Here is a 144,179-nt window from a genome sequence, read left to right on the forward strand (position 1 = left end):
TGCACCACAATAGACAAGGATGAATTAAGTGGCACAATGGCTCCATTTTCACAACAAGAGTGGGAAAGGGCTGAGAAAAGGGTTCCTATATAGTAGTACATCAACAGGCCCAGATGGCATTCCAATTGTGCTGATAAAGGCATTAGGTCCGAAGTCTAAGCAGGCTTTGAGAGAGGCAATAAGCAAAACAATAATTGATGGAGAAGTTCCCGATGGATGGAAACTTAGCAGGATGAGCATGATCTATAAAGGAAAGGGGGACAAAGCTGACATAAACAACTACCGTCCTATAACGGTACCATCAGTGGTCTACAGGCGGGCGATGCAGATTATGAAGGATAGACTGCAGGCATGGATAGAGGATGAGGGGGTGCTGGGGGAACTGCAGAATGGGTTTCGGAAACACGGGAGGTTGGAAGACAATCTGTTCTCACTGACGCAGTGCATCGAAATAGCAGAAAAGGAACACAGGCCCCTGTGGCTAGCATTTTTTGATATCAAGGGAGCGTACGATATATAGCGTGGTTCAAGAAGAATTGTGGGGAATACTGGACACACTAGGCGTGGAAGATGTAGTCACTAATTTTTTTAAAGGAGATCTATAAATGTAACAAGGTAGTTATAAAGTGGGAAAAACAGGTATCTAAGCCCACAGAGGTGAAACGGGGGCTTAGGCAGGGGTGTCCTCTGTCGCCTTTCTTATTCATGATGTACCAACAAGGATTAGAGGCCAAATTAGAAGGAAGTGGACTGGGCTTCAACCTCTCTTTCGTCAAATAAGGAAAACTCATTGAACAGGCACTACAGCAGCATTGATGTACGCAGATGATATAGTGCTAATTGCCGACAACAAGGATGATTTGCAGAGATGGGTAGACATCTGCGGTAATAAGAGGGATAGGTTAGATTTCAGATTGATGTTTAATGATTTTAATGATTTTTAATGACAATAAGATTGATTTATTGATTTTTAATGGCAATAAACGTAGTGAGCTTAGAATACAGGAGGTCACGCTAGAGATAACAGATAAATACAAATATCTGGGCGTATGCATAAACAATGGGGCCGAGTACCTAAGGGAACACGAAATATACGTGTCGACTAAAGGTAACAGGAATACAGCGGTAATGAAAAACAGGGCACTATGGAATTACAATAGGTATATGATGTTGTGAGAGGAATATGGAAAGGGGTCATGGTTCCTGGTCTGACATTTGGCAATGCGGTCTTGTGCATGAGATCAGAAGTTCAAGCAAGATTGGAAATTAAGCAACGTGGAATAGGTAGGCTTGCCTTAGGAGCTCACGGGAATACACCAAATCAGGGAGTACTAGGTGATATGGGATGGACATCATTTGAGGGCAGGGAAGATAAAATTTGAGAAGCGATTGAGAGAAATGGGGGAGGAGCGTTGGGATAGGAAGGTGTTCAGCTACTTATACAAGAAGAATGTCGATACAAAATGGAGGAATCAAACCAGAAAATTGACTGATAAATATTAAGAAAACAGAAAGGGGCCAAACCAAAAAGAATTATTGGTTAAGAAGAAGGTGAAGGAAGCTGAGACCGATATGTGGAGAATTAGCATGATTAAGAAGTCCGCACTAAAGATCTATCAAACTTTTAAGCAGGAAATAGCCAAGGAAAGGATTTATGATAATACTCGGGGTAGTTCTCTACTGTTTGAGGCCAGGACGGGAGTATTGCGAACAAAGACATATCAGACCAAATACGAAGGGGTAGACACGGTATGTATGCAGTTTGTGTGGAGAGGAAGAAGAAACTGCTGAACTCTTGATAATGTTCTGTAAAGGGCTTCACCCTGTAGTTCAGGTTGATGGCGCAGAGTTTTTCAAAGCACTGGGGGTTAGGGACAGTGAGGGCAAAATAGACTTAAAGCGGGTAGAATTAACTAGAAGGAGGTTATCTGATTGGTGGCTAAAGTCAAGGCACGAGTGAAAATTGAATCCTTCGCTGCAAAGTACGAATCCTCAACCTCCCCATTTAAGGAAAAAAAATAAATCTAGTATTTGGTTCAGTAAGTATTATGGCATGGTGGCACTAGCCACCGCCCGATCTAAAGGGTACAGCCATATCCATCCATCCAGTGCAGACGACGCGTAGTCTCTCTGTTGACGCAGTGAGCATCCCAGAAAGCATACATATCTTTGACGCAAATGTAAAAACGCACTATTATATTCATCCTGGACAACTTTGCCATCGTCAGCAAGCATTAACGTGAGTAGAAATGCATTATACAAGTAAACATAAGCGTATGGATGCGGATTGCGTATCGCGTTGTCTGTGCACGCGCTGCGTCGTGTTCACGATAAACTGATGCGCTAAACTCATACTTGTCCCCAAATATATTAAGTCTCCAGTACCCTAGAGCTTCATAGGTGAATCCACAATACTTGTAGCTGCCTCGCCGCTTTAAAGAGATATAAGAAAGCGACATGACAGCACCACTTGAAGGCTCCTTACTTTAGCGGCATTACGTTGTGAAGCACAAAGCTGCGGGTTGGTTTCGCAGGCTCAAAGTCACATTTTGACGAATATGAAATGCACATATGCAGCGTACGTGTGCGTTAAAACATGGCCTTTTTCTCGCCGGTAGGTTTCCTGCCAGCGCGCATTCTTGACGGCCACAGTGAAGAGTCGCATCTGATCAAAATTAATCCATAGTCCTATATTACGGCATGCCTCACATTTTCATGGCGGTTTTGCAGTATAACCCGGAACTCAAGTCACAACACTTGTTACTTTGTTCTGGACATCAACTTTTATTTTGTTGGTATTCTGAAGATGCATATGGAAATGCCTAACAAGAATGAAAGAAAAATAGTACAGTCAGTCAAGCAGCCATAGAGAAATAAAAAAGGTGAAGAGTGGACACTCCCGTAGACCCCAGCGGCCCAATCGACTCTAGCACACCTAGTGGTTGATGAGAGCAAGTGGCTTGCGCTTCCGGTTTCGGTTTCACTGGCGCAACTTTTGAATTACTTTGCATAACCGACGTTTGGCTATGTCGTAAGTTCATAATTTCAGACCACTATTCATCGCCCAAATGGATAGTTTTTGTAGGTCGTTTTGATTTAGCGATTCCCTGTTTTGTTTTGTTCAGTGGTTCGTGCGAATCGGTCGTGACGTAATTTTTATTTTGATTAAGTTATAAAAAAAAGAGATGCAGGTAATGATAATTCACTATCGTTTTATTCATCGCGCTTGTGTTTTTCTTTTGGAACAAGTGATCAATGTATATATCAGTCAAAGAAACAGAGCATCCGCAATGTTTTATTCAAAGGCAAGGTAGAGTATGAGAATATAAAAAGCACAATATGACAAAGGTAGACAACAAATGCATCTCGCCTTACAAATAAATTGTAACAAATATTGTAACAAATACATAGAGAACACAGACAACGCACACATCGCTAGAGTTGGCAGAAGCCGAGAAACTGGTGAAGTATGACACACCGGGCCAGTGGGTAACTAAGGATCTATGGCAAAAACATAGCGCACAATGCTGATGAAGAAGGAAGAAGTGACATATACACAGCAATGAAGTCGCGAATCACGCCTGGGCTTAACTGAAATAATGCATAGAAAAAAAGAGCGCACAGAAACCACACGACACAATATAACAGAAAGGCAAAGGTGCAGTGTGCTGGCTGTGCTTAAGAACAGCTAGTCCAAAATGAAAAAAAGCAGACTTGATGCCTGCTTGTCCTCAGAAAGGTAGGGCTTTGCAGCTTGCTCACTACGTGAAAGACAAACTTTATGCTACAACACTGGCAGGTCTTGTGGCTTTTGTTATGCGTCGCCTTCATCAAAAACTTAAGATCCCAAGTGATTTGCGTTTGGGTGTTGCTGTGATGCTTGCGAGCTAAAATAGATTGTAGTCATCACTTTATCCAGAATTGTGGACTTTAATTGGTGCTACGAGAGCGGTATTACAGGGCTAATAAATAGCAGAAGGAAACCACTTTGGCTCATTATTTTTCACAAAGGCTCTACATCGTACGTTATCACTCACAAGCTATATAAAAATAAAATGGCAGCGTCCGCAGCCCCATCAAACACTACAAGTTTGGGTATTCTTTTGAAAATTTTGATGGGCAAGATGAGGAGGTTGATGAGAAGCTAAAATACGAAAAGCGTGATAACATGAACCGTGCCCACTTCATACTGTGTTCCTTACCCGCTCGAAGACATTTCAACAAGCGGTTTTGTTATCGATATATTACTTGAGCTGGAGAGATAAAGCATACACAGTGACCAAGCGACCCACAGTAAAGTGTACAGTTCGCCCGTATTTGCTACAAAAAATACAGACAGGATGCCCAACATTCTTTTTAAGGTTATGCAAATCACTTCGAGCGAATACACAGTGTTTGTACTCCTCATAGCGGGTAACCAAAACAATGAATGCAACGAAGGAGTGGTTAGTCCAGTTGAACTGAATATAAGCATATAAGACCATAATGAAGTCTGCTGTAACGAAGTAATAACATAACAAAGCTATTGCAGGATTCGGCTCAACTCCAATACTTTAGTGTAAACCCGCCGCTAATTGCTAACCTTTGAACTTGTCAAGCTGCATGCCCGAGATTGAAGACTGGAACCTAACCCTGTCTAAGTTTCGGTTCACAAAACGCACATGCCAACATAAACGAACCCGGCAAAACATTTTCAGAAACTTAGCGCGACACCCAGCAGAGCAGAAATGAAAATCGCCAACACTTGACAGATGGTGATACAAAACATCGCACACTTTCAGGTGATGTGCAGTGGCCTCAATTATGGCAAGAAAGCGAGATTCAAGTTGTTGTACGTATGCAAAAGCTGCTTCTGATGGCACAGTGAGATTCCCAAAAAGTTTGCTGGGGACGTGGTATGCTTTGAGCATTGTGAAATACTGGTGGGTACCCTTAAGCGTCTCACTGTCGTCTTTCAGTAACTGTGGGCAACTGCAACCGTCACATGCATTCCGAAGGAAGTGTTTGATGAGAAAACCAGCTACATAATATGCAGCGGAGTCATCGATAATATGGGAGTGAATGTTTGTCGCAAGTTCAGAGAGATCGTCTAGAGCGGGAAAGTCGTCAGGCTGTGGCTGTGCACACTCCTCATTATCCACAAGAGACGCACTGGTGAGGGAGAATGGCGACAGCTGTTCCTGGAGGAGGTCACATTCATCATCCTCGACATTTCCGTATTCTGACAGCTTGAAGAGTTTTCTTATGCAGATGTGCTTCAGGCCACAAATAAATTGTGCTACATTGGGGTTGGTGTTGCAACCCTGTTTTTGCCTAATGTGGCCAAATATGTTCTCCAGAGGATCCTGTTGAAGCCTGCGTGTTAACAGGTATTCAAAATTGTAATTTTTGGAGAGGTCGTCCCATAGTTGACAAATTGCCTGAATTGTAATTTGCCAACCTACGATGGTTTGTGGTTGACGTCTGCCAACAAACTGCCATGATGCAATCCAGGGAAGCTGGCCTCGGAGGAAGTCAATCAGCTCTGAATCATTTTTCATGATTGCATGCCGCAGCTTTTGCGAAGTTCTTTTTTTACTCGAGCTGTTCAAGGCATCGAAAATCCTGTCCATACGATCACAAAATTGAGCTGTAGTGATGGCCGAGGCAGGCAGCACCTTCGCATACACCATTGCCGTGATAGCAATCGAAACTGATGCACTGAAGACCTGAGTTGCTCTGCTGACCTTCATATTAGAAAAAGGTTTCTCATGAACGTGCCGTTCAGTCAACTTTGGAGCCAATCGCAACCGCAACTCATGTGAGGATTGGTAAAGGCTTACAATGTGCGACCAGTTAACGATGTCATCCCCAATGTATAACTTGTGTGCTTGGACATTATTGCGCGTTGTTTTAATTAAATGCGGAACATCAAAAATGTAATATACCCGCTCACCATTAACTTCAAAAAAAGGCTTTGCTACAGTCACTTTTAGTTGGTTAGCGAGACTTACATTTGAACTGCCCTGGTCACAAATGACTGCTTTCACTGCAATATTAATGCTCCTAAGCTCCAAAATGAGTGACACCAGCAAGTTATGCATAACAGATGATGGTGTTGATGTGTGCCCTATAGTAAAAGCAACCGGTTGAACCCACTTTCTCGAAACACCAACAAGAAGAAAAACCAGTGCTCGATCAGCGATGGTTGAAGTGCGATGAGTGCCATCATCTGTAAAACCCTGGACAACGTCTCTTGAAGCATCATAGTACAAATTCTTTTTGAGTGCTATTTCGTCGAAAACTAAAGCGCACACTCGGTCCCGTTCATTCCAAGCTTGAGTATTTGTTGCAATGGAAGAAAGGATTCCTGGAATTATGCCTGGAGTCATCTTTACATTAGCTAGCCACCTCCTTAATGAACGCCGGGAGGGCAAAGAAAAATACGGAGCCAGAAATCGGTATGCTCGCGGACCTCGGAAGTTTAAGTGAAGAGCGAATTTCTTGAACCACACGGGAAACCGCTTGCCCTTGCATTTGGGCCTCAAGCGAACATGTGCAGAAAGAAGTTTAAAAACCTCCTCGGTGACGTGCGGTCGGATAACTTCAAGGGCCTTCGTAGTCGATGACGGTGCTTGGTGAGGCTGTCTCTGCAGTCTTTTGATAGTTTTCCGCTGTGCTGCTACTTTGGCTTGCAGATGTTTAATGGTTTGCTTGTACTTCATTGATGGAGACATTGTCGCTGGCACACAGGAACGCACTGCAATAAACAAAAAAATTGATGTAAAAGCGAAGAACAACTAATCCCATACGAGCACTTTCCTCGCTCTTTCAGACCCAAGGTGCACAACTTTCTGTGGTACAAAGTTTTCGATTCCACTACCTAAAAACAAACCATTCACAATGTTGACAATGCACAAAAAAAATGAAAATCACTGAGAGCCCACCCTTACATTTTGTAAGTGCACACGTAGTGTCCTTTTGAGGATAGTTTCCTCAGAATGTCCTAAACATAAAATAGCACATTAAAAACTGCTGCAATAAAAGCATAGTCACCATTTTCTCTAAGGCACTCAGGCGTGGAGCTGTTGGCGGAGACGTCTTCTGGAGGGTCTTGTGAAGCTTGTTCAGTGCCTCGGACAATGCTGTCGGAACAATCTTGCGAGCGGCCTGCGGAAGTCTCTATATCAATCCACTCTGGTGTTGAAGTGAACATACAACTTACCGGCCACACAAGTTCCTTTTGTGACAGCTGAACGACTGGTTAAGGTTTTCTCCGGCAAGACGAAATCATCAGAAATTCTTTCACCAGCTACAAGGGAGCTGCCACCTGCAGAGGTTTGGTCAACAGTCAATTTGGGTAAAAAAAAAAAGAAATCGCGACACTGAACGCACCCTGTTCATCGGGGCACCTCAATGTGTGGGAGCCGCTTTGTGAAGCCTCTACCGCAGGTCCTGAAGAGATGAAATTACGACAATGTGTCAGTAAGAGGCTTATAATAACACAAACTGAAGCTCATCCGCACCTTGCAGTGCAGCTTCTGCAGCCATGTCACAGTCACTACTTGAAGCGACGCTCAGAGAACCTGCATATATGTGCAGTTGGTACAAGTTACAAAGCTTGTAGCATGGGGAAGCTTAAACAGCTCTTTCAAACGCATAAATTGGTCGAACGTGGAAGAAAAGAGACGGCACCAACTAGGAAACAAGTAATTTGTGATTTTTGGAATTATCAACAGTGGCAGCTTTCACTGATGAAAGGTATACGTACATGTGCACTCAGGCTTGAAGATAACGTGAAATAGCCCTTTAAAGTCTTTCAAAACAAGTTGCGCAGGTCCAGAGCATCAAAAAATGACAGAAATGTAAAGCTGCTGTTAGGAAGGTAATAGCCCACAATTCACAGAACTTAAGACTTTCCAAGTGTTACTTCTGTAGTGAGGTTTCTCTATCGGCTACAGAGATCTTCACGGTTAACTGTCGCCACTGATTCAATACAAGTGGCTGCTATTGCACATATTTGAGTTTCAGTCAATCACTTACATGGTGCAGCTGGTTGCACACTGGGAACAGCCATTCTTGTAAGCCTTGTGTGCCCAGGGTCCATGAAACTTTGAGCAGTAAAATGGTCGCTACAAACCCTGTACGTTGCGTACAATAGGCTGGCCGGCTTACTCAGGAGATCATCGCGTCCAGCATACTGCATCCATGCTTTCATCCTGCATTGGCAATGAACTATCAGCTGAAAGGGGAAGTGCTTGAATAGTGATTTTTTATTGTTACCCTCACTTAGCAAGTACGAACAGTAAGCCTACAGACATGCAAACCATACAAAAGCTTTAACACACCTGCCGTCCCGTGGTACGCGGAAGAAACTCGTCCCAGGCTTCTTGTGGGTTCTGCCATTGTTGAAGCACCACGATACACAGCAGTAGCTGCCGTAGCTTGGACCGCCGGACGGCATGGCGTCAGCGCGGTCTGAAAATGTTAGTAAGTGGATGCTTCGCTGTCAAATTACAAAAAAGATATGTGCACGTCATAAGTGTACCAGCAAACCCCTTTGAATGATTAGCTAATCGATGCACAATACAAAACCAGTGATACATCTCTGACCCATAAAACTCTGACTTACAAAGATATACGTCAAGACCACGAACAAAGATCTTCAGAAGTTTCCAGGCCGCTATCCCTTGTAATGCAATGGTATCGCGGCCTGGGAACATTAGAACACCTTCGTGCGTACGCAGTATCAGCAGTACATTGGGAAGAAAAATCGTAGTTGAAATTTGTGCGGTAAAATTATATTGGAAACGTCAAAAAAATTTGTGGGCAGCTTGCACTAGTGGCACAAGGCTAGCGAAGAAACGAAGATGATGGCCACTTGGCTAGTCCAGATTTGCCTCCGGCACACCAAGAATTATTCGTGTTCCGAGCCTTCGGGAAATGCGTCGTGAAGCATGCGAGGCCCAACAAACGCTTCTCAATATTTTGCACCGAGCCTACGACCTAGCTGCCCAGCTATGCTCAGCGCACAGACGCTCGCGTCCGTGGCAGACGCAGCACGCGTCGCCTCGGCTTGACGCCGTGCCGCCTTTTCTATACTGCATACGTTGCACAATGTTCCCGTCTAACCGCCGCATAGAGCCACAAACTTTCTTTTTAGCGAACCTCCCAGTCCTTACAAGCTTCAGAAAAAGGTTACAACTGCGTGAATGACACGCCACGTAAGAAACAAACTCGCACACACGAAGCGCAACGTGTGTGTGTGTGCATCTTTCTATGTTTGTTGCATGGTGTCTTTTTCGCGCAGGCGTAACCGTTTTCTGAAAAAATGACCCAACAAGACCAACAACATGTCATTCAACAAGCTTCGCTTGAAAACGTGCCTCACCTGTTATCTCACGCTTGAAAACGCCGACGCAGCCGACGTTGACGAAAGCGACGAAAGCTTCTCGCTGTCAGTCATGCATGGGCTTGTCGCTGGGTAGATGGTGTTTATGACAGTACGGCTGAAGAAAAATAATCGCGTAAGGTGTGTTGAATAAATCGTTTTTATGTATAAAGAACATACCAAATTTGGGCGTGTAATTATTAATTTGTGAAAACAATTCTGTTGCATTGATTATAACTGTGTTTTTTTTGCGCTTGCGCCCTCTGACGTGTGGTGGGAGCACTAGTTCGTTACGTAGTCGTGACGCACTTCCTGAGGCCAGGTTTCGCGGAGTGTCCGCTCTTGTCTTCTTCTTTCTCTATGAAGCAGCTGCAAAAACACAATTCACAGTTTCAGAACTTTTCTAGACAAGGGTTTGTGGTGAAGTGCCTTCCTCACATCGTGTTTGTCTGTCACGCCCAGGGTGTATTTGGTGAACACAGGCGCAAATACAACGAAAGCCGTCGTATTTGCGCCTTTAAATCGCGCTCCTTCTGTCTAAATTTCTGACGTTCTAAAACAGAAATACTACTGCGAACATCTACCTGGGTGGCTTTGTGCTTTGAGGTAGGTTCAGAAGGAGAATCCACCTCAACTTGTGGTGGTACGGTGAAGCACGGAACTTCTGTGAGGCCCGGAGAGCTAAATCTTGAGGTAAGTCCTTCCGCAGGCACGGTGTCTTCATCGGCTCCAACAAAAAGGCCTGTTGTAGTCCCTGTCTCGAGAGACCGCGCAGCGGCGTTGTCAGTAGCAAGCGCTCGTTTCCCCGCAGCCGCATCGCTCCGCGGTTTCTTCGGCTTCATGTACTCCGGGTAGTCGTAGAACACGCTGGGAGTTGCACTCCTCTTGAGTTTTTAAGTTTTACATCCTTCTTTGTAGTCCGTCAGGAGAAAATGTCGGCTGCACACAAGAGAGTAGCGTGATGTCGTGTTCGGCGTCCAGTCTTTCCTAGCGATGGCTTTCAACCAGGCTGCCCTCGCTTCACTCACTAGGAATTTCATGAAACGAAATGCCTGCTACCTTACGTTTCGCATCAGATTTGCACTTCAGAACACAGCAGTAAGCCATGGCATCAGAAGAACACGCACAAGTTCTTCAATCGCGGGAACACAACGTGCACATCGACTGCGGCGATCCAAAGCGAAGTGCCTTCACGCTTTCCGGGGTTGGTGGTGCCACCTCTTGGGGAACGGCGTCAGCCGGTGAAAGAGCGCGGACGGAGGCTCTGCCTCCTTCGAGCGGGCACCGAAAGTATATAGGAGGCTATGGTTATTATGAGCTAGGTAAATTGCTAGGAAGGTAAAGTAAAGTAGGTTAGTAGTAAAGCTATTATAGGTAAGTAAAGTAAAGTAAAGGTAAGCTAGGTAAATGTGTAAATGATTCGTGTGTAATGCGTTAAACCTACAAAAATTTTACTAAGCAAGTGTTTAACGAGTCAATTAGCCTAGGTTTGTTATTTAAATACATATTACAAGTATATTAAATACAGGAGGTGCCATGGGCGTTAAACACTGCGAGATGGTAGCCGCCTGTGATGTGTTAGGTGGTGAAAACTCCGATCAAATCGTGGCCATGGCCTAGGCCACTCCCAAGGAGGACTGGACTGTCGTCGCTGCTTCATGTGATTGCTGGATGCATTGCTTCATGTGATTGCTGGATTCAACTACGCATGCGTAGTTGAACCTGGTGGTTGGAGCTAGCGCGGCCGTCCACCGCGCCGCAGCTTCATCTGAGTGTGTGCGCCATAAAGTTTCTCAGTATGATGTGCGGATTACAGTTGTTGGACGTACTGCATTTTCTAGATTACAATGCCAAGCGTGGTGTTGTCAAAGGTGAAAGTGTTCTTGCTGCCGAGTTTTGCTTGTTGCGAAGGACAAGGTCGACGATGAAATAAATGCTTTCGCACAGTTCACGTGTGACTTACCGGACGCACATGCATGAAACCCCAATGCGTCGGCGAAGTGTTCATACGGTGGATGGAAACAACTTTATTGTAATGTTCTTACGAAGCCTGTGATCTACGAAGGCCAGAGCTACTGCATTGCCGTCTGTTTTGTCAAGTGCGAACACGTACGGACGTTCTCAGCCGTTGCTACGTGAATGCTCCCGTGCTGTCACAGGCCGCGCGTGTTATTGAGCAAGGCAGACAAGCTGTTTTGTAGTTAGATGGGCTAACGCCATCGGCACTTGCCCTTGGGCATTGTTTATCAAGTGCTGATCGCCTAGAACATTGCGGTGACCCGTCAGTATTTTTCGAGAAAGCGGCCTGCCGGTTACCTCGATAGGTGATGGTACACTGAGCGACATAAAAAAATTTGCCCGAGACTACGTTGCAGTGCACCTTTCTGTTATCAAAACTTTGATAAACCGTGGAAATCAACATTCCTTACACCTGTGCCGAAGAAACCAATGCAGCCAGCTGCATTCGAGTTTTTTGTGTCTCGCCGATTAAGAGCACTAATTCGCAAAACACTTTATCATAATAAATATAGTCAATCCTGCAAGAGTAATCGAAGATCTAATAATAAAGGGCCTGTGGATGGGACCACCACCAGCAGCAATGCGGGCGGATGAGGAGGCGTAAATGTTAAAACAATACATGCGTGAACAAAAAAAAAAAAAGAGAGAAAGTATCGATAACCACCGACCTCACCAATTGATGTGTTGCTTTAACCAAATACGCCACAGCTGCCCATTACTTCGAGAGGGCAAACAAGCCGATTTTGTATAGTTGTCACGCTAAACCTGACTAACATTTTTGTTCACTTTTTTGTTTGGACGTAATTTTAACTGCTTTTATCGTTATGTCTAGACGTACCGCTAGAAACTCCCGACTATTCAAACAAAACGCCTAACCAAAAAAAAAAAAAAAACGCATGACGTCACTTTTGTGCGGTGCAGCAGCTGTTTCTGTGTAGGGGTGGTTTGTGCACCGCACGGTGCAGCAGTCTCTGCCTTAAAATACTTGTAATATGTATTTAAACAACAAACCTAGACTAATTGACTCGTTAAACACCTGCTTAGTAAAATGTTTGCAGGTTTAATGCATTACACACGAATAATTTACACATTTAACTAGCTTTAGGTAATAATTTTTAACGTGACGTCACTGCCGTGCGGTGCCGGAGCCACTTCTGTGTGGGCTGGCTGCTGCGCGGCGCAGAAGACGCTGCCTTTTCGAAAAACTTTTTTTTTACACTTTTTTGTCGTTATAGAGTTTAAACATTATTGTATGAAACTCTATGATTGTCGTACGTTGTCTTGGCACTCAAAATTACAGAACTTATTTCTACAAAACTAGAGAGTGCATTAGAAGCGTTTTCAATACCCTTTAGCGGTTGTATAGTATGACACCATTTTTCTATACTAAGCTTCCGGTTTCGGCAGCCGTTCATGTTTTGATAATTTTTTTGTTTGTGCTGCCGCTGCGCTGCCGAAAAGCGGCGTGTTCTACCGGGCCCGCGCTGCTTCTGTTAGAGTGTACTTACTTCTGTTAATAACGACATACTTGCTCTTGTGGCGTCGCTTGTCAGTTTGTCATAATTAAATGCCTTACGATTTGCAAAAAGAGGAAGATGTTAAAGAATTCCTCGAAAACTTGGGCATCGAGTACCGTTTCGAGTGCTTCAAGGAGAAAAAGCCGGACGGTGAGTGGATGTCGGCGCGTGTTGCTTCGTTTATTTCTTCTGAAAAAACAGAAAAAAAAAGGGCCACTGAGATCTGCTTGAGACAGTCTTCCGCTGCGAAGCTTCGACCTTGCCTCATTTTCTGATGAGTGCCGTAATCTCGCACGTGCAGCATGCGGGGAAGACTATTGCTTTCCGAAACATGTGACTGCATGGGCTACAGAATTTGGAAGAGACAGACAATTTTATTGCTTGTTGGTGGATGCTCTTCTGAAAGATATAGGCAGACACGAGGTGTACTTCGGGGCTCAGTGTTATCACCTGTTTTATTCAACCTGTTTTATTCAACCTATTGCTAAGTTCCATCCCAACTCATCGGGATATTCGAAGTGTGGCAGCTTCGGCTAGTTGGTATGGCATGACGATAGTTAGAGCGCGAGAACAAAACGACGACACAGAGACAAGAAGGACACGAAAGACACAATTGCGTGTATGCAGATGATATTGCCTTCTTTGCAACAAATACTGATCTGCACTCATTGTATCAGGCATTACAGAATTACATGAACATGCTGGAAACATGGCTTGAAAATGTCGATATGTCATTGAACGTCAAAGAAAAAAAGTGCGCTGCTTCCGTTCTTTTTTAAGGACCGTGTCAACAGTTCAGTGATGTATCGTAACGAGCACATTCCCCAGGTTGATTTTCTCCCTGAAATACCTAGGCATCATATATATTAGCACGTTAAATTGAAAAAGCCAGATAGACGAAGTTGGCTGCAAAGCGACACGTGCCTTGGGGTGGTTACGAAAATTAGGAAACAGAAAAACAGGAATACGAAGAAATACATTGATAATGATTTACAAGATGTGTGTGTGGCCTATCATGAAATTTGGGTGCGTATTATTTTCTGGCAGCGTGGCATATAAAATGAGACAGTGAATATTATTAGAAAGAGAAGCTTTGCACTTGTGTCTTGGACTCCCCAAGTATGTTGCAATTAATGTATTATACGTGGAAGTGCGTCTTCTACCTTTGTTAACTCGGTTGAAAGTATTTACACTTCAAACTTTCTTTAAAATCTACAATTTGCCTCTGAGACATGTGCCTTACATTTTTATGCAAAAACCAAGCACATTCTTTAGAAAACAATGGTCAAGACTACACTCTCCTCAAATTAGATTCGTTCAAGCACTGCTTAAGCCTCTAAATGTAAATATCAATTAGGCTACCTCAACAAGTATACTCAATTCAAAACTTAGAATTTAGAAACATAGAATTTCATGATGTTTCCCTTTTAATGCAAAACAAATGCACCTTAGATATTTAAATAATCAGTTACAAGATTACTGTACTCATCTGTCCATAAACAACGTTATTGTGATGGATTCATTCATAATAAAAAAAAAGGCTGGAGTAGGAATCTTCTTTCCTTCTCTCGACTGGTCTCTTTCAGTTTGATTACCATACTATATTCCTATATTCATGGCTGAATTATTTGCTATAGTTCTAGCACTTCATAAACTTCCTGCAAGCGAATCAGACCCAGTCATAATTATTTATTCTCTCTCAGTATGTACTGCACTCTCTGCAGCAAAAAATTTAACATTAATGAGAATGATCAGTACTTTATTACCAGCAAACTTGAGAAAATGCCACTTGGTATGTGTACCTGGCCACTGTGGGATTTATGTAAACGAGATGGCAGACTCGTTAGCCAAAGCATTATAAGCAGACCACTCTTCTTTATTTTTTATTTCCCTTACGTAACAGCACTCAGATATAGAAATGCTTATTTGCACAAGGAAATAGACAAATTATTAGTGGATAAAGTCTGAGACTTCGTGCATCTAAAATTTTGCTTGAATAAACAGCGACGCATATCTAGGCAGTTAAAAATTACAATCACCAGATTACGCTGCAGAATTCTCCTCCGGAATTATTACTTACATAAAGCTGGACTAACAGCATCTTCATTATGTCTCTTTTGCAAGGAAGTAGAAACAATAGATCATTTCTTTTTATACTGTCACCGATATTCTTATCAAAGGAAAAGATACCTTGTCAACCCAATTGAGAAGCTAGGTTTAGAAGTAAACGTGGCAGTTATTTTATCCTTCGGAGGGATTACATTAGGTTATAGCCACAGGGAGGTTTGCTCTACTGTGTGTGCATACATGATGCCAGATAGAGAGAGAGAAAGGAACATTTATTTAGAAAACAGTATTCTGAGCGAGGCCCGGTGTCACCCTAAGGTGGGAGGGTTCCCTAGTCCAGGAACCCTCTGGCTTCGACTGCCCTCTCGGCCTTGGCGACAAGTTGTCGCTGGTCTTCCAGGTCCTCGAGGACGAGCTTGGCCTCCCACGTTTCCATAAGGTGGTCGTCGTTTATTCTTGGGGCCTGGTCCCGCTCCACTTGCACGTCGTGGTTTGCATGGCACTGGCATTCCAGGAGCAAGTGTGCCAGGGTGTCTGGTACGCTGCAGAGTGGGCACATGTAGCCATGTGTCGTTGGGTAGAGGCGGTGCAATAATATGCCATGTATGTAAGTATTGCTTTGTAGGCATCTGAAAATCAGGCTCTCTTCTTTGGTTAGTCTTGGATGGGGTGGAGGGTACACCCGTCGCTCCAGTTTGTAGTGTTGAAGTAGCGACGAGTAGGAAACAAAAAAAAAATTACCTTGTCAGTCTATTGATACTATTGTTTTTTTTTTTTGCTCCGAGAATAGCTGATTGACTGACCGCTAGCTTCTGTAGCATTTTTATACATTTACGCTTTGTTTTGTGTTTTACTGAAACTCCATTGTATGCTTTGAAATACATAACCAGCTATCCCAAATATCCTGCCGCCCAGTTCTTGGCCGATCCCCCTCTGTGGGCGAGTGCCACCAATGCAAGAGGAACATCATCATGTCCATGCACATGTGGAGTGTCGGGAGATGTGCACCATTTATGCAGAGCTTGTGCGAGTTTGTGCTTACTATCATCAATATGCCAAGGAACGACACGAGGTGGAAATCTGTTTCTCCAGCGCATGTCCTTGCTTGGTCGTGGCTCGCAGTGCCAAGCCTCATTTAAAAAAGAATTCGCACAAAAAAATATATATATTAAGGACTTTCCATGTTGTATTGTGTGCCCTTTGTGTTGCCTCCCCTTCAGTGGTGTAAATAATGGGGGGATTACACCCCATGTCAGTGACCCCCCTCGAGAGTTCCTTTCCAATGTGCCATTTGAATTTCTGGATAGTCAAGGATAACGTACTTCCCGCAATACCAACTCTGAAATCTGAAATACTTTCATTGAACAGAAACAAAGTACTTGTAGCCAGCACGCACGTTGGGTTAGCCCAAAAAGTGCCACCATATCTATCGTATATCTATAGTATACTTTAACCCGAATGGTGCAGCTGAAAAAATTCTTGTGCCTGCCAATGAATTGCCTTTAGAAACTAACTTTGCCATGCGATTCCACTTTTATTTATTTATTTATTTATACATACTGCAGCCCTATACAGGGCTATTGCAGGAATAGGACGTTATACAATACTAGGAGGAGTAAGAAACCCAAGGAAATTATAGAAATTGCAAAGTGGGAACACTTTTTAACAAATCAATGTTGAATTGAGACCTAGAGAATAATCAAAGTAAAGAGTTATGCTGGACACTAATGGATACTCGGCATCTTTTGTTCTGACCATGTGCTGATAGTAATGATAAAACAGCTACAATAATTATAATAATAATTATTATTATCATTATAGTAATAATAATAATGAATATTAATGTATGGCAATGCATACTTTAAATTTTTATAAGATTGGAAATAAACCACATGCATAAAAATAAAATGGCCACCATTGCAATATATGTTACTGTCATGATAGAGGCGTGCAAAAAACATAAGTGGTTGTTGCGGGGAGACGATAAAGAGGAACCGGAAGTGTGTGTGAGCGGCTGTAGTATCGTGCGGCAGATGCGCCACACAGAGAACACAGGGCACGGCGCTGAAGCGCCGGCCAACACGAGGTACGCAGCAGCCGGTAGCCAAGCAGGAACTCTTTTTATGTACATGAGCATGTTATTATATACATATGCACAACACCCTCTAGGGGCCAGCCATCCGGTTCCAATATCGGAACCGAAACCATGACACCACATCATCCCTCCTTGAAATGAAGATGATTTCGGGTCCTCCACGCAACCACAAAATACACAGAAGAGTAAGAAAATGTACAACATAACAGCGTGAAGAATTACACAGCAAACACACGAAAATGCATAAGTAATACACACAGGAGAAGGAACAACACCATTACATCATTCTCCCCCCCCCCCCCTTTTAAAAAAAGCATGGGGGTAACCGTAACACAAGCACACACTAGACGGCACACTATAAAACCAAGGAATCTCCACGAAAGCAAGGCACAGTGCGAAATATACCGCCCATCATCCCCTTCCCTGAGAGAGTATGTCTGTATAGTCACTGTCCTGTTTGTGTCTACGGCGCCGACGCCTGTACCGGTGCCATTTCCACGACAGACACTGTCGCCGCTCACAGCAGTCCTGTAGTGCGAAGTAATCGGGCCATGTGCTCCCTTTCCAGTGCACTTCCAGCACAGTAGGGGCGGAACAAGCATGCGCTGAAGCTCAGACGAGACACGGCTTGGTGCCGCCGATGCAGGTGCAGTGCACAGAACATAAACTGGAACGGCCGGCGCAGACGCAACTGGTGGTAGCACCTCTGCAGCACACAGAACAGGGACCGCTTCCCGAATGTCCACTGACACGCTTGGCGGATGCACCTTCGGCAGATCGAAAACAGACACGGCATCCCGGAGACCATCACAAGCCGAAAGACGCACAGCCGGCGTGGAAGCAGCAGCAGGCAAGACTGGAGCGGCAGGCACAACCGAAGGATGGACAGCTGATGCACATAAAGTATGGTCAGCATCAGAAGACCCGACCGGAACAGCCATCCTCGCAGTAGAAGTACTCCCAGTCTATGCATGTAGAGTCCGGGTATGCCCAACCGCAGGAAACACGACAGGAGCAGGCGCATCAGGAGCACGGCCAGCTGAGATGCCAACAGGTGCAGCACAAGTGAACATGCCCTCACTCTGGGCCGGAATCGTCGTAGTACGGGAAGTCGAAGTATGGCCCGACATGTCAGTAGGTGCATCCCTTGTGGATTGGCAGACGCCTCCGTAGTGTCCTCTCCTTCCGCAACGCACACAGGTGCGTGTCCTTGCAGGGCAAGCGGCAGCGTCGGCCCAGTGTTCCGACGAACCGCAGCGGAAGCACGCTTTCATGCGAGTCGGCGCCGACGCCGGAGAATCATAGTAGGACACGCCGGTAGCCGAGGGAGCAGTCGCAGTCGGGGAGCTGACGGTGTCGGCTTGCGAAGCAAGTGGAGAAAGAGGAACACTCCGAAATAGGGACGAAAGGTCCCCGTGTTGCGTCTGACGCGACAAACGGCGTCGCTTGAAGGGGCAGCCTGTTGTAATGCATGGTCGAGGCGCTCCTCTTCTATGGCAAAATCTTGGGCCTTCCGAATGGAGAATCCCGCTCCCATCTTCAGAATTTTTCTCTGCTGATTCGGGGGCGCGATTCTTTCTACAATTTGGTCGAACGCCAGCATGTCGGTACTCGCACCAAAATTGCAGAGTCGAACAAGCCATTTAACTTCTAGAATGTATTGCACTGCGGTCTCGGCCGGATGTTGCCGTAGCATATTGAATGAGGCACGCAGGCACATCCGATGGACTTGCTCGTCGAAAATCACGTCCAACTGCTGGAGTGTTGCAGCATATGTGTCTTGCACGACGTCCGCCGGGCTTGCATGGTCTAATGCTGGAATCAGTTCATCCTCCACAGCAAGAAGGTTCAAACCTTCAACGCCCAGCGTGTTCAGTAGAAACGCCTTCTTGTGCTCCGGCGCGGCGTCCCTAGCAGCGGCATCGATGTAAACTTGAAGAGCTAGACACCACTGTCGCCATGGGATAGGAGGCCTACCGGGGCACTGCAGGAACACGGGCGGAGGTATCGCAGCATACATTCCTGTGGAGGAAGGTAGCCGAACTGGAGAACTGAGTGAGACGCGTGGCCCAGTATTTATGGTCTCCATAGTCACGAACCGGTGATCCGCAGAAATGGAGTATCGTTGGGCTGTATCCAGGGTGCTGAACATGGTAGCACTAGTAGCAAATAGTCGTACGCCCACCTTGGCCGTATGCACGCAGATCCCATCCTCTTTGCCGAAATGTAGTATCGTGCGGCGGATGCGCCGCATGGAAAACACAGGGCACGGCGCTGAAGTGCCGACCGACACAAGGTACGCAGCAGCTGGTAGCCAAGCAGGAACTATTGTCCTGTACACGAGCATCTTATTATATACATATGTATAACGCCCTCTAGGGGCCAGCCAACCAGTTCCAAAATTGGAACCGAAACCATGATACCACAGCGACGCGTGCCGTGGTGCGCGTGCCGGTGGTCAAGACAGCGCAGTAGTCAAGGGCAGACTGTTCTCGGCTGGACGTCCGGTCCGGGGAACTAAGCAACGTTCTTCAGGCGTTACTGTCCTGTACTCCGGCTGGGGACTAGCCCAGAGACCAGGCAAGGCGCAGGGGTTCCAGCTGGCGTTCCTGGCTGCTGCAGGGCAACCGTGATGAGCGAGGCCTGATTCCGGCTGGGCAGCTGGCCCAGGGATCTGGCGAGGTGCCCTCGTCTTCACTGTCGTGCAAGGCGATCGAGCATGTTCCGTGGGTGGTGGACCACTGCTGCTGAGGTCATTCAGAGTCGCTGAGACGACCTGGGCGTGGCCGAGACAAACGTGGAGGCTGAGCTATCGAGATGCTGCAGCAGAGATCTGTGCCTTGGCGAAGGCTGGCACGCGTTAGCGACGTCAACCAGCCATACGGGTCATCATCTTCGAGCGACCGGCATCGATGTTCTTCAACGCCATCAAACACTGTGAGACCCTTCTGAATTCAAAAGACAATAAGCGCAGTTAGGACTGCATATACCAGAGTACCTCTCACATTAATCACTATTAGATCATCCTTCTGTGTAATATATGTTAGTGTGTGTGTGTGTGTGTGCACTCATGGCTCGACTCAGTTCCTTGGTGAGTGGTCGTGGGCCCAAACCCTGATGCTGCATCACAGTCCCCCTTGTGGTCTATAAGGATTTATGTCACTGCTCCCTCTTCAAAGAAGTATTGTCAGGTTACTATCAATATTGAGAACCAGCAGACAATAGTGGCAGGGAAAGTGTAGGGGATGTTATCAGAAATAATTGTAAGTCAAAATATTGAAGATCATGTACTATGTGATGCCGAACAGACAAGAAAGTGTGCTTGACACTCGCCGTCATGGCAACAGGTGGCACTGACTGACACTCACATCCATTTTGATCAATGAAAAGATTAGAAGAAAGGGGGCTCAGTGGCTGGCAGAAGTACATAAAAAGGATAAAAAGGCAGCTGCGAAATTTTGGAACCATCTAAACTCCCTAAGAAATGAGACAAGCCTAGAACAGAGGTATATAACTACAGCTCAAGGTGCTAGGCTAGAAGGGGGCGAAGCTATCGAATATATAAGAACAAGGGTGACAGAAAAATTTCAACAAAGTGCCTTATGCACCACAATAGGCAAGAATGGATCAAGTGCCACAATGGCTCCATTTTCACGAGAGTGGGAAAGGGCTGAGAAGAGGGTTCCTAGTAGTATATCAACAGGCCCAGATGGCACTCCAATTATGCTGATAAAGACATTAGGTCCAAAGTCTGAACAGACTTTGAGAGAGGCAGTGAGCAAAACAATAATCGATTGTGAAGTCCCCGATGGATGGGAACTTAGCAGGATGAGCATGATCTATAAAGGAAAGGGGGACAAAGCTCACATAAACAACTACCGTCCTATAACAGGGACATCAGTGGTCTACAGACTGGCAATGCAGATTATAAAGGAAAGACTGCAGGCATGTATAGTGGATGAGGCGGTGCTGGGGGAACTGTAGAAGGGATTTCGAAAACACGGGAGGTTGGAAGACAATCTGTTTTCACTGACTCAGTGCATCGAAATAGCAGAAAAGGAACACAGGCCCCTGTGGCTAGCATTTTTGGATATCAAGGGAGCGTACAATAACGTGGTTCGAGAGGACTTGTGGGGAATACTGGACACACTAGGTGTGGAAAATGCAGTCACTAATCTTTTAAAGGATATAAAAGTAACAAGGTAGTTATTAAGTGGGAAAAACAGGTATCCAAGCCCACAGAGGTATAACGGAGGCTTAGGCAGGGGTGTCCTCGTCACCCTTGTTATTCATGGTGTACGTACAAGGATTACAGGCCAAATTAGAGGGAAGTGGACTTGGCTTAACCCTTTCTTTCGTCAAAGGAGAAAAACTCATTGAACAGGCACTACCAGCATTGATGTACACAGATGATATAGTGCTAATGGCCGACAACAAGGAAGATTTGCAAATATTGATGGACATCTGCGGTAATGGAGATAGATTAGATTTCAGATTCAGTTAGGAAAAATCAGCAGTCATGATTTTTAAAGATAATGAAGGTAGTGAGCTTAGGATACCGGAGGTAACGCTAGAGATAACAGATCAATACAAATATCTGGGTGTATGGCTAAGCAGTGGGACCGAGTACCTAAGGGAACACAAAATATACGTAACGACTAAAGGCAACAGGAATGCAGCAGTGATGAAAAATAGGGCACTGTGGAATTACAATAGGTATGATGTTGTGAGAGGAATATAGAAAGGGGTCAGGGTTCCGGGTCTGACGTTTGGCAATGCAGTCTTGTGCATGAGATCACAAGTTCAAGCAAGATTAGAAATTAAGCAACGTGGAATAGGTAGGCTTGCTTTAGTAGCTCAAGGGAATACACGAAATCAGGGAGTACAAGGTGATATGGCGTGGACATCATTTGAGGGCAGGGAAGCATGCAGCAAGATAAAATTTGAGAAGTGATTGAGAGAAAAATGGGGAAGGAGCGTTGGGCTATTTGATTGTTTATTGTTTATTTTATTATTGTCATTTATTGTTTATTTTATTATTGTTTATTATTGTCAATTTGATTGGTTATTTTATATTTTGTGCGCATACCACTCAGTAGCCCGAAAGTGAACTTTGTTTTTTATGAACTGCATAGCTTAGGAGGAAAAAATATTGAACATATTTTGTGCAGAGGGACCAATTTCGTCCCTTGTCATTTTCAAAAGTTTACAATGACATAAAAACACAAATATTAGCTTGATAAAGCCGATTTTTTTCTATTAATTGTGCGCGTAATGAAGAGTGAAGCAGCATTGTTTGAAGCTTGTATGCTGAGACAAAGTCTTTCTGAAAAATGTCTGAACTGGTGACACCTTTAAAAAGTTGCTTGATTTGAGATTTTTTTTCTCCTAAGCTATACCAATAAGTGTTTCATACTGTGGTGACCTATTAGAACATAATGTTAACTATATTGTTTGTCAATACTGTTGCTGTAGCTCAAGCACATAATTTTGTAAATGGCTTCTAACTTTCAAATTCATCGACAATAAAGCCTATTGAAAAATCAACATTCAAAAAACACCATCTTCACTTTTTCTTAAAATCTTATAAAATGTTCCTCACAGGTAATAGAAAAAGGATATCAAAAAACATATTGCATATATTTTATTTGCAGTGACGATATTACAGGTCCGAATTCCCGCTTTTTGATAATGCACTTAGGCAATAAATGCGTGAGAAATTGGGATAAAAAAAGTGGGAATGAGCTTCTGAGTTGTTTGAACAGGACGATACTTACAGACCAGCAGCAGATTTAGCACATTGAGGAATAAATTTTTGTAAAGGCACATTTCTGGTGCACTTCGCTCAGCTTTAATGCCCGATGAGCAACACGTAATGACACACTCTAAGGCCATCCGCACAAATTTGCAGACAGCGCGATGAATTGACATGATCTAACATCAGCATAGGACCACCGAAGGTAGTACATGAACACTTGGAATGACCCCCTCCCCTATCGCCTCTTAAGCTGAGGAATGCATTGAACAAAAGCCATGGTGGGCTCAAAACGCTGCATTTTTTCTAGATGACTTACAGCAGTGCTTGACACTAACAAAACATGACCATAATTTGTATCGTTAGAAGAGGTTGACCAAATGCACCAAAAACATTGGCCTGGAACACGTGGCAAAAATATGCACTAAAACAATCATAAAGTAATGAATGGTATCTAGGTAATCCCATTTGCATAGAGCATTTTGACATTCTTCAGCCATACGGTCTTCTACACCATCATTTCAGATGACTGCTTAATCACTCCCAAGCTTGCCGCTCTTAGGTGGGAGAGTGAGGTTTCATGCTTTGCTAGGCTTTAGTAAATTATGTTCCGTTAAAATTACAGATTTCTTACCGTTTCCTATAGTTGAAACCCTATGATACTGTGATGTAGTAGCTTAAAAAAATGCGAGCATAGCAGACGACAGCGCCACGTCACCTGGAAGATGAGAAGAATGAAGGGGCATTGCAGCGCGCCCACTGAAGAAAGAAGAGAAGACGCTCGCGGAGGACGAAGCTGTTCGGACGCCGGCAAGACGACGGAAAGGAGCTTAGGGCGAACCCGCAACTACGCGCAAGTTCGAAAGGCCGGGTTCCTGTCCTCGAGCCATTGACGTCCTTGGGGCACGGCGTGTCGGCGTGGCCAGGCACACTTCTGGGTGAGTGGTCCTGTGGACATCTCCGGTACGGCGAGCGCCCTCGAAAGACCGGAGCTGCGGACCACGTCCACCGAGCCGACGTCCCTGACAGTGTGCGGCTACGCCTAGACCTGGTGATGCCCTCTACAGTGGTATGCTGACCTGGCACACAAGAGTCGACTGCATCCGAGTACGCAACGGGTCCCACTTCAAGGCACCGTGTTACGGCTCAGACTGTGAGACTATCTATTTTCTTATGTTTGTAAACCGCGTGCGTGTACGACTTTAGTACTGTATGCGCAATGGTTTTTTTTTCCCGTCCAATATAACTTCCTTTTGTTTTCCTCACTGTATCCATCTTCCTCGCGTCACACCCCTTGCTATGTGACGAACCTAACCACGACATATCTGGCGTCCGCGAGAGGGGACTACTCTTGTTACATCTAAGAAGAGCATCACATTGCATATGTGTGTGTGACGGTCGATGATGGAGGCAGATATGCTGACGGCGATTGGAAAGGAATTGGGTTTAAGTGGGTCAGCACTAAAAGAATTGAAGGACCAAGAACGCACACGCGAAAAAGAGGCACGTGACGCTTGTCTGGCTGAGAGGAATGCCGCAAAAGAAGCCGAGGCAGAGGCAGTTGCTAGATTACAAGCAGAGAAGGAAGTTCTTGAGCTCAAGTTAAGGTTGCATCAGTTAGGTGCGACAGCAGGTAGCACAACTACTGGGCAGCTTACCGAGGGTGCGCCCATAGGCCCTACGCAGAGCTACCGAAGTCCACATAAACTCATCCCAGCCTTTAACGTGGAACACGATGAGCTGGACACACATATATACAGCAATTTGAGCGCGTCGCTACTAGTCAAGACTGGCCGCAAGACAAATGGGCCCTATCACTAAGCCTTTGCTTGACCGGAGAGGCCTTGAGTGTAGTTGGTAAGATGGCACCTGAACATGCCACGGACTACGTAATGTTGAAGAAAACGCTACTACAACGCTTTAGGTTCACAGAAGAAGGCTATCGGACAAAATTTCGATGAGCGAAACCAGATAATTTTGAAACGGGCACGCAGTTTGCCAGGCGTCTATTAGGTTATTTTGACCATTGGCAAGAAATGGCCAAGACAGACTGGACCTACGATGCTCTGCGAGACAAAATTGTCTCGGAGCAGTTTCTCGCACAATGCCATGAGAAACTCGCTGTTTTTCTTAAAGAAAGAAACTGTGAAAGCCTTGAAAAACTTGTGGAGGCTACAGACCACTACTTGAAGGCCCAAGGGATGATTAACCTTGGCAAATGTAAAGGTGATATCCTGAGCAAGCCTCCAGGTCAAACTCGAATGTCTGAGCAGCAAGATGACAAAGAGAGACCGCAGTGTTTCCTTTGCAACAAAAAGGGTCACAGAGCTGCTGATTTCTCGACCAACACAAAGGGTCCAGGTACAAAGCCACCCTTTTGTGGAAAATGCCGCCGCACTGGGCATAAAACAGGTGACCTCTCCAAAAGGGCTAACAGCGTTGAGAAGGCCTCATGCTCTTTTCAACAAAGAGATGGAGCCAAGATAATTAATTCAGAGTCGCAGGCTTCCCTTTGTGTTCCTTATAGTCCGGAGTGCGCAGAAACGCACCCAGCCAAGCTGAAGGAAAAATCGATGCCCACGGGCGAAGGTGTACTCGAAGGATATCCCGCAAGAGTACTGCGAGATACCGGATGCGATTCAATCATTGTCAAAAGGTCTCTTGTGGCGGATAGCTAACTGACTGGAAAGGTTTCCTCGATTTACCTCTTGGAAGGACGGTTGATGAAGCTGCCTGAAGCACACATGGAAATTTTTTCACCTTTCTTCACTGGCAAAACTCGAGCCCTTTGTATGGATACTCCTCTATATAATGTCATGGGAAAAGTGGAAGGCGTTCGAGATGCTCACAATCCTGATAACAATTGGAAGAGCCGTCTTTACACCCAGAACACTGCAGAAGAATATTCTGGCGCAGAAAAATCCGGTTCTGCACACGGACCCTTGTATGCAAAGACTTCGATGTCGGCTGCAAGGAAAACACGTTTCAAGACAAAAGTTGCTGCTATAAACCGACAGGCAGGAAATCCACATCTACTTCTGGCTCCAGTTATTAACCCCTTGGACATCAGGCCACAGGACTTCAGAACCAAACAGGAGGAAGACAGCAGCCTGCGGAAATGCTTCGAAGCCGTTAACAAAGAGGTCACGACAAGGTTTGCTAAAATATTGTTCTTTATGAAGGACGGAATTCTCTATCGCAAGTAAACCCTTCACTCTAAGAGGCAGGTGAATCAGCTTGTGGTACCAAGGTGCCTCCGACTATTTGTTATGAAAATCGCCCACGAAGGCATCCTTTCGGGCCATCAGAGAATTAAACGAACTACAGACCGAGTACTTGAAGCGTTCTACTGGCCAGGGGTTCAGTCAGACATCACACGATTTGTTAAATCGTGTGATATATGTCAAAGAACTATTCCCAAGCACTTGGTGGGTCGTGTACCTCTCGGCAACACTCCTATAATTGACACCCTGTTCAAGAGAGTAGCCATTGATATTGTGGGTTCATTATCACCGATGTCAGAGGGCGGAAACAAGTACGTACTGACAATGGTGGACATGGCAACACGTTATCCCGATGCTGTAGCACTGCCGAGCATCGAGGCGGAGAAAGTCGCTGAGGCACTTCTGGAGATGTTTTCTCGTGTAGGTGTCTCATGGGAGATAATCAGTGACAGAGGCACGTCATTCTCGTCACGCCTAATGAAGGAGCTAAGCCGACTTCTCTCCTTCAAACAATTGCCAACAACCCCATATCATCCCATGTCTAATGGCCTTGTGGAGATGTTTAACGGCACCCTGAAACAAATGATAAGAAGAATGTGTCGGGAGTGTCCGAAGAAATGGGACCGGTACCTGGCGCCCTTACTCTTCGCTTATCACGAAGTTCCCCAGTAAAGCTTAGGCTTCTCTCCGTTCTACTTGCTCTACGGCCGTTACGTCAGAGGTCCCCTGGCGATATTGAAAGAATTATGGGCCGCTGATCATCTTGATGATGATGTAAAAACATCCTACCGGTACGTTGTCGAACTGCGGAATCGTCTTGAATACACCTGCCGTTTAGCCAACGAGGAGCTTCAGAAAGCGAAGATAGTACAAAAGAAGCATTATGACCAAAAGACCAGACCACGTCAATTATCCCCTGGAGACAAGGTTCTGCTTCTGCTTTCATCGGATACCAACAAATTGGTTCTGACAAGGAAGGGACCCTTTAATGTCCTTGAGAGGAGAAGTGATGTCGATTATTTAATAGACCTCGGTACCAGAAGCACGCTATTCCATATAAACCTACTAAAAAAGTATGAGGAATGGCAGCCTGCACCCCTGCATGAAGCATCAGCTGTTTGCCAGGCACATGACACCGAAAGCGCCGAGCTACCATGCGTTCCATTCCAACGCAAGGAATACTGCACCCAGTGTCATACGCAAGCCGTATACTGCAACCACGCGAAGCTGCTTACTCTACAGTGGAGCGAGCGGCCCTGGCTCTTGTGTGGGTGGTCCGGAAACTTCATATCTTCTTATTCGGATGCACATTCATTCTACAGAGGGACCACAAACCGCTTGTGTACATCAAGTCAACCAAGTATGTGAGCAGCCGCGTGTTACTGTGGAGCCTCATTTTTATGGAGTACGACTTTTCGGTCGAGTATATCAAAGGCAGAGACAACATAGGCGCAGATTACATGAGCCGTTTGCCAACTCCGTGAGCAAAGTCTGTATGAAAAATCGATGCTCAATGGTATTAATAGCTTATGATGTGAACCTTACAGCGCGTGATACAAGTATCATGACGCTTTAGTTCTGTGACTTGTTTCTTTTTTTTTCTGGTGTGTACTTTTGTGACCGAATGTCCCAAGTGTGCGAGGCACCGAACTGCTATAGTGTGCAGTGGTGCTTACGTGTGTGTTTTCGACTGCGAACCAACGTGTCCCCAGTGCCCTCAAGTTCTTCTACCGGAAAACTTTCTTAAGTGGGGGGTGATGTGATGTAATAGCTTAAAAAATGCGAGCATAGCAGACGACAGCGCCGCATCACCTGGAAGATGAGAAGAATGAAGGGGCATTGCAGCGTGCCCACTAAAGAAAGAAGAGGAGACGCTCGCAGAGAACGAAGCTGTTCGGACGTCGGCAAGACGACGCAAGGGAGCCTAGGGCGAACCCGCAACTGCGCGCGAGGTTCGAAAGGCCGGGTTTCTGTCCTCAAGCCATTGACATCCTTGGGGCATGGCGTGTTGGCGTGGCCAGGCATGAGTTCTGGGTGAGTGGTCCTGTGGACATCTCCGGTACGGCAAGCGCCCTCGAAAGACCGGAGCTGCGGACCACGTCCACCGAGCCGACGTCGCTGACAGTGTGCGGCTACGCCTAAACCTGGTGATGCCCTCTACAGTGGTATGCTGACCTGGCACACAAGAGACGACTGCATCTGAGTACGCAACGAATCCCACTTCAAGGCATTGGGTTACGGCTCAGACTGTGAGACTGTCTATTTTCTTATGTTTGTAAACCGCGTGCGTGTACGACTTTAGTACTGTATGCGCAATAGTTTTTTTTTTCCGTCCAATATAACTTCCTTTTGTTTTCCTCACTGTCTCCATCTTCCTCGCGTCACACGCCTTGCTATGTGACGAACCTAACCATGACAGATACCATACATTGCCTACAAGAAAAAGCATAAAGGGTATAAACAGAAAGGGTATAAACAGGCAACATTGCAAACATTATGTTCTAATGGGTCACCAAGTTATGAAACACTAGCTGGTATAGCTTAGGAGAAAAAAAATCTGAAATCAAGCAACCGTTAAAAATTGTAACCTGTTCAGACATTTTTCAGAAACACTTAGCTTCAACATACAAGCTTCAAACAATGCTACTTCACTCTTCATTGCGCGTACATTTACGAAAAATTGTTTTAATCAAGTTGAATAAAAATAGTCTTCATCAAGCTAATATTTATGTTTTTATATCGTTATTAACTTTCGGAAATGACAAGGCACGAAATTGGTCCCTCTGTACAAAATAAGTATAATATTTTTTCCTGATAAAATATGCAGGTAATAAAAAAGCGAAGTTCACTTTCAGACTATTGGGTGGTATGTGCACAAAATATAGAACACGATTTAGTCTAAAATATCAACTTTTCGATCAGTGTCGATCTCTCGTGGAATCTCCCTAAACAATTTCCCATTTCATTTAGAAAGAATCTTTTATGTCTGGGCGTGAAAACTAGTCAAACTTTTCTTAAGTGGGTGGGTATTAATGTACGAAACACCTTCAATATGTGCGAGTCAGCAGTAGACAGTGCAGTGTAGAGAGAAAGAGAATCTTTTCTTTAACAGCAGATCTAATTTCTGAGGTCAACAACTTTCCTAAGACATCTGGCAGAAATTCAGGAATCGAAGGGAATAGGAGCAGTCCAACTTCAGGCTAGGAATACCAACACGTGACTTTTTGTGATGCAGTGCAAGTGTTCTTGCAATAAACTCTCTAAAGTCTGAGTACTTTTGTATTATTACGAAAAATGTTGTCAAATGCGATATCCACAGGGTATGAATTAGCAGTAGTCAGGGTTATAAAACAGATTTGTGCATTCAGTGTTATCAGTAAACATAAAGATATGATTCAGGGGATTTGAAATCACGGTCATCTAGCACCGAAAAATAATTCGGGGAAGGAAAATGAAAGCTGTTTGCTATTGTTGAGTGGTGACTCGTAAATTCTCAAGAATGGCTGAATGGTCAAAATGTGAAACTTGCAGGAAAAGGGAGAACTCTCGATTCTAGGTATGAAACGCAGAAATTGCTTTAGGAAGGCCAAGAATATGTTCCAATTAGCTTAAAAGAGCTTTTTATTGACCGAGTTGGTGTACATTCATAACTAGTCCTCTCTTGTGGTGTTTCATCGTGCCTTAAGGCCAGTTTTGTACCTACGAGAGTTCTGCGATTGTGAAGCTGATTTGGCTTGGAAAATGTGGCTATTCATGACCATCCCTCTTGGCTATTTTCACGAAATGCTGGTCACTAGTGGAAATTTGATGTTATTAACTTGAAATCATATTTCCATGTGCGTTCGTTATTTTCACTCTTGTTTAAATTCGGTTTTTCTCCCAAAGCCTGTCAGAAATGCTCAGCACAAACTCATCGTTCGAGGAGGTTTGCAATTATTGTAAATTGTTTTGTTAAGATTGCGCGAAAGACATGAACACACGAGATAAATCCAGAGCTTGTGCGGCGACTAGTGATAAGGCTGGAATACGCGCTTCGCCGCTTGTCAGTTGATCGACGGCCGATGCTCTGTTCGCGGATATCAGTGCCAGTGTCCTGCTGTAATCTGACTTTCATTCTATGTGGCCACAAGTTCGGCCAAATAAACAATTTCGTCTGAACATTTAGTGTGTTCCTTTTGTTCGTGCCGCCACCCCGTCACAATATGTCAACATTAGCCCAAGGATGAAAAAATCGTAATTGTGCTCTTGCCCATGAAAGGCCAAGTGGCAATGCCAACAACAAGCTGCTAGATCACAAGTGAGAGCATGGGAGGTGGTGGCTCGATGTCTGCACGAACAGCAAGCTACCCTGAAGAGGAGAGCTCGGAAAGCAGAGGTGGAACTGCAACGCCGACAAGCCACTAATTCGTATGATTGAGAGCGCAGGAAGTGGTGGTTCATAAAGAAAAAAAAAAGGATTAACTCTGTTAGTGACACGTGTATCTGCTTGTGTAAGAACAAAGCGAGGCTTTGTTCTTACATAAAGTCTGGTAAGCGGTGCTGCCGTGACACTTGCTCGCTGCATCTGCGCACGACTGTGCTTATATTTCATTGCGGCCTTTGCAATGACCCGGTTATTAGTAGCACCTGTCTGTCTCCTACCTGTGCTAGTCTTTTGTGGAACTAAATTCACAATGTTATGCAACCACCAACTCGCCCAGCAACGATTTATTAAGGGAGAACTGTTTTCCGTTTCGAAAGGCACTGCAGAGCACGAGCTTTCTAAAATGTTACTTCTGACATGCGGAAAATGTTTATTTTGGTTGGCTTTAGAAAGTGAGCTCAATAAGTGATTCTCAGTCATTTACATATTTATTGAAGGGCCAGTAAACAACCACCAGGGCCAAAAATTATAATTAACAGAAATATGCACATTTCTACTATGGGACCATGCTGTCACAAAATTTTTGCAAATGCGTGCCGGTACTAAAGGAGTGACAGGGCTTTTTTTTCATTTTTGAAAGAAATATACTTAGTGCACAGGGAACGTTTTAGAAAGAAGAGAGATAGGAAAGAACAGATAGAAACTATATTTATTTAAAAATTGCAATACCAACGAGCCCAAGTAGCCACTCTTTTGAAGTTACAGGGGTTAGAACATTCAACTGGTTTTAAGCTCGTAGCCCGTCGTCGTGAGTCCCGCCCACTAACATGCTTCAGGGAGACCTGGGGTTAGAAGCAGCTTGGTTGGCCGCTCCAGCTGGAAGAGGCGCACCTGCTTGTGGTTCAGGCATTCCAGTGTTGTGAACCGCATGGGTACCCGCAGAAGCGGGCTTAGTTGCAGCCGGCGCTTGAGGAGCCTCACAAGCAGCAGGTAGCTCTGAATTTCCCAGTGATGTTAACACAGGTGTGCTAGCCTCTGGTACGTACCAAGTCACTTGGGAATGCAAAGTATAGGAGTCTGAAAGAACTTTGGCAAGCTTAGATGCATTTCATTTCTTGCCATCATCGAGACAGAAAGAGAACTGTCCGCATTGTTCCACCACTTTACAGGGACTGCCAAATGAAAGGCCTTCCTTGAAGGTGATGGAGGCTCAGCCGAACGAAGTCTGCAACGGTGATGTTGGTCGTCTTTGCAGCTTGATGAAGATCTGTTTGCTTCTTGCTGCTCTCTTGCTTTCGCTTCACATACGATGCAGCAAACTGAGCTCAGTGGCTAGTTCTTTGAATAAAGAAGAGTACAGGTGTCCGATGACATTCAGACCTGTTCTCAGCAGCTTTCTATGCAGGGACAGAGCCAGCGTGATCCCCATTGTCACATGAGATATGCACTGGTAGATGCCAAGGGAGTCTATAACTGCTCGGCGGAGTGGCCGATGTTCCAGCAAAGTTGTCTGTACAAAATTTTTGAACACACGGTTGAAGTGTTCTGCAAGTCCATTTTCCTGGGTACACCGAAGAGTGAGCGGCAAATGGCTCAATTCTTGAGGAACTGCTTAAATTCTCGAGAGCAAAACTGAAGGCCATTGTCACCATAAGTTGTTGCAGCAGCTCTCTTGAGAAAATACTGACAGCAGAAAGTTTGTCACTGTGCGTCAACACCTCGCTGCAGAATTGTACTTCCGGCCACTTGGAGAAGTAGTCAACGAGAGTGATGGCGAATCGGCATTCGTATGGCACTCTTTTCACGGGACTGACAATATCGATGGTAACTTTCTGCCATGGCCACTCTTGGTCACTCTGGAAGAAGGAGTACCATATTCAGTGGAATTACTACAATCTTGGCACTTTTGTCTGCATTCTGGCAATCGTAATTCTGGATGACAAGCTCGACTTGTCTGTCCATTCCAGACGACCGAAATCACTACGGCAGTCATGCCTTCGTGTGAACTATTCCAGAGTGGCTTCGTGTGCAGTAGAAATAACGAGTGGGGTAAGGGATGGAGGGATTACGAGGCGTTCTCCACACAAAAGCAACCATTGATTGCATACCACAGCAAAAAATGGCTGTTGTTCACCTGAGACTTACTTTTGGGGAGGCCAAAATTATTAGACCTAAGCCCTTACTTGTTTCAAAATCAGGGACTGCCAAAACTCCTATGTGGTAAGCAGAGTGGGGCATTGAGAGACAAGTATTGCAAAAGGCGGGTAAAAATACCGTTTGATATAAATGTGCGAATTTCTATACTTCTACAAAGAAATTTCAAGGGGATAACTTACGAGTTCAATATACCCGAAAATTCTATATATGTGGGTTTGATATTACCGTGTTCGACTGTACGTCGCCTAACAATGAAGTAAAAGAGTCAAGGCAGACTACTCATACACTAAAGGTAGAAAATGCCGAACTTAGAAACTAAACGATCTCATGGGGGAACTGAAGCCATGAGAACAGGACAGACCAATGAAAAACCCCCAAGCAGACTTAAGTAGCTCTGTCAGCTATCATAGGGTGGCAGGAATTCATATTGGCACAGAGATTGCTCCTAATAATGTTTTCACCAAGAGAACCAGCAAGACGCTGTGTGGGCATTTACAGTGCCTCGCTCGTGCTTGCACATCTTGGCACAGGGCAGTGCATGCTTCTCGTGCACTGGCAAGAGCTGGGAGACTGACCTGGTCTCTTTATTTTTTCCAAAAAAGGACACGTGTGCAGAACGCTTTAGCGGACTCTTCTTCGTATCAAACCTACTTTTCTGGGCAGAAGTTTGCCCTCAATAAATCATTGTGTGTGTGTTCCCTCTGTTGTATTTCGGACAATATACGTGCCAACTCTCCCATTGTTGTCCAGAAGACTCTTGAATTTTGACCTAATCTCTCGATTGCACAAATGCTATCTCACATCTTCGGAAAAGTGGCCTTCACAGCAGAGTCGTTCATTTTTTTATTGCAATAGCAATTACATGGACACTCTTGGCTGGATTTTGCCGCCGGCGTGGGCGTCGGCATCGATGTCGTGCACCGTATATGTATAGGCATCTATATATATGAAGATGCAAGAAAGAAAAAATTCAGAAAAAAGACTCCGGCACGCGGATTCAAACGTGGGACCTCCGTGTCGTGAATGCAAGGCATTAACCACTGAGCCACCGAGAGGTACCTCTTCCAACGTTAAAATGACTAGCTATTTATATCTACTACTTACCGCTTCTGGCAGAAACTATCATGTTCTCCGGGGGAAACTATCATGTTCACACTGTCGTCTGTGTTTCCCCTTCTTGACTGCAGAGTATCTTTCCTTCACGCTCAAACTTAGCGGAGCTAAAGCAATATTATTTTATTAACTATTGTGTTTTCAGCATTATCAGCAAGATGGCGCAATGAGCACGCGGCGGTTCTCATCTCTCACACGTACTTTGGCCCGCAAAAAGGAGGGGAGTGGACAATCTCTCGCGCGCCCTTATCTCCAGGTGTGGTGGGGAGGATCATAAGTCTTGGCTCACGTTGGGTTTGCACTGGAACGATTCTGTTGTAGTTAGGGGATGCACAACGGTCACTGCGATCGTACAGCCTCTGTTTGCAAAAAGGGCGCGCTTTTCAGACACAGCGATGTAACACTGGAATGGTTATTCGCGTTCATCTGTACCTGTGAGTAGATTTTGTGCATCATTTGTGCGTGAGAAATGCGGGGCACATTTCGATCTGCTTGCCATTCTGCGTGTGACCTTCCAATTTGTTGCTATCACGTTCATTGCTCCGCCATCGCGACAATGCTGTGACTTTTTTTTAATTACACGCGTATGTCAGTCTTTTCTGCTATGACAGTTGCTGTGCTGCAGAAGAGCACTCACCACTATCCTTCTAGTTCATTGTTACCATACTCTAGCGTACTGGTAAGTATTTTTGGCACTAAAGTACCAGGCATCTGGGCAAAGGGCAGTGGCCACGCGACCCAGTCACCATGGTACCGAATGAAAACAACTTTTGCATATGTCTGCTTTGCTGACTATGCTAGCCCTACGCCACTTCCTTAGGTGTTAGTTGTGTTTATTACGTGGTTTCGGGGAGTTGTGTTTCTTGAGTTCAGCTAGAAGGTCGATGGCGGTTTCAAAAGTAGAGAAGTATACTTGCAAGTTTGTCTGGACTCTCACACAACTGAATTTCCATGCTTTGTGACTTCGCAGAAAGGTGGCAAGTATGAATTTTGTACACCACAAGCACCTGTCATGTAAGAGTTTGGCTTCGAAAGAGTTTGGCTTTGGAACAGAGTTTGGAACAGTTGGCTTTGTCATTGTTGTAAAGCCATGTGGTTGCTTTATTTTAATGGTATTGATGAACACTATATAACAATTACTAATTTGCAATATGTTCCTGTAGAAAACATGCTAAACCTGGTTTGATAGTCAGTGTCGGCGTGCGAGTCATGCCATAAAAGCCACATGTAGATCACCAAATAGTAGGATATGTTTTCAATAATTTTTTTGCCAATGTACTATTTCGAGTAAGATGAAAAGAATGAAAACAAAATTCAGAATATCATACGTTGCAGGGTGCGGTCTATAAATGAGGTAGCTGATGAATAATTCAACAAGGTACATTATGGTATGCAATCACAGTCTCTTTTTCTTTTCTCACTACAGCACGTGTTTTTTTTTTTAAATTTTTTTCAGCCGGCTGGCAAACTGTTTTTAGACTTTTGTGAAAGGCACACAACACACAGGCACATTGAAAGGTAATGGGACTTCGGTATGTGTGTTTGACATCTTTAGTCCGTATAAATTATTACTAACTAGTTCAAGAAGATGCTAATTGAAGATGTTAACGTGGCTGGCGTGGATTGTAGTTTTCTGCTGTGAGAAACTCCAGCTGCGAATGTCTCTTTAAAAAAGCTGTCCACATTTTCCAATGGGAAGAACTCGAGTAAATGCTCCTCAGAGTGGTCGGGGTATCGCGTGAGTTGCATGGCTGGGGTTGGTTTGAAAATGCCAAGTTTGGTTTGAAAATGCCAAGTTGTTATTTCGTCTTTATTATTCCTATTTATTGAATGAAGGAGAAGTGTTACCTTTAACGAGTGGTGCGATGTGTTGTGCCCCACTACTGGTTGATAGTACTATTGCTTCCATTGCATCTACTAGAGTAAAGTAAAGCATCAAGTCCAGGAAAAGCCAAGTAAAGATGCCCTTGACTGAATTACAAATGTGTGATCCAGTGCCTACAAATACGGGGTGGCCAGTGAACGGTTGTGTAGGGCGAGCAGTCAGTTTTTACTAGTAGACGCTGCTTGCGTTGGCCTTGCGAGGCGAGAGAGGGGGGGGGGGGGGGAGCGACAGTTGGCACAAGACGCGAGCATGCGCAGTGGGGGCGTAGACGACACTTCCAATGCCAGATTTGCTAGTAGGTGCGACTGTAAAATGCTTTGCATTTAAAATAAAGAGAATAGAAATTTGAGAATTTCACAGTCCCGATGTGAAAACTTTGTATTTCTGCTGTGTTGTTTGAGTACCACACATTTTGACCTAATAGACTGTATGCAGCCGCACAACACCTGTTGGCTGCCCATCGTGGTTATGGACACAAGTATTGCAAATAAGCTCTGTGGAAACCTGCATGGTGGCGGAAGGGTTAAGAAAGGGAAAAAATTATGGACCATCTCCCCGAAAGAAACCCTGATGGAATGCAAAACAGCAGTAGTGCGCATGGCGTTGACCCGGCTGAAACGGGCGTCGACGCGGGTGCTGGAAGAACAGTTTGAAGTGAAAATCGGTGTAGCGTTTACTCGAGTAAATGTTTGTTCGAAACATAATGACACTGGAGGCGCGTTTTGTTTTGTGTAAGTTCGATCGCAGATAAACGAGCCGAAATAGTGTCGACGTACAGTCGAGTGGTGCGAGCGGTGGAGAGGGTGAAGAAAGAGAGTAGCGTGTTGTGAGCAGGCGAAGAAGCCAGCAGCTGTGGGCACTGCAGGTGAAGGAGAGAGGGGCATCAGCGCGTATCTGTGAGGGAAGCGTGCGAGGGGAACATGACAATAACGTGCAGCTGCAGCGGGACCTACTTGGCATCACTCCACCGCCTACGGCGAAGGAACGTGATCCGGGGCGTTCGTACGGACCCACGTATGTATGAGGTTACACACGTGGTTCAAAGAGCAGCTTCGCGCCTAAAAGACAACCATTTGTTTGTAGCACGAAGCCACAAAGAAAGCCGTATGGATTTCTCAGAAAGAAATTTTTCTTAGCTGCCGAAAAATTCGTCCTGGTTAGGGTTTGAAATCGGGACCAACGCCTTTCCGAGGCGGTCGCTCTACTAATTGAGCTAACCAGGAAGCTAGCAATTGACAGCACGAGCTTTCCTAGTTTTTGTTGTAGCGGTCCTAGGTTAAATAAACAGCACCATCAAATAATATAGGACAGACGGGTTTCGTCTGCCATTTGTTACTGTTCTCTTAACTTATTTCTCCCCTAAGTTTCATTTCTGTTCTTCTTCAGAGTCCCTTTTCAGATTGCTGCACCCTCCCCGGGTTCTTGGGCTTACACCACCTGGTGTAGTACTTAAACACATTATCAATGGAAGCGTACTCAGTTTGTCCTGGTGATCCTAGATACTAAACTGTCTTGAGAACATCGCTCTGAGGTGCCATTTTAACTACTGGAAATGGTCCATAAAACTGATCATTGTCTGTCGAATTCCTTTCCGGATTAGAACAAATCTACTTGTATATCTCGAATGTCACTGTTGCATCTCTGTCAAAGTTCCTCTTCATGTGCTGTCTGTAGGAGGCATTTTGGCCCTTGCTTTTCTTGGCTTCCTTGAGGACGAGCTTTTCAAGGGGGCCAAGCTTGCGGTCAGCAGGGAAGGTAGAGACCACTTAAGAGATAGCAAACAGAGGACTATATCATCTGAAACACTGGTGTACGAGCGGTTGTGATGTCTGGTCGCAGCCTCGAGCCAACACTTCCAGCCGCCTTGAAATCTGGGGTACATTTTTAGGTATTGCTTAATATCTTGAATGGCACGTTCAGCCAAGCCATTTGCAGCAGGATGGTATGGCAAAGAAAACATGAAAATAATACCACGGTCTTTTTTCCACTTAGCCAGCTGTGCACTTCGAAAGGCGGGGCTGTTTTCACAAATTATAGCCTTGGTGCACCTGAAACATTCTGATTCAAGGAAAGCAATAATGCTGTTGGCACCTTCCCTTCCTGCCTTAGTTATTATCATGCATACGTATTCGTCTATGCCAAGCAGAAATGCTTGTGTTTTCTTCGTCCTTCTTTTTCAATTCAGCGAAATCTAAGTGAATCACTTCGAAAAGAACGCTGGAATATTTGAACGTTATCATCGCATCTATTGCCTGCTTAAACTTTGTTCACTTGGCATAGATGGCATGTCCGAACGTGTTCTTTCACGTCCTCCTTCATACTTGGCCAAGTAAATCTTTTCAGGAGCTTGTTGTAGGTGCGACTAAAGCCATCATGTCCCCCTCCCCCCCCCCCCCCCCCCCCCCGACTCTGGACTATTATCTTGTGAACCACTGTGGATGGTACGTGATATTTCCCGTCAACAAAGTTCGTTTTCTTGGTTCCATCTGATAAGTTGGCGCAATTTATTTCTTCAGGCTACTCGCTTGTCTTGTGAACAAGTAATCTGGACAATGCATCTGCAGCTGTTAGCAGCGGACCAGGACGATTTGATATCTCGAAGTAAAATTGTTGTAGATAGTTCACCCATCGAGCGATTCAGCTCTTTGGCTGTGCCATGTTTAGGAGATGTTTCAAAGCTTGGTTATCAGTAAATAGGGTGAATTTCGAACCTTCCAGGTAGGTACGAAAATACTGGACAGCTTTTAAAACAGCAAATGCTTCTTTTTCAGTGGTGGTAAACTAGCTTCGGCAGGCTTAAAAGTATGGCTATATAAACTGACAACATGGTGCTTTTGATGATCAGGTAGTTTTGATGCCTTCTGATAAAGAACTGTACCCATTGTATAATGTGACGCGTCAATATTGAGCCCAAAAGGCATGGGGAAGTCCGGTATACGAAGAATCGTATCTGATGGTATTAGTTTGACTAGTTTGTTGTAAGCTTTTTCATACTCTGGGCTCCATTGAAAAGCGATGTCTTTTGCATCAAACCTGTGAGGCACCTGGTCTTTACAGCATAATCTTTTATGAAAGAGCTAAAATACCCAGCTAGGCCAAGAAATACCCACAGCGAGTGTACATCGTATGGCTTCTCTAAGTTCGAAGTTCTTTCAACTGAATTCTGCTTCGTGCTTTTTGTAATCCCATCAAAGACTCTGCCGAAAAACAGAACTGTGTTTTGAAAAAAATGTGCTCTTGAAGTTCACCTTCAGCTGAGCTTGGCTAAGAGCTCTAAGAACCTGAGAAAGGTGACTTTGATGCTTCTCTTCAGTCTTCGAAAAAATGAGTAGATCGTCAATGTAGAGGTTGCATAAGTTTCCGAGATATGGCTTTAGTGTGTCATTCATTATCTTTTAGAACCAGGCTGGAGAGTTCTTTCTTTCAAATGGCAGGCGATTGTCTTCGTACTAGTACAAGTCAAATGGTGTAACAAAGGCCGTGTGCTTCTTTGTGTCCTCGATCATGGGAACTTGTCAGAAACCGTTACACAGGTCAATACGAGAAAACCATCGGCATCCACCTGTTTGTCAATAATTGTGCCTATCTTGGCCAAGGGGAATGGTATCAACTCGATTTGTTGAGTGCTCTATAATCCATACAAAGACGAAATGTCCAATCTTCCTTCAGAGCGATAGTGATAGGTGAAGCAAAAGGGGATATTGAGGGTCAAATTATCATTGCATCCAACATTGCCTGCAACTTTTTTTTCAGCCATGTCTTCTTTTCTCTTTACATATTGTATGAAGCTCTTCGTATCTCTGTTTTATAAGTGATTTTTGATGCGACTTCATTTTTGGAGTGTGGCTCCCAACGCAAGATGAACTCAGGGTACAGGGCTTTGATGTCGTCTTCGCAACTAACGACTCGCAATAGGCAAGGTGTTGGATCCTTTGTCTTCCTTGGTGACCCATTGTTTCCGAGCCATTTGTCATCCCAGTAAAGGGATGACAAGAATCTTGAGCTTCTTCATGTCCGGTGAGAGAGTAGAAAGTTGTACGTCACGTCTAGCATTGCCAACACAGTGCTGGTGACAGAATGACCTTGGAATTCGATGTCGACAAGTGCCCACTCGTTATGCGAGCTAACCGAACCATCATATCTTTGCACTCGATTGGCTTTACCAGTGTGCAAACAACTGATGCTGAGTCTATTTCTCTTAATGATAAACAAAGAATCTCCACTATCCACCAAAGCATTCATTTTGTTGCCATCGATTTTCACGGGTATATGGAGCAGGCTGGACGATATTAAATACAAGCTCTCCCAGCCGCTATTTATCTGATTGAAATCTGATGATTGAGTAGTAAGTGGTGGAGAGCTGGGTTATGGGCAGAGCTGTGGCGAGTTTCAACACTGTCCTCGTCGCCACGCTCACATTGGCATGAAATATCTATGCAGCTACGTGCATACTGACTTGTAGGCAAGTGGGTGTTAATGTTGCACCTGTCGTGTCTGTTCAAGAGTTTTTTTTTCTATGGCGACCCTCCTTGTTCCTTTTCTCCCCTGGGGAACAAATTCTTGAGGCATTGCAGGAGCTTGTCTGGAGTCCTTGGAGCCATCAACGCAACTTCTCTTCAAATCTCCCTAGATAACTCTTGCATCAATAGATCTAAAACAGTCTGCGAGGACAGGTTAGGCTCTGCTACGTGTAGCAGACGACGTTTCTTCGGGTGAAATTTTAGGGGGATCCATATTTGTACTGGTAGTTTTGTGCATCATGCCATGTTTGTGTGCAAAGAAACCAAGATGCAGCAAAAAAAAAAAAAAAACTCGCTTTTCATTGCTCCCAACAAAATGGTGCCTTCTCAAGAAACTGGAAGTCGTACCACTTTTTAGCAGTGACATCAAGATAACGATGCAAGTTTTGAATTTTATCGTCATCTGATGACCACTTATTCTTTTGCAATGCATTTTCCTAAAAAATATTTATGTTGAGGACTCTGCGCGCTTTCTTGAAAAATATCCGGCTCCAGCAGTATTTGCATAGTTGGAGCTCTGTTCAGCGCATCAACAAGCGTTTTCATTAGCTGACTATTCTGTGTCATCTGTCCTTGCTGCTCTTCAATAATTTTTATGAACAGGCTTACCTTCTCTTCAGCAGTCTTTTGCAAGAGTCCTGGACATCGCATAGATTGAAGGACAAGCTCTTTTAGCGCCTGTAGACTCAGATCAACCTTCACGGATTCCATCTGAAGAAGCTCTTCATAGCCAACGGCAGCGTCCTTCATCACTTTCTCAGTCAATACTGCAGAACTCACATGACGAGGAAGGTCCGTTCTTGGCTCGCCTTGAACTTGAAATCCGTGAAGGCGATATGCTGAGATGAGATCTGATCAATGAAGAACTTAATTCACATGTCCGCCTTCGGCTGCGCCAAAATTGTGTAGTGGTCCTCGGTTAAATAAACAGCACCATCGAATAACTTGAGACAGACGCGTGTCGTCCGCCATTTATTACTGTTCTCAACCTTATTCCTCCCCTGAGTTCCATTTTTCTTTTTTTTCTCTTTCTTTTTTCAGACTGTTTCACTTGTATCATAATGGGTGCATAAAAAACAGATGTGCAGGAAAATTCAAGTATGGAACCACATTTTGTGCAATGGGCGAACAAATGTACACCCGGGGCTGTCTTTCATGCATTCTAGTGTTCTTGGAGGCGTGCATTCACGCATTTTACGCCCATTGTGACATGAAAACTAGGGAGATTGCGGAAGCCTTCTTTCATAAAAGACAATATCAATAGTTGTGTCAGCTCACCTTCTATATCGCTTTTACATTACTAAATCTCATTTCTGGATGACATTTGACAAACCTTCTTTCTTGTATTTTTTCCCTTGATGTCTTTCTTTATGAATAAGTCTAATGTTTCAGTCGGCGCTTGTTTGTGTCCTCGTTCTGTGCCTCATTATTTTGTGCTACCAACATTTCAGTGTGAATCTATACCAACGCGCCCATGTTTCAACACCTCTGCAACTGAATGAGCTACTAGTGATCTAAAAATGACACAGTTGAGAATGAGAGGTAGCTAAGAGGGATGAAATTTTGAAAAAAATTAAAGCTCAAAATGCGACAACAGAAGTTGACAGGCTAATACGTAATAGACAGTGCTGAATTATGACACCTGTGCTGTTCATGGTTGATATTATGCATGTATATATGTATGTATGCATATAATATGTACTATATATGTATATACATTATGCATGATATTGTCTAGGTTATGCTTGAATGTGTAATATATATGTATGGTAACATTTATGTATAGTTAGTATAGTGACATGCAATTAGACAGTGTCTTAACATTAATGCATGCATTGCATACTGTTATTGGATTTTAGTAGGCTTCGTACGGGCTGCTGTGTAAAAAAAATTTGCCCCGCTGACGGTTGTTGCTGGCGCAGGGTGCCATCGGTTGGGTGACTACCTGGAGGCTATTAAAAAGGACTTTGAGCGCGCCTGCAAGGTGTACAAAAGCAACTGCGACGACTACCATTATGGCAAGAGCTGTTTCAAATACGCCAATTATAGGCTTGTCGGAAAGGGTAGGTGTTCCACCACTCACTTTCGGTTTCCTCAGTGCTTAAAAGGACTATTGTGAACATTTAGTGGTTGTTACTCTAAATGAAAACCTGTGTGATGATAGCACCAGGTACGTGGGAACGCATTAAATATTGAATATATTTTTAATACCTCTACCCTGAAGGCAAATATTACAAGCAAATATTATGTCAATGTTGGTTGCTGAAATAGCAGTCCATAAACTTTGTAGCACAACTTTTGTGCCAAGGAAGGGCTTATTTTGAAATAAGATCATGTTTTGGTGGTCTGTATCACATTAGCATACTTCAAATTACCTCCCTCAAAGTAGAAACACTCGTGTCGCTATTGCCGTGCACAACGTTGCCCGGCTTTACTGTGCAGCTGCCGACACTGCAGGTTTTTCGGCTGACTGCAATCCAAGTGCCAGCCTAAATAATCCACATGTCATTAAAATAATCTGAGCGCCAAGCTATTTAAAATAATCCATGTGCCAAATATTTAATCCATGTGCCAACATATTTGATCCAAGCGCTGATTCAAGTAGGCCGCATGCCAGTGAGTTTAATCCATGTGCCACCATGCTGCGGCTTTAATTCAGGTGCCAGCCAGTTTAATCCATGCACAACAAACATAATACGGGGCGCAAACATGGCAGTACAATCAAAATGCAGTTCCTACAATATTTAAGAGACATAATAGTCGAAAAGTAGAATAAATCATTATTATTTGTATTTACCATTAATATTTGTGAAAAATATTACTGCCGTTTTTCGTATGAGCAGTGTTTGTACTTGATTGATTTGTGGGGTTTAACTACCCAAGACCAAGACATGATTATGAGAGACGCCGTAGTAGAGGGCTTTGGAAATTTCGACCGCCTGGGGTTCTTAATGTGCACCCAAATCTGAGCACACGGGCCTACAACATTTCTGCCTCCATGAAAAATGCAGCCGCCACAGGCGAGATGTGATGCCGCGGCCTGCAGGTCAGCAGCAGAGTACCTTGACCGCTAGACCACCGCGGTGGGGCGGTGTTTGTATTTTGCTACGTAAAAGTTTGTAGATGAGTGCTTGGCCCGAGTGAAATCATTTTAATGGCACTTAAACAAAAAGCAGGACCATGTTAACGAATATTTCGGATTCGTCACTGAAGCTCATAATTGGATTTGTATATCATTACATGACTGGGGCAGGTCCTGCAATGCGAAAAGCAGACAATGGTTATTGGAGTGCCGAAATGCATACCAAGATATAGAAAATCTGGCCATGGGTAGCGATGGGTCAAAAGCAGGTATATAATCAAGGAATTACGAGGCCCTCACAGAGCTCATAGTGAATTAGAGATAATTTAAAAAAAGTTTCCTCTTGCAGTGCACATAGGACATCAACTCATGATCCTGATGTGGACAACGGAAGTCATATTTTACATTCATATTAGCTGTTATCTTTTTGTTCAAATAAAATTATGTGTATCTTATGAAACACACGTGTTTTAAGCAAGAATGCTTCAGCAACACTAGCGTCGTCTTTTACATGAAAACAGCAGTATCTCATTTGGTGCATTTATGCATTCCACATGATGCATTTATGCATTCCACGTTTATGTGGAATGCATTTGATGCATTCCACATAAACCCAAATGAATGCAACTTTAGTATTAAATGATTATTCCTGATTGCAAGAACGGAAGAATATCATCTCTCGATCATCATCATTCTCACCGGGCTGAGCAGACGATTGCGAACGTTTCAGCAAATTGACAGCCAAATGTTGTCTGCCGAGCAGACGACATGAGTCTTGGCATATGCGATGATGTAGAAGATATGCCGGAATAATGCAGTAGCAATGAAGCATATAGACGTATATGGACTCTATGAGCAAGCACATTAAATACCTGTAAATACAATTATTATACACTGTTTTTTTCTTATTTGAAGCTATGACACCAGAACGTTAGGGGAATATAGCACTGCACCCCATTTCGTAAGCGCTAGCATGTATAGGGGAGCGAAAAGTTTTCTTGTTGCTTCATGTTTACAAAAGTCCAACATTTAGTCTGTATAAAGTGGCAAACCATGTATTTCTGGTGCATGGTATAAATTGACTGGCACCTGAATCAAGGCAGTTAGCAATTGGATTAAACATGGTGGCACTTGTATTAAACTCACTGACACGCGGCCTGATTAATTTGGCACTTGGATGAAATGTATGACACATAGACTAAATAGTTTGGCGCTCAGATTATTTCAATGGCATGTGGATTGTTTAAGCTGGCACATGGATTGAAGTGAGTGGGAAAACCTGTAGTAGCAGCCGATCAAAAGTAACGGGAACCAGAGCAGCAACAACAGCCATCGAACGATTTCTTGCCATGGCCTCTGAGATGGCAGGTGTGCTTGGTTTAACTGGGCCCCACTAGATGGCACGACCTGTCCAGTTCAACCCATTATGACCCATGGAAAAACTACTGGGCGAAAGTTGAAAAAAATTTCATATAATATTAGGAGCCCTAAAGAACACTGTCAACAAAGGTTCACAAAAAACTGTTTATTTCCGGAGAAGTTATGATGCCGTACCTGATCTAGTACAATGGGCAGTTGCAATGTCATTTCGACCATGGTTTCTCCGACGGGCCCTACTTGCCTTCATGAAATTTCTTGAAGCATCTTCGCTCGAGGCACAAAGTGCATTGGCATTTTTCGCATTCCCACATGGCATTCATTTGGCAAACTTTGCATCTGCGCTGCTTCCCAGATTCCTGGGGTAGTGCCCTCTGGGGTCAAAAATGATGTCAGTTGGGACACTTGCAGGTCTTCGTCTTTGGTACCGCTTCTGAACACCGAGGCGCAGGAGGTGACGAGTAACCAGTCTAGTGAAAGTTAGAAGGTCCAGTCTGTTTTCAGATGACATTTGGTGAATCGTCCACACATTCACCACGGAAATGTTTAGCATCTGTATGAACAATACCCACCACCACTTCTTACAGCGAATGCCGATCCTGTAGTTGTTGGCAGTCTGATCGGAAAGGTCCACACCTCCCATTATATTATTGTAAGTGCCGAAAACACTTGGCTAGGCTACCTTTACTTTTCTCTTTTTTTTTTTTGAAGACCACCGGCTTACTGCCACAATGGGCTCAACTGAGTCATAATTCGTGGCCATTGTCACGACGCTGCTGTCACGTCACTTCATGAGGAGCACTTCATTTTGAGTGTCAAAGCAGCTAGCGAAGTAGCCCCTATCTCGCTTTTCCATCTCTTTCTTCACTGGCAAGGTAGCAATCTTGAGGCGGTTCTCATGGATAGTGCCGGTTGCTCTGAAACCCTTCATTTTAAGAGCCGCTAACAGTTCGATTCCGGTGAAAAAATTGTCGAAGTAAAGGATGTGGTCCGAAGGGATAGAAATGTTCTCGCAAAAAGAAAGCATGACTCGGCTGCCAAGGGGCAAGTTTTCAGAGTTCGACGACTTTCCGCAATAGGTGTCAAAGGCGTAGCAGTAGCCATCTGAACTGCAGAGCATCCAGTTTTTATAGCCAAATCGTATTGGCTTGCCCCGAATAAACTGCTTGCACGGGTGATGTCCAAAATATTTTGCCATTGATTCGTCTATGGAAAGGTTTCTGTGAAAAACCCCGTGCTGCTGGAACTTTTTGTTTAGTAAATCCATGAGTGGTCGGACTTTATACATCCTGTTGGTTGTTCGAACAATAGCGTTGTTGTCAGCAAAATTCAAGAATCTCTTAATATCTAAGAACCTCGTCCTGGGCATGCCCCGAAACACACAAAAAACGCCAACATCTTTGTCAAGAGACCAGTAGATCTTCTGACTTGGCAATCTGTTGTACCCGCTCAGAAGAAGAATACCAAGGAATTTCTTTAGGTCATCCGTGCTCAGAGAAAAGCCGTGCTCATTTTTTTTGTTTTGCATATGTCCCTGACTGAACTATTATTTGGGTGAGGACCTCTTCATCAAAAATGGTGAAAAATATCTCACTCGACGATTTTTCTTCAAATTTCCTCTACGAACTGCTTCTTCGGTCTTCAGTTCCATTCGTGGGCACAGACCAAGAGTTCTGAGGTGCACTTTGTTGCCATTTGGGGGCGGTCCCATTCCTCGCCTTTTTAGGGGCACTTTGAGCATGTGGTAGAAGATCTGCAGGAAGCCCGTGAACCTCGAGCAAACCTAGAAAATAAATGAAGCTCTACAACTGCACGAACAATTTTATTATCGTTGTTGCAAGATTAGTAGCACTCACCGCATACGTCATTCATCCGAAGGTCTTCAATGCAGTTGTCATCTCCTTCTTCATCGGTTTCTGCAGTAGGCTCAGGGGGCACGATCACCAAGTCAACATCATTATCTGCCTCTTCTGCACTGTCAAGCACTTCTAGAGCTTCTTGAAGTCGGCAGAAATTTTTCGGGCCAAAGAAAAAATCTGCCTCCATGGCGCAAACCGTCTGCAACGAGATATTAGTGTAGCACACGTAAGCGCCCATTGTACTATATCAAGTACACCTAACTTCAATACAACATAACTTGTTATTATCACCAAACATCGCGAACAAAATTATGCGTGTGCCGAAGACCCGTTTTCATAAACAACCCACACAAATATTGAATCTGACAGAGCCTGCTGAAAAATTTTATAAAATAAGATGCGCGCACTTATGGAGCTAGTGAGCCAGCGTCCAGTTTCCGAGAGTTCGTTGGGAAAAATCACCTAGTAGGAGGAATGGAGAGATGACCACCTACACAGTGGCGGTAATGAAACCCTCTGGTGGCAGCAAGCTGAACTCAATTTTGAAATATATTCGCCTCGATGAGAGAAAAAAATTTGTTATTCACTGTGTTTGATTAAGTACGCTGGGCGGTAATGGGTTAACCAGGCGAAATTTTAACTTTTGAACCACTCACGCCATTTTTCATATTAACGTTTGGCGGTTCTTTTTTTCATGAATCAAACAGAAATGAACAAGCAGCATTTTATAACATCTCTTGATGCATGGAAGGTTCTTTATTTAGTGCAGCTAGTTCGATTACTAGTGTTTAATTGTAGGCGGTAAGTCTGACGTTATCGAGATCATTTTATAAATGTCTTACTCCTGGCGCATGTGCTCTCGTGCATTTACTTTAGGTTCTCGGTAAGTAGAGTATTGCTTTTGATAATATTGTTACACAAGGCGAGGTAAATTAATGGGGGTTTTTAATGGGCCCTGAGTCCGCGATCACCGTATAATGATGATGATCTCCACCGCCATGGCTCGTACCCACTCAGAGGGATCGCAGTGGAGGCAACGTTGTCTTCATTCCCTACCCGCGCTTCCCTTGTTTTTCCTGGTAGTGATACTTCTTATCATTCCTCCGGTCTCAGACGAAGCCCTCTGGGCGAGTCATTCTTGCATCCTCCGTGTAAACGGCTTCAGGCGGGCAACATGCGTCACCTCTGTCTTGCTTGAACGTCGGCCACTAGTGGTGACACGTGCAATTTCATAGTTGACCTCGCTGAGACGATGAAGTATCACGAAAGGACCGGTGTAGTGTGCCAGTAGCTTTTGGCTCAAGCCACGTCTGCGTATTGGGGTCCACACCCACACTAGATCACCGGGGGCATAGGTTACATGCCTGTGTTGACTGTCGTAGCGAGTTTTGGAGGACTCTTGCGCTGCCAGTGTACGTAGGCAGGCAAGTCGTCGTGTCTCTTCCGCACGACACAAAGTTTCCGCAATTGTTAAATCGTCATGGACGACAAAAGGAAAGATAGTGTCCAGCGTATGTCGAGGTGAGCGAGCGTAGAGCAGATAGAAAGGGCTGTAGCCTGTCGTTTCGTGTTTCGACAATATTATCACTTCTTATCAGTATTATCGTTCTAGACATCATACATTCAGCTGTTACTCTGACATGAATTGTTATTTGCTTTGAGTGTCCCTTTAAAACAGCAATTTATGTTTTGGTATCAAGAGGGCAGCTTCGCAGTGACGTGTCAACACAAGTTTGACGTCGCGGCTCGTGACATACTACCAACACCTGTAAGTTTGGTGTCAGCCGCATGGGATTCACGTAAACATTGATGAGGGACTATGATTTAAACTGCATGCAGGACACAGGTTTCAAAAGCCTAGTGAAATGCATCGACTTGTCAGAATAATGTCCGTTGCGGTGGGGCTACAGCCTAAATGCTGGGTGACAGAAACTTTAAAAGCAAAGTAAAATATTTTATACTTGTTGTAAGGCTATTGTGTATGAAGAGTGTTGAATGCTGTCTTAAGTGATTTTTCGCATTTGGTGAAAAAATACATCCTGCGGAAAACAGTCATTGCCATGAGCAGCTCAGTACGGTCGTGCTTGATGAGACTTCAGTTCAGTGTGAAGTTGTCATTTTTTTAGGCACCCTCTTTTACAGAGGCCTGTGCTCACTCTATTTCGAATGCCTGCAGCTCTCTGGCGTTACACATCAGGTAGAATTCTATTGGCCAGCAGCCAGGGGTGTAGGCAGAAAGCTTTTCTAGAAGTGCACCTTCTTGATTTCAGCGAGGGGAGGGCGCACTCCCTTGTAATGGTCATTTCTCGCTCCGTGTGCCATGGGGAATGACGTTTCAGGGGGGGTGGGTGAGAAGGCTCGGGCTCGGTGTGCCACCCCCTGGCTACGCCACTGCCAATAGCGGACATAAGTGGGCATAAGTCAATTGCTATATGTTTGTACTATTCTAGGACTATTTCATGATTTTACAAGATTGGAATTCGCCCGTTTGAAGCTAAACGTTTTGTGAGGCTCTCTGCGGTGCTTGGGGTATCAACTGAGTTTTTTCTTTCATCTGTGTTGGCGTGCCCACTCTTTCAATATATTCTACTTGCATGCCTCCATAGTTGAGTGGCTGTAATGCCACCTTTGAACTGCGGGTACCCGAGTTTAGATTCCACCTCACTTTGAAATATTACTTTGTTCTGTTTTATTCTCCTCTCCTCTTATCCTGTGCTTGCTCCAGTCAATCGCTAGGCCATGCATGGTGAAGTCATATCTTGGCGAAGCTTTGCGAAGACTAATGGACCAAATGCCAGATTAAAGGGGTAGTGACGCTGTTTTTTTTTAGAGGCAAGTCTACTCTGCCATACAAATCTCCTTCATTCAGAAATGGCTCTGGGCAAGTATGACCTTCAGCAAATGCTGTTAAGATATTTTATTTTTGATATTAAAGTGCATTTTCTCACGGCATACCTACCGACATCAACACTAACTCAACGTCAGGCTACAGTACCTATCTTGGTGACTTCATGCAGCAGTCTTGCTAGTTGTGATGACGTCAAGCACCAAAACACAAAAAATGGCAGCTTGCACATCGCCTTATCGATCGTGCGCTCATGCCTTGCAGGCACTGTCATCTAGCGTATCTGTGAAGCGAGTGAGTGGAGTCTGGATTAGTGTGCGTGCACTCAAATGTAAGATATACGCCTGCCAGAGGGCAAAGGAATCATTAAATTTTTAATTTGTCGTCGTGGCACCAATATTTTGCCCAGTGAAGTCTCGCGCAAGGGAAAAGGGGGATGAGAGATACAAGTTCCACCGATTCCTGTCCGATCTGGCGCTGATACAAGCGTAGATCAACTTCGTGTGCCGTGGCAGAGGCGGAGACTAGACGCCAATCAAGCGCAGTTTGCTCTGTTTGCTGCACTTCACTCCGGACATTTACACATGAAACATGCAGTTGCTGATCGACTTCGTATAGTCTTAAAAGGGATGGCATCCCAATGTTGTGTCGCCCTTCCGCGACAGTTGCCATACCTGAGGATGAAAGAAGCAACTCGTAGACGGGGATACATCACTGAAAGTTGCGAGATAACCATGTGGGAGTGTGAAGCAGCGCTGGTGTTCATCTGCGTTTTTCATTTGTACGGTTCTGTGGACATTTCGGTTGTGTGTGGAGCTGTGGATGTGTTGTGTATTGCTTATGTCATGCCCCCCCCCCCCCCCCCCCCCAATTCTATTTGTATGTATTATCATGTGTGCTGCAAAGTGAATACCCAGCCCTGCTAGTAGAGAGCAAAGAAGCACCCACGCACAGCATTATATATGAGCACACAGCTGTGGTGGAGAGACAAACGGGAGAGGAGAAACGAAGCAAAGGCAGTGCCTTGCCACCTCTTCCACCTCACTTCCTCGCGCACGGAAAGAGGGAAGAGTTGGCGCATGTGCATAAGGGTGGTGACGCCGCAAACTGCATTGAACTTGGCCATAAGCTGCTTCACATTTAGACAGTCATAAAAGCTTACCCGGCTTGCAAATTTGCCCGACTATCCGAACACACTCGCAAACTATGCTTGCGAGTGTGTTCAGTGTGGCCATTGCTTGGTCATAAATATCACATTGACGAACATTGAGTGGCGCGGCCATGAGCACTTCTCACTGTTCAAGGACCACCTACGGTGCTGCGTGGTGGTTTCGTTATGGCAAAAGTGCTATGCAAAACTTTAAACTGATTGGAATTAAACTGAAGGCAGTCGCATTAGTCATTAGTACTTTCCAAACCCTAAACTGTGCCTCCTGCGCGCAGTCCTAAGACCACTGTGAAGGGCTGATCCAATCAGTGGTGATTACGGCGAGGGTGTGGGGATGTCAATGAGGGTGGCAATCTGGATTTGTTGGTATGGTAGTATGATGAATGATGGTAGTGCAGACAAAGGACATGTACAAAAGAAGGCACATTCAAGAGAACATAGCGCTAGACGACGCAGGATGTGTTCAACTGTGCACCACGTCGTCGTCCCCTTCCCAGTGGCACTTCTTCCACCTAAACGGTCAGTGGCTCTGTCACCTGCCGGTTCATGGAATGCTTTATTTATTGCCCAGTCATTCACGGGGACTCATACCGACCAGTTCCACTTTGACGGCATATTAAGGTCAAGAATTTATCAACACAGATTGTCGCTAAAACTAGTTTTTCGACATGCGGACTGCCTTGAAAGAAAATAATATCCCACGCTTTTGTGCTTGCATTAATCACTGACCCTTCATGCTAATTCATTTTGTACCACTTCTATTTCTTAGAAAACCTTTCTTGAATATTTGGGAAACCGTAAGTAAGTTCATATTACTAACAACCTATAATGGGAAACTCATATTGATCACATAGCCACCAATGCCACTGGCACATTAGAATATTTTCGCAGAAGTTTTCTCAAGCTCCATCATGACTAAAACTACTACTGTACACAAATTTCATTTGTACGAAGCTTGAATATGTATCATCAGTATTAGACGCCCGATGTGAGAACCATATAAAACTACTAAAAAAATACAAAATCGCTTCGTTCGTTTAATTCTCGACGACTACCAAAGAACAGCCAGCGTTACAAACATTAAAGACATCCTAGATCTTCCACCACTATCACACCGCAGAAAACTGTCTCGACTGCGTCTTTTCCACAAAAATATATTACCACAACCCATATTTACATTCTATATTCATTCATTTCTAAATGTTCATTCGAGCGCGAACACATGACACAATCACTCACCCACGCACACACCCAGGCATCAAACACAGTGTACCAACTTCCCCAACAATAAGTTCTTTTACTTTATTCATTGGCCACCACCATATATTTTATCGCGCATCGACCATGTCCAAAAAGTGAGCATTCCACACGGCAACATTGTTAGCTTTTCACATTTATTCCCCCCCCCCCCCCCCCCAAAAAAAACAAGGGATTGGAACAACCTACCTGCAACACTCACAAGCATGACTAACACAAATAACTTCGAAAGTGCACTTCAGGGTTTTATACCAAATTAGCACCAGTGTTTGTTTTACACCTTTGATTGTTCTACATGTTCTTGCTATGCTTTTAAAAATTGTTACTTTCGTGCATTATGTTTTCACCATGATCACATTTCTATTATTTTTCCCATTATGTTTTTATTTCTCAGAAGTCTATTGAGTGTATGTATATTCAACGAGCTCATATTTCAACACTTCTGGGACAAGTAAGTGTTTTGATTGCTATATTGTAACGATGTTGAAGGACTCGTGGTGTAATAAAACGTATTTATTGAAGGGCGGACCTGTGCCCACAACTCAAAGGGACTATGGTCGTAGCTCGTTACAGCAGAACACCAAAGATGTCTCCTTCTTCTACTTCTTCAAGAGGAGTCCCAAGCGCGTGGCGCACATCAGCCGGGGCCAGCTGGGTTCTCGTGCTATCATCATAGTCTCTGCGCAACACTAGACGGCGTGCATGTATGTCCCTGTGCGCGCAATGATGGGCGCGTTGTTTGAATGCAGGCACTATGTCGCGGCAATATTAGTATTTACGCCTACTTTTGCCTTTGCTTTGTAACTGACATTTTTAAGCGTCACCGTGCGTTTTTTTACCTATATTTTATACCTATAGCCAAGTATTTATTATATATTAAGTTTTTCATCTCCCCTCTTCAATGTAAATTTGTAGCCTGAGAGTATTTGAAATAAATAAAGAAAAGTGTTTAACCTGAAATGCTTGAAAGCGAAAAGACGATGTCGATCAGTGCTCATGCCTCTATCATGAATAAATGATGAGATCAAAACAGACAAAATGGAACTGGGCAATAAGGACACCCCTCAAGGGTCCTTGATTTCAATGCAGTTGTTCAATATTGCCATGGTCGGTCTATCGGACCATCTGGACAAGATTCAGTCATCAGGCATACCATTTATGTGGACGACATAATGATCTGGTGTGCCGGATGCAGTGACAGGCACGTTAAATTTGCCATCCAAAAAACCATCGACTACACAGAGTCCTTTTTGCAAGACACTGGCATTAAGTGCTTACCAAGTAAATTGAAGCTGCTCTGGTATTGGCCGCAAGATCGAGCAGATTTGCCGCCTGGAGGCAACTGGCTGAAGTGACGAAGTATGGATTGCTCCTTGCGTCGTATGCTTGCCATGTCGTGTTTCTATGTGCGTGTACGTCATGCATGTTGTCAAAGTGTGGTTTGTCCGGTCATGTAAGTGTGAGTGTAACTGTTTCTACGTATGCCTGAAATGACGTACAAAAGCATTTGGTACCCTGCCGTGGTGGTCTAATGGCTAAAGTACTCGGCTGCTGACCCGCAGGTCGCGGGCTCGAATCCCGGTTGCAGCGGCTGCATTTCCGATGGAGGCGGAAATGGTGTAGGCCCGTGTGGTCAAATTTTGGCGCACGTTAAAGAACCCCAGGTGGTCAAAATTTCCGGAGCCCTCCACTACGGCGTCTCTCGTAATCATATGGTGATTTTGGGACATTACATCCCACATATCATCATCATCATGAAAGCATTTGGTCTTGCTCGGCTGCTGATACATTGTAATAAGATCGGAGAGCACAACTTTCCAGAGCGTTGTTTATTATCGTCGAACCCTCCATTCAGCAGAATAATTTCAGAGTGGGTGCCGCTTTTTGTTTCAAGCTTATCGCAAAATGCTCTTGGCATCCTCCCAAATATGAGGACTATATGGTGTGTGAATGCAGCGTTTTATAGCGACTCGGTTCTCAAAAAAAAAAAAAAAAAAAAAGGCTCTAGGTCATGCACTTTCGCATTGTTGGTAGGTGTACAACTATGGCACTGTAGTTTACTGATCATAACAGAAACCTTAGGTCTGTTCATCTGGCCCTGGTAACGCTACATAGAAATATTATTATCACGTAAACTGTGACACATCGATACTTAAACTACACTTAAAACAGAGTTACCGTGCGCGCCCGTGTGCTTAGAGTTAAGAACGCTTTAAAAAGCCCAGACGTTGAAAATTCATTCAGACGGCATGCCTTATTTATAACGTCGTATCATTTCACCGAAAATTTTGTCTTCTTTACATTGTCTTTAGTGTTTGTGGGGCATTTTTAGTGGCCGATGGAAAACGGTGGTGATTTTTTGTCTGAAAAAAAAAAAACAATAACAAAACATGCTTGTGCCAATAACCAGGTCTTTGCTGTAGCACTGTCATGCACATAATTCATCGATGAAAGCTTTCTGCTGAAGTCCTATATAAAATTCTTTATATTCTTACTGATGCAAGAACATGTGCGTACAGCTAATCAACGCAGTGTAGCGCAAAGTGTCATCAGCCACTAAACTTTCCTGGCTAGACTAATCGACTGTCCCACATTTAATGGTGATAAGAATAAGGGAAAGAAATCATATGCGCATATGGTGCAAATGGTGATACTGAACTAATCGCACAGATATGCGGTCTTTCTACGATCTTTCTTTCTCTCTTTTTTTTGTCGTAGGCAGATGAGAAAGATGTAAATAAGTAGTTCAGTCACGCTACAGCAGTGCGTAACAGGCGGAACACGAGCTTACCACAAACAAACAACACAGCAAAAGCATGATTTAGTGCGAAAGCGTGAAGAGAGTCACCGAGGGCGAGCATCCCTATGAAAGGCAGAATGCGCTTTACTCGCGGGTAATGTTAACATTGTATAGGCGTCATGCACCGATTCAGTAGAGAAGAGCTTAGATATTAACAGTAAACTGTAGTCAATGCATTTTATCCGCTGACAATCAGCTTAGACCGCACGCAAGGAAGCGCCGCTGCGTGTATTTGTATACACGCCGCCCACCGCCTATCCACACTTTCGTGGGACGGTGCTGCCACCTATAGCTTGATCTCACCGCAAATAGACCCAAGGTGGGGTCGCAGGCCCAGTGATAGGAAGCTTCTGGCTGAGAGTGACAAAAACCTATACACACAAAGTGCAAAAGTCACGCCGATCCGCGTCCTTGACATAATCGGGGAGTCATCGGGCACCAATAGGCAAAGGTTACTTCAAGAACCTGGCACTTCAAGCACAACGAGCTCGAGAGAAGGAGTGCTGCCACAGTCCGTGCGGTATTTGCCTACTGTGCTTGCATAACGTGCAGTGGTGTAGCCAAAGTGTATCAAACCGTGTCCATCCCCTCCCCCCCCCCCCCCCTCCGAATTTTTTTTAGCCATGATATGCAGATAGCAAAATAAAAATTTTATAGTGTGCTTCTTCTACCCCTGATAAAATTTCTGCCTATGTGCCTGGTAGCGTGCTTAACTCTCTAATGTACGCAGCTTAGGTATCGGTAGCGCTGTATTGTAGACGGAGACACCATGTTCAAAGTGACACTTGGAACTCGGCATATACATAGAGCTGTAGACCCGAACGTGTGCCCGGAAATGACATATACATGTGCCTGTTAATCCAGTGGCAGCCTGCGCACGCAAGGCTTTTAGGGACTCCCATATAAAATTTTCTATCGAGCTCAGGCCGCCTTTTGCATCTTTTACCCGCTCCCTTATTATGAGTGATGCAAATAATTTATCAAGTGCGATTGTTTGCCAATTGTAGATTTTGTCTGCAATGTGTCGCTCTGAAGTGCGATTTTCTGTAAGCCCTTAATAACATTTGGAGCGATATATTCGAGGTTCATCGTGCATTTGCTTACACGAACGTTGCAAAAATCATTACACGGGCAGAACAACCTGACATACTAAATAAATCTAATGACTTTTGTTTATTAAAAACTAGATTGAAATGCAAATATAACACGGCATTCACAGTACGACCCGTATGATGCTCAAAAGTTGTGAAGTAATTTCTCAGTTGTCCTTTCATTGGAGTACATCTCGTGCCTATAACAAGACGGCGTTCTTGTTTTCTTGTTCGTTAAATCGTACGTTTGAATATGAAGTATTGAACAGGGATACAACAATAAAGTAGCAATTGTCAAAAAAAAAAGTACCCATGTAGAAATTCTAGTTCGTTTCGATTGCTCGTTCATAAAGAATATGCTCATTAAGTTTGGTTCTCATCTTCACGAGACGGTTGCTTGCATTTGCTGGAGAAAGTGTATATAAAACCTAGTTTGAAGAAGCGGCTCTTATACGCAGGCAAAGGCTGAGTGCGAAGCGAATTCCTGTGTACATTTACGCACCTTTTATCCTCAGAAAACTTTTTGTGGGCACTGAACGAATGAGGACCAAGAGAAATAATTTATGAAGGCATATTTCTAGCCTCAGTGACTGTGGAGTCGCTGGAAAATTGGAACTGATGCTTGAATTGGCGGAAACTAATCTCATAAGAAATCTCCATACACCATGGCATTATTGACAACTTGTAAAGGCACCTGCTTTCGCACCAATTCCAAAGAGGGCAGGAACCCTTATCTGAAAGGTAATGTATTTCTGCTTAGAGAGTCAGAGTATTCTTGCCGGTAACTCTGATGAGTGAGTCAAATGACACTCTGGAGTGGCAATGGATCCTATAGTTTCAATCTATTCAATTGACTCGCGCTAGCTTTGTGTGACTATGGTTAAAAATAAAGAAGTATTCATTCTGAGCAAGCCCGACAACACTTTCTGCTGTGCCTAGTTTCTGCAAAAAGAGTGACAGAGTGAGCTCACTTTTTAACATTTCAAAAATCATTCAAATAAACCCCCAAGCTATTCAGCAGAGTAAAATACGAAGTGCGAAAGGTTTGTCTGCAATTTTCAATTAAGCAGTTAAGGTAGGCCTCGCTTACATACACGTTGTGAGCACAGCTAATAAAAAAGTGTGACATCGGTGTGCATGTCAGATGGTGCGAAAGGCACGGCAGAAATCAACATGAAGTTTTCATTTTTATTTATGATCATTATGGATAAATGATAAGCTGGTGATCGCTGAAGGTATTAGAATTGTGATCTGCTATCTTGCCTTTCCCACTCATCGTGAGCAGCCGTGATGAATGAAGTGTGCAGAACAGGATGTAATAATGTCACGACGAAATGGAACTGTACTAACAGTTTTAAATATATTTGACAATAAGGAGTTTACATAGACAAAATTGACAGCCACTACTAATACAAAGAGACATGGCAAGCATATGTATTGTCATGACTCATTACCGTTTGAAACACAACTTGAAAGTGGTTATTTTGGAACATGCCATTTGGTAACAAATTTGCAGGACATGTTGTTGTGGGCTTCTTTTAAACAACAATTCTTTTAAACAACATGGGTGAGTGGGTAGAAAGAAAGTAAGTAAGTAAGTAGTCGGGTGTAATTTAAGAAGGCAGTGGCCTTTTCCCCTTAAAGGCGGATGTACACAAGCCTCCACCAATAGACGCGCATGTCAGGTGATGTCATGCGCCAGACTATACTAACCGGCACGTAAAACACTGAAAACAGCAACCACAAACAAGGTTAAAAATGTGCACGGCAGCGGCTACGGCAGCACGCGCGGTCGATATTGTATAATCACAGGTCGTCACCTTCCTTACTATTAGGGTGCAACAGGTGTGCCAGTTGTGGCAATTCGATACGATTCCCGATTGTTGCGCTGAGCTGTGCCGAAACTGTGAAATTCGCTGAAATTGTGCCAGCGCCAAAATGCCCAGCCAGCCTCAAAATTTTTTTCAGGTGCCCTAACTTCGGCAAGAAATGCTGGGCAAGTCGGCCACCTGCGGTTTGTGCCATCAGTCAAAGTGTGCAGACTCGAATGATAGTGCCTAGAATATACTTATATATCCTAGGCACTCGTCCTACGCTTGCGAGACGCGATCGACCAGATGAAGTAACAATGCTGCACGCCCATCGATCTGCTTACCGCAGCAGATGCCTATCCGCGGGTTGATAGAACTTCAAGACAATCTCTGCGAGAAATATATATTTCTTAACCTGAAATGCAGATATGGCTTGTCAAGAACTAAAGCTGGAAGAGTATGCCGCGTTTTTTTTTTTTGTGAAAACAAGCTCGACGTGCTGCAAACGCCCGCGCTGCTAGGGACCACGTCAATTGCCTTAGCAGTAACACGCAAAACATTAATTTTTGTCTTTAAGTTGCATCGTCACTCCAAAGTCCTTGGCAACCGATATCCGGTATATCCGGGCGCGGGCTGTTGTTACATTACCTGGTCAAACGGGCCTTGCAAGGGAGCCGAAGTGGCACCAAACCCAATGGTAAAAAAATAAAAGGGGTGGGAAGTGGGGTCGTGGTATGACAGAAAATTTCTAGGCTTTGGTTCTATTAGCCTCAGTACTTCAGTGCCCTGTGGAATAGAGTATTAAGATTTAGAAGGGGCTGTTAGCGCTACTGGGACACTGCACATTTTGCTCAGTTACTCATGTGCTTGTATGCGTCACAATTTCGAGTACCAGTATAACTACTGGTACTAAAACGCAGTGTAAAATTAATCTGCAGGAAACGAAAGCAATCTACAACAACCTCAGAAGAGAACAGCACTTCGAGATAGGTGATAGTGCACTTGAACTTGTGAAAGACTACGAAATTGAAGTAACTAGAAGAATAAGAATGCCGTCGAGCACACTTGGCTAGCGCTCTCACATCATGAATGGTAGATCGCCACTATCCCTAAATAAGAAGGTATAAAACAGCTGTATCTTGCCGGTACTTAGCTGCGGAGCAAAAACCTGAAAACTTACCAAGAGGGTCCAGCTTAAGTTGAGGACAACGCTATGAGCAATAGAAAGGAAAATGATAGGTGTAACCTTAACAGACAAGAAGAGAGCAGCATGGCTCAGGGAACAAACGGGAGTTAAGGATATCACAGTTGCAAGAAGAGGAAATGGACATGGGCCGGGCATGTAGTGCGTAGGCAGGATAACCGCTGGTCATTAAAAGCAATTTATGGGATTCCCAGAGAAGGCAAGCAGGCCAGGGGGAGGCAGGGAGTTAGGTTTGTGGGTATCAAGTGGCAGCAGCAAGCACAAAACGGAGCTGACTGGTGGAACATGGAATAGGCCTTTGTTGAACTGAACTTTATTATTGTTTGTTCAGCGGAGTGGTTTAGAGCACTACTTTCATTGCAATAGCAGTGCTTGTGTTTACACTGCACTATTTAGGAGATGTTGAATGGTTGAAACAATTTTTTTTGTAAGCCTCATTTTTTTATTGCTCCTGAATTGGTAATTTATGATAGAAAATGCATGGTTTTTCCCCCGTAACATGCTAAAAATTCGGAATGTAGTGCTCCAATATTAACATTTTGCTGCTTCGAAAATTGCTCCGAGTTGTATTTTCACCATTGCATCCTTGTACTGCCCCTTAATTAATTCGGTGGCTGACAATGTTGATGAACAATCATAGTTGAGTCTTTTGTGGTGAATTGAAAGCCATAATGACCCACTCGTAATGGTATTTATATTGTGTGATGCCTGATACACAATTCGCATTCCGTGATGCCTGGTCGTTATTTTGCTCTTCTACTACAATATATTGCATACGTGAATGGGGTTTGTTTCAGACGTAATACTTGTATAGGGTTTTTATGCGCAGGAGGTTCGAGCTCTAACGTGGCTCAGTGGTAGAATACTAGTCTGGTGCAGAGAGGACCCCAGGTTCAAACCCCGTTCCATTCAGGATGTTTTTTTTTTTAATTTCGTTTTTTCAATCTTATGCGATATCGTCTACGAACACCGGCTGTGGCGATGGCGGCGGACAACTACTTGGTCCCCCTTGTGATCTCATAGATTGATTGACTTGTGGGGTTTAACGTCCCAAAACCACCATATGATTATGAGAGACGCCGTAGTGGAGGGCTCCGGAAATTTCGACCACTTGGGGTTCTTTAACGTGCACCCAAATCTGAGCACACGGGCCTACAACATTTCCGCCTCCATCGGAAATGCAGCCACCGCAGCCGGGATTCGAACCCGGGACATGCGGGTCAGCAGCCGAGTACCTTAGCCACTAGACCACCACGGCGGGGCCCTTGTGATCTCATAACAGATGTCGCTGTACAAATAGGGGTTCCACGCACCTCCAGAACTGCGAGTGGCACTTACTAATAGTAGTACTCCAAGGATTGCATGCACATTAATACCCCAGAAAGTGGATGGAGAGAAAGACCGCACCCGTTGCTCAGTTGGTAAAAGCATCGGGTGCGTAATCTGAAGGTTGGAGGTTCGGTCTTTGTCGGTGGCAAGTTGTCTTTTCGTCAATTTTACTTTCTTCACAACTATGTCACAATTACAGCAATACACTTGATACAGTAAAATAATATTTTCTGTACTTACATTGCCTTGATTATCTGCTGGCTTTTATTAAGTATGTGCTGGTCCACTAATTAGAGACGAAGAATCGCATCTCTTACGGGGCAAATTCTGTAATGTGATGACACACATTATGCTACATAATCTTCGTAAGGATCATCGTCATCATATATTTGACTCTTAAGGGGCCCTTATGGGCATTACATAAGGACAACATTTTACAGAATACAAAATAACAAAGTAGTGCAAATAGAAGAGCAGTACTTTTGAAGGATCCGAGAAAAGGCGCATAGTAAATGTACTTACACAAATACAAAAACATGCGAGCACAAAATGTTCACTTACCAAAGCGCAAAATTTCGTGATGGCAGTTGAGTTTTCATCAGCTGTTTGAACGCACACTAATTGCACTCCGAAACGATGGCTTATGATAAGTTATTCCATTCCTTGATGACGACAAGAAAGAATGACTTGTTGAATGCAGCGGTTCTACTAAAAGAATGTTGGAGGCTTTTGTAATTAAATTGCCGGTGGGAATAGCGGGCAAGAGAAAGTAAGAGAGAGCCGTGCAAGTTAGGAAAAGAATAAAAGAAAGTCTAAAATATATGCGTTTTGTCAGCTAGATTCTGCAAGGCTAAAGACGCCCGAGTCTTTAGCCTAGCAAACAAAAGTGATGCTTGACGAGTGATTTTCATTGGGCGTACTAAAAACCGGGCAGCCTTATTCTGAAGGAATTCTAATAGATTAATCAAATAGGTTCAGAGAGGGCTCCAAATGCAGGATGTGTATTCGACCCTTTTTAAGAACGAAGGTTACAGACTGTAGAGCTAATAAGCATAAAGGAATGTAACCAAGCTTTTTTGATTGTGTCAGATATTAAGTATGTGCCGTGATCTTACCATGTGAGAGTGTTAGAAATAAGCATGCCAAGGTATTGTAACTGTATAATAATGTGCACAATGTACATTTACTGACAGGCAGTGTTGTGGACAAGGCTGAGGCTCAACGCTACTACCAGCTTGGTTGCGAGGTGGGCCACGCAAAAGCCTGCTTTGGCGTGGGCCTCGGCCTCACTAGCCCGGACAGCGGTATGGAACAAGACGTGACCAAGGGACTGGCCTTCTTCTCCAAGGCGTGCGACATGGGCTCAGCTGACGGCTGCTACTTCGCCAGTTCTCTCTACATTACGGGAAGAGAGGGACTGCCTCGTGATATGCGGCGTGCCTACGAGTTCGCCATGCGTGCCTGCGATCTGAAGAACATGCAGGCTTGCTCCAACGTTGCTCTGATGTATGCCAGGGGACAAGGGGTCAAGAAGGACGCCAGCCAGGCTGAGCGATACCGTGCCATTGTCAACGATTACAACGAGCAACTGAAGCAAAACAGAGGAATCGAGATGGAGCAAGGCATCAAAGACTGACCGCCTGTTGGACCCTGTTGTTGTGAGGGAGGGACACCATGCAGACAGAATGACTGTATACTGCTCCATAGCTCAAACATAGCTACGTGAAGCATAGACAACGACGATATCATGTGGTGTTCAGCAGTTTTTGCTGTGAAGGGAGCTTCGAAAGGCCAAACTAGTGGTCTGTTATCACATCACTGTTCTGTATTGCCATGCGTAGCCACAGACTCTAGTTAATGCGTGTTAGATATCAATTAGGACAATATTGAGGAAAAGAAAATGCTTGATCTCTGCGTGATTGGAATCGGTATAACACGATAGTGAACCATGTCTACAGAAGAGTATACTTGATTTTTATGATACAATGATGTATGAGTGCTTGCACGTTGTCTATCGCTGTTTGGCAGCTATAGGACCGCTTGATATGGATGATGCGTTCTCAGAAATGCTTGCATCACGTGACCATTAGGTCGAAGCATACGTCGACTGCCGCACCTATATCTCCAGGTGTGCATGAGCCTTACGAATAATAGCACTAAGGAGATACAGAAAGTGGAACTTCAATGCCAAATTATCCTATTGTGATCACGTACATGCCATTATTGCTGTGAACTTGGCTTTAATGAGAGAGAAAATTGCGATAAACTAAATGATATGTAATATCGCCGTCAAATTAAGTGTGGGCAGGGGTAAGTATCAAAAATCGTATACTGCACGCCCTCCAGTAACCAACATTGAGAGGTGCGCATCAGTCGTATTTTGTATCACTGCATATCTCCTCGGCCATGACTGCACAACTGCATTGCACAGGCACGCTGTACAGCACGCGTGTGCTGTACAGAACGCCTGTGGGGCACAGTTTGTCCTGTCCAGTCCTCCTCTGCGGCGCGCCTCATTAACATATTGTAGTTTCGGGCACGTAAATCTCCAGCAGTGATTCACACTATAGTGCGTCATGGCCTGCGCAACTGTAACTGCGCACACGTTTTCAGGCATATAAAAAGGAGTTTTTTTTCGAATGAAGGCAGTTGCAAGCTGACGCTCTATTCTGTCTCCATTCTTTTTTTAGTCTATGTGGCTTGCGTCCGTAATAGTTTTTTCTATGCTGAAGATTTAGTTGCTTGTTCTTTGACTAAAGCAGTGCACCCAGAATCTTTGCTGCAGTCCCATTTTCTCTTTTGGAAATGGAGCAAGGAATCATCAAATGTTTTATTATTTCTTATTATGGAACCCATTATTTTAACAACAGAAGGGGAACCAGGGCTCTATTTTAGTTAACTGTGGCACCTGAAAGGCAATATATCTTGAATTCAAGAGAAGCATCAAGGAAGCTATTTATAGTATAATTTAGCATATTAAATACACACTATATTATTACAGTCTGTCGAGCATTGACAGAACCAGCACAAAGCTGGTGATGCCAACTCGTCGTTTTTTTTTTGTTTTCTACAAGAGCAATGTTTCATGCTTCGGAAAGCAGTGGCATTTTCGGTCGTTACAATAGGCAGATTTAGGATAATGTGCGCAAAGCTTTGAGTTAGCGCTGCTCGCCACTGCGTATGCATTGTACCATAACCTCTAGTGGGTTCCCGTTGAGTGACCGAAATAGCGGGAGATGGCAAGGACCGCAAAGAGAACACTATTCTAAATCTTCCTACTTCTCTTCAGAAATAGAGCCACCCTGAAGAATTGCAGACAGAGAACCACAGTACAGAGATAGTAAGAGTTTAGAAGTTCCATATGTGCAATCTTATGCCTTGACATTGTTCAATTATACATTACAAGAAAGCTCAAGTGGCTTGATGACCGGGCCTATAGCTCAAGGAGCCACGAAACTCAGCTGGAATCAAATCAAATCAAATTTTTTTTCCACCATGTAGAGTATACAGATAGAGGACAACGAAAAAAAACTGCAGAGAAGCGGCACTAGTCCGTAGCCCAAAGTAATCTATAGCATGTGGGCAACAGCAAAAAAAAAAGCGCACAAACGAAAACGTGAAAACGTATAAAAACTCAATGAAGACCGTACAACGCTAAAAAGCTTCGAGACATCTAGATGGTGGATTTCAAGCTGCTAGCAGCTGTGGTGTGATAATGCGCTCTCTGGCGACCTTCTTGAAGGCTTAGCAGCTTGGGAAACTGCCGTCGACTCACTCACATAAGCGTGGCAAGGATGTATTAAAGGGCCACTTACCAGGTTTGACGATTTTGAGCTGACAAGCGTAATGCGTAGACGAGGCGTTCATGATCACGTCTGCCAAAATTTGCTACGCTATGCGCCGCGAAATGGGTCAAACTTCAAGATGAACGCTGCTCCCCCTCCCCTTTGCCGGCGCACGCTTAGAGAATGAGGGCATGACGTGGGCGTATGAGTGGCCCTACGTACACGGCAATGCAATGACGTTGGTCCTTTACGTAGACGACTCTGCTCTGACGTTGTCAACCGTATACCACGTGACATGGCAAAAATTATTTAACATAACATGTGTAGTTTATGTATTTGTTGTTCTAAGAGATTAATAAAACTTGAAATAAAGAGACGCAATAAAAAATTGTGCGCGTTTTTCTTTCATTTTTTCCCGTGAAATGCTACGAGAGCCCCGCCGCGGTGGTCTAGTGGCTAAGGTACTCGGCTGCTGACCCGCAGGTCGCGGGTTAGATTCCCGGCTGCGGCGGCTGCATTTCCGATGGAGGCGGAAATAGGGAGTTTTAGTGCTTGCTACCCAGCACTAAAACGGCTTGCGTACCCAGGACCATGACCTACTACACTCCTGACCTGCCCAGAGAGCACCTCTTCCAGCGCCCACGTTCTAGTTCATACCTTCTGCCGCTAGGGCCGTCACCTACGAGCGGCGTGGCGCTAGGCAGCACCTGTTCGCTGACGTCACCTTCACTCTTTGTAGTCAAATTTTAACCAACAAAGCACTCGTAGTGCGAATTTATGATCCACAATTTAGAAATATCCAGAAATAATAATACTAAAAGACATTCAGAATTTTTTTTGCAATAAAATGCACGCGACAACGCATAGGCTGTCCAAAATCATGTAAATCCACGGGTTTCCACGTTTGTCAACCAGTGTGCTATAAATTCTTAAGCGCACTGAACAGCTTACTTGACCAGCAATGTATGGGAAGAAATAGTCACATATATGCCGACAGTTCACCACAGAAAGCAGGCATTCTTATACCAGCGCCTACAAAACAACCGTAAAGAAGCAGACGAACAGGTTATAGGTAGCGCCACCTACGGCGAGCGATTGAACGAGAGCGGGGACACGCGCTCCCATAGGAACCCCGCTATCTGAACAGGTCAGGAGTGTAGTAGGTCATGCCCAGGACGTTGGGGCGGCGGTATTGCGCATGCGCGAAGCCCCAAACAGATGCGTCGCAAGATCGCTGGGGCGATGCGTCTGTGCGCCCATAAACAACGCTGCCACCACTGGCCTCCTAGCGGAGATAAGCTGCCCCGGCGCACATGCTGGCGCATCATGTTACCTTGACGGCGAGCAAGGCCGAGGCTGGCCAGAGCCACCAATTTGACATTTAGGTTTTAAGCGCAAATATTATAGTGGCTAGCCACTATACAAATAGCATGACACAAAGGCGCGAAATCTCGGACAGCATGGATCGGCCGCCTTGTAAGGTCCACCTTCGCAAGAACTCACAGTATCCGCACTGCGGATACTCTAGCCGTCGAGTTAAAATAAGCCAAAGTGCGAGAACTTCTAGCGATTTCATGGTTTCAGCCAGATTACCAAAGCTAGAATGGCCTGGAACATAGAAACTGAATATATGCCAACCCCGATCAGTTGAATAGGTGGCGCCATCTGGCGCGGCTATATTGAAACAGGCAACCACAACATTGTTATTGCAGAAACATTGTGCATTGTACATCTGATGCAAAAACTGCGCAGCGACAATATTACAAATGAGTAACGTTTTTATTTGTTTTCATCTCAAAAACATTACGCGTAAGCTAACAAGTTCATGACCGTGGTTGCACGAATTGTCACAAGATGTCGACACTGTCGTTATAGTAACCTTGCATATTTCATTTTTTTGCGTATACCAAGATAATCTACACAAAAAAAAGTGTCCTGATCACTATGTATGATTGATTTAACATTTTTAATTATGAAAATAATTAAATAATTCTTACGCGACAAAACGCTATGGCGCGGCGAGCGCGTGACCTAGGGAGCCTTCATGTGCGCGCGCCTCCGTGTTTTGGGGTGGTGTCAGCCAAGAAGGATTTAAAAAGTTGCTGTAGTGGAAATGATTGCGCAGAAGTGAAGTCGTTCCTCTGGCGAGATGGCGGCTGTGGCGGCCATCTTACTAGAGGCATTATGAAGTATCATCGCTCAGCCATAGCCTCCTTTATTTTCTGTGCCCGCGCAGTCAGTCCGCCGGGCCCGTTCGGCCGCCTCCCGCATCCTCCTCTCTTTTTGCGTCTGCTGTCCGCCAGGGGCGCTCGCATCCCAGAATCGAGTCGGCGCATTCAGCCGCGGCGACGCATCTCCAGGAAACCTTTGTTCGTGTCGCATACGTTTGCAACACCAATTATTTACGACCAAAACGGTACGTAGTACTTTCAGCAAGTATAATTGTAACTGTTGCTTCATTGTGTTGCGTGAGCAGATGACACGCGGCATTAACTGAGTGCGTATAAACAAACAACGTCGTTTGCACCTCGTGTTTGCAGGGCCGGTTTCATGCTTTGCTATCATTTTTCGCGCTTCTTTCTGGCAATACTTTTCCACGCACCTATCTTCGCAGCGTAGTACTTTCAGCAAGTATGATATTTAACTGTTGCTTCATTGTGTTGCGTGAACAGATGACACGCGGCAATAAGTGAGTGCGTGTAAACAAACAACGTCGTTTGCACCTCGTGTTTGCAGGGCCGATTTCATGCTTTGCTATCATTTTTCGTGCTTCTTTCTCGTGAGGCTTTTCCGCGCACCTATCGGCGAATTTCGCTAAGTAATCAGGAATGTTAGTTTACGGTTTCTCTCGTTTCTGTCTCGTGCAGCGGCCTACGCACACAAGTCTCCGTGGTTCATTCGGCTGTGATGACCCGCGTCAGGTGCGATGGCGTACTGTTGCGTGCCCGGTTGCAAGTCTTCAAGCAAAAAGAAGGAAGTAGGAATTTCATTCCACGAAATTCCAAGCGACGAGGAGTTGCGGCAAAAGTGGATAAAAGTCATTTCACGAGACAATTGGACGCCGAACACCACTTCCTGCTACTCAACCGTGTGCAGTCGTCATTTCGCTGCTTCTGATTTTAAGCAAGGATGTAAAACACGAAGGCTTATGAAAGGTGTGGTGCCTAGCGTATTCGAAGAATATCCGCGCTACTTGCAGCCTTCGACAAAAGCCCCGAGAAGTGACGCGGCGATCAGAAAAAAAAAATTGTGATTGCTAAAATTGTGATTGCTGCTTGTGAACAGTGTCAACGAGGGTACTAAAGCTCGTCAGACTGTGTGCGTGTGAGGAACGTTTCGATCGACGCCCTCTTGTTTGTTTCCGCAGGTTGCGAATGAATTAATACGCAATAAACAAGTTTCTCTACCGTTTCCTTGAAGGTATGGTGTTCTGTTCAATGTGCTATCTTGCGTACTTACTCTTTCTCTCTTGCATATGTTCTCTCCTAAATATTTAAGTGGCACACGGGAGTGGTATCACACTTTTGTTTTTTAAGCTTGCCGCGCTTACAAACGCGCAATGAAGGACCCACCCGTCAGTGCCGGCGGTAGCACCGGAGTCAGTGAACAGGCTCTGCCGGTTCTGGGAAGGCAGCGCCGCCTGGTGGTGATTGCGGGAACTCAGCCTGACGGTCGGCTCCCTTTGATCCCGGCGGCAAAGCGCAGGCACAGAAAATAAAGGAGGCTATGGCTCAGCGATTAAAAACGAAGCGCTTCCGTCGCACGCCCAACGAGCTTAATGTGTGAACTTCGTCGGGTCACATAGTGCTCCAAGTGTGTCTTACAGTTACTACTTTTCCTTAGTGAGCCTCTAATCGGAGTCAAAGTTAGTTGAAGATTCAGTCACCCATACTCGTCGTTGTGTGTTGTTTTGTCGGGAACAAATTTCTTTTAATATAGAACTAACGTAGAATTTACATAACATATCAAAGCCACTTGATCTTCAAGTGGGCACTATCAGAAAATAGCATGTTTCTGCCATCTTGGCAGTGGCAAAAGGTGGCTTCACTTCTGCTGGCAAGGCATTGCGGGAGCTTCCACTCCAGCAATTTTTCTTTAATCCTCCTTGGTGTCAGCCATAGTTTTCCCAATATATACTAGAGGAAACTCTGGCGCTAGTGTCTATGGGAGCTGCAATGCACAGCGCTTCAGCGAGCATGGGAATGATGAGTAGTACACACATTTGTCTAAACTTCGTACTTCTGGCCTGCTCTTGGCTCCGTGTGTGTTCGTGTGGCTTGAAGCTGTTTTCTCACGAAACAAAAATCAGCAAATGTTCAGTGGTTGCGCTTCACTGCCTTGTTATTTTAGACTTGCCTCTCCGAATTGGGCCACGAAGTTCGAAAAAAGGGTTGAATCTTTAAAAAAAAACGATACACAGCAATAAACGAAGCCACAAGTACGACTCGCCTCCTGCAAGTACGAAGACTAGGCACTGCCCTACCCTCCGTTAGAGTGTACTAGAATAGGTCGAGTGGCGCGATCGCCGGGCGCCGCCTACGCTTCCTGGCGAAGCCCGAACTGCGGAAAGTTAGCGTGGGGGCGCTGCGATCGAAGCGGCTTGGAAATTTCCTCCGCGTCCGCCGCCGGGCCATTGCAATTTGCAGCGAAGGCGACGGGGACTGCGTGTTCTCATCAAACTGATGACCTCCAGATTCAAGTCCGAGGCTCTTTGGCCGCACTCAAGTGGTAGTTCTGCGCTCTCCAGTTTTCTAGACTACATTGACAAGGGGGAGCAGCATGTCGGCAAGGGCGTCGGGTTCCTTAGCAAGCAGACAGCTACTGGCCTGAGGGTTACGCTGTCCAGTGTGCTTTCTTTACTGGACTATGTTACCACAGAACTAAGCTACAGGTATTTGATGAGGAGTAACCTAAGCCAAGATCCACTCGAGAACTTGTTTGGAGTTGTGCGGCAGTCGTCGGGCTGTAATGACCATCCGACCCCAGAGCAATTCTTAATTGCTGTCAACTACCTGAGCTACTATAGCCTAGCTAAGCCAGTGCACGGTGCGAGCGTTACACCATTGGTGCTCACATCACTGCTCGACACTGGAGATGCACACTCGGCAGATGCAACAAGCCTGCAGCAAACAATTGATGACCACATCGCTCAATGAGATCTTGCCGTGATAGAAAGCGCTGCCTGCCATGACAGTATTGCTGCCCCAACTGAGCATTAAAGCCTTGTGGGGAAAAAAAGTGACTCTCGCCTAGCATATTACATGGCTGGATATGTTGCTAGAAAGTGTGTGCAGAAGTCAGGATGCACTGCTTGTCGTACTTCACTGCTTGTTCCAGCTTCAGAAGGGAAGGAACATGAGTGTTCGGCCTTTACGAACTTTTGCGACAAAGGTGGTTTGTCGTACCCGTCTAAGGAGCTGTTTGACTTCGTTAGATATTTAGAAGACACATTTACAGACTGCTTCAGCACTAATGAACAGCGCAGTGATAGCAATTTAGATGTGCTGCATCTGGTCAGGGTTGAAGGGAGATCCCTTGGCTGTGCTCAACATGCAAAAGCAGTGAAGTCTCATGTGGTAAAATTTTATGTTGTCACTCGATTGCACTTTTTGGTTAAAGGAATCAATAGAGCTAAGGAAGAACGGCGCAGGAGGCTGCAGCACCTAAAGCTCCGTAGGTGCGTGTAGGATTCCCGTACAGCTGAGTGCTCCACTCGCCCTGTTACATACCTGTAACAGTTTTCTTTGTACATAGTATTTACAGTGATTTTTTTGTACTTTGAAGTTTATCTGTGTACATAGCCAGTGTAACAGTGATACTTCTTTGTATATATGTAAAGCAATAAGTTTTAAGCATCTTTATTTTTATTTTGTTTTCCTTTAAAATGTATCTTTATGCATAGTGTGTGTGACTGATATTTCTTTGTATATAGCAGCCGGCTTTAAACATCTTTATTTTTATTTAGTCGTGTCTGTAAACACATTTAATATGCTGTTGACAGGTGGAAAAAAACTGCGTTGGTTTATGCCTGGCTTTATCCTTTGGCTAAATTACAGCTGCTTGTTTCTACACATTGAACGATATTTGTATATTTGTTGCTGATCCAATAAAAAGCTAAGGGATGCAGACATCACTGTTGTCCTTTTAATATGGGTGTAAGAAAAAGCAGTTTTCTGTTAGCATCGTTATTTAAAGCATTCCTTCCCGTAGCCGAGGCGTTGTGACAAAAGCACACGTGTAGCTTTCGCTCACGACATTCATTCCAAGTTCAACGGCTATTTACAGCTTCGCTTTACTGCGGCCATGCACAATGAGACGGACAGCACGCAGACTTGACAGTTTCTCTCAATTGGTAAAACGACTAAAAAAAAAAAACGGAATCGCGAAGAACCTACGCAAGGGGCGCATTCGCGCGTCACCGTAGCAGACGCTCAGAGCCGCGAAACCAGTGCAGCAACATTTAGGGGCAATATTATGAGGCGAAAGCCTGATTATCGTGTGGAAACACCATTTTTAATGCTACTCTGACAGTATCTATAGCTGTACACCGGTAAGAAACTGGCCGTCGCACGTGTCGCCAAAGGCGCAGAAGCCCGGCAACGCACGACTGCGCGAGCGATGCGCGACCAAGCCGGATTGCTCGTAGCGCCCTCTATCGCAACCGCGTACGGAGCTTCAGGAAAACAGCGGCGGTCGCGCCACTCGACCTATTCTAGTACACTCTACCTCCGTGTACTACCCATCATTCTCCGTGACTCTCATGGTCGCTGAACGATCGCAGCGCCAGAGTGCCCTCTAGTTAATTTTGAGAAACTTTATGGTGTCAGCCTTTGACCCACCACTAGGGTGGCTACCCTACCACCACTTGCTAAGGTCCCTAGATAAAACAAGTTTCCTTACCACTTGCCGCCGCCCGCTAAAACACAATGTTGCCAGTCCCGGTTTCTATGAAAACAAGCGCCATGTTGGTTCTCGCGGCCAGGCGTTCCTGCTCCACCGCACTGCACCAGCTGCAGGCTGGCGCGGCTGTGCAAGCTGCGTTTGACTACACCGTAGACCTATAGCTTCCGCTACGACACCATCCTCGCGGTAAGCGTATAACAACTTCGGAGTGTAAATGCCAGGGTACTGCGTGCCGCAATGCAAAACCCTCTGGAGACTGTCCTGCTTCCCGACTTGCTCTAACCAACAGAAACGCTGGATTACACAAGTGAAGCGAGATTGCTTGGAGCCGACTACTTCTTCCCGTGTTTGTGAGGTGAGTACCCTTTGTATTGCAAGTGGATTGAGTATATCGCCGCATAATTCGTAGAAAAACTGGCTTAGTCATGCGATGGAAAGCAGTTTGAGCAAAGTAAACACGACAATTTTCACGGTAAAAAAAATGGATCCGGCTTCGTTCAGCTGCGCCGGGATACACGAGCGAAAGCTGGTTAACTTGAGTATGCTTGTTTATCTTCGCGAAGCACAGTTTACCAATCGAATAATATGACTAGTCGAACATGTGGTCCTGCATGCATTCTTCGGTTTGCAAAGCCGTCGCCGCATTCGTCGCGGAAAACGCCAGGCTCGAAACCATCAACAGACGCTCGCGTTCGCGTTTTCTTTGCGAGCAGATATTCGCGTTCCTGCAATGTCACCTCGGTAGCTGAGGACAGCAGGAAGGGCATTTGGAGAGGTAGACAGACGAGCTGACGAACGCGTTCCCTGTAGACTCTTGCGCAGTTGCAACACAACTAAATTTTGTGCGGCTTGCCATGGGGTATTCCTTCTTTCCATCAATTACACGTGGAACCACACCGAAACTCTCTCAACAATGGCAAAAAGCATTCGCTTTACTTATATAGCATGCGACAGATTTACTGTTCGTGTCCGTCCGTCCTTCTGTCTGTCTATCGATCCTGAATGGTGCAGTATATGTGCACTAAGCAAGTCGGTTGTTAGCCCATAACTCAAATAGGCCCTATGTGAGATTGGTGTTGCGTCGTTAACTTTGTCGTCCTATTGTTTCATAACAAGCCACAAAGATGATTTGATTACGCGAACTCAGTTTTTGCTTAGTGCTTGTAGAGAAAACGTGTATGGACTCCGTATATGTGGTTGGCGCCGTGTATGACTTTTCGCCCTATTACTTTATTATAGGCCCACTGCGAGGACACAATTAAGCTTCCAGCAAAGGAGGCAGGATGGTTTGAATAAATTTAGGCCAGATGCTGGTTGGATGTTGTTTGCAATAAAATATGAACTAAAAAAAGTGTTTTGTCCCTTGTTGCTTTCTTTGCTTCTTTTGTAGCCTAATATACAAGCTTTGGAGGGAGGGGGAGGGTTGGTGTAATACGATTTTGTGCCCTACTATTTTCTGGCAATGCTTACAGCTCGTAAGGTTTTCAAGATGTTCATTGCACAGATTCGTTCGGAGGAACTAAACTTGCTGCAAGAAATTATATTACGGACAAAATCAATATTTAGGGTATGAGAAACAGGCTAGCGGAGTTATGCGGTTTACGGATAACATCGCTTGCGGTTTACATGCGGTTCACAGAGAACCCGGTTGTTTGATCTGCATTCCCTGTCGTTATGGGTACCGTCATATTGCCACGTTCCATTTCCCAAGTTTTCGTTATCGTCCCAAAACACCACACGATTCTCAGCGCAAACCGCGCCTGCAGTTTTCCAGAAGGTTCCGGACTGTAGTAGATCATTTCGATAAGATCACGCCCACTGTGCGAACGGTACAGATTGTTCTGGAACCTACGCCACCGCCAGCGATAACGCTAGAACATTCGATGGCAAGAGTATAAATGCCGACGCGCTTCGCCACTTGTGAGTAGTTGTTGATCGAAGGCCGACGCTCTGTTCGCCGCTATCAGTCCGAGACTGCTATCTGTGCGAGACTGCTGCTGTAATTGGACTTTCCTTTTACCGGGCACAGGTTCGCCCAAATAAACAGTTAAATCCCAACACGAAGTCTCCTGTCTTCGGCCACGTCACGACCCCGTGACATCTGGTGGAGGTGCTGCTTCGTTCATGTACCGGACGCCCCCGTCAAGCCGTGAACCCAGCCCACTTCGCGGAGAAAACACCGACGCCAACCAGGAGCAGCGAACAAGCCGCCGACAGCAAGGGCTACCACCGGAGTACGGGATTCTAGAAGACAAGGCGCGGAAGACCAAGGCCATGACCGCAACTGCAGTGACAATGACAACCGCCGCATCCCAGCCCACGATGGTCATGCATCAACCCAGGGAACCACCAATTTTCCATGGGTCATCGTTCGAAGACCCGCAGTCCTGGCTAGAAACATACGACCGTGTTGCCGCCCTCAACCACTGGGACAACGAAGAAAAGCTCCGTCGTGTGTACTTCTACCTGGAAGACACCGCAAGGACCTGGCTAGAGAATCGTGAGTCCACGCTCCGAACGTGGGATGTCTTCTGCGGCGCATTTCTGCAAACGTTCGCGAGCGTCGCTTGCAAAGAAAGGGCCGCTGCTCAACTAGAGACCCGGGTTCAGCTACCAAATGAGAAGGTTGGAATTTTCACAGAGGAGATGACCCGCCTATTTCGTCACGCTGACCCAGACATGCCTGAGGAGAAGAAAGTTCGTTTCCTCATGCGAGGGGTCAAACAGGAACTCTTCGCGGGACTAATGAGGAATCCACCGAACACCGTCCAAGAATTTGTATCCGAGGCGACCACCATTGAAAAAACCCTTGACATGCGCACCAGACAGTATAATCGTCGCCTGACTCCAGAATGCGCTGCTGCTCAAGCTAGTGACTCCGACCACCTGCGTGAAACGATCCGAGCGATCGTGCGGGAAGAGCTGCGCAAACTGTTGCCTTCGGCGCAACCTCAAGTGGATTCGATCGCCGACATTGTGCGAGAAGAAGTTCGGCAATCGCTTCGAATTCCCCAAACACCACTGCCCGAGCCAGAAACTATGAGCTACGCCGCTGCAGTGCGCCACAACGCTCCTCCCTGTCCACGCCGAAACGTCGCCCCGTCGCACTTCCGTCGCCAGACACCACCGCCGCCCCCACCCCCACCGACGACCTACCGTTCGCCAGCGGGCCAGCGCAGTGCGCCGAGGAAAACCAACGTCTGGCGCACCCCTGACCACCGCCCACTGTGCTACCACTGCGGCGAGGCCGGGCACACTTACCGCCGTTGCCAGTACCGACAGATGGGACTGCGTGGCTTCGCCGTCGATGCACCACGTCCGCAGCCAGGGGAACGGCCACGTGACATCGCCGACTACCTGACAGAAACTCAATGGAGACCACGAAGTCCTTCCCGTTCGCCGTCGCCCAGCCGCCGCATGTCACCGCACCCCCGGCAGTACTCCGGCCCAACGCGGGGCCGGTCTCCTAGCCCGTATCCGAGAAACTAAGGGCAGCAACCGGTGGAGGTGCGGTTGCTGTGCGACGAACTACCGAAGATCCTCCTCCGACGACGACGCCGCGACGGAGCTTTCCGAACACAACGCCAACCAGGCAAAGCCCTGACGGCGAAAGCTCACTTACCGAAGGTGGCCTGACGACGCAACATGGAAGCAGCGGAACAAGCCGACGCTGCCGTGACCCGACGCCACGCCCTAACTGTAATGCGAGACGGCGAACTATCGACCTCGACGTTCTTATCGACGGCCACAGTGTGACTGCTCTCGTCGATACTGGAGCTGACTATTCTGTCATCAGTGGGTCGTTCGCCGCGAAGTTAAAGAAAGTTAGGACAGCTTGGAAAGGCCCTGAAATCCGCACAGCTGGAGGTCATCTCGTAACGCCTGCAGGAATCTGCACAGCGAGAGTCACCATTAACGGCCGTATTTCTCCTACAGACTTCGTAGTCCTACAGCGTTGCTCGAGAGATGTCATCCTTGGCATGGACTTCTTATGCCTCCATGGTGCTGTCATCAACCTAAAAACAAAGTCGATAACGTTATCCACAGAAGAAGCACTACCGCCGCGCACGCCGTCAGGACACCATGCATTGAATGTGCTGGAAGAACAAGTCACCATTCCGCCTCGATCAAGCGTCATTATTTCAGTCGGCGCTCCTAAATCACCTGACTTGGAAGGCGTCGTTGAAGGCAGTCAGCATCTGTTGGTCACCCGAAATATTTGCGTCGCAAGAGGAATTGCAGAGCTGCGGGGAGGCAAAGCAACGGTTATGCTCACGAATTTCAGCAATGAGTACAAACATGTGAACAAAGGAACAACGGTCGCATACATCGAAGAAATTGTCGAAGCCACCAGTGCTTTCGCCCTCGCCGATTCTGCGGAACCTGCTCACAGGAACCAAGCCCCTCCCATAGCTTTCGATGTCAATCCCAGACTTCCGAACGATAAGCAAGCACAGCTCAAGGCCCTGCTCCTGCAATACGAAGATTGCTTTTCGTCGTCTTCGAAAATTCGGCAGACCCCAATCACGAAACATCGCATCATAACCGAAGAAAATGCCAGACCACTCCGTCAGAGTCCGTACAGGGTTTCGACGCGAGAACGCGAGGCCATCAAGAGACAAGTTGATGAAATGCTGCGGGATGACATTATCCAGCCGTCCAAGAGCCCGTGGGCGTCCCCCGTGGTGTTAGTGAAGAAAAAGGATGGGACCCTACGTTTCTGCGTCGATTATCGCCGCCTGAACAAAATCACAAGAAAGGACGTGTATCCTCTCCCACGAATAGACGACGCACTTGATCGGCTCCATAACGCCAAGTACTTTTCGTCAATGGACCTCAAGACTGGCTATTGGCAAATCGAAGTCGACAAAAGAGACCGAGAGAAGACGGCGTTTATAACACCGGAGGGCCTCTTCGAGTTTAAGGTGATGCCCTTCGGCCTTTGCTCAGCGCCTGCAACTTTTCAACGCGTTATGGATACAGTACTGGCAGGATTGAAGTGGCAGACTTGCCTTGTGTACTTGGACGACGTCGTCGTGTTTTCCTCGAGTTTCGACGAGCATCGTCGGCGCCTTGAAGCTGTACTTCAAGCCATCAAGACGTCCGGACTCACACTGAAGCCAGAAAAGTGCAGATTTGCGTATGAGGAGCTCTTGTTTCTGGGGCACGTTATCAGCAAGTCTGGAGTTCGTCCCGATCCGCGGAAAACAGCCGCCATCGCCAACTTCCCGCCGCCCACTGACAAGAAGGCCGTGCGCCGATTTCTGGGCCTGTGCGCCTATTATAGGCGGTTCGTGAAAAACTTCGCCCGCATCGCCGATCCTCTCACTAACCTTACCAAGGCCGACGTGGAGTTCAAGTGGGAAACGCCACAGGAACACGCTTTCCAGGAGCTTAAACATCGCCTCCAGACGCCTCCGTTACTTGCCCATTTCGACGAATTCGCCGAGACAGAAATACATACTGACGCAAGCAGCGTAGGTCTTGGCGCCGTTCTTGTGCAGAGGGCTGACGGACTTGAAAGGGTTATTGGTTACGCCAGCCGATCGCTATCCAAAGCAGAAGCAAATTATTCCACAACAGAAAAGGAGTGCCTCGCCATCATCTGGGCTACGTCGAAATTTCGCCCCTACCTCTACGGCAGACCCTTTGAAGTTGTGAGCGACCACCACGCCTTGTGTTGGCTAGCCACCTTGAAGGACCCTTCAGGTCGCCTCGCACGATGGAGCCTGAGACTTCAAGAATATGACATTACTGTCATTTACAAGTCCGGCAAAAAACACTCCGACGGCGACTGTCTCTCTCGTGCGCCTGTCGACCAACCGCTACCTGACGACCCGGATGACGACTACTTCTTGGGAACGATAACTACAGACGACTTTGCTGAACGACAGCGGGCCGACCCGGAACTTAAAGCCCTAATAGCATACCTTGAAGGCAGCACTGCCGAAGTCCCGAAGGTATTCAAGCGCGCACTTGCGTCGTTCTTCCTACGAAACGGTCTTCTACAAAAGAAAAACTTTTCACCGCTTCGAGCTAAGTACCTCCTTGTGGTGCCTTCAGCTTTGTGACCAGAACTCCCGCAGGCCTTACACAACGTTCCGACGGCAGGGCACCTCGGTGTTTCTCGCACGCTCGCGAGGATACAAGAAAGGTACTACTGGCCACGTCTTACCACCGACGTCACTCGTTATGTGAGGACATGCCGGGACTGTCAGCGACGCAAGACACCGCCGACAAGGCCAGCGGGACTTCTGCAGCCGATTGATCCACCTTGTTGACCTTTCCAGCAGATTGGTATGGACCTACTAGGGCCGTTCCCGACGTCGGCTTTCGGAAACAAGTGGATCGTGGTAGCTACCGACTACCTCACCCGCTACGCCGAGACAAAAGCCCTGCCAAAAGGCAGTGCATCCGAGGTAGCTAAGTTCTTCGTCGAAAATATAGTCCTACGTCACGGCGCTCCGGAGGTCCTTATCACCGACAGAGGAACGGCATTCACTGCCGACTTAACTCAAGCGATCTTGGCATACAGCCAAACAAACCACCGCCGGACGACAGCGTACCACCCACAGACCAACGGCCTCACCGAGCGGCTTAACAAGACGATCGCCGACATGCTGTCAATGTACGTCGATGTCGAACACAAGACATGGGACGCCATTCTTCCGTATGTGACCTTCGCATACAACACGGCGGTGCAGGAGACGACGCAGATATCTCCATACAAATTGGTCTACGGAAGGAGCCCGGCAACGACGCTCGATGCCATGTTACCCAACGTCACCGACGAAGAGAGCCTCGATGTGAGCGAGTACCTTCAACGTGCCGAAGAAGCCCGACAACTTGCGCGTCTCCGTATCAAGAATCAACAGACGATAGACAGCCACCGTTACAACCTTCGACGACGCTTCGTGCAATACCAGCCCGGTGAACGTGTTTGGGTGTGGACGCCGATATGCCGACGTGGACTAAGTGAAAAACTTCTGCGACGCTACTTCGGACCGTACAGGGTGGTTCGACGTCTCGGCCCACTTGATTACGAGGTTGTCCCCGACGGCATCACGAACTCTCAACGACGCCGATCGCGACCTGAAGTCGTGCATGTCGCGCGCCTCAAGCCGTTTCATGCGCGTTAACAAACTGAAACAGTGTTTTTTTTTGTATTACTGTTTCATCGTAATTTATTCATTGTACTTTCTTGCATTATTTCGTACCTTCATCTTTAGTTAAAGCATTGGGACGATGCCTTTTTTCAGAGGGGGGCAATGCCACGTTCCATTTCCCAAGTTTTCGTTATCGTCCCAAAACACCACACGATTCTCAGCGCAAACCGCGCCTGCAGTTTTTCAGAAGGTTCCGGACTGTAGTAGATCATTTCGATAAGATCACGCCCACTGTGCGAACGGTACAGATTGTTCTGTAACCTACGCCACCGCCAGCGATAACGCTAGAACATTCGATGGCAAGAGTATAAATGCCGACGCGCTTCGCCACTTGTGAGTAGTTGTTGATCGAAGGCCGACGCTCTGTTCGCCGTTATCAGTCCGAGACTGCTATCTGTGCGAGACTGCTGCTGTAATTGGACTTTCCTTTTACCGGGCACAGGTTCGCCCAAATAAACAGTTAAATCCCAACACGAAGTCTCCTGTCTTCGGCCACGTCACGACCCCGTGACAATATAATACAGCACGGTCTCGAGCCTTGCACTAGAAGGCCTTTAAGGTGTCTGCAGTGGTATGGTGAATTTGTTTCAGGAATTAAGCGCTGACATTGCAGTCCGTTCACAGTTACATCGAAATTCAGCCCATCGCAAATATAGGCTCCTTGAATATCCTCACTCCGCCAATGCGGTGGGTCTACCAGGTGGGTGAAACGAACTGATTTAACAGTATTTTGTACAAACTACAGTCACGAAACACGTTTTTCCTGCTCTACAAAACGGCGGCTAACCTCAAAATACAACCCTTCAGCTTTCTTAAATTGCTATATATATATATATATATATATATATATATATATATATATATATATATATATATATATATATATATATATATATATATATATATATATATATATGAAATAGATGATCAGAGTTTGTTCCGGCTACCGTAATAAAAGTTATAAACTTCGAGAATAGTGCAGTATAGGAAACAAAACAATAAAATATTTATTTAATCCTAACAGTTTCGGCTGGTGGACCAGCCTTCTGTGAGCGACACCTCAACAGTAGCTTACAAGGGATGGGGGTGAGGAGGGATAAAAGGGGTAGGAGTAAAGGTGTAGAAAAGAGGAGGAGACGTGAGGTGGTAAGCCAGAAGGAGCGACAACAAACTGAGGGGATAGGAGAGATAGGAAAGATGGAAGCACGGTCACTGGAGTACGAGGACGGGCACACTTGCGAGCGCTCTTGTCGACGTCGGTAGATGGCGTAGAGCAAGTCCAGTCGGTCAGAGCTACACTGTCGTCGAAGGTCGTCGGCGTCAGTAGGTGACGTAGGGCGAGCCCAGTCGACCAGAGCTACGATGTCGCCGGAGATCGCGAGCGCACACGCGCGCGCACAACCGGTCGGCACGGAATCCAGCAAGCGACTCAGACGACCGCTCTGAAACGCTCCTACGCGTTCGTGCCAGCGTTTCCAAACCATGCCGCAGAAACAGGCAGAAGACCAAAAAATAACGCTGGTTAACAAAGCAACGCTGCTCGCGTGCTCGCGGGTTGGACTTGTTTGGGTACGTCATGAGCACGTCACCTCATGGTCGGACGCTGGAGAGGGTGGGAGGGAGATTTGGCTTGCTAAGGCTACGCGGAGAAGCGGCAAGAATTTCGAGCTCGCCTCTTGCCATCCTCGTTTCGCGCCGCTTCAAAAAAAAAAAAAAACCTGTTTTCTCCGCTTGTGATGAACTGATTCGAAAAAATTTTGTGGCAAAATGTTCCTCACCAGACACCCAACAACTTCCACTGTCTAACTGAAATTCCATATGGGGCCTGACCTCTCTGCCTTTCTGTAAATAAACTTACCTCCTCCTTCGATATGGGGCCTGGTGAGTGGCCCTTTAAGCGTTAAGTACTGGGGGCTTTGGGTCATTATAGGTGGAAGACGGGTGAGAGTCTAGTCCTGGTCTGCGTAGTGGGGCTTTGGGCGTATACGTCACTAATGAAATCACATGGTCTCAGTCTTAGTAATTGGAAGTGACGTACACTGCAGCAGATCACCTGATGAATAAACGTTTCTCTGAAACGATTCATTTCTTGATGTTAAGATCAGCTGGCCCGGTGAAATACCTTGCATTTCACTTGAATTGATTGACGACACCCGACAGAAGAAACGCACCTCCTTCAGTCAATGAGCACCTCACGTAGTGCACCAAACTGTATAATGACGTCGTGTGAAATGAGAGGGAACATGATAATAATAATGATAGTGTAAATATCCAAAACTACCATGAGATAGCATAGTGCGAGACAGCGTAGTGGAGTGCTTCGATTATTTAGACCACCTGAGGTTCTTTAACGTGCGCCTAAAACTAAGCACACGGGCCTCAAGCATTTTCACCTTCATCTAAAGTGTGACCGCCGCAGCCGTACTTTCTACATTGAGCCATATGTTAAAATAACACCTTTTTTTAGTTCGTGGGAACGATTCTCAGAAGCGGCGGCCACATTTCGACAGACGCAATCTGCTAAAATCCCGTGTGCTCAGATTTAGAAGCAGGCTAACCACACATCGTCAAACTATCGAGCTCTCCACTACACGGTATCTCTCATATTTATAAAGTTTTTTTTTGCACGCCAAATCCCAACAATTATTATAAGAAGTATAATCACTTTCTGTGCAGTCAAAAAAGGCCAAGGAGAAGAAAAATCACGAACACCATGGGGCTGACAAGCTAGCCTATGCTACAAGTTAAATGTAACCTAAATCTCGAAATTGCTAAAATGCTACCATTTAACTGTTCAGTCGTTAAATTATGCCAACCACTCCAATATCTGCCATCGGCCGAGCCTTTCGACATGATAAAAAATTTGCTCAGCTTTCACTGAGTCGTCGAAGGCTGAGGCGCAGCAAAAGTAGTCGGCACTGGCTTGTCCAAGCTTGACTAGGCACACGTTCACTCACACGCTCATGCACAGAATGCTCACGCGATCGCATTGTGATCGACACGTATTGGCTAGGCATCGATCGGCTTCCATTGAAAATCATCTCGCAATCACAGCACCCAGTACCCTTTTTTTTCTCGTAAATAAGCAGTTGGCCTAATCTTCATATAGGCTTGGTCTTGATTACGTTGCATCTTCGGTTAACCTAAGCGAGTAGCTAGTTAACCAAGTTAGTGTTAGTTATACTGACTCTTAATTAGTGTTAGACTAAGCTCAACACATCTTATTATTTTGCTCAGCATGGGTATTGGCATAAAAAGTCACATCTCGGCCTAATTAGGGTTTATCGCAGCATGGTCATTAGCTGAGCTATGCGTAGCTAATTAGCTTTCAAAACAAAGTGGTTCTAAAAGGCTTGCCTATGGTTACACTGCTTTAGATGGGCACAGCTGTTCTTAATTTTGCCTGACGCTGTCGCCGCGCCAACATAATCATGGTTTCTTCTCTACATTGCGTGCCAGACAAACGACTGGCAATCACAAGAACAAAAAAAAATACGTTTGGCGTTCTTTTCAAAATGTGCTGTGCAGTCCGGCCGCATTTTTTTTCTGATGCATCGAACGGTTCGTTGCCATAGAATAGGGGAATGACTAGCCTCTTTAACGTTACAAATCGTTGGTCTTATCTTTGTCACTGTTTACGATGCAAGGCGGCAGACCACGCCTAGTCTTGAACATTTTTCGTTTTCTTTCTTGCTGCGACGCAATATATCACTACGCGCGAGATTTAAAAAGATAAGGTCACGTGGTACTTGGTGGAATACAGGCGAACTAAACGCGGCTGTCTGTGAAAGCTGGATCTATGATTACGTTAAAATACTTCAGTATAGATTATCCGTATTTCACCGTATATCAATCCTGAAGTTGTAGTAGTATACAAAAGTGATGACTTGCAACCAATTCCAGAATAATTTACAAGATTTTTGTCACTGATGTAAGCTGTCACACAGGTCCCGTTAATTAGGGAGGCGATCGCCGGGCTAATTCCAAGGGCCGAAGTATCGGCCCCCCGAACCGCACCACGAAAGCGTGGACAATTTAGAAGTGGTCCTTTTTGGCGCGCCAGCGGACGCCGGCTGTGGCCCAAAGAACAAGTCAGAGCCGAGAGTTGATAAACAAACAAAATTATATTCTCAGTAACGGCAGATCAAAAGCAATACACAAGTATGCACACTCCACAATAAGTGAGTACAATATGTCACCAATCAATCAATGTACTACACAGTACAATCAGCCACACTCGAAACAACGGGCACAGACAACGACACACACTACAATGCAGTCGCATGCATTGAACAACCAAGACACTTAAAGACTAAAGAGATAGAAAACCTATTCAGTCCAAAGTTCTTGGAACAAAAGTCGGAATGATACTCTTCCGAGAATCACTCACTCAAAGTCCAGCGTTGTCGTTCCGCTGCCCCCTGAAGTTTCTCTTCCAGGAAACCTCGCGTCTTCAATTGGCCACTCTTCAAGCTTCAACTTCTTCGCCGGAAACACGTCGGCTTCACACACGCAGCTGTTGCCACGCGTCTTCGCTCGATAGCGGTAAACACACGCTCTTGCCTGTAGCTCGAGCCTTCTCCCCTCAGGTGGAAATCCTCTTCTTCTCCTGCTTTGTCGCTACGGACAAAACCTTCGCCGACTACACGGCGGAATCCCTACGCGCTCTGGCGCTAGCTTCCGTCTTCTCCTGATCTCTCGTCTCAGCTGCTCGGTTAAATACCTTCATCGCGACATTCCAGAAAGTTCTCGTCATTTCGTCGGCGCGATACGCAGCGAAGGCTGGGGAGAGGCGCGAGACTGTACGGGGGCCGTCCCCGACAGATGACTCAACCCGGCATACACGCCCCTTTCCTTCTGGAAATTTCTAGGGCTTGCTAGGCCGCCGATGTGGGGTGAGGAGGTTCGTCGGCGAAGCCACGCTTCCGAGGGGAGAGCGTCGCGCGCCCGGGGAGCCTTTAGATGTTTGTTTTCTTTTTTTTCCCGTTGACCTCGCGGCGTCACTCCGGCGCGTTATCGCAAGAATTTGGCGGCGCGCCCATGTTGAGCCCTCGTTCTGTGACATAAGCGCAGTCCTTTCGAGTGGCGATTCCCGGTCTTTGAACAAGGGGGTGTATCAACATGCCAAGTGATACTTTGCTGTACTGCTGAACCCCTTGTTAGTATATCATGGTAGTCCTAGGCCTAGGAAGCTCCTTCTCACAGTTGTTTGCAAAAACAGTTACGGCTTGTAATCCCCGAATTCCCTGTGACTTGTTGATGGTGATGAAAATGTGGCACTTTTTTTATAAAAGGGTCTGACGATGCAATGTCTTTCGCATTATCTTCATATAGTTATTTTTGTATTGAGGAGAGGGTAGGAAGCGTAGACACGCCAGCACTAAATAAATCAGTTCTGTTCTAGCCTTGAGAAAGTTTCAACACAATCCCTGTTTACGGATTCTGCATCGCAATCTTCCATCTTGCCCTTCCTATCGTTTTTTTTGTATTCCTGATATAAGTTGTTCAGTACTCGACATCGTGCATCCCACCGGACACTTGATTCGAAAAGAATCACAGCGAAACGAAGGTGAAGTTTGTATTAAGCAAACGGGTTCATCGATGGCGTAGCCATGTTGCGGCACCACACCAGGCCCGTCCCCCTCCCCCCCTTACCGAATTTTATTTTTTTTCGTTATGGCATATTCGTCGAAAAAAAAAACCATATCAAAAAGGCGCCCCTGCCCCCCTAAAAAAGTACGCCCTTGCGGCCAACGTGTCAATGACCGCTTAGATCATGCTCACTTGATAAATGTTGGAACAAAGTCATAATGGTCGTTAAAAGATTAGAGGAGCCTGAACCTTTGCCTTTAAGAGTTCAACGCGATAGAGATTTGCTCCTAGTGCGTACTTCAAACACTTGTAGCATGAAACTTCTTCGAACCAGCCATGTACCCTTTACATCGACTTTAGGAAACAGGCGCAGTAGCATGTGTGCATTTTGTACTGGGTTACCGGCTTTAAACCACGAATTCATTGGGATAATCACACGTTCCAACGCCCGATTGCCATGGACGCTTGTACCATGCATTATTACTGCAATATTTCATGTTGCGTTGTGAAGCATGTATACAAGACGTGTTTCTAAAGCATGTCACTTTCACTGAATTTCAAAGCAGAGGAAGCTATTCTCAATGTATCCCAGCAGACTCTTGGCCGTAATAAAGAAAAGAAAAAAGTAGATGCTTAGACGTGTGGTATGATATCTGCTTGCCGCGCAAACAAGGCGGGTTCGACCCACCTCGCAGTCCTTGCCCCGGGGACGCAGTTCCCGAGGCAAGGACTGTGACGCTGTCGCATTGTGAAAGCTCTTAGTGCCGCCCATCTAATGCCATTGACGTGCTTGTGGACGGTGTTGATGTTTCTGCTCTTATTGACACCAGAGCTGCAGTATCAGTTATGAACGAAAACCTTTGCCGTTTGCTTCGAAAAGTGACGGCGCCAATTTCTGCGTTGTCCCTTCGTACCGCTATTTCACATCGTATTCATTCTACGTACAGCAGGGTGCACAGCTTGCGTTGTCATTCAGGACGTTCTGTATGCCGCCCAATTCACCATCATTCCTGCAAGCTCTCATGACGTCATCCTGGGATGGGATTTTCTCTCCCGCCATGATGCCGTCATCCATTGTGCCAACGCCGAAACAGAACGCTCACCCTTCTCGCGTTTGACGCCAGAAGACAGTCCCTCGACACTGAGCAAGATTATCGTGAAAGACGATACCACAGTGCCTCCAAACTCGACGACGGGTGTATCGGTCTACTGCGCCGGTCTCTCCGACACAATTGCACTCGTTTCGCCATCCGACCATGTTTGCGGAAGGAAATGATAGTTAGTACTTTCCGCGACCGTGCAAATCACCCAGGGCAACGCCGCTATTTTTTTGAGCAACCCATCTCCGTACACCTTTACCTTAATTCAAAGGGAATGTCTCGGCAGAGTGTAATCAGTCGACGACGCACAAATCCTGGACGTACCCGATGACTCGCGTTGTCCCAATTCGCGTACCATCAGTGCTGTTTCCACTTCTGATCCGTCATCTCCTGATGTATTTGGCCCCTACATTGATGACAACCTTACGTCGGTACAGCGTTCTCAGCTTCTGGATCTGTTGCAAGAATGTCGTTCTTTTTTCGATGTCGGGCGAAGTTCTCTCGGTCGCGCGTCCGCTGTTACGCATCGTGTTGACACTGGTGCCCATCCACCATTACGGCAACGTCCATACCGCGTGTCGCCTGCAGAACGTCGGGAAATTAACGAGCACGTTGGCGATATGCTCCGATGTGACGTTATTCGGCCCTCAGACAGTCCATGGGCGTCTCCTGTTGTTCTTGTTGCGAAGAAAAATGGTTCTGTGCGGTTCTGTGTGGACTACAGACGGCTCAATAAGATCACTCGCAAGTATGTTTACCCACTGCCGCGCATCGATGACGCGATTGACAGCCTTCACGGAGCCGAATTTTTTCTTCTCTCGATCTGCGCTCATGGTACTGGCAAGTACCCATGGCTGATGACGTTCGACCGAAGACTGCCTTCATCACACCCGAAGGCTTGTACGAATTCAACGTCATGCCGTTTGGTTTATGTAATGCACCTGTGACCTTTGAGCGCATAATGGACACCGTTCTGCGCAACTTGAAATGGCACACGTGCTTGTGTTACCTTAATGACGTTGTTGTCTTCGCTCCGGATTTTTCCACGCATCTCCGACGTCTGAAAGACGTTTTCGCACGTGTGAGCAATACCGGCTTGCAACTAAATCTGAAGAAGTGTCGCTTTGCAGCACGGCAACTCACCATCCTAGGGTACGTCGTGTCTAAGGATAGCAGTCTTCCTGATCCAGCCAAGCTTCGCGCCGTGGCCGAATTCCTCAAACCTGCGTTCGTCAAAGAACTGCGTAGTTTCGTGGGCCTGTGCTCATACTTCCGACGCTTCATACGAAATTTTGTCACGATCATATTGACACAAGATAGGCGGGCAACTATAGTGGCCAGCCTCTGAGAAGGATAACGAAGTAGTTCTGTGGGCGCGTGCTCTGGTGTTCGTGCTTTTGGCCGTTGGTTATGAAGTAAACGCATTGTTTTTGTGCCTGCGTCGCTGTGCCTTTGTGACATTTTCTGGTGGAAGTGCGGGATGCGGTGGATGATACGGTCCCGAGAGAGCACCCCTGATACAAGCCCATTGAGTAGCTCAGCCGAGCTTACCCCTGTGCTCGTACGTTCCAGCCGTCGTCTCCAGGGACTCGAGCCACAGTACGGTTTGCTGCCTGAACGTCAGATGACTATGAGCCAAACACCACCTAACATCACCGCACCAGCACCAGCGCACCTGGTTGTCAACCAGCCCAGGACGCCGAGGACATTTCACGGAGCTGCTTTTGAAGATTCTGGCGACTGGCTCGAGCATTTAGACCGGGTTTCCGTCATCAACGATTGAACCACCAGAGCGTAAGCTACGCTATGTGTACTGCTTTCTCGAAGACTCCGCGAAAACTTCGTTTGAGAACCGTGAAGCAACGCTTACGTCATGGGATGAGTTTCACCGGCAGTTCCTCAAGGCCTTTGCCCGAGAGGACAGGAAAGAGACAGTGGAGCGTGCTATTGAGGCAAGGGTTCAAGGCCCTAACAAAAGGGTGACGACTTACATAGAGGACATGAATCGGCTTTTCAGGCGTGCGGAGACCTCTATGACCGAATCTAAGAAAGTTCGCCACTTAATGCGTAGTGTTAAAGAAGAGATTTTTGCCGGCCTGATTCGAAACCCGCCTGCGACACTTGCGGAGTTCCATGAGAAAGCCACTGCCATGAGGAGGGCCTTTCAACAGCGTGCGAAGCAGTACAACCGGAGTGTATATCCAAGTGAGGTCACTTCTGTCACTCTCGGCAACAACATCAGCTCGTTGCGTCATCAAGAAGGAGTTACAAAAGATGCAGGTGACTGCTTCACCTGTAGAGCAGCTCCCCTGTGCGGAGATGGTACGCGCCGAGTTACGGCAAGCCGTACGCGCTCCCTAACAGTCCGAGGCGCCATAACAGAGTCACTGCGTTGAAATGAGCTACGCGGAAGCAGTGCGACGTCCTCCATCGTGCAGTTCACCCAGCGTGTTTTACCCCCAATGAGCGATGCGCTCAGCCAATGGTGGTAAGCTTCCGTCCTCGCTGCGCACCGTTGATCGCTGAAGCACGACCGAGGAAGAGTGACATCTGGCGTACACCCGACCACAGGCCCCTTTGTTTCCTCTGCGGGGAAGCCGGACACGTCTACCGAACATGTCCATACCTCCGTGGGGGTCTCCGTGGATTTTCGCCTAATGCCCCTCGTCCACGACCTGGCGACCGACTACTGGAAATAGAGTTTCATCTCGAATCGTCGCAGTATCGAACATCGGTCGCCCGAGCAGCGCTCGTCGTCGCCTGCTCGCTACTGGTCACCGAGCCCAGCCTATTCATGCGGCGCTCCGAGACGTCGTCCACCCAGTCCTGCAAGTCGGGAAAACCGAGTTCAGCGACCTCCGGAGTTGAGGCCGCTGACGCTGACACTACAGAAGATCCTCCACTACGACGACAGCGATGGCAGCAAAAATATGTACAGAAGCAGTCAAACGTGGTACGAAGTGTGGCGACATCAAACATTGTGGTAACCGTGGATGACGAAGAACTAATGGCGCTAATCGACACTGGGGCAGACACTCCCGTTATGAGCATGGCTCTTGCCTGCAGGCTGAAGAAGGTTTCTACCCAGTAGCTGGTTCGCAGATACGTGTGGCAGAAGGCCATTTTCTCACTCTGGTGGGACGGTGCACAGCGCGAGTCAGTATTCACGGTAACTTAGAAGTGTGGCAGCTTGGGCTAGTTGGTATGGCATGAGGATAGTTATAGCGCGAGAACAAAACGATGACACAGAGCTCATGTCTTTCGTGTCATTCTTGTCTCTGTGTCGTCATTTTGTTCTCGTGCTATAACTATCGTCATGTCATATCAGTATTCACGGATTTATGCATCTCGGAGAATTTGTAACACTGCCCAGTTGCTCAAGAGACCTAATTCTCGAACTGGGCTTTCTGCGTGATAACGGAGGCGTGATTTACTTGCAAGAGTCGCAGGTGACATTTTCTACGGCACACCCTTTAGCGCGCAACCCTCATGACAGTAACGCCAATACTTTGAGAATTGTTGACGATGACGTCACGTTACCGCCGAAGAGTAGCGTGTTGAACTTGGTAACCTGCGACGTTTTTGATAAATTCAATGAATATGAAGGTATTGCAGAGGCAAATATCCTGCTGCTGCCTAAACGAAACATCTGCATAGCCCGATGCCTTGTTCGGTAAGAAAATAAACGCTCTCGAGTTCTGCTGACCCACTTCAGCAATGAGTTTCAGCACGTCACTAGAGGCACCACTGTCGTTTATTTCAGTGAAATCGCCGACTTTTCTGATGTCGGTGCATTGAATACAATTTCACTGCATGCGAAAACTTGTGCTGACCTGTGCAGCTGCATTCACGTCAATGCAGACTAGCCAGATTTACGAAAAGAGCAGCTGCTGAGCCTTGTGACTGAATTCTCGGACTGCTTCTCTACAGCATCTAAAGTTCAACGTACTACCGTTACAAAACACCGCATTGTTACGGAGGAGTTGGTGCGGCCTCTTCGCCAACATCCATACCGCGTGTCTCCGAAGGAAAGAGAGGTGATCAAGCGTCAAGTACAAGAAATTATGAATGATGACGTCATTCAACCATCGACCAGCCCGTGGGCGTCCCCTGTTTTCCTAGTAAAGAAAAAAAGACAACACACTACGCTCCTGCGTCCACTACCGACGGCTTAACAAAGTCACAAAACGCGACGTTTACCGCCTGCCATGGTTTGATGTCGTTTTAGACCGTTGGTGCCATGCCCAGTTCTTTACATCATTAGATCTCCAGTCAGGGCACTGGCACAATGAAGTTGACGAGGGCGACAATGAAAAAACCGCGTTCGTGACTCCCGACAGGCTGTACAAATTTAAAGTGCTACCTTTCGGTCTCTGGTCCGCTCCCGCCACATTTCAACGCATGATGGACAGTGTACTTGCTGGACTAAAGTGGCAGACGTGTCTTGTATACTTGGATGATGTCGTTCTGTTTTGAAGCTCGCTTGACGAACATCTTTCAAGGCTAAAAAGTGTCCTTACTGCAATAAGGAGAGCAAACCTTACTATGAAGTCCGAAAAGTGCTACTTTGGCTATCAGGAACTCAAAATTCTCGGCCACGTGGTGAGCCCGGGGGATTTTCGACCAGATTCGGAGAAGTTGGCTGCCGTTGCCGATTGCCCTCGTCCTGGAGACAAGAAGGTTCTTCAGCGATTTCTTGGACTCTTTGCCTACTACCGCCGTTTTGTCGAAGGATTTTTCGAAAATTGCGGTACTTCTTACAAGACTGACACGGCCAGATGTGCCCTTCGTATGGACGGAAGAACAACAAGAAGCCTTCGTAGAGCTACGCAAATGACTGGAGACAGCTCCAGTGCTGGCACATTTTGACGATATCTGCCGACACTGAGATTCACACGGACGCCAGCAACGTAGGAATCGGAGCCATTCTAGTTCAATGGCAGGACGGCGCAGAGCGTGTGATCGCTTACGCGAGCCACAGTCTCACATAAGCAGAGGCTAACTACTCTACCACTGAAAAAGAGTGCCTAGCAGGCGTTTGGGCCATTAGAAAGTTTCGACCCTACCTATACGGCCGGCCATTTCGAGCGGTCAGTGACTACCATTCGCTCTGCTGGCTTGCCAATCTACGGAATCCATCAGGCCACCTCGCCCGCTGGAGCCTCGGCCTTCAAGAGTACGACATAACGGTGGTCTACCAATCAGGACATAAGCATATCGATGCTGACTGTCTGTCTCGTGCTCCTATTTCCCCGACGTCATCTGACACTGAAGAAGATTTACCGTTTCTTGACATCGTCGATGTGGTCCGGATGACTGAGCTTCAACGTGAGGACACTGTGCTACTGCCTGTCATCCAGCATCTTCAAGGAGAAGACGTTATCGTCCCATGCCTGCTCTCACGTGTACATCGTATTGCCTGCAGAACAATGTTCTCTACAAGAGAAATCTTGAGGGCAGCCAGGAAACTTTTCTCCTCGCCGTTCCAATGGCACTGCGTGAGGAAGTTTTGCAGGCGTGCCACGACGATCTTTCTGCCGGTCACTTAGGCTTTGCTGGCACATTAGCGCGCATCCGACAAAAGTACTACTGGCCACAGCTGTATTCGTCCATTCAGCGCTATGTCCGCACCTGCCGTGGCTGCCAAATGCGTAATGTTCCACTCGCAAAGCCCTACGGCTTCCTCCAACCTTTAGATCCACCTCGAGCACCGTTTCAGCAAGTGGGAATAGGTCTTCTTGGTCCATTTCCTACGTCATTCTAAAAAAATAAGTGGATAATCGTCGCAACTGACTGTCTGACTCGCTATGCAGAAACCAAAGCTTTGCCTAGTGGAACTACTGGTGAAGTCGCCAGATTCTACGTCCACGACATTGTTTTGCGTCATGTTGCACCTGCTGTTCTCATAACCAATAGCGGAGCAGCATTTACGGCGGAGTTATTGCAACAAGTCGCCAAGCTGACGCACACCAATCACCGGAAAACAGCTTATCATCCCCAAACGAGCGGCTTGAGGAGCGGTTAAACAAAACACTGACCGACATGCTATCCATGTGTGTTGACGTAGAGCACAAAACGTGGGATGAAATTTTGCTGTACGTCACGTTTGCTATAATACCACTGTGCAAGAGACCACAGACCTAACACCATTCGAGCTTGTTTATGGCCGCTGCATCACAACACTGTTAGACGCTATGCTCCCCGTAGACCAGGACACCAGCGGAAATGCCAGCGTTGACGACGTCGCCAGCCGAGGAAGCCCGCCAGCTTGCACGGAGCCGCATTCGCACGCAGCAAGATATCGACGCTCGCCGTTACAACCAAGGCCGAAGGAACGTCCACTATGAACGAGGTGACTATGTATAAGTGTGGACACCAGTTCGACATTGTGGGCTTTCTGAGAAGCTATTGCGACGCTACTTTGGCCCTTACGAAGTTGTGCGCGGTGTAGGCCTCGGTGCCATCCTGGCGCAGCACAAATCCAGATTCCCTGAATATGTCGTGGCATATGCAAGCCGTACACTCACGAGAGCCGAGACAAACTACACCGTCACGAAAAAAGAGCGCCTGGCGATCGTCTGGGCCCTTACGAAGTTTCGACCTTATGCGTATTGTCGCCCATTCAATGTCGTCACCGACCATCATGCACTATGCTGGCTGTCATCATTGAAGGATTCCTCAGGCCATCTCGCCCGTTGGGCTCTTCGCTTACAAGACTACGACATCCGCGTGCTCAATCGCAACGGATGCCAGCCTGCTGACGCCGACGCCCTCTCGCGCTACCCTCTCGGTGGCTCGTTCTGCAATCGATGTTGAGGTCATCGTTACCAAACAGCGAAATGATAATTGGATCGCCCCGCTGATCGACTCGCTCTCAGATCCGTCCGCAACACCATCCACGCGTGCCTTGCGTCGTCGAGTTCACCATTTTGCAATTCGTGACGGCCTCCCACACCGACGCAATTACGACGCCGATGGCCGGCAGTGGTTACTTGTGGTACCGCGCAGTCTGCGGTTAGAAATATGTGAATCCTTCCATTCTGATCCTGCAATGCGCGCACTATGGGGTATCCAAAACCTACCATCGCATTCGACAACGCTACTTCTGGCGCGGGATGTACTGTACCGCTACGTGCAGCAGTTCGTTCGCTCTTGCCTCGCTTGCCAACACCGCAAACCGTCAGCACACAATCCGCCAGCTGGTCTGCAACCATTACCTTGCCCTGACCATCCGTTTAGGCATATAGGTATTGATTTGTATGAACCACTCCCTCTGACGTCGGCTGGTAACCGCTGGGCCATCGTCGCCGTAGATCATTTACCGCGATACGCCGAAACTGCCGCTCTCCCTGTGGCTACTGCGCGTGCTGTTGCGTCCTTCCTACAGCATTGATTCATATTGCGCCACGGTCCACCCCAGGAGCTTCTCAGCGATCGAGGCCGTGTCTCGTTGTCGGAATTCGTCGAAGTCATTCTCCTGGAGTGCCATTCTGTCCACCGCAAAAATACTGCTTACCACCCGCAAACGAATGGTCTCACCGAACGCTTTAGCCGCACCATCGGTGACACGCTTTCGATGTACGTCGCCGCCAACCACACGAATTGGGATATTATACTACCTTCGTCACCTACGCCTACAACACCGCCCCTCAGAGCACGACCAGTTTTTCACCTTTCTTCATGCTGTACGGAAGGCACCCGTCACACACCATCGACATGGTACTTCCGTACGCGCCGGATCCATCTGAGTGTGCACCTATTTCTGAGACAGCCAGGCTTGCTGAAGAGCGTCGTGAGCTTGCCAAGACTTTTACGACGCATGAGCCAGAGCGGTAGAAGAGTATTTGTGATAGCTCCGCCACTTTTCAGCCCACGTTCCTTCCTGGTTCCTGCACATGGCTCTCAATCCCGACCTCTGTAGCTGGTCTTCCCTCCAAACTACTCCCGAAATACGAAGGCCCCTACCGTGTCGTCGAGCGCACATCTTCGGTCAACTATCTGATCGAACCAATTGAACAAACTTCGGACATGCGCCATCGCGGGCGCGACATAGTCAACGTGGAACACCTGAAGGCCCGCTCATAGTGACAAGCTGTTCGGTCGCCAGGCGGCTCTCCCTTCAACCCCGGGGTAATTGTAGAGAAGCTTTCGAACACTGAAATGGGTCGAACTCTCAAGTGCTTTCTAGTGGGTCTATCCAAAAAGGACGCTGCTCGCGCGGGGAGCCCGTGTTTGGCCGTGACTGTCGCCATTGTGTATGCTCGCTGTGCGTCGGCTAATAAACGCCCTAACAATATATATATATATATATATATATATATATATATATATATATATATATATATATATATATGGCGTCAATAATTGCCAAACATTCGAGTTCTGTGATGGCGTAATTAATTTCGTGCTTTAGTAACTTCCGTGAATGGTATGCGATTGGGTGCTCTCTACTTTCATCATCAGCCTGCTTCAAGACAGCGCCGATACCTCTGTTGGATGCATCGCAGTATAGCACACAAGGCTTAGTGGCATCGTAGATGTTAAGGATTGGCTCTTCTGTCACGCATTTCTTGAGCTGAGTGAAAGCCACTTCACACTCCGCATCCCAGTTCCAGGTGGCGTCTTTGCTGAGCAGGCGCGTCAATGGGTGAGCGATTTGACTGAAGTGGTCGATGTATCGCCGGTAAACATTGACAGTGCCGAGAAAACGCTGCAACTCTTTAGGGCGTGATGGTGTCGGAAACCGTAGGATTGCGTCCACGTTGCTTTGCTTTGGAGTGACGGTGCCATGCGAAACCTTGTGTCCCAGGTACTCAATGGAGGTCCGAGCGAATTGACATTTCTTTAATTTCAGCTTGACGCCTTCGCTTTTGAAAGCTTTCAAAACGCCCTCCAGATGCCTCAGATGGTCTGAAAACGTGTCAGAGTAGACAACAATGTCATCGAAGTAATTCGTGACGTTCTGCAAACGGTGTTTTGCCAATACGAATTTGACAGCCCGTTCGAAGGTGGCCGGAGCATTCCGAAGGCCAAAAGGCATGACGAGCCACTCGTTGTGACCGGTACGTGTGACAAACGCCGTTTTCAGAATGTCATCAGGGTGAATCTTCACGTGCCAGTAACCTGACGTTATGTCTAATGTCGAGAAGTACGTAGATTTCCCCAGAGAATCGAGAACGTCATCGATGCGAGGGATGGGCTGATAATCAGGCACCGTCAATTCGTTCAGCTTGCGGTAGTCGATGCAGAATCGCGTGCGTCCTTCCCCTTTTTTCTCTGCCAGAAGTGCTGGCGCAGCGTATGGGGAGGTAGATAGTCGTATGACACCTTGCTTGAGAAGCTCATTGATCTGTCTGTACATTTCAACGCTGTCAGTTTCTGAGCATCGATAGGGAGCTCTACGAATGGGAACATTGCTGTTGAGATGAATGCGATGCATTTCGCCGTTGATGCACCCAATGTCTGTCTGTGACTTGGAAAAAATGTCATCGTACTTGTGGATAAGCTGCTTCAATGCCAGCTGTTGAGTTTTATTTAGATGTAGTACATCACAAACTTCAACACCTTGCAAAGACGTGCCCTTGTTAACTGTGGTTTGGTTCTGTGTACGAGAATGGAGGATGTCTTTCCCTTGGCGTAGAGTCATCGTGTCAAGGTCCAGCGACAAGTTAAAGAGGCAAGCACTATCCAAGCCAAAAAGTAAGTTGCTCTTCATGCCTTGTAGAACATGAGCCTGAATTTCTCTTGTCATTTTTCCTATCTGTACCTTTAGATTAACGCGACCCAAAGTTTTGGTAGATGATGTGACTTGTTGAACTGAGATGCATGAATTCCTCATTATTTGCAGGTGAAGTGCCTTCAGCACTGCTTCGTTGATACAGGTAATCGTAGCTCCGGTATCAAGTGTAGCGCTGACAGGGTACCCGTTAATGAGGGCATCAAACTGAATTACATGGACTCTGGGTCGCCCTCCTCGTTTCCCTGGTTGGTGGAGAGGGCGGAAATGCTTGCGCGTCGTGGGCATTCATTATGCCAGTGCATCTGTCGGGGTAAGCCATCCATCGCGCAGTGTTTGCACTCACGCACGGGTGTTCGTACCGGGGAATTACGTGGACGCTGACTAGTTCTGTCACTTGTTACGTTAATCTGTGTATTCCGAGCTGGTGGAAAGCGATGTAACTTCATTCTCTGCATAGTTGACTCTACACGAAGTGCAGCTGTAAGCCATGCCTCTGGTGTAGACGAGGTAAGCCCAGCAAGCGCCATCTCCATATGCGCAGGAAGGCCGTCGATGAGCCCTGATATAAGGTGCGTGTCCTTAGGTCGGCGAGGCGTCCAAGAGACATTTTTTCATTATAGTATTCCTTCAAGCTCTGGCCTGTTCGCAACCGGCAATGAATGAATTGGCGGAAAGGATCCGCGACGCCGCTCATAAAGCGTCCCTCACTCTAAGCCAAAAACGGCCGAAATAGGAGCAACGGCTGTTTTTACTCCTTCAGACCGACTGTTACTCTCCGAAAAGACCAAGCGGAACAAGATGGCCGACTTGTTCGAGAATGGGGGAGCAACTGTATTCATCTTAAGTTTGTAAGGGAGCAACGGAAGGAGGAACCGCTGTAAATGCTCTCGTCACGCAACTGTTACTCCCCGGCAGGGCACCGCACACATTTGTCTATAGTTTTGTCCAGCCGTTTGCATCAGGTACAAAGAAATATACTGAAGATTATCATGTAGCCTCTGTAAATGGTTGCTTTCAAGCAGGCTTTGCATGCTTGGCTTGTGCCTACAGGTATTGCACAATTCAAGACGCAGCAGCGTATGATATAACAGTAGAATCGAGAGCAACTATGTGCACGAGCTAAATAAGTATTTTAACATGAGCGGACGGTACGTGTTATTTGCCACACACATGATCGCACTTAGAATGCCCATTGGTATATGGGCTCATAGAAATGTCACTCAGCTTTGTATAGGAAACAAGTTAACTGAACCTAAAGGTATCTTTAACTGCTACCAATATTCCTTGTTGACGTGCTGCACATTTTCTTCCAGAATATTGCTGTCTGAGACATCATGTGAAGAGCGTCTACCACATCAGCATTTATATGGCTTGCCAAGTAACGTTTGGCCGAACCTTCCTTTTTTTTCACATTTCGTTTTGCAGTAGACATCCTAGAATGTAAGCGCTGCTGCAGTGTGTGTGACTCATTGTTATGTATTGATTCTGGCATGGTTAACCTCACACTTCTATTTTTTTTCCTCTCAGCACTGAGATGCTTCACATATGCCTGCAGTGACATTCCGCTGCGCTAGCCTGATGGAAACACCAGCTGCGAAACTTGAGTTCTTCAGAATTGGAGAAGTTGCCCTTCTCTCACCAATGATGACACAGTCTGCCCTATGCTAGAAATTCAAGATTGTTTTTCCACGGATGACACAGAAAACTTTTGATGTATTATGGTGCTTGTTTAGTGCTGGCTGTGGCGTGGTAAAGTCTACTTTTACGTGTGCTCACAAGTCGCCTCATAAAAGGAACAATAAAGCATTTATTTTCCTTTCAATATTGTCCACTTTTTGTGTTAGAAGCACCCAAGCAGTCCTCTTCCAAGGAGCTCTCGCCATGTGTTAAGCGTGTGACAAGCATACTCGAGATAGTAATTTCCACAAGGAGTAACTGGAAGCATGTGCAGTTGGTTTTCAGAGAGTAACCGCGAACACGTGAGAGAAACGGTAAAGAGTAACTGTTGCTCTTAGAAGAGCAACTGGTGGGAGTAATGGTTGGTCCGCAGGGGGCAACTGGTGGGAGTAACTGTTGGTCCGCAGGGAGGAACTGGGGGGAGTAACTGTTCATCCCCCGAAGGAGGAACTGAAAGGAGAGCAACGGTTCGTCTCTCAGCAGTTACTCCTTTTAGGGGAGTAATGGGAGTGGCAATGCAATTGCTCCCTGAAAAGAGCAACCCCTGTACCCCTGTTGCTCCCTTTTGGCTTAGAGTGCTTCATGCGTTCACATAAGCTCTCCCAAGACGCGTCTGTGTCGAAAACCTCGGTGAGAAACCATCGGAAAGCCTCACCTTCAAGGTAATCGGAGAAGTAGCACAGCTTGTCTCGCTCCGTCCATGCTGCGGCCGCAGTCCTCACCTCAAAGAGACGGAGCCACTTGTCAAAGGGGACGTCTGCAGATGCTCCCGAGTACTTCGGGTTGTTGATGACTTTCTTGGATGTGGCCATGATGAAGGGCACGGTAGATCCTGTCGACTAGTGTGACGCAGGAGGCGCGATGGCTGTACGATGAACCATTTATTTGTCTTCCTCCTTATGTACCATTCCACCACTCGTCACACACACACACACACACACACACACACACACACACACACACACACACACACACACACACACACACACACACACACACACACACACACACACACACACACACACACACACACACACACACACACACACACACACACACACACACACACACACACACACACACACACACACACACACACATATATGGGACATGGCACAACGGGAGCGTTGTCAACAAGGATAAATATATTTATTTCCCAACAGTTTCTGGAGGGGTCCTCCCTTTATCAGGGGATGAGTTATACTGACATGTACTTCCAAACTTCGTTGCTGCCGCGTCCCTCTCGCCTTGAAAGATGTTTGCGAGAGTGAGAGAGAACTAAAAAAAGGAAAAAAAAAACAAGAAAACAAAAAGGGGAAGAAAAAGACGAAAAAGAAAAAAAAGAAAGAACGTAAAAAAGAGGAAGAACCACTGTCAACACAACACTGTCGTTCTCAGTGTTGACAGTGGTTCTTCCTCTTTTTTTACGTTCTTTCTTTTCTTTGTTTTTCGTCTTTTTTCTTTCCCCTTCTTTGTTTTTTTGTTTTTGAATCCTGATGAAGGCCAGACTCTAGGCCGAAACGTCGAAATGAACCACGTTGTGACCGCTCACGGAGGATCTACTGGACTATATATATATATGTATATATATATAAATATATATATATATATATATATATATATATATATATATATATATATATATATATATATATATATATATATATATATATATATATATATATATATATATATATATATATATATATATATATATATATATATATATATATATATATATATATATATATATATATATAGTCCACAAAGCATGACCCTAAGCTGGTATAAATCATCAGGTGTAAAGAAGGCCGTGTTCTCGTGATCCATTTTGTCGACAAAAATCTGGCAGTAGCCAGACCAAAGATCAGTATAGACGAGAAGTATGTAGCTCCGTGCAGAAAGTGGAACGCGTCATTGATGCGTGGTAGCGGGTATTTGTCTTTTCGTGTGATCTTGTTCAATTGGCTATAGTCGACGCAGAAGTGCGAGCTACTGTCTTTTTCCTTCATAAGGACGACAGGGGAGGCCGAAGGACTGTTTGATTTTTCGATGGCACCTTTGCTGAGCATTTTGTTGACTTCCATTTGAATAACTCTGCATAGTTGAAAATATTGGTGAAGCGCACGGATAAAACAGACAGACAGAAGAGACTGACAAGAACAACGCTTCTCAGCCGCTTGTGTCCGCTTGCTTTTTGGTGCGCTTCAAAAAAAAGTTTATGAACGTAATCCAACTGGCCCAACTTGCCATCTTGCCGGATAACTCTGCGCTCAGTGTGGGAGACATGATAGGGGCGTCGGCAAATTACACTGGTGTCAACAGCGTTTATGCAGGGCTGAACAGCGGATGTTTGTCCTAGAGGTCTGTCATAAAATGAAAAAAAAAAAATTGTTGGTATATGGTACGAGAAGGCGACGGATGTCGTTGGCTCGCGCTGAGTTGAGGTCGGGTGCAATAATATTCGACAAATGATCCGGCAGAGCACAGTTGGTGTTAGCTACAGGAGACAGAATGAAGTAAATCAGTCTCGGTGGTGAGAGCCGCAGTTTCAAATTCGTCAGCATTAGATATGTTGGCCAAGAACATGCCGCAAGGAAGCACTTGAGGGCACAAGCTGAAATTTAGAACTGGGAGCAGGTGAAGTTTTGAGTGACAGTCACAAGGATATAAAGAACGACAACGTTCTGGCACAAAGGGACGTCAGCGAGAGGAAGGAGGACATATTGACCATCGCTAATCTGTAAATGTCTAGTCAAAACGACCTAGGAGGCTGCCTGAGGTGACAGACGCACATTCTGAAGAGAGCACAGGCGCGGTAGAGCAGTGTGAAGAGCAGCGACTACCTGAGGCAGATCTAGCTGTAGAACGCTGGTAGCACAACCGATGAGAGCAGAATGATTCGACAACACGTCCAGGTCTAGGGTAACGTCATACGGCCAGTGGTCAATCACGCCGATAAGGACAGAAGTAGTGTGGTCGAATATACTTAACCCGGCAATACACACACCAAGAACCAATGGCGTGCCACCATCAGTGACACGGAGCATTTGTGCAGCCGCTGGTTTCAGAACTTTTTTTAAACGTGTGGGTAAGATTGAACTCATGACCGATATGCTAGCGCCAGCGTCGGCAAGTGCTTGTACAGGAACTCCGTCTACTTAACATCTATTACACTTCGTCTGGTGGGAACGAAGAGAGAATTTTCAGCGGAAGTCGTCAAAGAAGCACCTTCTCCGGCGGTTGCATTTCTTGGTTTTCCGAGACGGCGCAGCCGGAAGCCACGGAGGCCGAGAGGCCTCGTGGCTGAGGCGTACAGGACGATGAGTGACGTGTTTGTGGCGAACTAGACATGCGCCCACGTGATGAAGGCGAACGGTTGTATCAGGTGTTTCGAGAATTGTCAACGGCGTTGAGCTCATGGGCAAGTGGAAAGGTGTGGGTGGTATCGTCGAAACTTGTCATGTTGGTCGTTGCGCGAGGCGCTGAGGACCATGTGTTGCGGCAGTAGCAAGCCATATGTCCAATGCGGTGGCAGTTCAAACATAGAGAATGGTCATCTGCAGTTCGCCACTGAGCTGGGTTACGAGTACGTGGAGGAAACCTTCGGTCGGAAGAGAACATCGCAAAAGGGCGTTTTCTCACTCTGGGCGGGGTGAAAGGGCACTCGGAATGTATTGCGATGTTTTCAAGCTCCTGGCGCACAATGGCTTGAACAGGAGGAACGGTAACAAGAGTTTCCACGGCCGGGCTAGACTGCACATGCCCGCTCACTTCTTACGGCCTTCGCATCGGGTGTATTTGACAGTGCGCACTGTGGTTATGTTCTTCTGAGTCTTGTTAAGGTGCAAACCCTCATCATTAATCTTTTAAGGTGCCTTTTATAAACAGTCTGTAGAGTTTCATGCAAAGTGCTTGCAAATGGCACTTGTTACTACCGATACATATTTGCATATCAAATTCACTTTACAAACACTTTGATAACATAGATGTGATCATTCGGATCAACCGCAAGTCTGCGGTGCTTTTAGTGTACTTGCACTTGACAGATGGTGGTCTATTCTTAATTTAGCGCAGTTGCAATTCATGCTGCGATGTTTTCGGTAGATATAGGCAAGCGTTATAGTACTGGCTGGTAGCAACGCTTTTCCCGTTGGGCCAAATCTATTTTTGTTCTCCTTTTCGCTCTCATATCAAGGGCGTGACGGTGGGAAGAGAAGTGTCTCTTCGCATCACACTCGGTAATATTGTGTTACAAATAGAAGAGGAAGAGGGGCGGTGGGCACGAGAACGAGCCACAAGGCGCTGGCTCGCTCAGACGATCCCTTGACCTTCAACGCAGCCAGACGATCGGGCCCGGGTCCCTTTCTTCCTTTCTCACACTTTGTTCTGGTGCCGAAACCCACCCGGTCGTCTGGTCCTCGACTTTCGACAATGGATCAACTCTGAGTACAGCGCGGCTTCTACCAGACAGCCATCACCAAGACAATATCGACGCTCAAAACCCTTTTGGCAGACTCGATGACCCCAGCTCACAGGCTTCAGGAGGTCATCGACATCATTCTGGCGAAACACGCTCACCTCATTACCGTCGACAAAGAGATTCAAGCTGTGCTACATGGTGAGGACCTAGATGCAGACCTGACTATCACCAACAAATACAAAAATTGGGTCATCTGCGCTCAAGCAAAGGTTCGCCGCGTGACCGCAAACCCCACCCACATCCGTCGCCATCACAGCCACTCCATGCAGTGACCCTTTCGCATGCGCGTCGCAGCCGGCGCGACCTTGCCTTCGCCCGGTTTTCCGGCTCTAACGACGCATTCTCACATCGCACTGCCCGAGCAGCACATCCCTAGTTTCTCCGGAGAACGACGCGACTTGCAAGGATTTTAGGACCAGGTCCAAGCAAGCATCCACATCAACGACTGGATCCCAAAACTCGACAAGTTCCAATACTTATTAGCATGCCTGGCTGGGGCAGTGAAGTCAGCCATTGGAGGCATTCGCCTGACTGAAGCGAACTATAACGTCGTCATTCAAATCCTGGCGGAGCACTTCAGCCGTCGCGACATGCTAGTCGACGACCATCTCGACAGTTTGCTCTCAGTCGCACCACTCCGAAGTTCCGCCGACGTGACCGAGCTACGAAATCTATATGGTGAAGTCACCTTCCACACGAACGCCCTAGAAGGTCTCAGAGTGTTTCCAGGAAAATATTGCACGGTGCTGTGGCACATCCTCTTGAAGGCGTTACCTTCAGACCTCAGCATCCTGTATAGCCGACAGCAGAAAAAATGCTTGCTAACTGAGAGCGCCACAGCATCTCAAGAGGCCCGGTCACAAGTGAAATACCTCGTGGGCTTCATAAAAATGCAAGGAGAAATATCAGAAAAAAGCTGTCTCGAGGAATAGACATTGTCAACAAACCGGAAGTTTCCACTGCGAAAATTGCGGAAACCACAGTCGCCATTGCCCTCCACTACGTCTTTAGCAGAAGTTCGATCTCCACACTCGCACCCCTGGGTCCTGTGCACCTCTCACACTGTCTAGCATGGCTCCAAACGTCTACCTCAGGAAGAGATGTGGAAGCGGCTTCACGAAGAGAAGTTTTGCTTTAGCTGCGGCAAACACAACCATTTCGCCAATGATTGCCGCACCACCAGAACCCTGCAATGCAACCGATGCATGGGACGACACCTAACTTCTCTGTGCGGCATAAACAACCTAACGCTGCTGCTCACAGCGTACCAACAACGCCTCGGTACAACAAGATCATGCACCAGGGTCCACCACCATCCTTTCTCGGGCCGCAACTTCGCATTCGACCGGCTTCGCGGCCCCTCTCATACCGACATCGCAGCAAGCCGCGACGATACTTGCGACCAGCCTCATGACTCTTCTCACCTCGGCGTCGCCGCAGGTCGCGACTTCGCTTTCGACCTGCCTCAGAACTCCTCCTGCATCGATGTCGAAACAAGCAACGACATCGCCTTCCAGTGGCCTGCCGACTTCGGGTCCGAGTTCCCTTCTTCGTTTTTCACAATACTAAACCCGTACCACCTCACCAAACTTACAGTCCTACTTTCGCTTTGTTCTTCTATAATATTCCTTGTTATTTCACATCGAATCGGTGAAAGCACGCAGTGAGCGTATTTTTGACACACGTTTACGCGCATTGCTAGTGAAAGGCAAAATTTAGTTTTGCATCACAGTGCAGCAAAACTCAGCGAACTCAAAATATATAAGTGCTTAACTCTTACAGCTATAGAGTTTCATTTTTCTGTGGTATTCGGACTATAACAATCTCGCGTTACAACACTGCTCTCTTTCACACAGTTCATCAAAACACCAAGACTGTCCTAAAAGAAAAAAAATATAAAAAAGCCTAAATTATCGTTCTTTAAGCCTTTGTAGTAGAAGAGTGTGATCATTTAGTGGTGCCGCCACTGTCACACTTCCAGAGCCTAGCCCCGCCGCGGTGGTCTAGTGGCTAAGGTACTCGGCTGCTGAACCGCAGGTCATGGGTTCGAATCCCGGCAGTGGTGGCTGCATTTTCGACGGAGGTGGAAATGTTGTAGGTCCGTGTGCTCAGATTTGGGTGCACGTTAAAGAACCCCAGGTTGTCGAAATTTCCTGAGCCCTTCACTACGGCGTCTCTCATATTCACATGATGGTTTTGGGACGTTAAACCCCACATATCAATCAATAAATCACTTCCAGAGCCTTACAAAAATCCCTAGATTCAATAAAAACGATGTCATATCTCTGAAGAAGGATAAAATTCTCTAGATTTAGGGATAAATTCCTAGGTTTGGTATCACTGCTGCTCGCGCTGCATAACCGTTCACTGGCCGCGCCTTATCTACGGGCACTAAACGTTGACCTCCAAGTTAGTGCCGGTGGGACATTTCGCCTGTGCGTGGGCAAACAATAAAAATTCCCAGCGTGCGCGTTTACTGAAAGCAGACTGCGGGTTTTTCTCTGTGTCAAATCGGAGTCTTTTGTTATCATTACCCATTAGCAGTGATTGGCAAGTTCCACTGGGAAACATGGTCGATCACTCCGTGCTTGGCGCCTCCCCAGGTTTCTCTTCTTCGCAACGCCGCGATGAGCGCCAGCATGAACGCCGCATCCAGTGTAAGCGTTAGCGCCCGCGGCCTCGGATCCATACACATGGTTGCTTTTAGCGGGAGATGGTGCAACTTTTATTGATTGTAGGGTAAGACTCTTATGGTAAGGAGGGGAGAGTAGGATGTAAGATCCGCTGGTATCATGGCAGCACCCGCCGGAGCAAATAACCACTTCGCGATCTTCGTCTCAGTTGCCAGACGGCGTGTGTGCTGCCTTTTGCACTGTGCGATGGCCTACAAGATGGCGTGCAACATGTTGGCGTACAAACTTGGAGGTCTATATACTGGGCGACGCTGAAATTTTTGAGTGCGCTCATGAGAGCTCTGGTATCACCACCGATGCCAGCGTGTCTCATGAGTTGGCGAGGCAAGGTGGTGGTGAGAAAGAGAGTATGATGTAATATTCTTTAGTGGCCTTCGCACACGGCATGTCGATATATTTGTGGTGCGAATGGCATGATGATGCTTTATCGTAAACGCTGACAACACTTCAAAAGAAAAACTGTTCCAGGCCTAGGTCTCCTTGAGTCACTTTTGCTACAATGTCGCGCAGAAAAGCGTAGTAAGATTAAGAAGGGGCTTCCAGCAGTCGCGGGTCATAGAATATCGGGATCTGGTTCATCAATTAGATTTATTTATTTATTCAGTTACCCTCAAGGCCCGAGGGCATTACAGAGGGGAGTGGGTACATACATACATGTACAGCATACAAAGCAAAATACAACAACAGAAAAATTGCAATCATCGCTTGCTACAGGGTTGAACTGAGGCTACGTACAAATAAAATTAGTGACGGCAATTTTAAATAAAGCGGAATCTACCAACAATATCACAAGGAAGATGATTCCAACATACAGATGTTTTTGGCACAAATGAATCATGAAAACACTTGGTGTGTGCTAAAGGAAGTCCTACTTTATGGCGATGATCAATGCGGGTGGAAACGTAAGTTGGTTGGGCCAATAATCTGCTTCTGAGTAACGGATTGGTGAAGTAAATTTTATGGAATATACACAGCCGAGACACTTTCCTGCGAAGAGACAGTAGGGGTAATGCTAGCGTAGTTTTCATTGATGTGACGCTCGAGGTGCGATGGTAATTTGAAAGGATGAAGCGCGCTGCCCGATTCTGCACTCGTTCTAATTCATAGATAAGCGAGTCATGACCAGGGTCCCAAACAGATGCTGCATATTCTAATCTGCTACGTACCAATACTTTGTAGAATAAGAGTTTCAAGGAAACGGGTGCCTGATTAAAATTTCTTCGAAGGTAACCCAACGTGCTATTAGCTTTACCTGCAATATATTCAATGTGTGTCTTCCAAGACAATGTAGAAGTTATGTGGATACCCAGATACTTATAAAAATTTACTACTTTGAGAAGAACATTATTAATATGATACGACCTGATACTAGTGCTGTGTCGGTTAACATGCATGTACTTGCATTTGTTAACGTTTAACGCCATGCCCCAAGTCTCACACCATTCCTGAACCCGATCCATATCAGCCTGCAATTCTAGAACGTCTGAATGACCCTTAATTGCCCGATAAATTACGCAGTCATCTGCGAAAAGACTCACCGAAGAAGTAATGTTTAGAGGCAAATCATTTATATAGACCAGAAAGAGCAATGGTCCCAACACGGAGCCCTGTGGGACCCCAGAGCCAACCGGGACCCTGGGCGAATCAAAGTTATTAACAGTTACAAATTGGGAACGGTTACTGAGAAAAGCAATCACCCACGCGAGGACGTTATCATCTATATTGAGGCTCCGTAATTTTAAAATGAGTAAATCATGAGGTACTTTGTCAAACGCTTTTGAGAAATCTAAAAAGATACAGTCAATGGGTGTGCCGTTGACTGTATCTGTAGAATAGAATGCAAATCATGTTTAAAACATATTAGTTGCGTTTCACAGGAAAAGTTTTTACGAAATCCGTGCTGCGAATCAGTAAAGAAAGAATTGCCCTCTAAAAATTTTACAAGCTGCGAATAAATTACGTGTTCCATTATTTTGCATGGTATCGAAGTGATTGATACTGGTCTGTAATTTTCCGGACAAAGTTTATCACCTGACCTAAAGAATGGAATAATTCTTCCCACACTCCAATCATCCGGAAGACAGCCCGCTTTCAGAGATTGCTCAAATATTTTTGTTAAGATTATGGCGCTGTAGACTTTAGATAAGAGCACACATGCCATATATATTTACGAGTACAAGTATTACTGCTGGCTTCCAAAAAATTATAGGCAATTATTCAAAGCTGTTAATTATATGGCTGTTGCCATGAGAAACATCAAATGAAAATGTATACGTATGCCAACCTTTTTTTCTCGAGGACGTTTGTCTTCTACGATTTTTGGTGATACGAGTTTCAGGTGACAAAAATTCTTTTGGTTACTCCGCAAGACTCGTACAACCAAGGTTTCATTGTATATAGGCGTCACATGTATACGAAAATAAACTTTTCCAGTTGAAAGTAAGTGCAGTGTGTGTGTGTGTGTGTGTGTGTGTGTGTGTGTGTGTGTTCTGCTCTGTCCGTGTTCAAACTTACCTGGAATGCATGAGGACAAGGGCCAATGCACAGCATAAAGGAAGGAAAAAGTTAGTAAAGGGTGTTTCGCAATTCGAAATTTCCAAATAATAAATAAATGCAAAGAAATGTAGTAGGGCAAGCGCGCACAATTCGATTTTTGCTTTTGCGCTCTTTCATGATAGGGTGACTGAATGTTTATCTGGCTAGATGCTTGACCATTGCACTTATTTCTTTATTTAGTTACTCTGTCGACGTTCATTGGGTCATTATAGGAGTGGAATAAGTAAACAAAAAGCGGACATAATAGAGTACTCTATTGCACAGAAAATACCGTGCTGTAGCGTATAAACGTGGGGTAATGTTAAACAAAATATGTTTGATAAGGTGAACTGCACTGAAACCGCTGATCCTCGGAGCGCATAAATAAAAGCATTGCGCACAAAGACACGCAATAAATATGAAGAAGTGATTAGTAAAAACACAAGCGTTTTTATTTTGAAATGTGTCGTCGTACAGTGAGCAGGTAGAGGCTTTCAAAGTTCTTGTGAAGCTGCTCTAATCAAACACCTACTAGCATGTCAGTAAACGCTGCTTCGTTTTAATAAACAGTAGAAACAGAAAGTACATTGAACATATTATGGTGACATGAGTGAAAATCAATGAAGCCAAGGAAGCTGTAGGTTGAAGTTATGGCACTGTTTTGGGTGTATTGTAATAATTGTAGAAATATTGTAGTGCTGCAATGTAGAAGGACACGAAGACAAGTACACGACAGGACGGGCATTTGTCCTCGTCAAAGGTAGAGCTTCAATTCTTAAAGGAACACTGACATAAAACTTATTAACGTGAAGCTTTTTGCGTCAACGAGTAGCTCTCGACCCTCAAGTAGTGACTAGCGATGTATAAATCAACTGAGGGGCGAATGACTATTTCATTTATTTATATCACTGGTATCCAGCATGATTCAAAACAGCCTCCTATCGCTCCATTTTTAACGCTGGAAGCGCTACCAGCCGCGCTACCTCGGTCACCTCCAGATTGCGCTACAGCTGATCACTTCCTTACAGAAAAGAGTAACGTCAGGCTCAGGTGCTCCGCAAGCATTTCGTCTGCTAGGTGCACACATTCAACCATGCCTTCTCACCTGCATAGCCACCGTGGCCGTACAAAATGTCGACTAGGCTTAAATACGACAGTCTGGAGCTGGGAATCGCCGCGATTCGCGACTTCAGGAATCATTTTTGCTTCGATATACATTTTGCTCAACAGCAATTCCAAAATTGATGCCGCTCCAAGCAGCAATGAGGTGCCCGAAAACGATGCTTTTGACACGCTCGCTCGGGCGTCTAAATTAGCTATATTGGTGTGTTTTGGCGTGCACAGCATTCAGGTATACGCAAAGGGGTCAATGTAATACCGGTATAGGGAATGCGCACCATCAGAAAACTATAATACCTTCCTTGCTTGTCAGGTTCTTCTATGTGCCTCCAGATGACCCCACCTATCCGAGCTTTCACGGTGGTGGCGGCAGGGACCCATCCGGTATTACGCAGACACAAAGAAGTACGGATAAACTGAAGTTCAATATTAACATTCCTGCTTGTTACTTGCTAGCGACAATATCTTTCTATACGTCACTCCGCTTCGATAGCTTGTGGTCGAGTTGGCATGTAACAAATGTGTATTGAAAAGACACCCCCATTGGGCTTTTTCCGCTTTTTGAACTATACAACTGCAACTCACAATGGTTTCCCGACATGCTAACTGATGAGCACACGTTGAATCATGCTCTTTTCTTTCGCCAATTTTTTACGAGTGGTTTTCATCTTGGTAACCACACGAAATCATTTAAAGCGGTACGACGAAGATCAGACACACAAGTGAGATGGTTTCCAAGCTTCGGCGCCAGTTAGCGCCACGATAAGTAATCAAAGTGGACGATTGGGCCAGTTGGCGATAAATGATCTAAGCGTACCATGCGGTTAAAAACACGGATGGAAAGAAAAAAAACTGCGCTTGTCTTTGTCTTTTTCCCATCCGCGTTTTCTACCGTGTAGTACACTTAGGCCACTATAAAAACACTGAGATCATAGACATCATCGCTATTAGCACATCGTCACTCAGGATAATATGTGTGGTATATATGTCTACAGTGACTAGAAATATATAATATATTATGATTCTAGGCAATGTAGTATCACACCAAACGCGTAGCACTAGTGTTGATGTCGCAGAGGCACTCCATTTTTCATTAAGCTCTCGTACGCTGTTTGCCGTTGAAATAATATAACTTCCACGTGACGAATGGGATTAAAGTTTAACCGAGAGGACCTACGCGCACCAGCAATGAATGAACGGTACATCTGGGTTCTGAAACTTGATGTCACTGCTGCTTTGATTAAGAATGTGTAACTAACTAGCCCTGCAACGTATTCTTCTCTTAAGTGGTAATTGCAATACAGATGTGAAACAGGTGAAGTGCACGAAAAGACACTGGCCACAGACAGGTCTTGGACCCGCGACGTTTTTAGGATGGAGGCGGAAATGTTGTAGGCCCGTGTGCTCAGATTAGGGTGCATGTTAAAGAACTCCAGGTGGTCCAAATTTCCGGAGCTCTCCACTACGGCGTCTCTCATAATCATATATACGGTGGTTTTGAGATGTTAAACCCCACAAATCAATCAACCCGCGACCTTTGGATTACGATCCCGATTTTCTTAGCAATTGAGCTGCAGCAAAAATTGTCCTCCCGTCCAATTAACGGTATTTATGTGCATACAGGCATGGGGGTGGTGGTCAGCGGCGATCTTAGCCATGTCGGCGACTGAAGAAGACTCTTCCTGCCAGATGGTTAGTCACTTTAATTGTTCATTTTAGTTAATAGTTTTATCACAACTACCCGTATTAATGAGAATCTTAGTAGAGCTGTAACATTATTTGGTTGCCATTCACTTGTATATTATTCCAAGCTCCTGCGTAGTTGTCTGAACGAAATATGAGTTCATGTGGGTGGTACGGCAGGTTTCCAGAAGATAACCTGCTTTAGAGTGGTCATGGCGGGATGAACGACGATGTAAGAATTTTGTATTAGCCTCTTCACGTAAAAAGGTGATAGAATTTAAGAAAAAGACATAATCATGGAGTTTTGCGGCATGGATCAAAGGTTTGAACATGAAGACATGATTTGAGTTTGGTGACACTGATGTGATAAGAATAGTCCGAAAGGAGAAACATAGCCGCACAATTTTGTAACGATTCTAGTGCGGATGAGAGGTTAGTTTCATGTGGGTCCCAAACTGAGCAAGCGGATTTGACTGTTGGCCAAACAAGTGTTAAGTATGCTAGTAGTTTTACCAGGCGAAGAACGAGGTGCAGGTTACGACACAAATAGCAAAGCGTGCGATTAGCCGAGTTTGTGATGTCAGAGATATGAACGGACCACGTGGAGTTATGAAATAATTTAGCACCAATGTATTTTTATGATGAAGCTGTACCTATTTCAGAGCCACCTATTGTTTATTTAGTAGAACTGAATGATTGACGACAACGAAAAGTCTTCGCAACGAAAAGTCAACGCGTCTTCGGTCACTGGCGGTAGACACACTCCTCTGCTTGTAGCACGAGTCTTCACCCCTCAGGTGGAAATCCTCTTCATTACCTGCTTTGTCACTGAGGACAGAAGCCTTCGTCGAGAAGGCGGAACACCCTACGCATCCTGGCGTAAACTTTCTTCTTCTCCAGATCTCCCTTCTCCGCTGCTCGCTTAAATACCTTCCGTGCTAGATTCCAGAAACTTCTCAGCGTTTCGTCAGCGCGATGCACAGCCAAGGCTGGGTAAAGGGCGAGACGTTTCGAGAGGCGTCTGCGACACGTGACGCAACTCTGCATCACCACGTCCCTTTCCTTCCAGATCTTTCCAGGGCTTGCTCGGCCGCCGATGTGAGGAGGTTGGTCGGCAAAACCATGCTTCGGAGGGAAGAGACGGCGTGCCTGGGGAGTCTTGGGATGCTTGTTTTCTGCTTTATCGTTGACCTTGAGGCATCTCTGTCGCTAGAATTCGGCGGCGTGCGCTTTTTCGGAGCGCTCGTTTGTGACAATGTCATGGATGGAAAGAGCGAGTTGAGTTTCGCAAGACATGCCCTTTTGAAAACCGTGCTGGTTAGGATTGAAGAAATGACGAGACACTGCAAAGTTTACCACGTGGGAATAAATTACATGCTTCATAATTTTAGAACAGACACTGGTGAGGGGAATGAGAAGATGGTTGCTACATGAAGATGATGAGCCGTTTTTCGGTACTGAAATTATATTGCCGACCTTCCAATCTTGAGGCACCACTCCAGATGATAGAGATTGCTGAAAGATACAACATAAGAACATAGTGATGTGTTTAGTATTCTTTAGCAGTTTAGAGTTGATACCGTCAATACCAGCTGACGACGTCAACTTGAACGTGTCAATTAGTTTAGTAATACCATTTGCTTCACACGTTATACCGGACATTGGTGGATAGTCTCGGTAGGGACATTCAAGAAGGTGAGTGCAGGGCTCAGAAATGAATACGCTGAAAAAGCAGTGTTGAGTACATGCGCTACGGTGTTGTCGGGTATAGGCTCGTTATGGTTTCTGCCACTTTTCCGCGAGTGGTGAAACCTAGATTGGGCGCATACTTTTCTGGAGCAGGAAAGCTATTCTCGTGGTGTCCAATTCATGGACATGTCCAATTCTACCTCGCCTGATTGGCTGGAGCACGACGCCTGTTTCCGGTCTTTACTCTGCAACGTCATTTTGACGCCACGCAGCTTTCAACTCTATACACAAATGAGAAAGACGGAATGCGTTTCGCCACCGCAAATGCTGCCCCCATAGATCCGCTTTTGGATGCACACCTCTGAGGCCATGCCTAGACTCTAATCACGTTAGACCTTGAATTAGATTTAACGCGGCTGCGTGCCTGATGCCCCTGATAGGTCTGTACGCATTTCTTGCATCGCTCTTCAAACGTCTCAACACGTTCATATGCACGTGCAGGCTAGTCAAGTTTGTTTAAAAGTCCTGTTACGCTACATATTGTCCACTTACGTTTTTTCCCCACACTAGGAGTGTGCTGGCGGGTTTGATGTGCCGACGTGGTCAAGCGCGCGATGATGTCACCACTCAATGTTTTTTTATTTGCGTAACTGAAAGCACTCCGGTCAATCGCACATGCCGACGATTTCGACACCGCGACAATAGCTCTTCAGAGCCCGCGCGGAGAGGACGATAGGCAGCTATACTTGGCGACAACTTTTCTTGGCAACAAAGGGAAGGCTGCAGAGCCAAATTTCGTGCATCCTATCTGCAGTGAATTGAGTTTCACAATAGGGCCCGTATTTTCAACGTGAAATATTCTTACATCAGAAAAAAGAGGAAGAAGTGAAGAGGGTGGAAAAAACTCCCAAGCATTTTCCCGAAGGTGAACATGGTTAAATACGAATGCACGGGGTGATGCTATCAGGGGAGTAAAGTTAAAATTCGTTGGCATTCGTCAGTGAGTTAACGTAAACTCCCCCGTGTGATCACATTGCGATTCCCTCGAACCATTAGACCCTCTCGGGAAATCTTGGTGAGTTTACGCGTAAATGTGAGAGTAAATTCGCACTATAATGACGTTTATGTCCACGGCCCGCTTCGCCCGCTTGCGCTCGGCATCGCAGGCTTTTCGCCGCGCTGCATTGTCTTCAACCACGCGACATCTTCAATGACGCGTGCAATGTTCGCATTCAATTGCGTTGTACTCATTGTTGGAGGTATCGCAGTCGAGGTTGATGCCTGCGATGGATCCATACTTATGACGACTTGCCGATCTCGAGCAAGTCGTGGCCCGCGCAGCCACGGAGCGGAGGGCGGAGCGTGCGCAATCACGTGGTGTGTGACGTCACTGCACCGTTGCTACAGACGCTCATCCCCGCTCTTCACGCCGTTGCTAGGGGAGAAGAGGAGGCGCACCGTGGACGGTGAATTCGTGGTCGCTTATAAAGTTCATTCGCACTTAAAACATCTTATTCCCCCTCTTCGCTCCTTCCCCTTCTTCCTAGTCCGGCAAATACTCGGTGTAACAATAAAAAAGTTCCTCCTTTATATTCTACGTGGATCTATGAGACAGGCAGCTCACACGAGTAAGACATTCGTATTTCTTTTCATTTATTCGTTGTGACTTCACGTTTTTGAAAGCGCTAAAAAGCCCCGCCTTTTTACGCGTACCTCAAACGCTAAGCAGCGTGTGCGTCTATATGAAACGCTGATGGTGCGCCGCGTTAGTTCCCACAGCGTAACGAGACGCTCGCTGAATCAGACTACTCCAGGTAGAACTATGTCTGCAGAAGATGCGGCCCCATAGCATTCACTTCAGTGCCAAAAAAAGATATAGCCGAGGTTAACATCACCTTTGATGGCGATACCGCTGGCGCTGCAATACTTCGTGTGGCGTGCGCTTGCTGGTACCACTTTTCGATTGGCGAGTACCACTTTCCGAGAGGAGAGTACCACTTTCCAATTGGCGGTCGCCATTCGGCGCCCCCTTTCTTGTCGCGGCTGGTTGAGTGAGACAGGTCCACGGCGTTTTCTCGGGCGAAATGTTCGTGTGGTGCGTGCCACAGTGCGCAAAACACTCGCGAAATGGCTTTTGAACGTTCATATTTCCGAAAGATTATAAAGGCGACTCTTGCGGCTGGTAAAGATCAAGTGCGACAAGTCGCATTTTGATGGACCGTTTGTGGTTGCAAGTTATGCCGTTTCAGCAATGCGAGAGTTATAACTTAAAGCGCTGTCGCACAGGCACTTTCGATCGCGACTGAGCCTGATGTGATGACTCGTACGCCAGCTGCAGAGAGACGCCAATCACTGCTTAAAAATTTGATCCCAATCAGGCTTAGCTGTGATCAGCAGTGCACTGGGTGCACTGCTGACTTTGAAGCTGTGTACATGCGTATTTAACTCATTTATTTTGGATAGCACGAAATACGTTGTTCTTAATCGCTTGTTGCACAAAAGCTGCAAGCGCTCGAGGATGTGCGCCTACGCTGTGCGCTTGCTGCTACCGGCGTCTTGAACTATTTGCTTTTGTAGCATCACATTGAAAGCACGCATCCCGTCACTTAATTGTCAAAGAATATTTTCTCGCTGTCCCCGTTTTTTTATAAAGAAGCCGAAGCTTTCACTTTTTTCTGATAACCCATTGGCTTCCCCTGCACCAACCCACTGGCCGCATTGACGAGGCCAAACGCACTCTGACCGGTGAATCGGTGGCTGCCTCGAAAAGACATGCACTGCGGTTAAATTGCAGCGAGTAGTAGCGCTTCGTCCTTGAAGTATATTAGATCGTCCAAATAAAACTGTGGCATCCAAAATCACCGTATATTGAATGCGATTTGCTTTCTCAATTATGTGATAGCGCGCGGTCCCTTCATTTGAACGACATTGTTACGGGGATCACAAACACACGGGAGAGAGAAATTAGTGTATTTACAATATTTACAATTAGGTGAGAACCCACAGGGCTGCCAGCCTTTCGCGCGCTGAGTCCGCTTCTTCCTCATCGATTCGTCTACGATGGTGGGGCCATGCCAACTGCCTCATAACATCACCCCCGGCGGACGAAGCGCTGTCACGGCGCCGCCAAGTCAGTCAGGACTGGCAGTTTAGTACTGTTTTAGTCGCGACACATGAACAACATCGGTAGGTGGTGTGGCAGAAGACGAGTGTGGTTGAACGAGAGTGATGACGTAGTCGGCGTCGGTGACCTTACGGAGAACTTTGTAGGGCCCTGTGTATTGTGGGAGGAGCTTCTCGCACAAACCTTCGCGCCGATGCGGCGTCCGAAGTAGGACGAGAAAGTCAGCAGGGTATAGTCAACGTTATGGTGCCAGTCATCGTAGCGGACTTTTTGTGAGGCTTAAGAAACAGTGAGCCTAGTGTGCGCGATTTGGCGAGTGACGCGGGCTTGAGAAGCAACGTCCTGAGCATACACCGTTAGTTTGGTAGTATCAGAACGAAGGAGTATGTCGAATGGCAATGCAGGGTTGCGGCCGTACAGAAGAAAGAACAGAGAATAGCCAGCGGTGTCATGCCTTGAAGAATTGTATGCAAACGCAACGTAGGGGAGCGTTGCGTCCCAGTCACAGTGGTCAGGAGAGATGTACATGGACAACATGTCTGTAAGAGTTCGGTTGAGGAGCTCCGTGAGACCGTTGGTCTGCGGATGGTAGACAGTACTAAGATGATGTTCGGTAGAGCAGCTACGGACGATGTCGTCGATAACGTTTGCGAGAAAGCAGCGGCCACAATCCGTCAGAAGCTGGCGCGGCGCCCCATGCCGCAGTATGACGTCATTCAGTAGAAAGTCTGCGACGTCTGTAGCGCAGCTACTTGGCAAGGCACGAGTTATAGCGTATCTGGTCGCATAGCCAGTTGCGACAGCGATCCATTTGTTGCCTGACATGAATGTCGGGAAAGGTCCGAGCAAGTCGAGGCCAACGCGGAAAAATGGTTCCGGGAGAATGTCGATAGGTTGGAGCCGGCCAGCAGTACGGAGAGCAGGACGTTTGAGACGCTGGCAGCGCTCGCAAGCAGCGACATAGCGGCGCACAAATTTATACAGGCCAGGCCAAAAGAACCATTGCCGCACGTGGTGATAGGTGCGTGAAAACCCCAAGTGTCCTGCCGTCGGAGCGTCCTGCAGATGTTGAAGAATGGTCGCACGCAGGTGTCAGGGAATAACTGACGAAAATTCCGGGCCATCAGGCTTTATGTTGCGGCGATACAGAATTTCGTTGTGGAAGACATATTGACGGAGCGAAGGGTTGGAATATCCTGAAGATATTCGCTCAATGACCGTTTTGAAGGTTGCGTCCCGGCGCTGCTCTGTACCGGTGTCGCGCAAATCAGATATGGCGAGCACAAGAAAATCGCTCTCAAGGACAGTGAGGCTTGCAGGGTCCACCGGATAGTGCGAGAGACAGTCGGCATCTTAGTGCAACCTGCCAGACTTATAAATTACGTTGAAGTTATACTCCTGAAGACGTATAGCCCAGCTGCCTAGGCGACCAGTTGTGTCCTTGAGCGACGACAACCAACACAGAGCGTGGTGGTCCGTAATAACTGAAAACTTCCGGCCATACAAGTAGGGGCGAAATTTAGCTACACCCCAGACCAACGCAAGAAACTCGTGCTCCGTTATCGAATAGTCTCGCTCAGGTGTGGAGAGAACGTGGCTAGCATGCGTAATTACACGCGTTTGGCCTCCCTAGTGTTGAGCGAGGACGGTGGCGATGCCGTGAGCACTGGCATCTGTGCGAACTTCAGTCGTCGCGGACGGGTCGAAGTGAGCCAGTATTGGTGGTGAAGTGAGCAGGTCGATCAGCGTGGCAAACGCAGCTGCTTGGTCTTGGCCCCACGAGAAGGCTGCGTTCTTTTTGAGAAAATCTGTTAGTGGTTGGGCAAGTGTAGCTAAATTGCGTATAAAACGTCGGAAGTACGAGGATAATCCCACAAAACAATGAACATCTTTGGTCGAAGAAGGCAGAGGAAAGTTCTTCACAGCGCTAAACTTGGCAGGGTTTGGTTGGACTCAAGCAGCACTTACGCGATAACCAAGGACCATGATTTCTTGTCGGCCGAAATGGCACTTTTTCGAGTTCAGCTGGAGTCGCGCTCGACGAAAGACGGCTAGAATGGTGAACAAACGAGTTAGGGGGCTTTCAAATGTAGGGGAAAGGCAATCACATCGTCGAGGTAGCAAAGACAGATGGACCATTTATAACCTCGGAGAAGAGAGTCCATCATGCGTTCGAACGTTGCCGGGGTGTCGCACAGCCCAAAAGGCATAACCTTGAACTGATAAAGGCCATCCGGTGTGACGAAGGCAGTTTTTCTCGGTCTAAGTTGACGAAAAAAATTTGCCAATAGCCCGAACGCAGATCTATAGATGAGAAGTATCGCGCAAAATGAAGGCAGTCAAGGGCGTCGTCGATTCGTGGCAGCGGATATACGGATTTGCGGGTTATTTTGTTCAAGGCACGGTAGTCAACGCAAAATCTCCGACTGCCACCCTTCTTTTTGACGAAAACAACAGGGTACGCCTATGAACTCGAAGAGAACTCTATGATTCCTTTGGAGAGCATCTTCTCGACTTCACGTTGTGTGACCTGGCGTTCGGACTGGGAAACACGACATGGTCGCTGTCTAACAGGACTAGCATCGCCGGTATGTATTTGATGACGCACGACGGAAGTTTGACCTAAAGGGTGGCCATCAATGTCGAAAATATCTCGGTAGGTGGTCAGAACGTGGTGGAGTCGCGCAGCCTGACAGGGCAGAAGATCAGGGGCAATCATCATCGTGATTTCGTTGGTAGGTGCATTTGCTTGGCTGGCTGCAATTGAGGACGAGCAGTTTTCAGGGTCTAATGCCACGATGTTACATGCATTAAGTGGGGAAACATGGGTTAATTAAATGCCTTGCGGGAAACCTTGGGTCGAACTACTAAAGTAGAGAAGCGGAAGCTGAACGTAGTTGTACACGATAGTCACGATGGTATGTGACACAGCAACATTTCAGGCCAAGAGCACATCCACTAGTGGAGACACTATGTAGTCACCGTCAGGAAGAGCTGGTGATATCGTCAAGGCCACAAACGTGGTGGCTTGCGATCACAGCCGAACATAATCAACAGCGCACAAGCGCTGTGACGGTGAGGACGACACAGCCCCAAGTCGGTGCAGTTCAAGTTAGCGAACGCCGGTTGCAGTCCATGAGAGCGGCATGAGTGGACAAAAAATCCAATCCAAGAATTAGGTCATTGGGGCACTGCTCAATAACTGCAAAGAGAATAGATGCGCGGTGATTGGCGATTGTGATGCGTGCGGTGCATATTCCTGTGGTGGCAAGACTTCTTCCGTCGGCGACACGTATGATGCCAGGAGCAGCCGGTGTAAGCACTTTCTTCAGGCGGCGACGAAGTCGGGCACTCATCACAGAAATATGCGCCCCGGTGTCAATAAGTGTAGAAACAGTCAGGCCAGCAATGTTGACGTCGATCAAATTTCGCCGTGTTGGCAGTACAAGGAGAGGATCTGAAGTCGGTATCGAGGATGCAGCTTCGCCTCTAAGAGCTGCACCGCTTAGTTTTCCTGGTGGAAATTGAGTGAGGAGGTGGGGCGTCGTCGTAGAGGAGAAGGGGACGATGGGCGACGTCCAGGCGGCGAACGAGACTGGTGACGTCGAGGCGACGGTGAGCGGCTGTGCTGCGTATCAGCGGCATCGAAGGCGTTGGAATTGAAGTGCGGAAGGCGGCGGTAGTTATCGGCGATTGGCGCAGGAGGCTGGAAAAGGTGGCAGCTGTCGGCGCGGCGAGCAGTGTTGTACTGGGTTAGGGACGAAGACCAATAGTTGTGGCAATACCGTGCGACGTGGCCTACGCGGCGGCAGTTTAAGCAGATCAGCTGATCATCCACAGTTCGCCATTCGGCCGGATTGCGAGAGCGTGGATAAGACCGTTCCTGTGGCGGTGACCTGTGGCAAGGCGGCGACCTTGAACGGAAGCTATTTGGTCGAGACTGAGCAACTGCGCACAGATCGAAGCACAAATCGCTGAGTTCTTCCCGCACAATCGACTGTACCAAGCAAACCTAAGGCACTTGCGAATCGATGTGGCCGTTGGTGGGAAGAGCAGGTGTAATTGCTTCGATTTCCCGCCGGACGATTCGCGTAATTTCAGACGCCAGTGAAGACTGCCGACGAGAGGTCAGTCTATCTTCACAGGAGGACGTCGCCGTGGTGTTCAGCAGTCGAGTGAATGATCTTGAAATGCGCCTGCTTTTGGTCAGTTCAAAACGCTGGCATTCCTGAATAATTTCCTCGATGGCCGCGCAGTTCCGGCACATTAGCAGTTTGAACGCATGTCCGCTATCCCCTTGAGGACGTGGTCAACCTTATCAGACTTCGACATGTCGTTGTCGACTTTACGAAATAGAGCCAGCACGTCCTGTATGTACGAGATATACAGCTCTCTGGACGTCTGAGCACGTTAGACAAATCCTTCTTCGCAGCCGCCTTTCGAACGATGGGCTTCCCAAATAAGTAATGAAGCTTCTACTTGAAGGTGTCCCAACTGCGGATCTCTTCCTCATGGTTCTCGTACCAGACTTTGCCCGTGGCTTTCAGGTAAAACAGCACGTTAGCCAGCATGAGAGTCGGGTCATACCGGTTGAGCACACTGGTACGCTCGTAGTCGGCTATCCAGTCGTCGACATCAACTTCGTCCGTACTGCAGAACGTTCTTGGATGCTTCGGATGCGTCAGCACGTACGTGGGTGTGGGTGGGGCCAGTGGAGGCGTTGCCGTGGATGATGCAGGCGCTGCCGAGGCTGATAGAGAGGTGGCCGTGGGATCAGTCCCGTGTTCCATCACAAAAACTCCACTATGACGTTCCGTTGTATGAGCTCCATTGTATGGCGCTTCGTACCCGTGCACGTCCACCAATTTGTTACGGGGATTACAAACACACGGAAGAAATACATTTATGTCTTTCCAATATTTGCAAGTAGGTGAGAACCCCCAGGGCTGCCAGCCTTTCGCGCACCGAATCCACTTCTTCCTCATCGATTCGTGTACGACGGTGGAGCCATGCCCACTGCCTCGTAACAATATCAATGAATGCTTTTTAATAATTACTCATTTACATTATATTTTAGTGGAAAACACGCTAAACCTGGTTTGATAGTTAATTTCTGCGTGTCAGTCATGAATTAATGCCGTAAAACTACTTGTAGGGCACCTAGTATTATGATATGTTTTGAACAATTTTTTTGCCAATCCACTGTTTGGAGTAAGGTAACAGACATGAACACCAAATTTGAAATTTTGTGCGTTGCAGAGTGTGGTCTGTAAAAGAGGTAGCTGATGAATAATTTGTAAAAAGGGTTTCAAAATGTGGTACGCAGTCACAGTTTTTTTCTTTTCTCACGGCAGCAGGCGTCTTTTTATTGTTTTTTTTTCGGATGTCTTGCTAACTGTTTTTACACGCTTGTGGAAGGCACACAACCCACAGACACAATGAAAGGTAAGGACACTCGGGTAGGCATTTAACATCTTCGACCTTTCAAACAGTTACTGAGTAGTCGAAGAAGACCCTAACTGAAAGCATTAAAGTGGCTGGCGTAGACTGTACTTTTCTGCTGCGAGGTGCGGCGGCTACAAATTGCCCTGTAAAATTAAAGATTAGAGAATAGAAATGTGAGACTTTCACATTCCCGATGGGAATACTTCATATTTTCTCATGTTGCTTGAGTGCCGCATGTTTTCACACAACAAACTCTGTATTGAGCCGCGTGGCACTCGTTCGCTGTCTATCGTGGCTATAGGCGGCTTGCGGAGAGGGCATCGTAATGGCAGACGCCGCAACAGACAACGCTGCTGTCTCTATCCTACAAGGCGGCCACGGGGGGTGCACGCATTGAGCAACCCTGGGCCACCCTCTTCGTGTGACCCCTAGGCCGTGCCTGTAGGTCTCTGAGCGACTGCGAAATCATCGAAATGAGTTTTCACGCTGTAACAAAGCTACAACAACAGAGTGATTTAGAAATGACATCCAGTATTTTATTGGTAGATCATTTTTATTCGTGCGGCCACTCTACATTGTGATGATTCGCACGCATTCCATGCGTCTTCTCATACTCGTAGAGCAAAGCGCGTCTGTGCTTAGGGGTGATTCAGGCGTCCAGCGCCACTCCGAATTAGCTTCATTGATGATTGAACTTCGTCAGCTGAACAGGCTGAATAGCCGGAGTTTCTTCTTTCCGGACTGTTGTTGCTCAGATCTGTGGACAAAAAATTATATTAGTACTGTAGTGGTGAAAGAGTTGTACTAAAGTGCTTATTTGGGCCGGTTGGTACATGATTAACAAAGCGAAAAAACAGCGCGTAACACAGGTTCGTCTTTTCACTGTCCTGTGTTGCGCGCAGTTTTTTTCGCTTCGTTGGGGAAGGAGCAACATTCATTTATTGCGCACAAAAGTGGCGAATGCGTGTTGTTTGCATTCAGTAGTATTAGACTGCCGCTCGTGCTTTCTTGGACGAGAGGGTGAACTTTTGTAAGAAATCCATGACGCATGAAAGAAGACACAGACCGAAACTTACAGACACACGATGCGCGCCAAGTGACGAAAATACTTCACACTAAATGATTAATCAATGCTGAATATCCCTTAGATGAGCATGTCTATTGAGCAACATCAAGAGAGCACAAAGTATTACCGCTACAAAGTTAGGTGTTGCAACATTTTTTGAGAAAGTAAAAGGAAAGTTCATAACTAACGCATTTCATCTAATCAGGCTTTCCCATTAACCTCAGCGTTTCCTTACACCGTTCCTTATGCGTTCACTTGAAGCGAGTCGAAGGCCAAAACTGCCCTCTTCTTGGTCTATCGTATTTGTCTCCTTAATCTTCATCGTCATCTTGACCCCTATTTCAAGACACCTGCACTTCATGCACTCTCTCGTCAGGGACAAAAGCATCTTGTCGTAAGTGAATGAGTAGTAGATGAAAAAATCATATATAAAAAGTAACAACAATATCTTCGGTTTAACGTCCCCAAACCACGATATGATGGAGACGCCTTAGGGAAGAGAATAAAGTGGATTGCTGCGCCAGTTGGTACAACATAATGTGGAATATATGAGCGCACTAGGTAGAAGGAAGGAAGCAGTCGACAGGAAAGGCGCTCATCTTTCCTGTTCAAGTGTTCCCTTCTTTCTACCTTGTGCGCTAATATAATTCCACATTGGTAGTTAAGGGCTCCGAAAATTTTGACCACCTGGGATACGCCTAAATCTAAGTACAATGTTCTCAAACATTTTCTCTTCCGCTGAAAAAATGCAGCCGCCACAGCCTCTATCCGATCCTGCGACCTTCGGATTAGCTGTCGAGCGCCACAACCACTTGACCACTGCGGCGGAGTTGTGTGAGAAACTCAGCGAGTTTCCTAAAACCACTCCCGATTATGTGCAACCCAGACCATTTGGAGCACATTGATAAAACGAGCGTTTGTGGCCAGTCGAGTCCTCTGCGCCACACACTACCGTCACCTGCGTCGTCATCACAAACACAAACTTGATACTCTCCTATTGTTCGTGTCGAAACGTGTGCTGGACCTTCCTATCGCCACTTCCAATTGTTGCTGTGCGGCTCTGGGAATGCACAACTCCTTCGCGGAGCTGCGGGAAGCCCATCACGTCAACTAACTTATTCATCTATCGCAGACGCCTTCCGGGCGCCGCCTACTCTACAGATAGTCTCAACACAAATTATGACCCGGCCCCTTCATCCCCAGTACCGGAACTATGGTGACAGAAGTTGTGGGTGGAGTCACTAACCCGTAACATGGACCCCAATCAACACCCCGGTCGTAGGAAAGTGCGTAGTGCTGAGTTTCAGGCGCGTCACTCCGATCGCCCCGGCGTATTTTATGTAGATGTCTCGGGCCCCTCCACTATGGCTCATTACACGGCCGCAGTGATCACAGATGGTCACCACGTCAATGGCCTCTCTTTTAGAGCCAACAGTGAAACTCATGCAGAGGAGGTTGCCATCGCTTTGGCCGCCTCCCATCACACTGCTCACTTTATCTTAACAGACTCGTGCTCAGCCCGTCCTCGACACATCCAGGGCTCCATCCCCCCATTGGCTGCTCATCTCCTTCAAGCTGCTTTCTGGCGCTTTATGCATCACTCCATAAGAATAGTATGGACTCCAAACAGGTCTTGCTGGGAACTAAGCGGCAAATGCCACTGCCCTTCCATGTCCTGCGTCGGATCCTGGGAACTCCAGTCAAACACGCTACCGTTATATTCTAGGTTATTATCTCAGTTCGCGCCGACTTTACCCTAGTCCCGCACGTTGTCTGGCGAAAGCGGACGAACGACCGCTACGCCGCCTCCAGACTAACACTTTCCTTAGTCCAGAGGTCGCTCGGCACTGCATAGTGGTAATCCCTGGCGCGTGTCCAACTTGGCAAGTGTTAGCCGACACCTTTCACGTTGTGGCTTTGTGTCCTGCTACTGCACGCTCTTTCTCATCCCCCTTCTCCATCCCATCTAGAGGGGCTTGGGAGGAGTACCTGTTGGCTTCTATACCTTGGATGCGCAACGCTCCTTGGTGGTGCGCGCCCAGGCAGCGGTGGTCTCCAATAGCATCCCGGACTAGAGACTGCCACTCGGACGCACAAGAACTCGCTAGTTCCTTTTGAAATAAAAAGTTTGCCACCGCCACCCTGGAATGTGTAAATTTACAGTGGCGCCAGGGTTGCCAAATTTGGGTATACCTGTGATGTGATGTGCGCATGAAAAATGCCCACGCGACTACCCACGCGACTGCCCACGCGACTGCACTAGACAGCAAAGACGGTTGTTACGTTGGCTGTCCTACTAAATGCGAACCATTTTTTGCGTACTGGAAGCCCTTTCGGCGTCTATCTGCATATCTAACAATCTATCTATTTTTATATTCCTCTACCAGGCCACTTACGTCTCGCTGCTCTTGTGATCACCCCATTCACTTGGCGTTGACCGAAAGTAGTATGAAAGGGTAAGATGGTTTGATGAATATGACGAAGTGGTCAAGACATGAATAATGATGAAATCCGGTCGCGTACGCCTTCAAACGCTTCCAGCCAGACAGTGGCACATATTCGCGGGCAGGTAGGTGCCACTGATCGGCAGGAATGTGCCACAGGTGATTGACACCTAATGTCGATGCAGGAACAATAGTAACACACGTGGGTACTTTTAACACGTGAGTATTATTAAAAACTGATATCGACAGCGTAGGCCCGAAAAATGCAAAGATTAAATGTCAAGGTCCCAGCAGAAATCGCACGCGAGCATTCTGCTTGGCAATAAAGCATTCTACCAAAGAGCCATAGCCAGCCTCGGAAACACTTTTAAAATAGACGCTAATGTTCGTAAAACGTCAATTGTGCTTGTAGTTCTGGCTACTCAATTGCATAAGCATTACATATATACTCTTATGACACAGCCGTCACGTAGGGTTAACGTCAATAAGGGTAACGTGCCATGCGTATGATGACATTGATTTTAGGGATACCAGTGTCACGAACACTAGTGCTTCATATTGTTACGGAAGAAAAGAGACACCGTATCGACAAGGCTGTGGATGAAATAAATTTCATACCAGCAGCAGCGGCGTGACTGGTTTACCAGACACCGAGCGGAGACCACTGTTCGTCCTCTTCGTCCGGCACACATGCGCATCGTCCCACAAAATGTCAACATGCATGTAGCATAATCCCCAGTTGCGGAAGCGCTGTCTCGGCGCATCTAGATGTCAACGTAAGCGGGAGAGTGGTAAGGCTTCAAGCGTGCTACATGTACGATATCAGTAGGCTGTGAAGGTGATGAGGCAGCAGGGGTAATTTTGTATGTCAAAGGAGTATCCTCATGAAGGACTTGGCATAGACCTGTGTAGCGGGAAAGAAGTTTTCCCGACAAGCCGACTTGACGGCTCGGCAACCACAGCAGCACCAATGAACCGGGTAAAAAGTGCACGTCGCGGTGCCGTTGATCGTACAAACGCCGCTGGTTCTCTTAAGAAACCAGAAAGTGAATGCGGGCGATTTCGCGTGCGTGGGCAGCCCGAGTGATAGCGTCATGGGCATATTCGCTGGTTGGTGTCGCGGTAGACGGAATGACTGTATCTAGGGGTAATATAGGTTATCGGCCGAACAACAGAAAAAACGGGTAAGCGGCAGTGTCATGGTGAGAAGAATTATATGCAAATGTCACGTATGGCGAAGCAAGGTCCCAGTCAGGGTGATTTGAAAAAACATACTTCGCAAGCATGTCTGTAAGTGTTCGATTCAGACGCTCCATGAAAACACTTGTCTGCGGGTGGTACGACGTAGTGAGCTTGTGCCTCGTTTCACATGACTGAAGGATATCGGCTATGACCTTTGATAGAAAGGTGCGTCCACGGTCTGTAAGCAGCTGGCGTGGAGCTCCATGTTGCAAGATCACGTCCTTGAGGAGGAAGTCGGTGACATCTATGGCGCAGCTTGTTGGGAGTGCTCGTGTGATGGCGTAGCGTGTGGCGTAGTCTGTGGCCACCTGTAGCCAGAAGGGCCCAGGAGGTCTAAGCCAACGCGGAAGAAAGGTTCTGACGAAAGGTCAAGTGGTTGATGTTGCCTGGCGGGAAGCGTTGATGGTGTTTTGGGGCGCTGACATTTATCACAAACTGCAACGTACTTTCTGACTGAGCGTGAAAGCCCAGGCCAAAATAGTCATCGGCGAATCCGGTCGTAAGGGCGTGACTGACACACCAAGGTGACTGGCAGTTGGAAGGCCATGGCACACATGGAGAACTGCTGAGCGGAGGTGTTTTGAAATGACGAGCAGCTGGGCTGGTCCATCTGGATAGAAGTTCTGGTGGTATAGGGCACCATTGTGGAGGACGATTGAGCGATGGAACCTGTCGGAAAATAGTGATTAGAGATGTTCAATTACAGCACGCAAGGATGCATCATGGCATTGCTTGTCACCGATGCGGGTCAGTTGTGAAACGGAGAAGATGCAAGTATCGGTGTCGGTGTCAAGAAATGTGCTCAGTTCATTGACCGGGTAGCGGGAGAGTAGTCAGCGTCCTGATGTAGGCGTCCCGACTAGTACGTGACTGTATACGTATGTTTTTGCGGTAGCAGAGCCCAGCGCCCAAGCCGGCCAGTAGGATCCTTCAGTGACGAAAGACAACATAGCGCATGGTGGTACGTAATTACTGAGAAAATCGCGCCATATAAATATGGGCAGAACTTTGTGACTGCCCAAACAAGAGCAAGACATTCACGCTCTGTCATTGAATAGTTGCGCTCAGCAGCTGTGAGAAGGCGGCTAGCCTAGGCGATAACTCGGTCGTGTCCCCGCTGGCGTTGTGCTAGGATGGCTCTAATCCCGTGACCACTCGCATCGGTTTGGACCTTTGTCGGAGTGGACTGGTCAAAGTGAGCCAGTATAGGTGGAGTCGTGAGGAGGGTAATGAGGTGAGGAAAAGTGGCAGCTTGAGCGGAACCCCACGTAAAAGTTACGTCTTTCTTCAGAACGTCGATGAGTGGTCGTGCAATCGTTGCAAAATCTTTCACGAACCTTCTAAAATAGGAACAAGTCCCACAAAGCTCTGGACGTCCTTGACAGGCTGAGGTACAGGAAAGCTCGTGACGGCACGAATTTTCTCGGGGTCAGGCTGCACACCTGATGCGTCGACAAGGTGGCCGAACACCGTAACCTGCTGGCGACCGAAGTGACTATTCGACGAGTTTAGTTGAAGGCCAGCAGTGCGGAAGATGTCCATAACCGCTGACAAACGCTTGAGGTGTGTCTCAAACGTAGGCGAATATATAAGGACATCGTCCAGGTAGCACAGGCCTGTTGACCACTTGAACCCCTGTAGTAGCGAGTCCATCATACGCTCAAACGTGGCTGGGACGTTGCATAGCCCAAGCGGCATCACCTTGAATTGTTACAGACCCTCGGGAGTTACAAACACAGTCTTTTCTTGGTCTTTCTCGTCCACCGCACTCTGCCAATAGCCAGAACGTAGGTCAATTGAAGAAAAGCATTGCGCACTGTGAAGACAATCGAGGGCGTCATTGATTCGGGACAAAGGATAAACGCCCTTTTTCGTGATTCAACTAAGATGGTGGTAATCGACGCAGAAGCGCAACGTGTCATTTTTGTTTTTTTTTGGCGACCACGACAGGAAATGCCCAAGGGCTCGAAGAGGGTTCAATAATTTCTTTGGAAAGCATCTTGTTGACTTCTTTTTGAATTACTTACGCTCTGTGGCAGACACCCGGTATGAACGGCAGTGAATGGGAGGAGTATCAGCAGTATTAATGTGGTGCTTCACAAGGGAAGTCTCACCCAGTGGACTGCTGTCGACGTCAAGTGTGTCGCGGTAGGAAGCCAAAGGCGGAATACGGCGTCGGATCGCTCAGGATTGAGTTTCGGGTCGATCATGGGACGCAAGGCCGCATCGAGTGATGGGGCATCCTGCGGGTGACATGGAAGATCGGAACATGCGTCTGCCACAAAAGCGGTGACGTGGGTGTCTATTAAGTGTCGAAGCGAAGCGACTGAAATTTCGTGTGGTAGTACTTGCTGCGTAAAAACGAAATTGATAATGGCCAGACATGTTCAATTAGAGGCCATGGTGATGACGTAGTGTGGCACAGTGATGTCGTGCGCCAGGAGAACATCAGGAATAGGTGTGACGACATAATCACCGTCAATAACGGTTGAAGTTGTTGCCAATTCAATGGATTTGTGGTTTTTTGGCGGTATCCGACTGATCTCTGTGGTACAGAGGCTTTTCAGTAGCTCGGGGCGAGAATCTGGAAGAAGAGGAAGTTCTAAACAGAGAGTGCCAGCGGAACAGTCGATCAGGGCAGAATGCGTCGTAAGAAGTCCATCCTGAAGATAAGGTCATGAGGGCTATTGTTGAGCACGGTAAATAAAACAGGAACATGGCGGCCAGCAAGGCTAATACGAGTGGTACACAATCCAATGACGGCCACAGTTCCACCATTGGCGACACGGACGGCTTGTGTTGCGGCAGGCGTGAGCACTTTTTTGAGGCGGCGACAGAGACAAGCACTCATTATAGGCACCTGAGCTCCAGTGTCAACTGAAGCCGTCAAACAAAGACCGTCCACATGCACTTCCAGCAAGTTCTTATTAGTAGGGAGCGTCAGCGCAGGATTTGGGTCAGTCGCACTTGATGCAGCACTACCTACAGGAGCTGAATAATCTAGTTTTCCGTCCGGGAAGATCCATAGTCGGTGATGTATAGTGGCGGGGTTGGGGTGACGGAGAACGGCGGCGTTGCGGTGACGGTGAACGAGCGGTAGAGTGGCTATTAGGTGCGTCGGAAGCAGGATACTCACGGCTGGACGAATACCGATGGGGGTCCGCGTATGGCTGAGCAGAAGAAGGAAATTGGCTCCAACGGGGGAGGGGGGCGTCCAAGTGCTGCGGCAGTTGCGGGAGACATGGCCAACTCGGTGACAGCGGAAGCAGATTGGCTTGTCGTCCGCTGTTCTCCGTTCCGTCGGATTGCGGGATCTGAGCAGAAAGTATGAGTCATGGCGGGGTGCATTTTTCGGCATCGGTCTGTAGTTCGGTCGGGCGACGGAGCATGCGACAGGAAAACCAATGTTAGCAATGTCTTGCCGCTCGACTGCCTGAATGCTGACACCACTGGAGATGTTTGCACGGTGCTCTGGTTGAGTGGAAGTGGATGAAACGGCGTCGAACGGGCCGCCTCAAGCTCGGGCTGAACGATGCGTGTAACATTCTCGTGCAAGGGTGGTGTGGCACCGAGATCAGTACAGGTTGACGTGACAGCCGTGTTTGGGAGCCGCGAAAATTGAGGCAGAACTCAGTAGTTTTTGGCCATTTCGAAGCGGTGGCATTCCTTAACTATGATATCGACGGTCATGACGTTGTTGTGCACGAGTAAGTTGAAAGCGTCGTCCGCGATGCCCTTCAGTGTGTGGCCCACCTTGTCGCTCTCGGTCATTTTCTGGTCCACTTTGCGGCACAACGCGACCACGTCCTGTATGTACGAGACATGACTCGGTTGATGACTGTACACGGGTGGCGAGTTCTTGCCATGCGGCCATTTGTCGAGCGGACGGGTCCCCAAAGATGTCGCGTAGTCGTTTCTTGAATATGTCCCAGCTGGTGACCTCGGCCTCATGAGCGTCGAACCATACACGTGGGGTGCCATCCAAGTAAAAGATTACGTTGGCGAGCATCGTGGTAGGGTCCCGTCGGTGAGAGGCTAACGCGCTCTACACTCGGAGCCAGTAGTCAACGTCAAGACCGGGCTGGGTGGCGAACGTACCGGGATCACGGCGATGGGACATAGCAATTAAGGTACGTAGTAGCTGGTGCTCCAGCTGAAGACGGTGACGGGTTGTTATCATTGGATGCCATGGCCGGAGGCTGGACGGTGCGGCCACTGCGAAGCTTCGTGGTGAGGACGGGCAATGTTACACCTCCACCAAATATGTTAAGGAAGAAAAGAGACGCCGTATCGACGAGGCTGTGGGTGAAATATATTTCAAACCAGCAGCAGCGGCATGACCGGTTCACCAGACACCGAGCGGAGACCACTCTTCGTCCTCTTCATCCGGCACACACGCGCATTGTCTCACAAAATGTCAACATGCCTGTAGCAATGTTAACTTATCTCTCAAGTGCTACTTATCAGCTTGTCGCTTGCGGTGTTGCTTATACTCATGTCCCTGTGGACATTGTTGAGCAAGAGAAAACAACTGCCTATATAAAAATCTACAACTCTTCAACACATGTCTGTTCATGCAAAAGTTATACATATATTTAGCGTAATTTCACGGCATGTCACTCAAGAAAACACTACAACACGATCACCTTCCATCCGCATGCTTCACATATCGTTGGTTGCCACGGTTCTTGGTATCTGCCGTTTCTTTATTCTTTTGCAAATGACAGGACCATTTTTTAAAGCGAAGCATTTCTTAGTGAACTTCAACGACTTTGAGCGTATCTATCTATCTATCTATCTATCTATCTATCTATCTATCTATCTATCTATCTATCTATCTATCTATCTATCTATCTATCTATCTATCTATCTATCTATCTATCTATCTATCTATCTATCTATCTATCTATCTATCTATCTATCTATCTATCTATCTATCTATCTATCTATCTATCTATCTATCTATCTATCTATCTATCTATCTATCTATCTATCTATCTGTCTATCTATCTGTCTATCTGTCTATCTGTCTGTCTGTCTGTCTGTCTGTCTGTCTGTCTGTCTGTCTGTCTGCCTGTCTATCTATCTATCTATCTATCTATCTATCTATCTATCTATCTATCTATCTATCTATCTATCTATCTATCTATCTATCTATCTATCTATCTATCTATCTATCTATCTATCTATCTATCTATCTATCTATCTATCTATCTATCTATCTATCTATCTATCTATCTAGCTATCTATCTATCTATCTATCTAGCCGCCTACGACTTTTATCTATCCTGGCCGTTTCGATAATGGTATCGATACTAAACGTGGTATGGCATAACATGACTGCATGAAGAACTTACTTGACGATCCATAGCATGAAAATCATGACATATATGTAATGAATGTCATGATTTGCATTTCATAATCCTGCAGCTTTTGCGGTGGTTTCGTTCACATGACATGTTGTAAAACTGGTATGGTATGACATGATTGCATGGCGAACACAAGCGACAGACCTTAACATAAAGATAATGCCATGCGTGTCATGTAACAACATGTCTACATGCCACGCTCATAATGCGGTCGCGGCGCCAGCATCACATATAGCAAATTTGGTATTACAGTACGTGAATGGCTGAAGAAGGTATGATACCGGTGCAAACATGATAATGATGAGATGCGTGTCATGTAACAACATGACCATATGCAATGACGTTAAACCCCACGAATCAATCAACATGCTTCAAGCTCAGTATTACGCGACGCGATCGGACAACATAGGTAAATGACACATCCAAACATGATAATCACGACATCCGTGTCGTGTATCAACGTGACAACATGCCACACTGATGATGCGCTTGCGGCCGTTTCGCTAGCTTCACAATGCTAAGTTTGGTAATATGTTACGCCAATGGATGACGAAGGTACGTGACTGGTGCAAACATGATAATGTTGAGAAGCGTGTCATGTGGGAACACGACTACATACTACAGTCAAGTCACCAAATACATTTTGACGTGACGCGGTGCGCGTGCTCGCCGGCGTTCATTTAGTCGCGTCACGCCGGCATTGCCACGACAGGCGCTGGTCCTACCCGCAGGAGCGCGTCGCGCTGCGTTGCTTCGATGCATGCGCGTTTCAGCGCGTCCGGCGTCCCTCCGTCACGAGAAGAGGAAGACGCAGTGTTGTCTGGGTAACGGATCGGTGCGAAATGCTGCATGTCGCATTTCGCGCCGGTTGCTTTCGGGCCGCCGGACACTGGTCGCGCCTGGCGTCAGACTATAGAGTGCTCGCGTTTTGCTAACGTAGCATCGCTGTGCCCAGCGTGCGAGCGCGTCAACGCTACATTGGAGTATATTGGACCCCCCTCTTCATGATGCGCTCGTGGCCGTTTCGCTAGCTCCACTTACACCAAATTTGGTGTTATGAGATGTCAATGGTTGACGAAATATAGGACTGGTGCAAACATGATAATCCCGACACGCGTATCAATAAGAACATAACAACATTCTACGCTCATAGCGTGCTCGCGGCCGTTTCGCTACCTGCACATATACTAAATTTGGTATCACGTGACGTGAATTGATTACAAAGGTAAAGGACACATCCAAATATGATACTCTTGACAAGGAAGTCAGGTAAGACATTATTTACCTGCACCTCATAACGTTGTGCTGGTTTTAAAGTGACATATATATATCAACATTTCTCATTCGTGCTTCGCATATCATCGATTTCCACGGTACGTGGGATCTGCCCGTTTTTATTAGGGTCACCACGCGATGCACTGCATGCTTTTTTTACGTGCACGCGTATAACTTCAGTTGTCAAAATTTTTTTCACCATGTTACACAGAGCAAAAAAAATTACCATTTGAAATATTTGCACTTCCCCCTTCCCCCGTAAAATGTTTCTGCCTACGCCCCTGTGTAAGTTGCTTGCCTAATTTGTTAACACAGACGAAATTAACCCTTAAGCAACATAAAGGAGATTTCTTGTTTTAACAAACTTTGTAAACAGTACAACGCACTCTTGCATACACAATTCACAAAGGGCACGCGTTTTTATCTTGAAGCAGCGATAACCTGTACAGCCTGATATGCGAAGAAAACCGAAAGGAAAGCGTTAACGCTGTAACAGGCTTCATGCAGCCGTATAATAATGTCAAAGATACTACAACAAATTCAAAATATTCAGATGTTGCTGTATTCTTTCAATTCACAGACCATGGTAAGATTATGTAAAACTCCAAACTGTATCACAATCACATATTTCAGAAGAGCTTATCACTTTAACCATTGAAGCTACAATCTTCCATCACGTGCGTTTCGATTAACCACTAAATAACTCAAATGTATATGAAAAATGCACACCCGTGCTATCACTCACATATACATGGATGGTGTGAAAGCTTGTAGTATGTATCTTGTCTACTAGCTTCTCAATATCCGGCCATCTCAAATTGCTGATCGTTGCCGTTGGTGTGGCGACACACCGACACTATCACACATTACTTGGACTTGCCGACAAAGACCAGCAGAGGGCAACTCACCCCTCATTACACAAAATGAGTTTGAAAGGTCGCGGCGACTCACTTGGCTGGACCTGGGAAGCCTGCGGGCAACTTTGGACCAGGCCAAGCGAGCCGCTCGGACCAGTGGGACCCTTTAATCGGGGCTCCATCGATGGAAACCTCAGTACGCCGTTTAAATATATTATATTTATTCCTCCTTCTCTTACTTTTGGACTTGAAACACCATGCAAAATATGATTCTAGAACAAAATGTTCGTGGACCAGCGAGCATAAAGGACGGCGGCTATTTACAGCTTCACTAACGTTTGTATAGTAATGGCAATCCAACTGCAATTGAATAATAACTGGCATGACAGCGATAACAACACTCTTGTTACAACACAGTAGCCTCGCGCTGACGCGCTAGGCCAAGCGTGGTATTTCATCTAAAGTACGATTGTGTGGGCACAGTACACTATAATATTCTAGCGTAATGTAAAGAGTGCGGTCATGTCAGCGGTTTCCACGATGTAGCACCGGTTTCATCGGGACAGCAAACTGCTGCGATGCACAGAGCTGCACGTATTGCGAACTGTCAAGAAAAAAAAAACGCCGTCTTGTAGGAGGCCACCTTCTCTAGCGACTAATGCACAAAAGTGCACAACTGAGGCGTCGTAATGATTGTCGCAGTTGCGATAGCAGCTAAACGAAATCAGAGCTCATCGTCTGCCTTTTGGCCCTAATCAAAAAGTTAACGTTGCAACTTTCGAAAAAGACGTAATGAATGCGTAGAGCCCAGCCAGTCCTGTTGTTCTAGGGACTGCAGCTGCAGACTAAACAGCGCATCGTCCATTGTGAGGCCGAATGCAATGAACGCTTTCAAAACAGTGCAAAAGACGTATTTCGTTGCTCTGACCATTGATGAGCAAGTGGGGAACCTTGATCAACTGGAAGATGTGAGAGCCGAGAGGCCAGCAATAGAATGCTAGATCAATATATACAAATATCAGGCTGTATAAGGTTACAATCCTATGAAGACATTGTAGACAGTGCCGAAAACTGATTTCTCTGTAACTAAGGCATTATCGGAACGAGTGTTTTGCGCCGAGGACTCTCACGAAAAGCGACGATCATCAGGATGGAATTTAGACTGCATCTGAAAGGTGCTACAAAACACTTGTCAGCCGTATCTCTAGACCACGTAAAGAGCACTTTTTTTGAGAACGCACCTGTGAAATGTGATCTTGGATGTGTGGCAGCTTTGGCTAGTCGGTAAGACATGACGATAGGTATTGTGCGAGAACAGAACGATGACAAAGAGACCAGAAGAACACGAAGGACACAAGCGCTCGCGTCCTTCGTGTCTTTTCGTCTCTTTCTCGTCGTTCTGTTCTCGTGGTATAACTATCGTCATGATCTTGGAAGCAGGAGTAACTTCACTTGTGTGCCATATGCTACGTAGAATTGGACCACTACAGCTTTAGTCGAGCGGTACGCGTACGAAAGCGCTGCAGACACACTTGCGAAAGAAAAATGCAGGTACGCGAATAGTTATTCATCGTCGCTGCCGCAAACTGGCTGCCACCAAGCTAGAGTAACCGAGCCGAGCTTTCGGCCCACCACAATATAGTGGCGCTAACTTGACTTGGGGTAGAGTGACCTAAAATATGGGGGAGTGTCTAAAACGCCGCGCTAATACATGGGACGAGTGACGATGGGGGACGCTACGAGCACTCGTTGACGATGGACGCTTCTCGCATCGGCTCCGCGGATGTTCTCGAATTCCTTCGGCCCATCACCACCATCTCAGCTACGACCGGGTCTATCGTCGTCACCCTGTTCTGTGCTTCACCCGGATACCACTTTCATCCAGGTGGGCCCTTCTTCGGTACCCCGAGCAACTGTTTTCACCCCCACTTATCGCGGCCCCGCTAAGCCACGTTTCATTACACTTAGCAAGTTTCGCCGAGATTTGAGCCCGGCGATTGCGAAAGCCACCGCAGTTACAGGTTATAACCCTATCTCAATGCTAGTGGTTAACATGTAGACTTTCTCCCCTGAGAAACTTATGCCATCGGAGAACGAATATCTCAATAATATGGTCAACATCTGGACGTGCAAGAAAGCGAAATCTAAGCCCGTGTCCCAGCAACGAGACGCTGCAGCTGCGCGCCATCCGACAGACGTCGCGCTTACCTCTGCTCCTTCGCCACCGGCGAAGCAACGCAAGTGATGTCCGCCTCACACTCCTCGCATCTCCAGAAACGGTTACATCGTGGTCCCCAAGCTACGCTTTCCTTCAGAGCTCCGAACATTCTTCGCAGCTGATTGTGTGGGCGACGCGATCCGGGCCTACCTGAGAGACAAGACCACCGCATAAATCCAAGTGCGGCCGATCTGGGAACAGATCATAATCATCTGCAGCACGACCGAGTTTCTCAAAGCTCTAAAGCTCGTCGGAGACTTCCAGCTGCTGGTGGGAGAGAAGCAGCTACCTGTCCGAGGTCACGCAAAGCCTTCCGGGGAAACGCGCAGGGGTGTCATCACCATCAACCCTGCCGAAACCTTTCAAAAGATTAAGTCTGAACTACACTGGCCCCAAAGAACTGTCCTTGCAGTTCGTAAACTCGGTGACTCCACGGCGGCGGTGGTGACCTTCGAGGGCACAAAGCTCCCGCGCTTCCTTTTCTACCACTGTGTGGCGACGAGCGTTCCAATATATAAGAAGACAGTTACCGCATGTACTAGATGCGGGAACCCCACCCTAACCCGGACCGCTGTGCCAAGTGTGGCACTCTCGCTGCCGAAGGCCTTAGCAACCATGATTGCCACCCCATGTGCCTCCTCTGCCAAGGTTCTCACGAAACCGGGGCCAGATTGCATGGGCAAGTACCGTAAGTTCGCGCCGACCTCGACACCTTCTCGCGGGTCCACGTCATCGCCACTCCACAACAAGACGGATGCCTCTCTAAAACAACTTTGATCATCACGTCCGGCTGACACTAAAGAATTTCCGCCGCTCACTGCCTCGACGGCGCCACCACAGGTAAGCGGTTGGGTACGAGTTGCTGCTCCCAGGCCGCTCTTTCCCCCTCCTGCTGATGCTCTCTCCGCGGAATTTGTGGTTCTCCGCAAGCAGAAAGCGGACCTTCAACGACAAATTTTATTACTAACCAAACAAGTTGAATCCATGCAACAGTGCACCCCGCAAGTGTCTGGTCCCACCGTCCCTGCCAAGGCGGCCACTCCGGCCACCACCTCCAAGCTTAGCCCTCAGGCTGCGCCCAAACCAAACACCCTGACACTTCCCGTAGCTGCCGCTCTCTTACCGGTGGCACCGTTGGCTCCTGGAAAACCTCCGGCTCCACTGCCCTTAGATCCAACTTAGTGGATTGAGGAGCGCGTTCACCGCCTTGAAAATCGTCTGCTCCACCATATCTCCACGTTTACCGTGCAAAGCATAGTAGCTGAGGTAGCGCAGGCCATCCAGGCCTGGGCGGCCACTCAGTTTAAATCCATAACATTGCGGTCCCGTTCTCCTTTACAAATTGGTACCGGTTCCGCTCCACGGCTCCGCTAGGTAGCCACAGTCATACACCCCCCCCCCCCCCCCGATAACTCAGTTTCCATACTTCTTCACGTCTCTCAAAGCTCCGAACACGACATGGAGGAGGGCATCTGAAATATAAGATATTCATAATGGCTACCAAATGGTCACTCCATTCAATACGACCTTCAAAATTTCAATTCCTACAGTGGAACTCCAGATGTTTCAGGAACAGGTGAGAACGCGCACACTTTCCTTTCTTCAATCTCTCTTCTCTCAGCCAGTCGTCTTGGCACTCCAGGAATCTGGCACGACACTTACAATTTACGGATACTGCTCTTGTGTAAGTGGCACCACCACTTCTCTCCTCGTGCATAAGGCGTACACGGCGACTCAGATCGATGTCGATCAATGCCTTCCGTATGAATACTTCATAGTTTCAGTGCTCCCTCAGCGGAGGGGACAACCATCGATTCAAATTTTCAATGTGTACTGCCCCCCCCCCACTCTTTCACTGGTGTCCTTCGCGCAACTCTTTCATCAGGCGCTGCATACGGTGGCCCGTCAACCCCTTGTGATAGTTGGAGACTTTAATGCCCCCAGCTCTCACTGGGGCTACCACTATGAGAAGGCTCGGGGACGACAGCTTAAGGAGCTCATCGCCTCACTCATTCTGGCATTGCTCACTGATCCGGCACATCCCACATGTTCCGGTAACATGGTGTCGCGTTATACTTATCCCTATTTATCCCTCCCTCATAACATCCACGATGCTATGTCGAAGAATCTCAAGGAAACTAGGCAGCGATCATTTTATGCTGCGTATTTCCTTCACACCGCGTCAGGAAATGCACCAACACTAGGGCCAGGCCCATCTCACCGACTGGACCAAGTTCAGGATGTAACTATTCTCCACGAGCCCTACCTCAAGCGAATACGCGGGGTGGGCATCCTATGCCCTTCGTACGCAACGAGCGTATACTCAGGCACTTGCTACAACTAACGTGACTCCAGTTACTGACTCACCTGTGCTGCATCTCTAGGATGCTCGCCGCGGCTCAACACGTCGTTGGAAGCGAAACAAGCTAAACTTAAAGTCCGCTCCTGCATTAAGACCCTCACCACAGAAGTGGCTGCGTATTCTGTCCAGCTTGAAGACTCAAATTGTACGGACACCATCACAAATGCAGCAAGTCAGATGGGCTCCAAGAGCACGGGGCGGCTCTTCCGGAGCCTTCTGAACCCATTCTTCACTCGTCGAGAAACACAGCGCCAACTGCATTGGGCTTTGCATTCATATCAGGGCACGACGGACCAACTCGCACGGAACCTCTGCGACCGATACATTTGTCGCAAGGTCAACCCCGTTGGGCCAGAATACACGTATTCCGGTTCTCCCGACTACAAACTTGAAGCTCCGTACATGCTCCCCGACTAGCGGGAAGCGCTGGCAAAAATGCGACGGGGCATGGCTCCTTGTCGGGACGGCATCACAGTATCGATCCTAGCTTATCTTCCCGACCAGGCTCTCCGACCACTGCTCCACCTCATCAACTCTGTATGGAACGGCTCACCGCTTCCAGCAGAATGGATGACTTCAATGGTCACATACATCCCCAAGCCAGGTAAGCCGGTTAGCCTTGAGGCCCTGAGGCCCATATCTCTAACCTCTTGCGCCGGCAAACTTATGTAAACTATGGTCCACGAAGCATTTCATCCTACCTGGAGTCTAGGAGAACCTTTGCTGACACCATGTTTGGCTTTCGCCCGCATCTGTCGGCACAGGATGCCCTGCTCCAGCTTCAACAGGATATGTTAGGACCCACTGCTATGCGCCACAATGACAAATTCGTACTAGCTTTCGATCTTCGAGGCGCGTTCAATAATGTTAAACATAGTGGCATTCTTGCTAATCTTTATACTACAGGCTGTGGACAGAAGACCTTCAACTACATTCGCGTTTTTCTTTCTAAGCGCATGGTATTCCTCCGCATTGATTCTACAGAACAGGACCCGTTCCCACTCGGCACGCTCGTTATGCCTCAGGGTGCACTCTTGTCACCCCTCCTGTTTACGTTGGCTATGATGAAGCTCCATTCTCTACTAAACGAAGTCGAGGAGGTACAAAATGCACTGCATGTCGATGATATAACAATATGGACAAACACAAGCTTTCCGGCTCAAATCAAGGAACGTCTACAAGAGGCTGCCCTTCTAGTGCACACTTACGCCGCTTCTTGCGGCCTGGAGTGCTCCCCCACCAAATCAGCTCTTCTATCGGTTTCGCGCCTACCACACCAGATGTCCCTCTCTTCCTAACCTGTACCATCAGTTCAAGACCTTCGGATCCTCGTGTTGCACCTCTCGTCCTTATTGGACCATAAAGGCACCATATCCTCCCTCCGACGCACAAGCGAACAAGTGAGTCGTATGATCCGGTGGGTATCTACCAAACAGGGTGGTCTCTGAGGAACTAACTCCCTCTGGCTGGCCCAAGCGTTTGCGACCAGACAAGTCCTCTATGCCTCACCCTACATTCTCCTGCATCGTCACCACGAACACCAACTTGGTTTTCTTCTGCACTCTGTGTATAAACGCGCACTGGACCTTCCCAGCGTCACTTCCATAGACGCTTTGCGGCTCTGGGAGTGCACAACTCCTTCGTGGAGCTGCAGGAAGCCGATCCAACCAAGCCGTCAACCAATTCAATCATCTATCCCAGACGCCATCCGGGCGCTGCCTGCTCCACAGACTTTATCTAAACACAATCACTGACCCCCCCCCCCCCTCCAGTACCGCATCTACGGCACCAGAAGCTATACGTGGGGCCATCGCCCCATAACATGGACCCCGAACAACAGCCCGGTCGTAGGCAAGCGCGTACTGCTGACCTTCAGGTGCGTCACTACGATCGCCTAAGCGTATTCCATGTAGACGTCTCCGGCCCTTCTCCTTTGGGTCATTACACGGCCGTTGTGATCACAAAGGGCCGCCATGTCGATGGCCTCTCCTTTAGAACCGACAAGGCAACTCATGCAGATGAGGCTGCCATCGCTTTGGCTGCCTCCCATCACACTGCTAACATTATCTTAACATACTGGCGCTCAGCTTCTTCTCGATACATCCAGGGTTCCATCACCCCAATGGTTGCTAATTTTCTTCGAACCGCTTCCTGGCGCTTTATGCCTCATTTCGTAAAGCGGCAAATGCCACTTCCGCGCTTCTCTCCTCCGGGCCGCTGCCCTTTCATGTCCTGGGTCGGATCCTGGGAACTCCAGTCTCACACGCTACCATGATATTCTAGATTATTATCGCAGTTCGCGCCGACTTTATCCTGGCTCCGCACGCAGTCTGGCGAAAACGGACGAACGACTGCTACGCCGCCTTCAGACTTACACTTTTCTTACTCCAGCAGTCGCCCGGCACTTCATACCAGAAATATCTGGCACGTGTCCAACTTGTCAAGTGTTAGCCGACAACTTTCACGTTGTGAGATCGTGTCCTGCTACTCCCCCTTTCTCATCCCCCTTCCTCATTCCATCTAGAGAGACTTGGGAGGAGTACCTGCTCGGCTGCTCTGTATACCTAAGATGCGCAACGCTCCTTGGTGGCGCGCGCCCGGGCAGCGGCGATCTCCAAATGCGTCCCGGACTATGCACTGCCACTCAGGTGCACAAAAACTTTCTAGTTCACTCCAAAAAAAGTTTGCCACCAACACCACCAGTGAGGACCTTTTTCGGTGAACTTCAGCGCCGCGACGCTGTCGTGCCAGACCGTGTCGTGCCAGACCCGAGTTCAGTTCGGACTGGCATGGTGGATGGACGTGCTTTTTGAGCGCTCCTGATCGGCTGCGCAGATAAGTGGTTTTGCATGTTTTGAGCTTGCCTTTTAAATTAACAAGGCAGCAGTTAGCGCTTATTACATTGTACGGCTTTTGCGGGGGTCAGTCACCAGGTATTTACTAGTTTGTGCGTGCATATGTGTTTGTTTCTTTGTGTTTTTTCTCTTGCCACCCCGTGGGGGTGGTGCACGTACATTGAACACACAAATTTTAGTAGTGGAGCTTAGACTTTCTCTTTTTCGTAGGGTAGAGATTGTGTTTTGTAATTATCGAGTGAGACAAGCCTTAAGGACAATTGGTGTCATAAAGACATAGTTATAAAGGCTGTAAAGTGTTCAGGATGCGGGCTGAATTTGAAAATAGACCCAAGTGCAGAACCAAATGGAGAGGAGGCTGACGCGAAGTGCAGGCAATATGACGTCGAGGAAAAAATAGAGAAAATTATGGCTGCTCAGAGTGAACTGCTGTTGAGAATCACCAAGCTGGAGACTGCGTTGGTGGCAGAGCAGTAAAAAACGAGGGCAATGGGAGAAATGCTGAAGTCCGCCGAGGAATGACTAGTCAAGTTGGACAAAGGAGCGGCGGACGAAGAGAACAGTAGGGCACCGGCAACCAGAACATCGGAGAAGAAAGAGCAAGAAAGTTTGAAAAGAAAAAAAAAAAACAGGTTCAGCCCGTTCAATTGTCGCAAGGCCCAGCTTCAGCGAAGTAGTGGTGGGGCTGGGAGAGGAAAAAGCAGCGGGCGTCACAGGTGCAAGTAACTTCCAGGTGCATGACGCTCCAGCTGAAAAGTCACAGCATGTGACAATCGCCAGGGACTCGAATTTAAATCGATGCGCAGAAGCAATCAAAGAGAGGGTAAGAGGTGACAAGAAGGTGGCAGTAGGGACGTTCCCAAGACGCAAGCTGGAAGCAGTCATGAGGCAAGTGAGCGCAAAACTCAAAACTACAGCTGATAGACGAAACCTCCTTATAATTTCAGGCTGTTTAAACGATGTCCCAAATGAAAATACAGAACTAGCGACCACACTGGCGAAAGGGGTTGATGACATGCGCGCCACTTCTCCTCAGGAACAGGTAGGGATATGCACGATACCGGAGGTACCGGTGCATGACGACAAGCTACAAAGAGCGGTTGTCAACGCAAATCGAGATATATGGCGAATGAGTCGAGAGAAAGGCTTCGAAGTGGCGTAAATAAACAGAGAGGTGCATAGGTGGGGTGGTTTTCAACGAGACAGAATTCACTTCGATGGGCGGCTAGGTCAGAGGTGGGTTAGCGACTTGCAGGACGCGCAGTAGCTTTTTTGGGGGGTACGCGGGCCCTTCAGGTTGCAGGATAGCTAGTAACGAGGAAAACAACCAGCGAGACTTTTTGACAGGTGGTATGCTAGATACGATTTCAAAGTGGCACCAGTATCTAAGATAGGTAGAGTCCGGGGCAGAAATAGACGTAGCCACGAGCGCCGAGCCAATTCAGACACAGGGTATATTAACATGCAGGGTGGTAGGAACAGGCTGAAGTGGGAAGAGAGAGAAGAACAGCTAAGGCAGGAGAGGCCGATGGCGTACGGTTTGGTAGAAACACATCTTAGGGTCATGGAACAACCTCTGAACAATCCGGACTACGCGTGGGAATATTGTAATAGAACAGAAGGCAGCAGAAAGGGGGGTGGCATTGGGACATCCATGCATCAATGTACAGACTGGCAAAGGGTCAAGCAGGAGTGCAAGGAACATTTATGGCTAAAAGGGAAAGTGGCAGGGCAAATGGCACTCCTCGGTTTGGTGTACTTGTGGACGGAAGCAAAAACCAGGGAGGAAAACCAGGCAACGGTAGAGTACATACCAAAGGACATTCAGGAGTTAGGAAGAGAGTGCGAGACAATTATACTAGGAGATATGAATGCGCACATAGAAGATATAGATGGGTATACCAACCCGACAGGCAAAATGATCACGGATATGGGTGAAAGGCTTGATTTGATCATTTGCAACAGAACCGAAAAGTGTGAAGTGCAAATAACATGGGAGGTAGGAAGGCTGCAGTCGACGATAAATTATGCACTGATGTCGCATAGGATGTATGATAAGCTCAGGGAAATGCACATAAATGAAGGTGGCTCCAGAAGTCTGGGTAGTGATCACAAACATATCAAGCTAAGTTTTGGAAGAACAGGAAAATTGGGAAAGAGACAAGATGAGCAACTACAGGAAAATTTTAATTCAGAAAGGCAAATAGAAATAGCTACTAGACAAATTGAGACAGTAATCACTGAGGATAATAAAACAGTGTGGGCATAAACGAATCTAATTCGACTGTTTGAGCACGAGCTTGCTAAGGCACGTGACAAGTCACCCCGGAAAAGAAGACACAAACCCAAGAGTTGGTGGGATCAGGAAGTTAAGAGAGCCATAGCAAAACGTCAGTAAGCCTCTAGGGAACACAGACATGCTATGCAGCGGGTGAACCGACAGATGATGTTGAAATACAATGGGAAATCTTTCTAAGCTGTAGAAGAAATAGATTCCTTCTGATCAATGAAAAGATTAGAAGAAAGGGAGCTCAGTGGCTGGCAGAAGTACATAAAAAAGATAGAAAGGCAGCTGCGAAAGTGCGGAACCATCTAAACTCCTCTAAAGAATGAGACGAGCCTAGAGCAGACGTTTTTAACTAGAGCTCAAGGTGCTAGGCTAGAAGGGAACGAATCTATAGCATATATAAAAAATATCGAGACAGAAAACTTTCAACATAGAAGTGTTATGCATCACAATGGACAAGGTTGAATCAAGCTACGCAATGGCTCCATTTTCACAACGAGAGTTGGAAAGGGCTGAGAAGAGTGTTTTTAGTAGTACATCAAAAGGCCCAGATGACATTCCAATTATGCTGATAAAGACATTAGGTCCGAAGTCTAAGCTGGCTTTGAGAGAGTCAGTGAGCAAACTAATAATCGATGGTGAATTCCCCGATGGAGGGAAACTTAGCAGGATGAGCATGATCTATAAGGGAGAGGGGACAAAGCTGGCATAAACAACTACCGTCCTATGACCGAGACATCAGTGGGGTACAGGCTGGCGAGGTAGATTATAAAGTAAAGACTGCAGGCATGGGTAGAGAATGAGGGGGTGCGGGGGGAACTGCAGAATGAGTTTCGGAAACACAGGAGGTAGGAAGACAATCTGTTCTCACTGACGCAGTGCATCGAAATAGCAGAAAAGGAACACAGGCCCCTGTGGCTAGCATTTTTGGTTATCAAGGAAGCGTATGACAGCGTGGTTCAAGAGAACTTGTGGGGAATACTGTACACATTAGGTGTGCAAGATGGAGTCACTAATCGTTTAGAGGATATCTATAAGGGTAACAAGGCAGTTATAAAGTGGGAAAAACAGGTATCCAAGCCTGGAGAGGTAAAATGGGGGCTTATAGGCAGGGGTGGCATCTCTCAGCCTTGTTATTTATGATTTACCTACAAGAATCAGAGGCCAAATTTGTGGGAAGTGGACTGGGCTTCAACCTCTGTTTCGTCAAACAAGGAAAACTCATTGAACAGGCACTACCAGCATTGACGTGCGCAGATGATATAGTGCTAATCGCCGACAACAAGGAACATTTGCAGAGATTGGTGGACATCTGCGGTAATGAGGGAGATAGGTTAGATTTCAGATTAAGTAAGGAAAAATCAGCAGTCATGATTTTTAATGACAATAAACGTAGTGAGCTTAGAATACAGGAGATCACGCTAGAGATAACATGTAAATACAAATATCTTGGCGTATGAATAAGGAATGGGGCCAGGTACCTTAGGGAACACAAAATATACAGGACGACTAAAGGTAACAGGAATGCAGCGGTAATGAAAAACAGGGCACTCTGGAATTACAATAGGTATGATTTTGTGAGAGGAATATGGAAAGGGGTCATGGTCTCTAGTCTGACGTTTGGCAATGCGGTCTTGGGCATGAGATCCGAAGTTCAAGCAAAATTAGAAATTAAGCAACGTGGAACAGGTAGGCTTGCCTTAGGAGTTCACGCGAATACACCAAATCAGGGAGTACTAGGTGATATGGGATGGACATCATTTGAGGGCAGGGAAGATAAAATTTGAGAAGCGATATAGAGAAATGGGGCAGGAGCGTTGGGCTAGGAAGGTGTTCAGCTACTTGTACAAGAAGAATGTCGATACAAAATGGAGGAAGCAAACCAGAAAATTGACTGGTAAATTCTTAGAAAACAGAAGGGGGCCAAACTAAAAAGAATTATCGGTTATGAAGAAGGTGAAGGAAGCTGAGACCGATATGCAGAGAATCGGCATAATTAAGAAGTCCGCACTAGAGATCTATCGAACTTTAAAGCAGAAAATTGCCAAGGAAAGGATCTACGATAATACTCAGGGTAATTCTCTACTGTTTGAGGCCAGGACGGGAGTATTGCGAACCAAGACATATCGGGCGAAATGCGAAGGGGAAGAGACGGTATGCAGTGCGTGTGGAGAGGAAGACAAAACTGCCGAACACTTGATAATGTTTCCCCACCCTATAGTTCAGGATGATGCCACCCTATAGTTGATGTCACCCAATAGTTCAGGATGATGACGCAGAATTTTTCAAAGCAGTGGGGTTTAGGGACAGGGAGGGCAAAACAGACTGTAAGCGGGTAGAATTAACCAGAAGTAGGTTATCTGATTGCAGGCTAAAGTCAAGACACGAGCGAAAATTAAACCATTCACTGCAAAGTACGAGTCCTCAACCTCACTATATGAAAATAAATAAATATAGCTTTCGGTTCACTAAGCATTATGGCTTGGTGGCGTTAGCCACCACCCGATCTAAAGGGTACAGCGATATCAATCCATCCATCCATCGTAGACTTTTCCCGCGATAGAAGCCGTGGCAAAGCGGCGGGCGTCTGCTACGTGCCTAAAGTTTTTGCGGCTGTTAGCCAACATTGCGATAATTTTCGCGATATTGAATACTAAGTCCTTGCTACGTAATACTGAATTGACTAGCCGCGCTTAGAACGTGCTTGTGTGGAGCAAAAAAGAAGTCTGGTTTGTTTACATCTAGCTCGTATATCACAGCAATTGTACACACGTATTCGGCCATCCGAGGAACGTTGTCAGGACAAACTTTATCATGAGCGAAGGTGGTTTAATTTAGTTACGTGTGAAATAACGAATGTATTCGTGCAAAAGATGATAAGCTAGAAATCGTATAATTAACCACTAGAACGTAGCAGGTGTGTGCACCAAGTGGCTAGTTTATGCCAATACGTTTGAGACCTCTTTTATTTCATGCGTTAGGTTTTTTTCTAAACCTTTCTCCTGCCTTATCCTGTTTTCTCGGATAGTTAAAAGTGTTAAATAGCTCATACGAAGCGGTATGTGCCCGTCGGTGTGAGCGCGGTACTAAAAAAAAAAAAACGAGGTAATTGGCCTAACTCTGGCGTCCCGTTCAATTTGTTTATGATTGGCACTATTGTACGACCAACATGACTAATTGCTGACGAGGTAGATAACTGGACAGGTTTACGTTTTACGCCACCATTACAATAACAACTCGCAAGGTCCCGAATTGTGCTCTCGCCAAGGACAGCTCGATACACGTTGTTTTCTTTCAGTCGAAAATTTAATTTACCCCCCCCCCTCCCCCGCAAGTTTTTTGCATCGAACGTGGTTTCGCACTGTCTGTAGGATCTTAGCATTTGAATTAAAGCTTCTGCACCTTACTTTGTTTTGCACTGCATCCGTGATTGGTTGGCTGATGGCGGAGATAGTGTGAAGCAATAATGCCATGATGAGGCCACATGATGGCGTCAAAAACTTTGTCATCGTTTGTGTCGTGTTGACTTCATAACATGATAACTTTTTGCGTGACTTGTACAC

At 46.7% G+C, this 144,179-nt stretch overlaps 4 protein-coding genes and 1 long non-coding RNA gene across 12 annotated transcripts in view; 2 read left to right on the forward strand and 3 right to left on the reverse strand.

The window, feature by feature from the left end:
- Window positions 1-3,192: 3,192 nt before the first annotated feature.
- LOC142784535 (uncharacterized) lies at window positions 3,193-11,221 on the reverse strand. 3 transcript variants are annotated; one of them, XM_075882965.1, is made up of 8 exons: window positions 9,371-9,725; window positions 8,328-8,457; window positions 8,023-8,198; window positions 7,506-7,565; window positions 7,375-7,434; window positions 7,205-7,309; window positions 7,036-7,149; window positions 3,193-6,739 (listed from the first exon to the last, which is right to left on the reverse strand). In XM_075882965.1, exons 2-8 carry the CDS (start codon window positions 8,441-8,443, stop codon window positions 4,578-4,580), a joined length of 2,793 nt encoding a protein of 930 aa, XP_075739080.1. In that variant the 5' UTR covers window positions 8,444-8,457; window positions 9,371-9,725; the 3' UTR covers window positions 3,193-4,577. The 3 variants fall into 3 exon arrangements, with proteins under 3 accessions (XP_075739080.1, XP_075739079.1, XP_075739081.1); XM_075882964.1 differs by having other exon boundaries at window positions 8,328-9,725; XM_075882966.1 differs by having other exon boundaries at window positions 6,705-6,739; window positions 7,036-7,309; window positions 8,328-11,221.
- A 1,272-nt stretch (window positions 11,222-12,493) lies between these two features.
- Coa7 (Cytochrome c oxidase assembly factor 7) lies at window positions 12,494-64,081 on the forward strand. 5 transcript variants are annotated; one of them, XM_075882967.1, is made up of 4 exons: window positions 12,514-13,056; window positions 31,580-31,643; window positions 42,008-42,148; window positions 61,102-64,081. In XM_075882967.1, the coding sequence occupies exons 1-4, from the start codon at window positions 12,985-12,987 to the stop codon at window positions 61,542-61,544; spliced, it is 720 nt and encodes a 239-aa protein (XP_075739082.1). In that variant the 5' UTR covers window positions 12,514-12,984; the 3' UTR covers window positions 61,545-64,081. The 5 variants fall into 5 exon arrangements, with proteins under 5 accessions (XP_075739084.1, XP_075739082.1, XP_037289076.1 ...); XM_075882969.1 differs by lacking the exon at window positions 42,008-42,148 and having other exon boundaries at window positions 12,494-13,056; XM_037433178.2 differs by lacking the exon at window positions 31,580-31,643 and having other exon boundaries at window positions 12,544-13,056.
- On the reverse strand, window positions 44,678-60,331 carry LOC119181933 (uncharacterized). Its single transcript, XM_075882972.1, has 3 exons — window positions 60,149-60,331; window positions 46,401-46,602; window positions 44,678-46,327 (listed from the first exon to the last, which is right to left on the reverse strand). The coding sequence occupies exons 2-3, from the start codon at window positions 46,588-46,590 to the stop codon at window positions 46,164-46,166; spliced, it is 354 nt and encodes a 117-aa protein (XP_075739087.1). The 5' UTR covers window positions 46,591-46,602; window positions 60,149-60,331; the 3' UTR covers window positions 44,678-46,163.
- Window positions 64,082-65,622: 1,541 nt separating the features above from the next.
- LOC142784537 (uncharacterized) lies at window positions 65,623-67,112 on the forward strand. Its single transcript, XR_012888675.1, has 2 exons — window positions 65,623-66,109; window positions 66,561-67,112. It is a non-coding gene; the product is annotated as an uncharacterized LOC142784537 (long non-coding RNA).
- A 52,063-nt stretch (window positions 67,113-119,175) lies between these two features.
- Window positions 119,176-144,179, reverse strand: part of LOC142784437 (uncharacterized) — a 156,588-nt gene continuing 131,584 nt past the window's right edge. For both annotated transcript variants that reach the window (XR_012888631.1, XM_075882803.1), the window contains exon 3: window positions 119,176-119,398. Coding sequence is in view for 1 of the 2 variants with exons in the window: in XM_075882803.1 (XP_075738918.1) it covers window positions 119,341-119,398 (58 nt within the window). In the remaining variant the exon portion in view is untranslated. The remainder of the gene's footprint in view (window positions 119,399-144,179) is intronic.

The sequence above is a fragment of the Rhipicephalus microplus genome, unplaced genomic scaffold (assembly GCF_043290135.1).
Source record: "Rhipicephalus microplus isolate Deutch F79 unplaced genomic scaffold, USDA_Rmic scaffold_14, whole genome shotgun sequence".
Classification (NCBI taxonomy): Eukaryota; Metazoa; Arthropoda; class Arachnida; order Ixodida; family Ixodidae; genus Rhipicephalus; species Rhipicephalus microplus.

Coding starts and splice junctions, on each gene's coding strand:
- LOC142784535 (XM_075882965.1), bottom strand. CDS start 8,443: ATGCCGTCCGGCGGTCCAAGCTACGGCAGCTACTGCTGTGTATCGTGG. Junction 7,310..7,374: donor GAGGTGCCCCGATGAACAGG/GTGCGTTCAGTG, acceptor AAACCTCTGCAG/GTGGCAGCTCCCTTGTAGCT. Junction 7,150..7,204: donor AAAAGGAACTTGTGTGGCCG/GTAAGTTGTATG, acceptor AGACTTCCGCAG/GCCGCTCGCAAGATTGTTCC.
- LOC119181933 (XM_075882972.1), bottom strand. CDS start 46,590: ATGGAGGCAGATTTTTTCTTTGGCCCGAAAAATTTCTGCCGACTTCAA. Junction 46,328..46,400: donor TCGGATGAATGACGTATGCG/GTGAGTGCTACT, acceptor TTTATTTTCTAG/GTTTGCTCGAGGTTCACGGG.
- Coa7 (XM_075882967.1), top strand. CDS start 12,985: ATGTTAAAGAATTCCTCGAAAACTTGGGCATCGAGTACCGTTTCGAGT. Junction 31,644..42,007: donor GCCGAACGAAGTCTGCAACG/GTGATGTTGGTC, acceptor TTGCTGGCGCAG/GGTGCCATCGGTTGGGTGAC. Junction 42,149..61,101: donor TTATAGGCTTGTCGGAAAGG/GTAGGTGTTCCA, acceptor ATTTACTGACAG/GCAGTGTTGTGGACAAGGCT.